The following is a 139350-nucleotide window of genomic DNA, read 5'->3' as shown; positions in this document are numbered from 1 at the left end:
AGGTCATATGATTTATTTTGAATGAAAAACTTAATGGAATTAAAGTAAAATGATAAATTAATGATTTCGAAAAGTTAATATGATAAATTACTTAATATTTTAGTTTATATAACAAATTGAAAAATGTGTCGCAAAAATTTTTCTTTGTTCATATTCATAAATAAATAATAAAATAATACCCCAAAAAAAGATAATTTAAATGTTATTTATTTTGCTATTTAAATAAATAAATAAATTTCGTGTCATTGCTTCTGAGAATCACGTTCTTTGAATACCAAAAAGCGAAAACGCATAAAAGGAGGAGGAGCAGAGGAGAGAGAAAGCGGAGGAGCAGCGAGGAGGAAGGAAACCCTAGAGCTTCAGCTTCTGGTTTTGGGGTTTGGAAAATGGGGGATTTGGAGAAGCAAGAGACGGTGCTACTGAAGAAGGCGGCGGAGGAGGCGGATGGGGAAGAAAAGGAGAGGCTTTTGGAGGGAAATGGAATGGCGGTCGTCGATTTCGACCTGCTCTGCTCGACGGTGGCGCTGCAGACCCAGGGAAAGCTGGCGGCCAAGCTCCAGAGCTTCCCCGACGTAGAGGAAGGCGGAGACGCAGGGGACTTGGGTGGCGTCTTCAGGATGTGGGAAGGTGAAGTCCTAGATTGCTTCGATGACCGTCGTGTTGCGCTCGAATCCCTCTGGTCCGTACCCCTCTCTCCCTCTTTTCCTGTTTGGATTCCCGGAAAATTTCCCCATAATTTGTTTTCCGGAGAAAAAGTTTTAATTTTTGCTATAAAGACGATTCCTTTTGTTTTTGGTTTCTATATTGTTCAAAATTCGAATAACTGGGGAGCCAAAATCTCTCCCTTTTTTTTGACTTTTTTGTTTCTGAAGATGCATATTTGCTGCCTGTCGTTGAATTATTCAAAAATAGTCAAGAAATTAATTGGGTCATTGCGTTTTTCCTTTTTTTTTTTTTAGTTGAGAATTTGAATTGCCTGTTTAGTTTGACTACTTGTTGACTAATCTTTGCAATGTATTTTGATGTTTGCAGTTGCCCATGCTAGATTTGGGAAGAACATGAGACGAGCTGGTTTCGGTCCTTGTTCGTTACAGGTTTGTAATTCTATCGCTTTTGTGATTGCTTTTTTTATGTTATCTGTGGAAAGGAGAATTTGAGGATGTTTTAGATTGAAAACTATTGAACAACCCATGTACTTTCAGCTCGTTTCGATTCGAAGATTTGGATTTTTTGGGTAAATAAGGTTGTTTAGGTAGATTCTGAGTTTCGGTATATTGTTTCGCAGGGAGCTCTTCATTTGATTCTTGTTGTTCTTGTCCTTCTCAACTGCATTGCCTTCATTGTCACCAAGAAGCACTGCTTTCTATATTTGGCGGTTGCTTTCACCATTTCACTAGGAACGTATTTGGGGTACTTCCGAACACAGATAAAGAAGAAATTTAACATCAGGGTAAGCCTTCTCTCTTTGTCTATCGTTGTGTCTGGTTTCTTACCAACCGGTAATATATGTTGTTACCTGAACTGGTGTTTCTCTTATCTTTCTAATATTAGTATTTGCCCGATTGCTATCTCTTGCTAATTCCAATTAACAATGTTAAGGTCTTATAACGCAAATGGTTATTCAAGGAAGAAAACTACATTAGGTGTAGAAAAATACAGAAAATGTAGGTTTGGTACGGTAGACGGTTTGCTATTCCCTTCTCGTGGAGATGGTGCTGTTACTGCTATGTGATCCATCATTTCAATTTTAATGAGTTGTTTCATGAATCTATGGTTTTTCTAATTCATGCCTTATATTCGTTTTCTTTCATGGTTCTACATGAATTACGCTAACATTGTTGCGGGCAATGCTGTTATTTTCAGGGTAGTGATAATTCCTTGGATGATTGCATCTACCATCTCATCTGCCCATGCTGTGCATTATGTCAGGTCATCTTTCCAGATCCTATGCCTACAAAACAGTTGTTAAAAGTTAAAACTAAACATATGGTTTAATCCTTGATGAAGCTTCTTATTTCCGGAAACTTATTGATAGTATTCTTACAATGTGAGCAGGAATCCAGAACATTGGAGATGAACAATGTCCAAGATGGCACCTGGCATGGTCGGGGTGATACGATATACATAGGTAGCCTTGGAGAAGGTGCAAAATCGTTCTTTGAGCTACAACCGCCACCGATTGTCTCAATCAAATCCCCTGACCCCTGCAGCTTGTAGACAAGTACAGATTCTTGTGAATATCCACGAGTTTAATAAGCTGGGCATTTGCCGTTCCAGAAAGTGGCCACAGCTATGATTGGAAATCGGACTTTCCATTTGATTTCTTCCGCGAGAAGGATTGTTATGTCTTGCCATCGGGAAGGCAAACGTTTAACATTCATGAGTGCTGCGGTCGCCATCGTGAAGTAGAGCTGCTAGAAATTCCTGCTCCACCTTGTAATTGCTGTGTTTTCAGCTGCGGAAGGTGTAAAATTACGTTATGAAGAAGATTTCATTGATCCAGGTCGATAATGGTAAACATGTAATTGTACATACATGTGCTGGGGTTTCTTAGATTGATCCCCATTCTCTAGATTTGCTTCTTGTAATGTTGTTTGTTACATTTATGCTTGTTCCAAATTGAACCACTTTTATTTACTAAAGATGTGATTGTGATATCAAAATGGAGGACTTGAAAATTGACGGTTCTAATCATTGAAATATAACTTGGAACAGACTCAAAAAGATGTTTCAAATAACGAAAAATTTGACGGTTCTAATTGTTGAAATATAAGGAAACCCAAAAAATTGACGGTTTTATTGAAGGCGTATGTAACTATAAAAAAGTAGAAATGGCATGCAAGGAAGTTGATGGTGGATGCTAATTTTTCCCAATAAAGCGATATTGAAGGAAAGAAAAAAATGAACTCGAGATATTGAGTGGAGGAGAGGAAAATTGAACTCGGGATATCGAGTGCATGAATGCTCTTAGTCCTCCATACTGCATAATCACATGACTAATTAATCAAGGACATTGAGAAAAAATCATAACAATAGCAGCATGTGATACACAATCCAAATAAGTTGAAATTAGTCATCAATCAATGGCCACTAAAGTCTTACTCAAATGATTAATTAATCCTAATTTGATTTAAGCCAGCAGCATCATGAATCATGACAGATCATCCTCTTGATCTCCAGCTTATACACAATTTGGATACAGAGAATGTATTATATAATATTAGTAAGACTAAAATAGTATTAACGTTGATTATTTGCAAGTAGTAATCAAAATCCTAGTGCTTTAATTAGGATTGAGATTCTCTCTATAACCTACGAACTACGTAATCTGGAACATTCAAGAGACAGAGAGATACCCAAACGTTGGAGAGAGATTGTTTCTCAGGTTGGCCAATGAACTTGGCTAATAAAGACCGCACAATTTAAATTGAACGCTTTGAATTGTTCGATCTGCGAGTTCTGAAATGTGAGATCCGAAAAGGATCTCAATCCCTTTCATTGGACTCACATATGAAGTTCAAACTTGACGGACTCTGTTATCATCTTGTACAAAATGTGAATGTAAAGATGCTTGAAGAAATTTAAAGCTCAACAATTTTGACCACTATTCCATCTTAAAAACTACACTCAAATATTACATGGTCTTCAAAAAACAGCAAGGGTCATGGTATTCTTTGGAACATGGTTACGTCAATTAACCAGGACAATGCGTCTACTCTATTACTTCCAAGTTTGAATCCACTTTATTGTACATTAGAGTATTTGAAAATATCGTCTTATAAAAAAATTAGGATGTTCTTAATGAGTTATTTTTGCAGACGTGTCCAACTGTAATATAGAGTAAACATGATCCTTACGAAAAGTAAGCTAAGGAGTGTTGAATTATATATACTCGTCCTTTTACATGTATGACTTATTGTGTGTGATCAACATCATCATGACATGATTGACTTTGTTATTTGTATTGTTTACATCAAATTAACCGATATGATACATTGATTACATAAATACTTTTATGCATACCTCTTCCCCTCGATCTTTGCCATACTCTGTTGTCCTAAGATGATCCACACTCGCTAACAGTCTGCCCGGTGCTACACCGTAAGCACATTGGGTACGTAGACATATACGGGTACGGAGGCGGCAGAGAACTCACTGAATCGGAGATAGAAGATGGCGAAAAGGACTCAGCGGTGTGAGAAGACGGTAGATGTGAAGAAAGGTCCATGGAGTCCTGAGGAGGATCACAAGTTGGTAGCTTACATTCAAAGATATGGAATTTGGAATTGGAGTCAGATGCCTAAACCAGCTGGTAGGAAGCAAATTTGAAGTTTCTTGATATTTCTATCTATATTTATGCGTAATTGAGCAAAATTTTCATTGATCATTTGGGTACTCGCTCGTTTGGAATTGCTTTTAGAAGGGTACAAAGCGCTTTCAGACAACCACAAGCGTTTTTAACGAACTGACTTTTCTTCTTCTACATTTGTTTTAGGTCTGGCCAGGTCTGGGAAGAGTTGTAGACTTCGTTGGGTGAATTACTTAAGGCCAGATATTAAGCGTGGGAACTTCAGCAAAGACGAAGAGGAAACCATACTTGAGTTGCATCAAGCAATAGGAAACCGGTAAGGACTTAAATCTAACCAACTCGAAAGTAAACATAATGGTTATCAAACGGGCCTTAAGCATAATTCATCGTTTATAAGCAACTTCTGCAGCTTCATAAGAAACTGACAAGTTTCCTAAAAGATTTTTTGTTTATTATCTTCCTAGATGGTCTGCTATTGCAGCAAGGCTTCCCGGAAGAACGGACAATGAGATTAAGAATTACTGGCACACCCACATGAAAAAACGCTTCAAGGCGGCGATTGAATCAGTACACGAAGAAGCAAAAGGGTCCGGTGACAAAGAAACCAGCAAGAACAAGTTATCTGAAGCTGGACAACTCTTTCTTGTTGATGAAGCTACGAAGGTAGCATCATCAAAGTTGGAGGCAACTTGTTCAGCTTCATCGAGCGTATTCTTTCCCGTTTGGGAAGTCGACGATCGAAAAGGCCAGATTGCAGAGCAAAGTGTTTGTGCATCTGATGTCACATTTGGTGAGCTTCAAAGTTCGGATTCTCAGGTGTGGCAGCAAGAGCCTATATTTCCATGTGATTCCTACATTAATCATGTCACCAGTGATTACTGGGTCAGTTTAATCGATAAAACAGGATGAGTTAGATTAATTAAAAGTGTTTGAACTTTGAATTAGCGGAAATCGTAATGTCTTGTGTATTTGGATGTTTAAGTACAGCCGTCAACTATTTGTTCTTCTGCTCTGACTATATTAATTGTCATGCATATGTATGAGTAAAAGTTAAATCATCGCCAAGTTCAAATCCACCTTTTCGTAGTTTAAATTAGATTAATTAGAATATTGTTAACATGAGACACATTACAAACTTCAGTTTGCTTTAATGTAGCCCAGCAAGCAGCAAGACATAAAAGAAGGAGCAAAAAACATTGAAATTTTCTTTCGTTGAGAGTTGAACTCAAAACCTCCCACTTACTGAACGGGTGCTGCTCTACGCCTCTAACCAACTGAGCTATGAAAGCATGGACGTCTGCTGGACACGGGAAACAGATACTTGATGTTAAAATCTTGCAGAGGGACCATCAGACATGCCAAACAAGAACAAAAACAAAAAGGTTGGGGCAGGTTACAACATTAAGCCGAAAAACAAAGCCCAATAAAAAAATGAAGCCCAAAATCCAAAGCCCAACAAAAAATGAATAAGAAAAAGTATCTTGCTTTCATTGAGAGTTGAACTCAAGACCTCCCGCTTACTAAACGGGTGCTCTAACCAACTGAGCTATGAAAGCTTTGTTGTGATATTGCTTTTTCTATCTATATTATAGATTATCTTGAGCAAACACAGTCAGTATCCTCCCGGATGCCGTTTGATTGATGACAGTGGAATCTGAAACTGAAATCAAAACACCCACTAACAGTTTTCACAAAAAATGTCTGCAGATTCCGACGGAAACTTGACCCTTCCCTTCTCTGAGATCATCACTGGAACCCCACCATTCCCAAGAAATGACTTGCATTTTCAAAACAAAGCAAGCTATTTTACTGAAAGAAAAAGCATGGCTTTCGGGGATTTTATGCTTCTCTATACCAACAGTCTTCGTTCCTTGTGTGTTCCGACGTTTCCTGCAAATGGGGATTCGAAGTTAAGCCTGCTGCTGTCAAAGGAGATACAAGTAAATCCTTCTTGTTTGATGCGTGTATCTTGGCCAGAGAGTTGATGAAGATGAAAGATAAGAAATGGGATCTGATGAGTGAAGTACGGGTGGAATTGCTCTCGTATACTGCAGGCCATTGCAGAGAAAACGATCTTGGCCGGTTCTCTCCTTCTCCCTTCCCTCCTTTCCCCTCATTTCTTCCTTTTCTGATTGGCACCCTCTCCCCCTTTTCTAAATTTTTTTTTTAAAGCCTCTAATTTCTTTGTTTCAACTCCGATTCATGAATGGTTTTCGCCTAGGCGCTCGTAAGATCAAGCTCTGTCCAATTGTACTTAGTGTGACATTGTAAGGTCTACGAAATTTTAACGATTACTGACCCAAATTCAAAAATCATAATTAGTTTAATTAAAATCTAAATTTAATAAAGCTCACATAAATTCTCAAAATAATTTAAAATCTCGCTAATACATAATGCGTAATTTACAATAGTGAAATCCAGAAGCAGGATTTCACATAATGACTTTGATACAACCCACACTCTGCTTCTTACTCAACGTAACAGTGAAGGATATACTTCTTGTTACAGTACCAATGAGAAAATATGCCCGCGCGTTGCTGCGGGACTTTAATGTATTAGTCGCAATATGCATGAATAGTTTCCATACAAAGCAACTAAAAGACATAGCACCTAAGAATCAATGAACAATTGGGACATCTTACTCATATGTGAGAGTCTCAATCCCTATTTCAAATCCCTATTGAACAAAATTGAATCGACATCATTGATCAGGCAATTAAACATTCCTACTGGCAAATAATTGACCCAAGAGTTGAGCAGATATATAGGGATCGGAAAAATACAAAGTGAGCACCAATGATACCGCACCAGTACAAAGAGCATATCACTCACCAGCTAATCTAGCTTGAAATGATAGGAAAAGAACCTTGATTGAGATCTTCAATCATTGAGACAGCCCAAATGAATAGAGAAAAACACAATTAATAAACACGGGGACAAAGAACCTGAGAAGCAGAGACAAACTTCTATGCACAAAAACAATAACTTATGTCAGTGCATTCCACCATAAATCAATTCCTAAAATCAACTGCATATCACAAAGTTACCCAAAAGACACAAAATACCTCAAAATTACCATATTAGCACTCCCTCCACCCCAACATCAGAAAATTAGAAAATAGAACTTGATAACAATGTACATAGAAAGAAAGGAATCGATAATTTAGGTGGTTTCCCAGGACAATAATGAACTTGCAGAGATCATATTCATACATGAATGCACAAACACAAAGACACTACAGAGACCATTTGATGAAAAAAAAAAATAGACACTCAACACAAACTATTCATAGATCCATGACTTAGAAATTCTTAGATCCAGTTGAAATTAATAAAATAAAATAAAAATTTAAGGATATGAAAATATACCTCTGATAGTCTGAGCTCCATTACACTGATTCCTTCGCCAGCTTGAGGCAAACCTGAGGAGATCGGCGATTAAAGGATAAGAAAACTGGCAGCCGTGCTTTAGTTTTTAAATAGAGGGAGCTCAAGAGAAAAGGAAGAAGGGGATACCTCTTCCCTTCTAAGATCGTCGATAACATTTGAATTACTTAACACCCATACACTATATTTACATACCTACACTAATCAACACTCATAACATATCAATGGTCCAGTAATTATGGAACTCGAAATTTCTATAAGGGCCAATCAAATCATAAATTAAAATGAAAACATGTAAGTAATTAAGAATTATTACTTGCTTAGTCGGCTCCTTCTTGTCACTTCAAGGATTATTCAATTCAACCTGATTCGTTCAAACTGCATCACCCAACAAAACAAACAAAAAATAAATTAAAAAAGAAAATCAGGGGAACTAAATAAATATACAGTGACCTACTTTTTGGCTAGAAAACCCAAAAAGAGCAATTAAACAGCAGTGCATAATGACGAAATTTCTATGAAAAAATATGAATTGAGTTTTCAATTAATAATTGATGCCGAAATAAAGAAGGCCTTTCTCACCTTGACGCAGGGCGGACAACAAAAATATTATGTATGGATTAATGTATAATATCTGAGATCCTATCTGTTTTTTATTGATTGATGCTTCAACATCAGTCACCTAATTCATATCACACATCCATACATACCTGAAAGTGCTTATTCCCACCACCATAACGTTGTTGCTTTAGTATGTTTTTTCACTGAGAAGAAAATGAAAGAGCATCATGAAAAATTGAGTTCTAATATACCTGAGAACAATTCACATGTTATTACCTTAAACTGGAGTTAAAATTACTCACCCATTTTTTTTATCACACCAAGACAAAAGTAAAGGAAGACTTCTAATCCTATAAATTAGCAAATACTCTACTATCCTAAATTCCTAATCCCACTTGACTTCGCTGCCCCACACCTTTGTCCCCTGTCTCCCATTAACTAAAAACACTACCAAATCACATCAGCTAGCCATACAACAAAGCCACTGGCTACATCAAAAATTAGGCACGATTTAGGTAACCAAATTCAAAGAATAGAGTTCGGATAACGAAATGCAAAGAACACGATACATATTGTAAAATTCAAGAACATGATTCAAAGGATTTGAACTATATTGTGTTGAAAACTTACCGAAGAGCGATGATTCCAGGGCGGTAGCAGTCAGGCTTCTTGACTCCTCCAGTTGTGGGTGTTGATTTTATTGAAGCCTCAAAATTAAAACAATTGGCAACTTAGATCCAATAATCTGATTGTTTCTCGGAAAAAATAGCTTGCAATTATTGACCCAACACAGATTTTGCAGCATTAATTAAGAGAGAATTATAGTTTTATTTACTTGTGACTAAATCTTTCTTGTTTTGTGGTAATTTGTATAGCAGACAACCAAACAATATATATAATTATTCAAACAGATTAAGATTCCTAATCAAATCAAATCGATTCTGGTGCAGCTGCTGAACAATCGAGACCCGAAGCGACTCCTGTTTTTTAGTGACAGAAAACTCTGTAGTGACTCGAACAGAGAAATTGAACTAACAATAACAAAGAGTTGGGATCACGATACTCACCAAGACTAGATCAAAGAGAACATTCTGATCATCTTTGATCTCGTTGATGAAGTCCGACGAACTTCTTGATAGTCTAATCGCCGCTCTTGCCGACATCGGTGCTATCGCCGTCTCGACGCTCGACATGCTTCTGGCCGTACTTGATGACTTTGGTGACGATGTGGGTGGTGACATTGGGGAGAGGGATCACATTATTGGCGTGGTCGTCTTCCACCATCTGCTTGATGGTCTGTGACTCAATAGCAATCGTCTCATCGACCTCGAACACCTCGCGGCTGGTGAGATTGAGAATGGTGAGAGAGAATCGGTGAAGGATTTTAGGGAAATTATAAAGTGAGAAAAGGGAGGGATGAGGGGATTTGATGGATGGTTACAGAGAGAGGGGAGAGAAAAAGAGGAAAAGAAAAGGGGAATAAAATTTACTAAAATTAATAGAAATAAATTACTGAAATTAAAACCCAAATTCCAGAAATGAAGAAAAATGGAACCCCAATATGGAAATTAATCACCTTCGTGTGATGGAGGGACTTGTGAATGTCCATGGCGTAGTCGACCGTGTTGGTCATGTTAAGGAGCTCAATCTTGGACTTGAGGATCTGCTCATCTGGAAAAAATGAAGAAATTTGCGTTTAGGGATTTGGGTTTGTCGTTGAATACTGGAACGATACGAAGAAATTAGGGTTTGCGGAGAGTAGCAGAAACTGAGAATGGCCTCCTTTCTGCCCTACAATCCCCTCACCATCGATCCCAATCAGTCCCGACAATTAAGATGACAAAAGTACCCTCCAAACTTTTAATCCGGGCCGTCCGATCTTAACCCTAGATGGGCATTCCCATCATTTGAACACCCAAAGGGCCGACCTCATCAACAATTGAGGTAAGCCCAGCAAACACAGCCCAAAACGAACTAACCCAGCCACCTTCACCTACTGGCAAGCTTGTAAATAAACTGAAATGTGGTCCAAAACACTGTTCATTTCTACAGTGCAATTTTGCCTCCTTCTTTAGACTAAAGTAATTACAACAACTTTTTTCCTTCTACAGTATTTCCCTATATAGTAACTAGGTAGCTTCCTCTCTAATTCACTCCCTAACAACCAACAATTCTAACTAAATCTTGTTTGTTCTAGTCAGCAATGCCAACACATCACTACAATCATGCTGATTTAGCATAATAGACAACATCCTATCAGACTTAACATCTTACGTTGTTGATCGCTGTTGTGGTGGTGACACAGTCCTGAAGCAAGGGGGCTTCTACTCCAAGGAGTAGAAAGCTCCCATTAACTTGTTATGGGGTTAGCCAGAGAGATCACTTATAATGCAAATGATTGGGTATTTGGAAAGAAAAAAAATTCAACCACTTGTATTGCAACACTTGGTGTACTAAGTTGTGTTTCTGATACATTGAAATTTTTTAAATTTCAATCATTTGTATTATAACATTTGACATATCGAATTGTGTTCCTGACACGTTGAAAACTTTATGGTCAGCCGATGGCTTGTTTCCATCACATATGATACAAACAAAGACTGAATAATGGGCGGCCTCTGGCGTGGTCCCAAATCACGCTTTGAATGAGTCGTCTCGTGGGCTTCCTGGTAAAAGATGAGACCGTACAATAGACTACGATACATGAATGCATGGTTGAAGGATCTGAATTCATAAGAGATTTTTTGTGTTCAAAATAGAGTGGTACACCACATTTCACGATAGAAATGATGAGATATGTGTATTAAAAAGTTAATAACTTAAAAGATAAAATTTTCTACCACTTATATAAAAATACGTGATGTACCATCAGTGCTCTCTAGTCAGAACGAAAAATTTCTCTCAATCCACAAAGCTGAAGCTGCTGAACCCAACTTCGCAGTGGTTGCACCTCAAAAACTGGGAAGTTGAATAGAATATTCAAAGTTGGTGTTAATATGTAATTAGCGTACTGTCACCAAAAATAAAAACGAGTACGAAATTTCCACCGAATTGGTTCCACCATCATATGATTGTGACCCAATGTCTCTTTTAAGTCAATCTAGAGAGAGACAAAGTCGCGCACTCAAGAAAGACGACAAATCTTTCTTTCTTATCACACACTGCAAATTAAGCTCTCTTTCTGAGCACGCACTGCAAATTAAGCTTCAAGTTTTATGCACTTGGAGGATATTAATTACAGGAGGAAATATGGTGACAACTATGCAGCTACCTATACCCAAAGAGCTGATGAAGATATGGGATGTATGGAATCTGAGGGGCTGCATTCTCTTGAGCCTTGCTATTCAAGTTTTCCTAACGCTTTCTGCGCCTTTCAGGCAACAATGTAGAAGCAAGTTGCTCCTAGGGTTGATCTGGTCGGCGTACTTGCTCTCCGACTGGGTTGGTGCTGCTTCCATTGGGATAATCGCCAAAAGCCAGACTGAGATTTGTGGCTTTAGAAATAATGAAGACCTTTTAGCATTGTGGGCTTCGTTTCTTTTGGTGCATCTTGGTGGTCCTGATACCATTACTTCTTTTGCTCTGGAGGACAATGAGTTCTGGCTCAGGCACTTGATTCAACTCATCCTACAAGTCCTGGCTGCTGCGTATTGTTTCTATCTGACACTTGTCGAAAACAGGCTTTGGATCCCGACGATCCTAGTATTTGTTGCTGGAACTGTCAAGTTTGGGGAGAGAACATGCTGTCTGTACCTTGCAAGCTTGGACCATTTTGGAGAGACTGCATTGCCAAAGCGAGAACCTGGTCCTGACTATGAAGAGGCCGTCGCCATATATTCTACAATGAGGTCAGTCAAAGTAGAGATGCCGCCAACAAGGCCATTGCACACTGTGAAAGCGATCAATCACAAGAAAAACCCCAAATTTACAGTTGACGGAGTTACTCAAGAATATTTAAGTGACATGCAGTTATTGCAGGAATCATATCACTTCTTCGAAAGCTTCAAGGGACTCATTATTGGGCTCCTTCTGAGCTCCAAAGATCGAGAGCGCAGTCGAGATTTTTTTCTCAAAAGAACACCCATCAGTGCTTTTCAACTGATAGAGTACGAGCTCAGCTTCATGTATGAGGTTCTCCATACCAAGGTAGCTGTGGTGCTACACAAAATCGGCTACTTGCTCCGCTTGTTCACCTTCTGTTCAACCATCGGTGCCTTGATTTTGTTCATTGTAGTTGAAAAAGATGAGTTTGAGAAACATGAGTTTGGTAAGTTTGACATTGTTCTTACTTTTGTATTGCTTGGCGCAGCCATAGTCCTCGACATACTATCTGTGTTGTTGAAGCTCATTTTCTCTGACTGGACCATCATTGCCTTAAGAAACATCTGGAGCCAACGTTATATCCCTTCGTGGATATTGAAAAGACGAAGGTGGTCTGGATCGGTGTCCCAGTATAATATGATAAGGAATTGCCTGGATGAGCGTCCAGAATGGGTGTTCACTATTGGTGGTTATGTGGGTGTTAGAGGAATCCTAGACAAAATAAAAGTTTCTCTCTTTTCTTCCTCTGAGAAATTCACGGATGAGCTCAAGGGCTTCATGTTCAAGCAGCTGAGGTTAAAATCTTTGGAAGCAAACAACAGAAGAACCGCCATGGAGGCATGCTCACAAAGAGGTGACTGGGCTCTCCTGCTGACTTCAGACTACGTGAAATTCAAATGGAGTGTAGGGGAATATCAGTATGCAGAGAGTGTTCTTCTGTGGCACATTGCAACAGAACTCTACTTTGCAAAAACCTTGGAAGATGCTGACGAAAGGCGAAAAATCTGCAAAATACTTTCGGATTATATGTTTTATCTTCTGGTGATGCAGCACAAGATGATGGCCCCATTCTTGGGGAATTGGCATATAGTCTTTCAGGACACTTGTGCAGAGGCAAAGAGATTCTTTTCCAAGCACTCAATATCTGATCATCAAAAAGCCTGCGCCGAGATCACACGTGTGAAGGCCAAATTCAGATCAGCTGCTGTGAAGGGAAGTAAAAGCAAATCTGTGTTGTTTGATGCATGTTTCCTAGCAGGAGAGCTTGAAAAGTTGGGACGAGACCCGTGGAAGCTAATGAGCCGAGTCTGGGTGGAATTGCTGTCCTATGCTTCCATCAAATGTAGACCAATTGTACATGCTCAGCAACCAAGTAGGGGTGGAGAACTTCTGACTTTCACTTGGCTACTGATGTATCATCTCGGCTTGGGAACACAATTCTATGAGCTCGAAAACCATGCTGAAAAAATGGTGCCAACCAAGTGAAATCATCCATCCAAGCTTCTTTATCGTTTATTTCTTTAGGCAATTGGGTGGGGGATGCTTGTAATGAAATATGTTGTGTGACTTTATTACATTTTATTTTATTTGTATGGCGATCTGTTTGAAATCAAATGAACATTTTGCGTTGATTCAGTTCAGATGAAATTCCAAGTTCAGTAGATCACTAGAAATATTGCCCGCGCGTTGCTGCGGGATTAGAAATCGTATGAAAAAAATGTTTCAAAGCTGTAATATATTGTTACAAAATGTTAATGTTATCTACACCGAAAGATGTTTGAACTTATTGAAAGAATTTTTACATGAAGAGCATAAATTGGATGAATGAGGCTCTTGAAATTCTTTGAACCACCCTGAATAGCATTACCTGTGAATAATTGATTGTGTAACAAAAATTAGTAAAAGAGTATAATAGATGAAACTTTCATATGTATAATTCAAACTTCTACACATTTATCCGTACTTTACAAATTGTTAGAAACTGCTAAGATAACAATTGGTATCACATAATTGGTATGCTATTAAACATAATGAATTCCATGAAACAAAAAAAAATGATATGCAATTTTAACTTACGATGCTAAAGAAGCTCTATAAGAGTAGCTGGGTCCTCTGTGTTTTATCCATCAAAGGCATTGCAACTGTAGATCCTAAAAACTATAAAAATCCATCCAGTCAAGAGAGAAAATTCAATAGTTATGGGTAAAGTGAATATGGAACCACGAATGTAAGATATACTTGACAAATTTACAAATTCGTTACAATTTCAATTGAATTTCTCGCTTAAAAATCTTAATCTACAAAACCAAATTAGTTCTATTAAACAACATTCAAAAATAAAATCCAATAAAGGAAAATATCAATTGAATAACCTGAATAAGTGGAAGCATTCATACCTCAATTTAATTTCCAGCTTAATTTTGTTGCTTAAAAATTATGGTCTGCAAAACCAAATCAGTCTTATCAACAATAAGGTATCAATTTATGAAAGCAAAGACAACACATAAAAAGAACATTAAAACTGGAAACCAAGTCGTGATACTTCACCATTTGACATAAAATTTTATCTTGCCTACATACACTGAAATCATTTTTTGTATCTATACACTGATAATTTGAGATTCAATACGGAAAAATTAATCATGACCATTCCTCTCTTTTTAAATTTTCAGAGAAAAATTGAACCACAAACAACCAAAAAACCCAAACAAAAAATAAATTTAACAGCTAAGAGATAAAGTATATACCTGACCCAAAAATGGCTTGCAAGCTCCAGAATAAAACCCTAAAAGACACCAAAATCTAAAAAAAAAATATATATATATATATATATATATATATATCCCACATATTCGACTTTCACACTATAGAAAACACAACTTCACAATATTAAAAAATAAATAAATAAATTTGTTGTAGAAAATGCTAAAAGGAAAAAACTGAAATTATTTACCTTGAGCATAAACGGCTTCGAAGTTGCACATAGAAGCCCCAAAAAACGAAGAGCAAAGTGTCCTGAAACAAAAAAAGAGATGCAAATCATACAACCAAACGACAGTTCCAAGGATATAAACAAAACACCAAAAATTACAAAAACTAAATTCCAAAAAACATAGAGCATCGTGTTCTGAAACGAAAAACACAAACAAATCATACACCCAGACATCGGATCTAACAATATAAAGAAAACACCCAGAATTAGAAGGAAAAAAATTCATACAAAAATCCCACTTGAACATGGAAAACTACAAAAATAAAAATTAAAACAGCAATACTTTAAAGGTTAAAAAAACTCACCACCAAACAGAGGTGGACCTTGGAGATAACAAATCCACCCTGATAAAATCCAAAAACCAACAAAATCAGTACTGACCTAAGGATTTTAAACGGAAGATGCAGCAACTATTTATTTTTCCAAGGGTTTTAAACGCAAGAAATTTGCACAGATGATTTGGCTGAGAAAAATGAGAAAGATGAGAAGATCGGAAACCAAAGGTTGAGAAAAGGAAAGCAACTGGAAACTGAAGGAGATTTGGAGAGATGCAATTGAAGAGAACTTATCCACGATGATCGACGCGTGGCAAAACAGTGGAGAACGCATGGGAAGGCTGTGCAAAAGAAGAAAAGCAACGGGCAAGCTGGCATCAAACAGGGGCAAACATGTTCCAGATTTTTGTTTTTTTAATTATATTTTGGTGGCAAAGCATGCATCATTGCTGCCAGGTATGATGAGGTAAGGTTTTTTTAATTATTTTTTGGTGGAAATGCATGTACCATTGCTGCCAGTGTGGATTAGATAAGGATAAAACGCTGGAATCGAAGAGAGAGTCGGATGGCGACACAAAAAGTAAAATAAAAGAGGGAGTCAGAATGGGAAAAAAAAGATACCTAGGATGATCAACACGTGGCCAAAGAGTGAAAGAATTCTGAAGAAAAGAAGGATAACAATAAGGGTTTCTCCAACGCACGAAGCAAGTGAGAGAAACGGAAGAAAGCAAAGAAGCCAGGGGCAGATCCGTCCGGACACTATTGCCGAACAATGCCGGAACCCAACTGGGTTTTAGTATATATAATTTGCTTCTTCACTCCGATTAAAACTACAAGTGGTATTTCTTATTAAAATTCCATGAAATGTGTATGCTAATTGTTGCAATTTCTTATTAAAACTACAGAAAAGTAATCATATGCTGCAAGTTCACAGCATATCCGAGTTGAAATCCTACATCGGCCAGAGAAAGAAAGAAAGAAGAGTCTAAATATCCTAATTCAACTTCAACTAGCTTTGAAGTCTTTTACGGTAAAATCTCATATCTGATAGATTATGTAGGTGGTAATTGCCAAGTTGAGGATAATATCGCGACCGGTGTCTCTGATATTTTGACGATCCGCAAGTCAATTTTCCCTTACAACTACTCCCTTTTTGCATGCATTACTCATCAATTTGGTTTTAATTGGTTTTGAAAACTCACACCTAACGCGTGGAGGGAGACCTGGTCAAGGTCTTTGACAAGTCTTTGATACAGCATGCCAAAGTTTACTAATAATCATTCGGGAAAATGGTCCCTACCGGTGTGATGTGAAGAACGTTCAACAGACCAGATGGGCATTGTGACCACTTACAAAACTCTTTGAGCTCATCTTTTTTCGATGAACAAGTCCCACTCGTTCTTTCTCTAATCGTGTTTTTAGTTCCTTCTTTGATTATACGTTATCATCCTCCATGTCCGCACGAGAGCTTTTCACCACTTCATTCCAGTCACCTTATGTGTCTCTAGACCTTCTTTCGTACGTGAAATCCGGGCAGGTCACCCCATTCCAAATTTTCAATGAAGTTATCATGCCGGATTTTCATTATCATATATCTAAAGATAAACAGTTTCTAACTGAATATGATGAAAAACACAAAAGCAGCAGCAGCACCAACAGTGAAGAAGACGACTCCTCTCGTTATCTGCAAACACTTCAGAAAATCCAGAGTGATCTCATTTACATCAGAAAGGCGTGTAGCAGACTGAAGCAATGGGAAGATCTTGTCAACGCTGCTATCAGAGAATTAGTTCTTCAAAGCTTAGATCATGCCTTCAAAGAAAGAACGGAGACGCTTGAAAACAACGCCAAAACAAATTTTCTTCACAACAAGCTTGACCAAGTTGTCAAAATTATCTCCAGTTTAAAGGAGTCTCTTCAATTACCTTCAGTGAACTTGGATTCTGAGAGCTTCAGACTTTCCATGACGCGTGCGGAAGTCAACCTTAGTCATTCCTCGGCAGAACCGCAAGAAGTGAACTCGCAGAACATTACGGAAGAGAGTTCAGCTTTCAAAAAAACTGTAGAAGCCTATGAAGGTCTAAGTGACCTGCAGAAGCGGTGCTTCCTCTGCTTCTCAGTTTTCCCTGAAAATGCTGTCATAAAGAAGAAAGTTTTAGTCCATTGGTGGGTTGGTGAGGGGTTTATAGACACTTTGGGAGCAGAAGGCAAGACTGCTGAGGAGACGGCAAATGAATTCTTCAAGGAATTTACAGAAAAAGGTCTCATCAAGCCGGTGTACAAAAAGCGCAGACCAAGTGCTGACAGCTGCACTATGGACCCTGCTACTCGTTATGCCGTGATCGTGTTTGCAAAGAGAGATGAGTTCTTCAATTTCGATGTGGATAGAAATCCTACGGAAGACTTCACTTGCTCTGGGAGGGCATGCCTGGTAAAAACCGAAGAAGGGTCTTCTATACTCGAATTGCCATTCCATTTAAAACAGGAGAATGTTCGAAGTATGATCAATGTCAATGAGCCTGATCTTGAGTTCAGACCAGACTGGTTCTCGAAGATGAAAAACGTCAGAGTGTTGCAGCTTGGAAGATGGCAGAGCTCCGCCGAACATCTGATTCAGGTAGAGGACAGTGACTTCTTAAAAGGGTTGAAGAATATGAGACATCTCCGGTACTTGAGTCTTCGAGGAGTCTCTGGAATTACTGAGCTTCCGGCTGCAGTCTGCAAACTCAGCAATCTGAGGATCCTGAACCTCAACGGCTGTCTTGATTTGGAGAAAATTCCGCAAGGGATAGGCTCACTCAAGAACCTGACACACTTAGATATGTACGAGTGCTACTTGATAAGCCACATGCCGAAAGGACTTGCTTTGCTCTCACAGCTCCAGGTGCTTAAAGGGTTTGTGATTGGTAAGCCAAGGGCTGCAGAAGGTGGACGCCAGCCCTGTAAGCTAGCTGATTTGTCAAGCTTGCAAAATCTAACAAAGTTGAGTATCCATGTAGACAAAGAGTTCGCTGTGGAAAGCGAGCTGATTTCTTTGGCAGATTTTAAAAAGCTCCGGTCTTTATCCATATCATGGTCAAGACTTTATGAACACCCAAAATTAAAGCCAACAAAATCATCACTTTCATCAATGCCGCCAGTTTCTCGATCAAAGGCTTCAGGCTCTCCGTCGGGTCCTGTTCTTTTGAAGAAACTTAACCTCCATTACTTCCCTCATTCTAAGATTCCTGATTGGTTGATGCAATGGAAATTAGATGAACTAAAGAAGCTCCATATCAGAGGGGGAAAGCTCTCGGATTTGCGTCGCGGAGAACAATGCCAATGGAACGTCAAAGTTTTACGCTTGAAGTTCTTGGGAGAATTGCTGATGGATTGGCCAAGCCTGCAAAAATTGTTTCCAAAGTTGAATTACTTGGAGATATTCGAGTGTCCTAAACTCAGTTCCATGCCATTCGTTCATGAGGGTGTGTGGGAAAAGGCAGACGCAAACCAAGAAGAAGCATCGAACAGCAATCATCATTAATAGAACTACACTTGTATCCTTGTATTGTTCAGCTGCTAGCTAGAGCAAGAGTATGATTAATTCCATAACCAAATTATATGTTTATGTCTCAACGGCCTCGTTTGGTAACTCGAACTGTACTGACTATTTCAGTCCGATAAGATAATTTGTCATCGAATAATGCTGATTAAATTAGTCGAGTGTTTGATACAGTATCAGACTAATGATGGACTATTTAATACTGTGCTTGTAAAAGGTTTTCCATATTGTTATTATTTGTTTGTCCATTGCACCAACAATAATAAAAATAAAAATAAAGGAAGAAAATGGAAAACCCGGGTTGTCGTCTTCCTTTATTCATATCTTCAAAAGTAGGTAAAAAAAAAAAATTTTAACGAAAAACTCGCGGTACTGTTCACTTTAATGAAAAATTATATTTTTACATTAAAAGTCAAACCTGATACTATTTACTTTATCCTTTATTTTGTCCTTATCGTTAAAATTCAAAGTTTTCAAGTTTTTTTCATTAATTTCCCTTAAAAAAAATGGTGATACGGGTCCACTCTTATAGTTAAATAAATGAGACCTCTAAGACACCGCAACTTATATCCAAACAAGAGTTGTGCATATCAATCTTAGACCAAAATATCTAACAAAACTAGTTGGCCAGAATAATATGTTCCACTATTTACAACTGAGTTTGAAATTTCCTTCATTTAAATTTAGAATAGTTTAGAAGATCACTTAATCAAATAATTACGTCTGTTTTATTAATTGTGTGGGATTAACATGCGTGCTCTGTACTACATTTAAGCTTTAGTGCTTTATACTTCTATGTCGGGATCCAATCGGACAAAGATGATACACACGAATCGTACTGAAAATAACGTGTGTTTGCACAAATTTTTGTTGAAAAACCCGTTTTGTCCTCATTGTCCAACACCCTTTGTATCATATCCCAAATCCCCAAAATAAAATACATTAAATATACTAATTGAATGACCCTATCACCCACTTAATCAAAACTTTGTCGTTAGTTAAAACAGTAAATATAATAATTGTTTTAACAGTTTAAGAATATAACATAAAACCTAAAAAAATATTTTAAAGTAAAACATGAAAAAAAAAATATTTAAAAGGCAGACTCAAAGCAAGAAGAAGAATCGAACAACAATCATCATTAATAGAACTAGAACTAGAATATTTATGTTTAAATCTGCTGCTGTATCCTTGTATTGTTTGTTGCAACTGCTAGCAACGGTATGATTAATTCCATAACCAAATTGTATGCTTATGTCTAGTATAGTTTTATTAGTCTGAATAGCTCATTTGGTAACCAGATACACTTCTTCTTACTTTATAAGATATCATATAGTTAAAAGGGGGCGGATCCGTAATACTATTTTTATTTTTGTTTTTTTACGTACGTTTTTATAAGGCTCATTTTGTAATGTATTTTAACGATCTGAACAGTCTATTTTCTAGGCCTTACCTCAAAAATCATGTCTACCAAAAATACCCAATTCCAAAATCATATGACCATTGGATTAAGAGCTCATTTAGATGTATTTTTAAAATGACTAAAAACGTTTTTGGTTAAAATGTTTTTTGAACCAATCCTTAGTTAAAATACAAGTAAATTCTAAAAAAACACTTAAAGTGCTTCCTAGAAGAAGCAAATAACTAGTGTTTCTTGCAGAAAGCACTTCAAGTGCTTTTGGAACCAAATAACATTTTCTTTAAAAGCGCTTTTAGTCATTCTAAAAGCACATCCAAACGAGCCCTAAATTTAGTGTTTCTTTGTAAAACTGTATTCTCTATTAACTACAGATGAATGTTTTAATAATTTTGGATTTATCTAATTTTTTGTAAGAATAATCTATGAATGATATTCTAAAATATAAACAATTCGGATCGTTAAAACACATTGCAGAGTGGGCACTATAAAAACACATGTCAAAGTCCATGGAGAGTTCCACTTTGAAAGAGTCTCCTTAGCTTTTCTCTTTATGTAAATGACAAGTTTTGACTAGATGATAGTGTCACTCAGCACATCCCTATAAAACCCTAAAACAACACAGAAACAATATATGCTATATATTTTTTCAGGCAAAATAAAGAATTCGATGAGTAGAAGAAAAATAACAAGGCTCTTCTAGGTATGAAGCGAACAAGATTCAAGTATATTTTTGGGCATGGATTGATTTAATGATGGGAGTGGGTTGGTGGGAACAGCAAGGAGAAGGGAGGAGGTGCGCTTGAGAAAATAAGGACTTATTTTTATTAATTTGGTTTAATAAATGACAAGTTTTGAGTGGATGGTGGTGGCACTCAGCACAATTCAGTGACAAATCAAGTACCACATAAATTTTTTACCCGACGAAGGGTTAAGTCTGATGAAAGATTCTTGAGTAACAACAATTTTAGATAATTATGTGTTTATTTCTCTTATTATGCACCTAGTGATATAACAACTAGTGCATCTATCGGAAGGTAGCTGAGGGTAACTATTACAAGTGAGGCATAGAGACAACCAAACAAATCAGCACTGTTGAACATGATAAGAAAGCTTGTACATATTTTCACTGCAGAAAGTACCAGTTAATCTACGCCTTTTGCTGTTTCTCTTCTCTGCTGCCAAAGAAACAGAAGTATATGTCGTGGTGGTCGCCACGTTGCCAATGGTGTTCTCACTTTCAAATCTAGTAGGGCGATGGTCGAGAACGCTCACTGGGGTTCTTGTGCAGGACATAGTATCCAACCTTTCATTCTCTACCATTTCTTGCATAAAATTGAAGCATTTGAACAAACTCTCCTGAAATAAAAACTTAAATACTAATTAAATCATATGATTTTTTTTTTTAATTAATTGAAAATTTGTAATGTTGATATTGTGCTTACTTTATTTACATATTGGAAAGATGATAGTGAAGCTTTAAAAGGAGGGAACTTCGGTGGGAGCAGCTCATGGCATGCAGATAGGACAGCTGATGCTGCAATTATTGATGGCTTAAACTCTACAAATTTAATTTCTGCAATCAAATTTAAATTCAAATTCAAAAAAAAAAAAAAAAAAAAAAAAAAAGGTTGTGAGTCATAATTAATAATTTGTTAATCACGCATCAGTTTAGGCTAGTGATTTTGACACTCTTTCTTTTTTTTTACTCAGCACGTGAAAGTGCATTGTCTAAATGAGAAGCGTTAAAATCACTAGCCTTAATCTATGAAGCGGAAGTACTTGAACAATTAATAAGTAGTACCATTATGGGCATTGAAGATGATATCCGAAGCTCGATTTCTGAGACCTTGTGTAAGTGGCCGATCGTTTAAGTCCAGCGAAGACAAGAAGAAATGCAGAAAAGAAAAAGGAGTTATCGATCTCATCCGCCAATCTAGAGTATTGAGAATGAGAACCTCCATTTTATGAACCGTTTGCACATCGAAGACGAAACCTTCCCCTCTCTGTTACATGTATAAGCATTTAAGCAAAACAATTAGCTCTTCTGCTTCAGATATTGTATATATCATTCTCAGTTTTTTTTTTTTTAAACGATATTGTAAACTATTTTAACTCTATATGAGAAGGAGGATTTGAACTTAGGTGCAAGAGAGCGGTCACGCTGCAATTGAAGGGCTATTAAGTTACCTGAAAATCACAGTAGGAGAAGGGTGTGTTCTTCATCTTCGCAGCTAGAGATAGACAAGATACTTCCACAAGCCTTGAGACCCAAGGCTTTCCTTGCTGCAATGTGAATGATTTTCTAAGCTAATTAAGAAGTAAGAGCTAAAAAATGTGACATTATCTTGGAATATAAGAAACTAAACTTCTTTGTTACCGGAATATCGCACTTCGATACGAATCGATCCAGGTAGTTAATGGCAAGGTAAGGTATGAAAGGGTCAAGGTTGCAAGAATACTGAACCTGATAAAAATTGTCACAAGCTCAGACCAATCTGAAGAAGTAGAGTACTAGTAGAAACACAAAGCCATATGAAGTCCAAAAAAGTCATTATACGCTCCTCTAACAAACGATATTATAAAGGGGTTGATGCGGAATGATTTTTTTAGTGTCAATAACATCTCGTTTCTTTACCTGTAAAAACCGAGAAATGGCTTTGAGGCGAAAAGTAAAGTAGAAATCAGTGTGTTTTGAGCTGTTTGGGAAGTTTTGGGAGGGCATGTGATCATTTTCTGAGGCAAAGAGATCTGGGATTGTATCGGAGTTGTGTTCCTGAAGATCAAACTCATAATCCATGTCCGCTTCTTGGTTGATTTGGTTCTGAATTGGTGAAGTTGTTTGTGTTTGTAGGTTGTGAGGAGTGAATGAGGAGGTCAAGGAGAGGACTTTGAAGCAGAAATTTGAAGAGAGTAATAATGATGATGGGAAAGAGAAGCTTCGCATTCTGTGCTGATAAAGAAGCTGCTTTGCTGTGCCTGTGTGTGGTTCAGTCTTCACATTCACTACTCAGTCTTCTCTCTCTCTCTCTTTCCATTAACTTATATGCATGTTGGTCCCTTTTACTCATTCTCTCCTCATTGAAAAAGAAAACAGCATAAATTTGGTTCAATTTTACTGAATTTTTTAACCGCCTATAGAGAAAAGTACGAGGACGTAAAAAATTGTCTCACATTAAAAAGTTAAGAAACGACTTGTGAAGCGGGCAGCTGCAAGTACTCTACTCATCAGGTTAAATTGTCTATAACAAAGCATATATATGAGAGTGAATAACTTTCCTAGATTGAAAAATTAAAAAACCTTGCATTAGGCTGCATTCTTTATTTTTTATCAAGACTTTTGGGAATTGTATATGTCAGGGAGAAAACAATACCCACTGACCCTTAATTCTGGATCTAACTAATCACTAATCGATCCTAAAAAACTATTCACTGTTAATGCAGAAGTTAATGATGCTTATGCAAAGAAATATGAGAATGATTTGTCAGTCCAAATAAAAACAAAAACAATGACTAAAGAGTTAAGTCAAACCACTTTTAAATCTAACATTCACCTTAGAATTTCTTTTATTCTGTTAAGGGGGTAATTCAAAACCCTAAATTTATATTATTTTTGTTGTCATTTAGTAATATAGTCTAGTGGTATTTCTCTTTATATTATTTTTGTTGTCATTTAGTAATATAGTTTAGTGGTATTTCTCTTCACTTGTAAGTTAGATATTTTAAGTTTGATCCTCACCAAAGGCGAATTTGAACTATTTATTGTTAGCCCATTGTGAGGCTTAGCTCACTTGCCCACCCCCTTAGTGTAGATAATATCGTTTGTTAAAAAAAAAATTTGTTTGTTTGTTTTTATTATTAAAAACATGAGGACCAACTCTGGATGGAGAAAAACTTCCTTATCTCGGAGCTATATATATCCCTATGACACGAGAGTTTTTCTCCTCTTTGTGGCCTGATTGAATGACCGTAACTTGTTCGGTAATATTTTACCGTAGCTACTTTTAAGTACAAACAGTTTGAAATGAAACACATTGTTAAGGGAGTGTACAGATAAACCAATTGGACTATAGTTGGGACTGGAATCGATCGGATAGTTTTCTTTCAATTGGCAATTCAATAGTGAAAATCTATTATGAGCAGAAGAACGTGACAATTAGTGGTCCCTTTTGGGTGTTACAGAATATAGCATATATATATGTGTGTGTGTGTGTACCAAGATGTTAAGAGAGACACGGACAGTTGTGGTATCTATCGTCCCATTTTCCGCGATAAACGCCGGTACATTCAAAAGAGAAGGCTACTAAATCCATCGCTATGCACACAAAATACAGAACTACTAGCAGTAGCTGGCACAGCACAGCACAGCACAGCCATACCATCTTTCTCCTCTCCCCACTTTTATCATGCTTCTGTTTTCAAGAATTTGATCTTACATAACATCATGCTCCCTCTTGCACTTCTTTTTCAATTTATATATGGACCGAATTTATTGAATAGTTATATGCTTTTGGCAGCTTCCTAAGCATAGACGGTTATGGATGTGCAGGACTCATAATGGCACTCACATGCATCAATCGTTCACAATGCTTGTGGAAACGTGTGCATATAGGTATATATAAGTGCATCTTTGCTCATTACCCTAAAGTGGGAGTGATTGATACTCGAACCCCTCTGCCCCTTTGATTGTCGTTAAATTAGTTTGGTTTAAGTGATTTAAAACACGAATTTCAAAGTTTAAACTAATCTAAAGGTAATCAATTGGGGTGAGCAAAAATGCATTATATGCATGCTATCGTCATTCACCCATGCATGTGTCCCAACGGGGAAACTTCGCCACTTTTGATCCAACATCGATCCCAGCTAAATATAGGTTTTTTTTGTAAGTAATATGATATCTAGATGACTTCACTATATTATAATTGACATTAGTCGTTGTGTATATTATTTCTTTGTTAAATCACCTTATTTTACATTTAAATCCTCATCATATGATTGAACACCCCCACCCAAAATCCATCATTTTGTATAATTTTTCTCTGCTGGATTAGGTTTTCTGGGGGCCATTTGAGGTTGCATTGAACTCTCATGTGATTCACGTGTATGCAATAAATGCCAATATCGTATTCCCAGAATTTAAAGTTGAAGCTTTTTGTGCAGGTGGAAATAGACTATCCGCCATATTATATCTTGTAAAACCAGAAAAGCATCAGCTGAATTTAACCCCACCTAAAGAGATCTAATAAATTCATAGAAATTTCCCAGTTGAAGTTGAACCCCACCACTAAAACATATGGAGTATATGCGTTTCATTGATTCAGTACGATTTACAAGATGAATAGTAAACTAGGGCACTGCCTTGTTTCCTCAAATATGTATTTAGTTATATAACTTGCTTTGATTCTTTGAAATTGATATTCTCCTTCTTTCATCTTCTTCCATAAGCAAACGAATACTACTGAAAACCCTAAAATGCACACGGTGTCATAAATGATAGATTTTGCTTTATTACCTTAAATATACATAGTTATTTGATTTACGTGATTTGCCTAAATCCCATGATACATCTCCGATAACATCTATAAAAAAAACTAATAGACTGTGTATATATCTGGATGTTGCCCAACAAACCAACCACGCACAACACAACCATTCGTTCCAATGATAATTTTTCGAGTTTTTTTTTTGTAGAAATAAATTTTTTAATTTAATTAAAGACGATGCATGCAAACCGTGACAATATTGGTCTTTCCTTGTCATGGCAGGGTGACAGTTGGGTTCATGTTCTTGTGTTCAATGTGAGACCCTGGCTAGGACGTTTTATGTTTATGTGCATACTTCTAAAGTTTCCTGAATTTTCCAGGTCCCATAGTGCCCCCATATCATCATCAACAACTAACATATATCTCCTAGTCATGGTACATAAATAAACTTAAATCATTTCTAGTTTCTTCTACATGTCACTCATTGGCTTATATATCATTTTAATTTCTCAACTAATTAATCAATTATAATTTTAACAGGAGATTAAGGATATCTGAAAGCTACAAGAAAATGGGGAGCTGTCCATATACAAATTAACTTTTCAACAGCTTTGTTGCGTCCATCGAATAAGACATCATTTCATCATATCAATACGCAGAAGCATAATTAGACCATGTCATGCGTTTGTGGGGAGCTGTACATTTACAAATTAACTTTTCAAGAGTTGGATCGCCCAAATTTTTACACACGTTTTTATGAAGCTTATTCTGTAATATATTTTAACGATTCAAATTTTTTATCTTTTATAACATCATTCTTAGATCATTCCTACACAACAAAAACAAAAAAAAAAAAAAGACAAATCCAAAATCACTAGGACATTCATTTATTGTGAAGAAAATGGACACAAATAGTTCTACAAGGAAACTCTAAACTTTTAATCCAACGATCATATGGTTTTAGATTTTGGTATTTTTTTATAGATATGATTTTTTAAGGAAGACCTAGAAGGTAGACGGTTCGAATCATTCAACTACATTATGAAATGGATCCCACAAAAATATACGTAAAAATTATACAAACAAAATAGTATCACCTATCCGTCCCATCTATATAGATAGAGAGAAATCCGTATGAAATGCAGATTATTGAACTTGAGCCTCTCATTTATAAGGATAACAGCGGAGAAGCAGACCCACGTAAAATTAAGACGAAGCTTTTGGGAAGCTTCCAAAAATGGAGCATTCGTGATGACTTGTTTGCTTTGTCCCTAAAAACCCAAATATTATTGATTATTCTAATTAATCATCTTTCCCTTCGCATTGGGGTTTAGATGGGTCTAGAAATGGTAATTAGTGGGTAGTGGGGGAAAATAGATTTTTTCCGGATCTCTTTCACTAAATCTCACAAATCAAGTGATTTGAACTCTTAAAATTTGATCTAACGTTAAAATTATTATACTTTTTAGAAAGAGTATGTATTTTTAGCCGTTAAATTAAATTTTAGAAATTCGAATCATTTGATCTGTAAGTTTCGGTAAAAAAGATTCAGAAAGGATCTCAGAAGAGGACATATACAAGCAAACAGCTAGTCGTACGATTTGACGTATACACATTGACTTATCCCTCAATGTGAAGCATGCATGCTCACGATTCATGCAACGGGAACAGGGTCCATATTCTTGTCACGGGCTCGTCCGATAGACTCTTCTACATCTTTTTAATTATTTGCACATTCCAATTTCGAATTCTGTGTCAAATTAATGGTGCCCATTTCAAGTTTGCAATTATGGTATATAGGGCAATTTTCTATTTAAACTGATCTCCTTAATTAGATTTGTCTTATATTAGTTTGAGCAACACACCGTCACCATATTATAACATATGTATAATTTAATAATATTACACCTTGAAATATAGACAATTTGTCCATCCAAATTATTTATGTAAGTTACAACATGTGATGAGTTGTTAATAATAAATATAGACATAACTGGTCACACGATTCAAGTATTCTTTTTAGTGATTCAAAAAGCTCATATAAAGTTTTAGCAGTGCAAGTATGAATAAAGTCATAATACGTTTGCTGCTTGCATCTAAGTTTGAACCCTCTCCCTATAAATTCAAGTACATTAGAATGTCAATTTGTCAAAAAAAGTAGGTTTTCACATCGTGTTTTGCTTAACCATATTGGAGTCCTTGGTCACGCTTGTACCATGGTTAACAACTTAACAGTACGATCTATATATAAGCATCTTGGGCAGCTAGCAAGCTATAGAAAATACACCAGTTGGCTTGTCCTCAGGAACAACGACAAAGTAATTTCTCGGTTCTTGTTTCAGAGTTTAACATTATGCAGAAATAATAAAAAACACAAGAAGAAAATGTGAGGGCAGAATATATGTCAAATTGCGATTGACAATTTGACATGAATGTACATAGGATGCTTACTTCTTGTTTATGAAGGAAGGAGGCATTGAAATCCTTGAATTCATATAGGATATAGCTGTATATTGATAAGATTAATAAATAAAAAGAGGTGTTTAGATATAGATAAAAGGACAAAGCAAGAACCATTGCTGGGATTACATACACACACACACACATATAAATATATCATAGCACATAGTATAAGATGCAATGAAAAGACTTGGTGAAGGGGATCGATATGAGGGAGAGATCTAGGAACAGGCAAGAAGAGGAAGTAGAGAAGGAAGAAGCCAAAGAGGTATGAATGGGGATGTACCAGTTATAGCTACTAGCTTCCACCATTTCCTTTTCCTTTAAATATATTTGTTGTTTCTTTCGCTTTGCTAGCTAGTGAATGTCTTCTTCTTTCTTTGGGTGCCTCTGTGCCTCTGTCGATCGACTGGCAATGCAAAGGACGCACTATTTTGTATGTGTGTCTGGCAATTGGCATTGGTTCGAGAGAAAGCCTACCTAAAACTAAACATGCTTTATTTTTTTATGACCACAAATCGAAATCGCATCCCTACTTTTTTTATTTTCTGGTTAATTGAATATTCAAATCCCAGCTTTTAAGCTTTTTCTTTCTGCTTTTCTGTCTTACTTTATGTTATGAGTGCAGGCATTCACGCTTTGCTCCTATGCATGCAGATTACCATCGTCCTATGGTTTGTGGGTTGTAAAAGAAAACGATAGGGTAGTAAAAGAAAGTTACTAGTAAGACAATGGTGTGGCCTCCTCCAACACAACAATCAAGCCTTATTTCACTAAATGGAGTCGGTTATATGAATATTTGAATGTCAGTGCGCTCGATTTTACGTCAAGTCTTCCGTTAACTACAAGTACTCCATATTTTTTTCTTAAAGTAAATTTACAAGTCTTCCTAAGTCTTTCTCTACATCTTTTACCATGACCCTCTATCTCATATGTACATTTTCTAACTAGAGTATATGTAATTCTTTGGTTTTCCTGTCCAAATCACCTTAACCAATAATGGGGCTCCTCCAATTCGGACAAAAAAATTATATAAAAATAAAGGTACCTAGGACACAAAATATATAAGCAGATCCGAGGCTGATTTACAAACCTCAGATAGAATCATGCCAAGGCTTAATAATTTACTTGTTGGGCGATGTTGGTCCATTTGAAACTTGAAAAATTATGTGGACATTCGAGTTCAGCGTCAAGCCCAAACCGTGCCAATGTTTGTTTATTTTTATTAGATGTGAACCAGAACCATACGATCGAGTAGTAGTAAGTGGTCAGTCACATACATGATAGAAAATTGAAAAGAAGAATGTGTGTTTGAGGGGAAGACAGAGTGACCCAACAACCTTGAATTTCACCACTGAAGATGCCCATACGTTAGTACGAATCGGCAGTCCTTTTGAGCAGGCCTTGTTATAACTTATAGGTACAGTACACTTGAAGGGCTTTTTGACAGGCACTTGCCTTTTTTTAGGATGCGTTTGTTGCATTAAGTTATTTTGGACCTAATTAACTTCAAAAATTCAATTAGACTGACTTAGAATAGACTAGAAGATTCGGCCAATTATGGCAATTCTATGTCAAACTTATGCTCTTAAAAATGTACGGAGTAGTTGTTTAAGCCCATCTATAACCACTAGGGGGCAGATTGAGCCCTTCTTCTATGACCCCGCGTCAATCGTCGCTTTGGAGTAGTTGTTTAAGAATCACCTTGTCCTAATGCACTTTTATTACCAAAAGCATCTCCAAACAAAGAGATTTTTTAGTGTGACTGGAACACGAAGTAGTACACTATGTGTCACTATAAAAATGATGACATATGTGTGTTTAAAAGTTAATAACTTGAAAATTAAAATTTTCCACCACTTGTATAAAAGCATGTAGTATACCACTCATATTCCGGTCACAATAAAAAATTTCTCCACCAAACAAGCGATGGGAGGGGGGATGGTTAACCCAACAAAGGTTATCTAACCATAGACAGTCATGGGCCGGCCGATACTATTCCTGCCCCGGTCTACTCAAACTTTGTCAAGGCAATGACATATTTAGAAGTCCATAATGAAGAATACTACACCAAATAGTTAGGGATCGCGCAACCCCAATAATGTCCTAAAACGAGCTTGCCACGCAGAGGAGATACTATCAAAAGTGAGCCCGGTTTCAAACTCTCATTTCTCTCTTCTAGCATTATTTTTCTCTTTTAAAATTTAGTCGTAAGATTGAATATATCAAAATAGAATCAATGAATAGAAACTAGAATAATAGTGCATGAATAAAAAAAAATGAGAGAACGAAATCATTATCACAATGGTAAGACTAAAACGCAACATTACATTTGCAGTCAAATTCTCTATGTAAATAGGATTTGGATTCTCTCCTCCTCTCTTATTTTCCCTCCTCTACAATCTCTCATATTTGAACGCTCGCAGTGAAGTCCACATAAGAATCTTTTGTTGCTTTCTCTGTAGAGAGAGAAAAAAGAAGAAAGAGAGAGAGGAGGAGACTGGAGAGGAGGAAAGTGTAAAGGGAGATAATCCCACTCGTTGTAAGTACAAACGATAGATTTTATTATATTAAATGTTAGATTATCTACCAACAGAGATTCGAATCCATGCTGTCATGCAAGAGCTCAATCAGTTCATTTCCATCTTCTTTTTTCATACCGATTTCAATTCCAATTCATATGAATATAGAATTAAAACTCAAGAACTTTACAAAGAACCTCATTAGACTTCTTTTGTTTAAGAAAAAACAACTTTTATATTCACAAAAGATAAAGGGAAAGCCTTTGAAAGCAAAAGTTTTCACTTTTCCATATACACCATTTATCCCATGAAAATCAAAACGAGGTAAAAACAACCCTTCATAATTTCATCACAATACCAAGTTCAAAATGCTAATTACAGTTTGGATCGTCACTCACTCATCAACCAATCATCAAGCAATCACAAAATCATAAAATAAATAACAATTCAAACCACAGTAACTAGATGCTTGTTTCATTCATGCATTGATCAAGATGATGAATACGGAGCTCGACCCGTATTCGTATCGGGTCCGGGTCCTTGCCATTCCTCCCCCGATTGCACCACCATTCCTGGATTATACGGCGAAACCACCGCACCATTCCTCACTCCATAGTACACCTGCTGCTGCTGGTGGCTCCCTCCATCGGAAACCACCCGAGCTGACACGTCATACGGGTCCATCGCCACCACTGGCCCCAACCCGCCACCATATACTTGACCCATACCCGGTATTGCGTTATGGTACCCGACTGGAATCTGACTCGGTACCTGGTGGTATTGCTGATGAACATACTGACTCCGAATCGGAACAGGTTGGACCTGTACGTTTGTGGGTGGAACCTGACCCGGATAATAATAGACGGGTGCTGACCGGACCATATGACCCTGGTAATTAGGATCCGGCATATACTGCACCCCAGGGTTGCTCGCGAACCCAGTTGCTTGCGACACGGGCAACTCAACCGTCTCGGTAAACGCCTCCGATTGATTCTCTTTCGTCTCCATGAATTTATTGGAATCCGGTCGGGTCTTCACCGGTGGAAGACTCGGCATCGACGGGACGGATGGCACAGACGACGTCGAGCAGAACGGCGAGGAAGTGACCGGGGCAGGTGAACCCGGATCCGAAACCGACACGTTGTCGTTCAATACTGGTCGAGCCTTCGGTTTGAAATCGCCGCCGCGAGAGTGAGTGTCGTCGGAGTTGTCCAACCCGAATAAGTAGTCAGGCACTTCGGAGACGATCGAAGAAGCTTCGGAGCGGCCCCGCTCGAGCATAGCGGAATTCGACGCACCGCTGTTGAGCGCGTCGAGGAACCAGTGTTCGCGCTTGGCGGAGCCGTCGAGGAGCGAGCTGATGCTGGAGGATCGCGAGTTAATCGAGTCGTCGCCGCCTATGGGGAAGAGAAAGAGGCGGAGCCGCGCCGATTTTGGGTTTTGATTCTGTGCGATGCGGTCGTACTCCTCCATCATGTTGTCAACGTCCTCGTCCGTGGTGACCGAAATCAACGAGTCCAGGTCCTCGTTCGGCAGCTGGTACTTCACCGTTACGTTACTCAACCCTGCCGCACACAATCAAACCCCGCAATTAATTAGATTAATTAACCAACTGAATCGCGATGATACGTCGTCATTTCGACGAGTTTACTTGCCTGAGAGTTTGGAGAGCTTCGAGAGAAGAGCGGAGAAAGAGGTGGTGCGATGAACGGCGACAATTCGGGTATCGCCGCCGACATAGCGAAGCTGATTGTCGTGTGGGCGCGGCAGGATCTTGCCGCCGAAGCTGCACATGAACCGTACACGTGAGTTGAGATCGTGGGACGGGTGGTCCGAGCGTGGGGTCGACGCGACCGAGTCGGTGGCGGCGGAGTCCAACTCAGAGGGGTGGTGTGACGCCATTATCCGACGGCGATACGAACTATGCTCTCCGCAACAAAAAGTTGTGAAGGGCACTTTTGGTGTATCGGATTCAACGCCGAGGATTTTTCCGACTAAAAATATTATTATTTTGCTGATGGATCGGCGTGGAGTCCGATATCGAGTTGGAGTTGCAGACGTTGAGGAATGTCTGGGAGTGGAAATAGAGGGAGATTTGGATGTCTGTGACGGCTGGATGCGTCACAGACGCTTGCCTGACCCGGAATATTTTATTTATCGTATTTCCTAGCCGTTAGATCTTAGATAAATAATTCATTGACCATGATATCTAGCCGTTAGATATCTTTTTGACCTTGTTTGCTGGGCCCCGCTTACTATATTCTCCTCTCTTTTTTTCACCTAATTTAGCTAATTGAGTAGGGTATAAATTAATTAATCTCAGCCTCTTACAAAATTATTAACCACTTGGGATTGAAAAATGATATATTCGTCTTTGTTTTTCCTTCATTCTGTAATGCTATTAGTCTCTCTTGTCATAATTGGTTGATGATACTGCATATAGAACTCGTTTGAGAAGCGTTTTATTAATTAAAAATGTTTTCGAGAAAATGTTTCGGAAATAAAACTTTGGTAAAAATACAAATTAATTATGAAAAATACTTGAAGTGACTTTTGAAACTCAAAAGTATTTTTTTTTCTTTCTAAAAGCGTTTCTGTCGATTAAAAACGCTTTTCAAACAAGCTTGTAGTCTACCAGATACAAAAGGTATCGAATCTTCAAAGGTATCTTAGACAAAAACAAAAAGGAATTAACTTGGCGGGAGGTGGGAGAGCAGACGGTGGAGTTGGGCGAGTAAGGTGGAGAGGAGGGAAGGAAGGTGGGAGCGGGAGGTGGATAGATTTTTCAATGTGACCATCAAACGAGATGGTATACCACTTGTTATATAAATAGTGATATATATATGTGTTAAAAAGTTAATAATTTAAAAAATAAAAATTTTCACCATTTACATAAAAACAAATGGTGTACCACTGTGTTGCCGTCATAACTAAAACTTTATCCGGGAGATGGTGGGAAAATGCCTTAAACGACCAGATATATGGGTCCAGGTGTCATTGTCGCATTGTCAGAGGCAACGGGGTTGTTTGTCACCATTTTGTCCCGTGGCCCCGGGACTTTACTACGCCCACCGGCTTGCATCGTCGACCCCCTCACTGTCCAATCATTGAAGTGTTTGATGTTCTGCATTTATCAAGAAAAGTGACTGGTGGGTCCAACCTCGGCCTTGTGGGGTACTTGCTTCAATGAACTTGTATGTTACTGATACGTAAACATGACAATGTCGAATTAATCATGCAATATCAGATGTGAAACTTAAAAAAAAACTAATAAAAAAATATTTAAAAATTTTAAATTTTAACGAAATAAAATAAAATAAATGGTAAAGTAAATAGTATTAGGTTTAACATTTTAATGTAAAAATATTATTTTTCGTTAAAATGAATAATATCGTAGGCTTTTCGTAAAAATTCCCAAACTTAAAATTCATAATATTGAGGCCACGATGACGTAGTTGAGTCCTCATTTAGACATGGATCTAATGGGTAATATCCCCTTGATATATTAATCATGTCATTGACCGTCCACAAACATCTAAAGCAAATTCAGCTATCGATTTGGTACTTATAAATATATTTTAAAACGAGTTGTTAACTCACTCATAACTAGTTATGTGAACCCCAATTTAAAATTGAATTCACTATAAATACATATTGTCCTGCATTAGTCTTAATCTAACTTAATACTTCTTTTAACTAAGTGAAAATAGGGCAAACTCATGGCCAGTAATAAGGGAAAGGGATCCTCTCCGAACCCCTTTCGCAAAATCCATCCAATCATCTAATCCGGGTCTTTGAAATTTGATCCAATGACTAAAGTTATTATACCTTTTAAAGACACTCCATATTTGTAGTCGTTTGATCAAATTTTAAGGTCGTGGATTGATTGATTTGATGAATTTAATGAAATGAAATCGGAGAGAATCGCTTTTCAGTAATAAGAATTGAAATCATATTGTCCCCTTTTCTTAAAGTGGAAGCAAAATTTGAGCTATTATTTTATGTCGTTGGGTACGAAAGGAAAAGGTCAAAGTGAATAAATCAGGTATTAATTAATAGGATATGAGTCTTTGTCACTTATCAAGTTGGGAATGATTAAAGGGACGTTTATGGTAATGTATAACTTGGGCGGTGGCAATTCACCTTTTAGAGAAGCAAACCTTTTGGAGAAAGAGACGTTTAGGGATAGTGCAAAGGCACTACCATCAAGAAACCAGGAACTGATGTTGAACAAAAAGCGGAATGGAATAAAAAGGAAATGGATGGTCAGAAGACAAATCATGTAGTGAGAATTTATAAATTTGATGTTCGAGCACTAATTTGAGCTCATAATACCTCTTTAGAAAGGGAACGACACAACAATTTTAATTTTCGTAATAAAAAGCATACCTTTGAATTGTCATCCAATTAATTTCGTTTTAATTACCAAAGTCCATTGAGTTGGTCCAAGAAGTTCTAATCCTTAAATTCTTCATTTAAGTCACTAGATGTTTCAATTGTAATAATCAATTATCAGTTAATCAAAATTATCTTTTGGGATTTTACTCTAAAAAACTGATAGATGTTCCCTTCCCGTCCCGAACCCTTGCAAAGTGGGGACCTTGTTGGCTTCTGATCGCCCTTTTTTTTATCCTTTGGGATTACTCTAATAAATGATGGATTCCAGATTATCAATCATTTAAGGATTTACTTGTCCTTTACTTCGTGATGCATCAGAAACTCTACCTATCGAATGCCAATATTTGGCAGCCAGCGTTATTGGATCATCTTCCAATTAATAACAGCCGACCGCTTTACCACTAAGCTACTAAGGAATATATCACTTAAGAAGCCAACTCTTGTTCACAGAAACTTGGGTTACCCAGCTACTGCTACTGCTGCTGCTGCCTAACTGTCATGGTGTGCCTAAAAATGGCTTTTTAGAGGCCTTCTATGGAGTCTTACCACTAAATGTGATTGACCATTGGAATTGTTTGATTGTTTCCAGATTTTGTAGAGGATCTCCACTTTGCGATCAGGGCTTTGCTTATTGCGGCCTTTTTATTATGGGCTGGGCTTGGCCTAGACTATGTATCCCATTCCATCACCAAGATGCCTTTTCATTTCATTTAGTGGGCCTGGCCTTACTATCTCTTTCACACACACACACACACACAGAGGCCATTTAAGAAGGGATTCCCACTTTTTAAAAAAATTGAAAATTAGTTATGAGACTCACTTTATATCGAATTTCAACAATCTAAACTATTTATTTTGTAAATCTCGATTCATATATCGTTTTTCCAAAAAATCATTTCAATCCGTTGTCTATTTAATTGTCACGATAAAATTTCACTAGTGTCTGTGAACTCAATTAGATGCATCAAATATTTCCGATTTAGTCAATATTTTGCAAGAATGATCTATGAGGTACAACTATAAAAATAGGCTGTTCGGATAATTGAATTTCGATGTGGTTTGAACCCTACAACAAATTCCCATTTAAAAAAAATGGAAGTCGCTTCTCTTGAAGACACACACACAACAGCTAAAAGGCAATAGTCCTGTTAGTAGCTGATTACGTCGGTCAACTATGCCATTATATGATAAGATAATGCTATTTATACAACCATTTTTACTTCCAACATACATTTGTTAATTTTTTGTCATCAATCTTCTTCAATTCATTCAATCCGACGATAGAAAATTGAGACAGATGTGTGAGAAGTTAAAATTAGTGTGTGAATAATACTATCCTGAATGATATTCGATTTTGAAAAGTGAGGTTTGGATTTTGATTTGGGGGAGCATCATTTCCATGCACACTCCGTCCAAAGAAACGTAACCAAAACCAATGGAAACGAAACAAGAAGTTGGCGAGGACTGAGGACGATCACCCCACTGCCCAATCTCAATTGTCAATTTTCTTGAAACCTTTCTTCAAGCTTTTAGTGACTCCTCAATTTATTCTTCAAGCTTTTAGCGACTCCTCAATTTATGGTTCCACTTTTTATAAATAAAAATGTCACCCAACGTCAAGTCCCAACTAAAGATGAGAGATTCTTGGTTGTTTTATGGCGATGCATCTCAAGTGTCAAAGTCTTCTTTTTTTTTTTTTCAGTTTTTTCTAAAGAAAAGATTAGCGGGTGGTTTCGTTGCGCCAGTCCACTTTTTTTGGGACTAAAAAGATTCACAAAGACATTTCAACATTTTCCTAGTCACCATTGTGTGATTCACTAGTACTAGGAATCGAACCCAGAAAGTGTCAAATCTATGAAACAATTTGATACCAAATTAGGTTGCCCATTGTGTGGTTTAGCTGAGCTCTCCCTTCTCCTAGTATAAAAATATTGATGTACTAAAAAAAAAAAAAAAGGTCTAAATTATAAGAGCAGCTCCAGCGGGAGCTTTTGCTCGAGGGACGGGCTCCGGAACAGGGCTGGATTGCCCGAGGGAGGAAGCCTAGCGTTGGCTGGCATGCGAGCTCGAGTAGGCCCGAGCGCCAAGCCCGTCGATTTGTGCTGGCCTGAGTGCCCAAAGGCAGTTTAACATGGGCTGACATCATGACGACGTCTCCACGCTTTTTGAGAGCCACGGAGACGTGGGTTCCAACGAAACTGACTGTGCTAGTGACGAGAACGGACATGCAGACGGCATATCTTGTAAAATCTCTGACCTTTTTTTCTTCTCGGTTCCTCTCTGATGTCTCTTTTTCTTTGTTTCTCCAAAACCCACAATTGACAAAATTTGGAACCCGTTTTTCAATTGGATTGGATTTGAAAATTTGGGTTTTTGATTTTGATATGCAAAAAGAAAGAGAGAAGAAAGGTAAACAAATGCATATTTTATTTTATTTGGGATATTAAAATATCTACCCCTTCACTCCCCTGCAAACTCATCTCCGCCGCTTCCTCCTCCCACGACCACCGTCTCCTGTTGCTACTGCAACTTCAAATTCTAGGCTTTCAACCAACCCCTCTTCCATTTCGGCAAGACCCATTGCCGGATTCTCAGGGCTTGGTTCTCCATCGACGTCGAATTCGGTTTAACCTTGCTCTTCTCCATCTCCCTCCTCCTCATATGGGAGCTCGACAGAGCTCTTAATCTCTTCCATGGAAGCTTCTTCGTCCACGGTGATTTCTGTCACTGTCCACAAACTGGGTCATGCTCTCGCCGCCGCAAGGTCTCTCCTTTTTTCTGTTTCTTTCTTTGTATTATTTTATAAATAAAAAATTACTATTATTTTATTGACTATTGCCAGGGCTATTCAAGTGCAACGGTGGAGATGCAAAAGGTAGTTACTGTTCATTAAGGGCAGTTAGTGTTCATTGGGCAAATTGAATAGTGAATAACCTAGGAGGAGGGCTCCCACGTTGGAGTTGCTCTAATAGTATGCAATTTTCGTATCAAATTCACTCAATTTTTGAAAAACGGTTAATTGTAGCAAATTCAATCGAATTTTTTTTTTTAACAAGTCTACAATTATTGAAACTTATTCTAAAGTCTACTAAACGTTTTTTATACATTGGTTAAACGTGATTAATGAACCCATTAGATCCGATGCTTAATGCACTACCATATGGATCTCTTCATCTTTTAACGAATTAATCGAAAAAGAATGCTTGGTGAAGGAGAGAAAGAGACAAGAGTATTTGTTTAGTGTGACGGTAACATGCTAATAATATTACGAAATAATAATACATGGTGAGAAAGAGAAGAGAATGGTACTCCCGCTTCAAGAGTTATAATTTTATTGATTAAAACAACGAGTACGATAATAGTTCATTCAAGTGTTCATATTCTAAATTGAGTTTAGCATCATATATAATTTATGCCAGCTCACGGTTATATTTCCATAAACCTAAATCATATCGTATTTTACAATTTTACTATTTAGATGGCAAATATGATGTTGCTTTCAGATTTCGTTCAAAGAAAAAAAAATGTTCCTTTCAGATTTCTTAGCAATTTAGATTGATTTTCTTATATTTGTTATAAAATATTCACAAATTTAAATTATGTGTTCGTGTACGCATGGGACGCATGTTTTAATTTTTAATAAAATAAAGCATCATTGGATAATAAAAGTACAGCTGTTTCTTTTCAAATTGAAAGGAGACCTTCAACCAAAACGGCACCGGACTGTATCGGTTTCAAACCATTGGATCTACTCTAGATATTTGCTTTACAAGTCAATTTCTTGGACGATTTCCTCACCTACTGGCCATTGGTCAACCATTAAGTAGAGAGACATATTTCAGTCGTATTGGATTCTATTATTTTGTATTATTAGTTTACGATCCCGCTATATTATTATAACCACATTGAAAGAATTTATTATTTACGTCGAATTGAAATATTACGTTACATTATTGATTTAAAATCCTACAACATTATCCTAACCTACTTTCTTTAAAAATCTTCCTTTTCTTAGGTTAAGATACCGTCACGATAACTTATTTAGATAAGTTGTAATCTTCAATCACAATCAGAATCAAATTAGTCGGAAAAAAGGAGAATCCTTTTTGGCTTTGAATTCCACAGCCTGCTTTCATTCTTGCTTTCAGATTACTATGCAGTCCAATCAAAACTCCATCAGATTCCTCGCAAAAACATAATCTCATATCCTTTTTTCTGTGCCCATGTGAATCTTCAACGTTGTCGGCGCTGTAATCGTTTTATATAATAATATAACTCAATCGTTTATGATTTTCCATGCATCTGGATTAAAGCCTGCAATATTTATTTATCAATATATATATGTAGTTCTGGTTTGAACAGAAGTCAAAACCTTCGTCCAGATTTTATCTTTTTAATTTTTTTTTAATATTCTGGAAAAGTGAAGGGTATATACTATTGAAAACCCAGTTGCATATTCAAGAATCTGAGTAGGTAATGACCAGAATATGCATATTTGATTATTTAAATACTGGTTTCTGCGTTTTTAATCTCTTTCAAGGTGACTGTTTACAACAGTAGTCATATATGAAGTGTCTAACTTTGTGTGTTTCTGAAACATAGGAAGCAGCCATGACTGAGGAAAGTGGAACCAGGGCTCCATTAAAGCTTGAGGTTCGTGCTCAAAGCAATGGACTTTTGTTTCCTCAAATTGATTTAGGCATTGAAATTTCTGTTGAGAGTGCGAATCCCACGTTGAAAAATTATTTTTGCGATTATGGTATCAGAGCAGGCTATCTGCGTGAGCGTTGGATGCTCACCTTCTATTACTCTTGGGGGTTTTCATTTTTTTCTCACTCTTTTCCAATTGAATTGTGATATCTGATACGTTTTGAGTTTTGAATTGTTGCAACAAGCAGGGACAGTATAAAGCTTTAGCAGTTTGTTGGTTCCTGGGGCTGGGATCCCTTGTCGCTTGGAACAGTATGCTCACCATAGGTGATTACTACTATAACTTGTTTCCGGTAAGCGCTACAAATGATCTTTTCAGATTAAGTGAATCAGGCTTGAAGTTGCAGGGCTATGGAAAAGTTTTGAACTTTATTTTCGTGTTTATTTTCCCCTTGGGTTGTTTGCAAGGGAAGTCTTGAAAAGTCTGATGAAAATTTCTTTTCGTAGACTTACCATCCATCGCGGGTTCTCACCCTTGTTTATCAACCGTTTGCACTTGTAACAATGGCAACACTAGCATACCATGAAGCAAAGGTTGACACCAGAAAGCGGAATTTAATTGGATATGGTCTCTTCTTCCTCGCTACCTTGATGCTTATAATCGTAAGCAAAACCTGCACTCTATTCTGTTACACGTTTTCTGTTGCTTTCGATCAATTAACTTCACTGTCAACTTTGTAAATAGGTGGATGTAGCCACGTCTGCGGGCGGAGGAGTTGGACCTTATATTGGTATATGCGCATGTGTTGCTGCATTTGGGGTTGCAGATGCCCATGTTCAAGGTGGAATGGTCGGGGACCTATCGTTGATGCGTCCTGAATTCATCCAGGTTAGTTTTTTTTATTTCACAGTTCGTTAATGATTATGACTTCTGTTTGTAATTTAATGTTCTGCTTCCGCAGTCCTTCTTTGCTGGTTTGGCTGCATCAGGCGCTCTAACCTCTGGCTTGAGGCTGATGACAAAAGCTGCTTTTGAGAAGTCTCATGATGGTCTTCGCAAGGGGACGAGTATGTCAATTTCCTTTACATATAGACAGTTGGGGTGGTTGATATATATTCATATGCTTCTTGTTATATTGTGGTTGTATGTGTCAAAGCCGAGGATGTGGATTTGAGGTTTGTAGAAGTTGTGCTCTACGTTCTTTATCAAATATGTCCTAGGAAAACAAAATACATATTAGGCGGCGAAGCAGATTCCATACTAAGCTGCTTTCTGAAGCTAGCATAATAATACTTTCTGAAGGATAGTTTGAGTTCCTTGGTCAGTGATAATTTCTTGTGTAACTGATCTTTTGCAGTGTTGTTCCTGACAATTTCTACATTCACCGAGTTTCTCTGTATTCTTCTATATGCATTTTACTTCCCGAGATTGCCTATAGTGAAATACTACCGCTCAAAGGCAGCTTCCGAAGGCTCTAAAACTGTAAGTCTGTAACCGCCGATCTTGCTGCTGCTGGAGTCCAAACACAAGCAGACATAGAAGTATTGAACTTCTTTAAATTCTGATGATGCCTGTTCTTGAGGATCTGCTTGGATATCCAATTACTAAAAACCTTTCTAAAATTATCGCAGGTCTCAAACGATGCCAAAGTAGTTCCAACTCGATTGAGCACTATGCAAATATTCAAGCAGAATATAGATTTTTGCCTTGACTTGTTTCTGATATATGTGCTGACATTATCAATCTTCCCTGGATTCATATTCGAAAATACCGGAAATCACCAGTTGGGGACATGGTAAGTTTCGATTCCTTTCATATTTTAAACGCTTGTTCTCTAAGCATGCCTCGTAATCTCATTTACTCTGGTGCGGTTGTCCGTTGTGAACTCTCTCAGGTATCCGCTTGTCCTGGTTGCAATGTACAATGTGTTGGATTTGATATCGAGATACATACCCCTCATCAAATGCCTGAAGATTGAGTCCAGAAAGGGCCTCCTGATTGCAATCCTATTGCGTTTCCTCTTCGTTCCAGCGTACTACTTCACAGGAAAGTACGCTGACCAAGGGTGGATGATCTTGCTGACATCAATCTTAGGATTAACAAATGGTTATCTCACTGTCTGTGTCATGACAGTGGCACCCAAAGGCTACAACGTACGTAACCTGTTCCGAATATAACATATGTTTTCGCGGTTTCTAATGAAATGAAATCAAAATTAATTTCTGGTTGTTTGATTTGCAGGGACCTGAGCAAAATGCCTTGGGAAATATACTTGTTCTGTTTCTTTTGGGAGGCATATTTGCAGGGGTTTGCCTTGACTGGTTGTGGCTCATTGGTAAGGAAAAATTCTAAGTAGCAAAAGTGTGGGATTGAAGAAATAAAATTGCTCATTTGAATACTAATTTCGTCCTTCCGATGAATTGAAGAACGATTAGGAACTGCGAATTGCAACCGTGTAAATGATTTGTTTTGGGTGTATAGTTTGATATGCCTTGTTTAAAAATCCATAACTTTTCATGTCATTGATTTGTAGAACTTTTATTCTTACTTGAATGAGAGAGAGATATGTAGTGTGACATGAAGATATATTGCAAATAGGCAGGAAATTTCGTTGACCCAGTCATTGTCTCTCTACTGCGTAACAAGGGCATATCCCGTACTTCATGAAAATAGAGAGAGACTGACAGAGAGAATATACTTTTGGTTATACTCAAGATTTTGCTTATTGGCCTTGCTAATTTTGTACAGAGGGTAAATTGTAGGCAACTAATTTGATCGGATTGAGATCCGCTTCGGAACCAAGGGATCAAGCATTTCGGACCGTTTAATTTAAAATATGTTGTCCTTTATTAACCTATTTCACTGGTCCACTTTACATACAATCTCTCTCAAACGTCCATATATCTCTCTCTTGAATGGTCTGAATTGTTCGATTCACGGACTCTGGAGTGTGAGATCCCTTGAGGATCTCAATCCAATTTGATCATCTGAATCACAGTTGACCAAAGTTAACACCGCATTACATGCTTTCTCTATATCTCCTCAGCCCTTGAGGTTTTTTTTTTTTTTTTTTTTTCATTTTTGTCCTCTCATTTCCTGAAAATACCCAAATTAAATTTAAGCATTCTTACTTTTCGGATTTCCCACTAGTTTTATGGATAAAATACAGTTAAATTTGCAGTTTTTATCCCATTAGGATAAAATCGGTGTTTTTACAGTTACCATTTAACGGTTCATCTCAAGTTCTCCGTGCATATATGTTAATATCATAGCATCCACTTTATCAACCAAACTCATCAATTTTCACTATCAAACCCCATGAAAATGTCTGGATAAACATTATAATGTGTTTGAGAGTTCTTGAATAAAACCTCTCTAGCCATTTCTCGTCATCTAAGTATTCACGCGTGTCTCAAGAAACTTGTAGATTATTAACTAAACACTGCCTTGTTGTGAACCCTATACCTTGCCTTCTCTCGACTACAACTCCTTCAATACATGGTTACGTGAAGCAATAGTTTCTTATGTTCCAAAGGATTAAGGGCACTAATAGATTCATAACTTTAGCATTAAGAAACGTTCGACTTCCTTTTCGTCTTCCTTTTGTTCTGTAAAACTCGTCATTTTTCTCTTCATTTCATGTAATGGCGGTTTTGCTAAACACTGCAATATGTTTACTTAAAATAGTTTTTAGGAAGAAGCGTAAATATATACTTTAAAATGTTAGCTTTCAATAAGATTTTGAGGTTCGAAAAACTAATACAAGAACGTCCGGTTTGCCTATTCCGGAGTTTGCACAAGGAGTCAATTCCGGTGTCATGGGAAAAACCGAAAATTGGCTGGACTAAACTGAACTTTGATGGATCTTCCAAACCCGAAGTTGGAAAGGCTAGCATTGGAGGGCTGTTCAGAAACCACAAGGCCGAGTTCCTACTTGGTTATGCTGAATCCATAGGAAAGGCCAACAGCATCATTGCGGAACTGGCTGCGCTCAGAAGAGGCCTTGAGTTGGTGTTGGAAAATGGTTGGAGCAACATGTGGCTCGAAGGAGACGCGAAGACATTGCTTCAGATTATCGCGCAGAGGAGGCAGATTCGATGCGTGGAGGCACAAAGGCAGATTAGTGACATAAACTTGATCATACCGGAGATTAACAACTGCGTCCTGACTCACGTTTATAGAGAAGGCAACAGGGCCGCTGATAAGTTTGCGAAATTGGGACATTGTTATGGAAAGCCTCAAATTTGGCAGCACATTCCTCCCGATGAAGTGTTATCCATCGTGCAAGAAGATGCCGAGAGTAAGATCGTTTTTCGTCGTAAAAGATGAGAATTTAATGCATGCATCCTTCATTTTCGTATATATTTGTGCTAGGCTAGTACCAATTTGGATGCCTAAGATGCTCATTTTTTGAGTTCTTTGGTCTGAATCGTTGCAATTAGTTCTTATATGTATATAAAAAGGGATTAGTTGATATTATTGGTCACTTAAGCTTGTAGTTTATGAGACTTTGTAAATGAAATCTTAGTGCTTTTAGAGAGGCTGAGGTACCTCCAACACCATGTGTATAATTGTATTGCATTTTGTCATTTTCCAAAGGGTCTGATGGTAACATTCATCTCCTAATTCTTATATCAAGAGAAGTGATTTCCGCACTCTTATTTCTTCCTGCATTTCTCTCTTGTTTTCTAGATATTAAAGGAATAAATCGAAAGAGAATCAAGGCATGAAAATAAAAGGAGCAGTGCAAAAAGAGAAAATGAGAGTTTGAAAATAGTTACAATAAGAGAAGGGTAGTGTTATTCACACTTATTTTTATTTTTTACACACCTTGTTAATTTTTGTTCATGATCTTTTTCAATTCATTCGGTCCGACGGTCGAAAATTGAGAGGAGTGTGTAATAAGTAAAAATGGGTGTGTAGATAACACCACCCTAAAAGAATAAAGAATCTGGTTTAAAATTAGGGTTATTGCCATGTAATTTTCAAAGAATATTTGCCCTATAACTGGACCTACTCATTATTGTTTTTTACGTGCATAACTTAATCTCTCTTAAGAAAAATAATCTAATGATTAATCATGATAATTAAAGAAAATAACAGATCTATAGAGAGAGGTGTTTGGGGTTAATCTAGGTGGCGTGTAGTGTAGTACAACAAATTTGATCAGTACCATATATAGTCAGCAGTACAAATCTAGAGAGCAGCAGCAGTTTTGAGCTGGTAGTACAAGGTCAAGAGATTGAATACAACTTTGTGTACTGCATCTTCAATCTAATGTATTGCTAGTTGCCGCACCCAATATATATTATGTATGGGGCTCAAATCAGTCATACAGTTAATGAGGAAGCACTGGAGGATCCAGATTGAAGAAACATCATTGAGTGCAGCGTTGATGAAAGTTCGTATTCCTTCTGAATCTTCATCAGGGCATCGAAACATTTCATCAACGCTGCACCCAATTATGTTTCTATCCATTTTGGCAAGTGCTTAGCTATTGTTTCAACTTTCAATGTTGTAACTAGGCCTTTTTCTTCAACGCTTGGGAAGCTAGTAAGTCCAGGAAATGCCATCGAAAAATCTTTTGTAACGTAATTATATATATATATATATATATATATATATATATATATATTGTATAGCCTGCAACTCTTTTTGAGATTGGAAGTTCAGTCTCTCCTCAATTACCAATATGATAAATTATTTTGTTCCTTAATTTCTTTGAATTTGACTTTTGAGAAGAGAGTAGGAAATTAGGGAATAACAACTGTTTTAATTATTATTAATTTGATCTATATATTCAATTTCTTCAATAGAGCAAGCATGAGGTCTGACTTTTTCTCAGTTTTTTTTATTCTTTCAACCTAAAAGTATCAATCTTATTTAAAAAAATAGGGGTTTAATTAAATATAACAAGCTATACCCAAATACAAAATACACATAAAAGAGGACCAGGAATACTGATTTTGCAAGCACTTCCTAATTTTCTTGGTAAAATTAATATTTAGATTTTTTATGATCTAAATTCCAAATTAAGCATTAATCGAGGTCAATGTTCATGTCATGAACACAAATAGAAAATTCACTCCTCATGCAAAACTGCAACCATCCTGTACGTAAACGTAACAGTAGTCGTACACTTAAGCTTTTCCTTCAAACAAAACCCATAAAAAATATAAATCAGAATATGCTTTTGCGAATTTTGAAGAAACCTCTCTGGAAATTTTCATAAATATTATTTTGGTATAAACCGTATAATTCAAATGCTGCTTGCTGCCTCAATTAGCGTTCCAGAATTCTGAATCTTCTAATTGCTTTGCCTCCACTCAACTTCATAACCAAGGAGAAGACCTTTATTACGTCAAGCAATAGTTCATTTTACACAATCGTGTTGGTTTTCAGTTAATCTAAACTTCTGATTAGCATCAAAATGCAGATATATGTCTATATATTCCATATTGTACTTAATCAATTGAAGGTTTCATTTCAAAGTGCTCTCTCTGAAAAACCATACACGTGATGATCGATGAAGCGCATTTTTGTTACAAGCTCACATCGAACAAACATTGCCGAAAGCGTTTTTGATAGTTGAAAGTGTTTTCAGTCATTCTTATAACACCACCGATTAAACTAGTACAAGTCTACAGCGGAGAAATCATGTTAGCGTTTACAAAAATTTGGAGGTGCCAAAGTCTAACTAGTACTACAAAGCCCGGTTGGTTTTCAGTAAGAAATTATCGAAAAAAGCCGATTCCGGTGAAATGGGAAAAGCCCAAGATTGGATGGACCAAGTTGAACTTCGATGGATCTTCAAAAGGCAAAACAGGAAAAGCTAGCATTGGAGGGGTCATTAGGAACCACAAGGCAGAATTCTTGCTAGGGTTTGCTGAGTCCATTGGAGAAGCCAACAGCACCATTGCTGAGTTGGCAGCCCTAAAAAGAGGCCTCGAGTTGGTGTTAGAAAATGGCTTTAGAGACGTGTGGCTTGAAGGAGATGCCAAGGCATTGCTCAATATTATTGTGAAAAGAAAGAAAGATTTTAAATGTGTAGAAGTTCAAAGGCAAGTTAGCGATGTGAATTCGATTTTGCCAAAACTCAACGGTTGCATTGTGAGTCACGTTTATAGGGAAGGCAATCGAGCCGCAGATAAATTTGCTCAAATTGGACATCAGCTAGAGGAGCCTAGGATCTGGTGGAACGTTCCTCCTGATGAAGTTGTAGCCATTGTGCATGAAGATGCAGAAGGCAAGATTGTCCTCCGCAGAAGATGATATGCAGATATTCTTCATGCAGGATGCATGTATATAATGTTGACATGAGGAAGAACATATTTACTAATTATATCATCGTAAATTGTTTGAATCTCAAGACGTTCGTCGAACCAAATTGTATATATACTTCATATCAATTTGTATTTTTCAAATGAAACAAAAAAAAGAAATTTAATGAAAGCATTATTCTGTTTTAATTAAATTAGGTACAAATGAGCTGTGTAATTAACTAGAAAGCTATGTACAGCATGCTACTTCGGGAAATAGCAATATCTTGGTATGGAACCCACGTGTTTTTTCTAGGAGCACTATGCAGGCTTTCTTTTCTTTGTTATCAACTTCACAATTCTTCCAAATGACCATAAAAACTTGTAAAAAGATAATGCCAATGCCATTTTCCAGGAAATGGAACGTGCAAAGCTGCATCTGTTTGGACAAAGCGATAATCTAAATTGCTCTTGTCGACAACAAAGGAGTAATCTTAAGTGCATGCTAAATTAATTCATAATGAATTAAACTTCAAACGAACAAATTAACAACTGAATTATAATGCAATGATATACGTAGCATGCATGTTTTTTATAAATCATGTTGTTTCTCATGATTGCTCATGAAAGTGAAGAAAGTTTACATACTGCATAATATCAGACAAATTCAATTAAAATAACTAAAACTAGAATTAGTCGGATGCAGCATTGCAAGTTCGCAGCTGCATAGCATGGCAATCAGATGAAGAAAAGCGAGAAAAACAATTTCAATAAGCAGTTGCATGGGACACTCCTTTTCTCTTTTTCTTCCTTATTTAAATCCCAAATAAACAAAAGATAGTCCAAAGTTGCAGCAAATTAACCCAAAATAAAATATATACAGCACATTAAATTTGGACATGCTAAAAACTGAACTATACACACACACACACTAAAAACTGAAAAGCATTCGAATTGCCACATCAATTTATCAAAATTCCAAACTTTGAATTCAGAGCTCTAATCACATGCAACACAACCTATCAATCAAAGCTGCATAAAAAGTACCCCAAATTTGCAAATTGAAAAATATGTAGTGAGAAAAACCGAATAAAAACCTACGATGCATGGACACGAACACGATAATACAACATGATTCGGAAATACAACACAGCACGATAATGCGAAGAGATATCACTGTGCCCATGCATGGTAAAAACCAATTGCAGCCAAATTTAGTAAACTGTCACTGAATCAGCCTCCTGTCGAACCAAATTCATAACAGTAAAAAAAAAAAAAAAAAAAAATCTTTTTGCAAAATATGAGAATTCAGTGCGGCAGCAGAGTTGCAGAGGTGTAACCTGACCAGATTATCTTGGATGTTGATTTCTTGAATCTGACCAGATGCACGATTTCGAGACCAAATGGGACTCCTTCTTCCCCTCTAATTACGGAATATGCCCCTCAAAACTCAATCTTTTAGATTAAGCTCCATCTGTTTCTCCCAATATAAATACGAAAAAAGTAAAATTCCCAAAACCCTTAAAAATAATCCCTTTCCTTTCTCAAAAGCCCCTTGCTTTGTCTCTCTTTTCTCAGTCGCGAGCGTTTTCCCGAGAAAATTAGATATTTTCCGGGAAAATCAGATCAATTTTGTGGAATGGGCGAGGAGGGTGCGCTGCCGGACCATCTGCGGTGCGGCCGGACCGACGGCCGGAAATGGCGGTGCAAGCGGAGGGTCATGGACGACATGAAGCTCTGCGAGATTCACTATCTCCAAGGCCGTCACCGTCAGTTCAGAGAGAAAGTTCCCGAGTCACTCAAGCTCCAGAGGACGCCCAAAAACGCGGGGGAAAAAGATCAAAACGGCAGCGGAAACGGCGGCGGAGTCAAAATTAGGGCACGGAAAGTGGAGAATTTGGTGAAGCTGCTGAAGCGGAAGCGATCCGACGAGGCGGTGAAGAATTGCAAGAAGAAGAAGCGGAAGGTGAAGTTGAAGAAGAGCGAGTTGAATTTGGAGCTCATACGGATGGTGCTGAGGAGGGAGGTCGAGAAGCGGAACCAGACGACTACGAAGAAGAAGAATGTTGTGGAGGAGAGTGAGGATGGTGATGAGGACGACGATGACGGCGGCGGTGATCTCACCAGAGACTTGCCCAATGGCCGAATGGCAATCTCTTCATCTTCCTCGCAGTCGCCGAGGCTTAGGTCCGGCAATGCAGGTTCCAATTCGTCTTCTGATGGGAAGGTCGGGGCTGATTTGCCTCCGGTTGCTACGCGGCGGAGGTGCTTTCGGTCAAAGAACATCGAGCCAGTTCCTGCTGGCACATTGCAGGTAAGTTGAATGACCAAAAGAAACAATTATGGTCGTATGGTTTTTGAAATTTTTATTCTTTTGGTTTAGGTTCTGCCATATAATGTGGGGAAGTTGAGGAAAGGTAAGAGGAGAAGGTGCCATTGGTGTCGAAAAAGAGGGAGCGGTGTTTCTTCTGCTCTAATTAAGTGTTCGAGTTGCCAGAAGCATTTCTTTTGCTTGAATTGCATCAAAGAAAGGTTTGTTTTGTGTTTTGTGGATTATGGCCTCAAATTTATGTTTGAATCTTAGAGCTAAGTTTCATGTTACCAATTCTCATAGACTGCAATGCTGGTGCACAGTTCTTGTTTCAACCCTTTTTTATGGATTTGGTCGTCATTAGTTAGAATACTGGCCTTGAATACTGAAATGTATGTAAATTTCACCACTATCTTTCGTTTGATCCGAGAGATTGAAGTTTTGTAATAAAACTCTATAAAGAACTTGTATATTTCTGTCATGCTAGAAAATTCACCCTTGTCTGCGTATCTGATATCTATATGAGAAGCCATGATTGTGTAGAATGTTCTGCATCCTACAAGATGAAAAAATTGGTAGGGACACAGAGAGAATCCAATTCTCTGGGCCAAATCTGACAGTTCATTGGTAGGAATAGAACTCATTGCAATAATATCGTTATGCTCCCAAGCTGTTTGCTAAAGTTCTTCTCCTTGTTATAACCGATGAGGCTTGATGAATCTTGGTTTTTAAAACAATTTAGGTACTTTGATACAAAAGACGAAGTCAAAATGGCATGCCCAGTCTGTCGAGGAACTTGCCCCTGTAAGGAATGCTCTGAAAATCAATCAAAAGAAGCGGAAAGTAAGGTCTGACATTAAATTTGGCTCATTTGTGAACTTGCTCATGCTTCGTATGATGTTAGATGCTAATGATTTAAATCATGCACACCCTTTTTTTCAGGATTATTTGGGGGTTAAGAATAAAGTTGAAGTAATACTACAGTTCCATTATCTGATTTGTATGCTTCTTCCCGTGCTAAAACAAATAAACCAAGATCAGAAAGTTGAGCTAGAAGCAGAGGCAAAAATGAGAGGTAGTGTGTAATTCTACTGACAATGTTGCTCTTTGCGCCAACTTTGTGGTCATAACTGAAAAAACTATCTTCTTCTTCGTAATACCAGGGGAAAAGCTATCTGAAGTTCATATCAAGCAGGCTGAATATAGCTGCAACGAACAACACTGCTGGTATGTTCTATAATTCTGCAATGTTTTAACGGTTAAAGTGAAATTTATGTAATGATCTTGCATTGATTGTGTGGTGCATCAATGACTTTTGGAACAGCAATAAATGCAAAGCTTCAATAGTGGATCTCCATAGAAGCTGCCCAAATTGTTCCTATAACCTTTGTCTAAGTTGCTGTCGAGATCTTTTAGGTGGGAGCCTTTTTGGTGGTATAAACACAACTCTCATGAAGCAGTCTAACAAAAAGAAAACTTGCATCTCTCGTAAGGGGCAACTTGTAAAGAAGCCAATAACCACCCATAAACAAAGTTTCCGCAGTTCGTACCCTTCTTCTGCATCGGTACCTAGCTTGAAATCTTGTAATGCTATTAATGGTATATCTTGCCCACCCAAGGAGCTTGGAGGTTGTGGTGACAGCCTCCTTGATTTGAGATGTGTTTTTCCATTAAGTTGGATCAAAGACCTAGAAGTAAGTGCAGAAGAAATAGTTTGCAGCTATGAATTTCCAGAAACTGCTGACATGTCTTTGTGCTGTCCACTATGTTTGGGCGTGGACCAGAAAACTGATGGGATTCAACAGTTGCAAGAAGCTTCAGTGAGAGAGAACTCAAACGATAACTACTTATACTACCCAACGCTGTTGGGCACAAATGGTGATAATGTTGAGCACTTTCAGAAGCACTGGAGTAAAGGTCATCCTGTAATAGTCCGAGATGTACTTCAAACTACATCAGATTTGACTTGGGATCCAGTGTCCATGTTCTGCACTTATCTTGAAGGGAGCATTGCTAGATATGAAAATAACACAAATTCAAATGAAGCTATCCACTGCTTGGATTGGTGCGAGGTCAGTGGAGTTCTACTGCTTGTAGATTTGCTCTCTTTATCTTTTGATTCACGATTTCTACACCTAATCCCATTCTCAAATTTAGCCCTTAAAAAGAAAACTGATAGTCCTCTGCATTTTTACCTCCTTTATCTCTAAACTCTTCAAGTACACATGATTATATTCCTACCCTCCAGCCTTCTTTCTTCTAAAAGAAAAACTTATATATATTATATGGCAGGTGGAACTTGGAATCAGGCAGTATTTCATGGGTTCATTAAGGGGGCAGGCCCAACGAAATGTATGGAATGAGACACTGAAGTTGAAGGGTTGGCTTTCTTCGCAGTTGTTTCAGGAACAGTTTCCGGTTCATTATGCTGAAGTAATACGAGCTCTACCACTTCAAGAATACATGAATCCCATGTCTGGGCTTTTAAATCTTGCTGCAAGGATGCCACAAGAAATCCCAAAACCTGATCTAGGTCCGTGTGTTTATATATCATACGGCTGCACCGAGCAACTTGTACAAGCTAATGCAGTGATGAAGCTATGTTATGACTCATATGATGTGGTATGCCTTGTAATTATTCCTATTACTTTACTGTCAAGTGATCTCTTGTTTCTTTTGAGGTTGTGCTGCAATTGGACAAGTAGGCACCATATCATATTAATTGTTGAAGAAACTGTAAATGCTTTCCATGCATTCTATTTGAAATTATACGTTGATACCTATGTAGTCTCACCTCACCTGGACAACTTCACCAAGCATTAATTTAACGTCTTGGTAAATTCATTTGAGTAAAAATTTAGGTGGAAGAATATATAGAAAACCATAAGCTGTTTGCTAAACCTTCACCATTTTTATATATTTTTTGGTTGTTAAAGATTAGCTTTGCTTTGGTAACATTTATTTTTTCAGATCTAAGTGTTCCATTTCATTTATTCAGTCGATGTTTTTTGACCCTAGGTTAACATTTTGGCACATACATCAGATGTCCCTATCTCTGATGAACAAGTTTCAAAAATAAGAAAGTTACTGAAAAAGCACAAGGCTCAATATCAGAGGGAGGTTTCTAGGGTTACTCGTGAACAATTTGTGGCAAAAAAAGACAATGGAGAATCATTATTGTTTAGTGAAACCATGAAAGAAGCAGGGCTACATAATGTGATCGGAGAGGAGATGCATTTACGCAAAAGAATTGCTAGAGAGTCTTGCTTCTCCACGCATGAAGCATGCACAGATGCTGAAACATCTGATTCTGATACTGATTCTGAAGCCACACTAAGTAGCTCTGGGAGACTTCATGATGCTGAAACATCTAAAGATACAAAGTGTGAGGTTCTGGTCGACAGCTGCAATAGCTATGAAAAGCAAACCTTGGACAAGTCTTGTGGTGCCCAATGGGATGTGTTTCGCAGACAAGATGTCCCAAAACTTATAGAATATCTCAGAAGGCACTCTAATGAATTCGCTCGTAAATTTGACTTTCATAAGCATGTAAGCCCAAAACCAATAGCTACAGCATTTGAGCATATCAGGTTAAACACTATCTTACTTTTTGACGTCCACACTTACTGCAGGTTGTTCATCCCATTCTTGATCAGAGTTTCTTTCTAGACTCAAGTCACAAATTAAGGCTCAAGGAGGAATTTAGTAAGTGTAATTTGTGTCATTTCAATCACTGGTTGAATTATGAATAACTGAAGTTAACCCACCACTCATTGTCACCAGAAATTGAGCCTTGGACTTTCGAGCAACACATAGGAGAAGCTGTTATCATACCTGCTGGATGCCCATATCAGATTAGGAATTCTAAGGTGTGTGACACTTTTATGATCTAGTATTCAGAAAAACCTTTTGAATCTTTCATATTTTACTACTTCTGAGTTTTTGGAATGATTACCAAGAATTTTTACAGGACTTGTACTTATTATGCAGATAAGTTTATTGTTTCCGCCATTTATCACAATATTGGACATTCTGTTTCTTTTGACATGCAGTCTTGTGTGCATGTGGTGCTGGACTTTGTATCACCCGAAAATGTTGCCGAGTGCATCCAGTTAACTGATGAAGTCCGTCTGCTTCCAGCAGACCATAAAGCAAAAGTTGACAAGCTAGAGGTGAACTTTCATTGATATTAGTACGAGATGTCATTTTTTCTCCATAATGTGCATAAAAATTGATCAGTGATAGAAAGTGTCTGCCCTTGTCATGAAATGCAGGTGAAGAGAATGGCCCTTAATAGTATTAGTTCAGCAATCAAAGAAATACGTGAGCTTACTTGTGCAATGTAAGTGCCCCCGCTGAGGAAGACATTTATCTCCTCTGTGCTTCCAAGTTCCAACATTTAGCACCTGCAGAATTTTCAGAAAAAAGAAAACAAATGGAGATTCTTCCTTGGACATGTCAAGATGTTGCATGACAGTTGGGATTTTAAACGATTGTCGAGTATCCACTGCCTGTTTGTAAATGCTGCATTGCCGAGGCTCTAGGTCCCCAAATTGTTGGACTCTATCCATACTCAAATAAAAGGTATAGAACTCATATTTTCCGATTAAATCATGCTTCTACATCGACTGGCATATGGAATGATGATGCGTGTATTGTGTGTGTGTGTGTGTGTGTAAACCTTGGCTCACCCGCTCATTCTCTCCATTCTGAGAAAGTATAGTTGTCTGTTTTGTTCACCGCCATGAATACTGCAGGATTGTCTAAGCACTTACCATGTTCCTTACAGGTAATGGTTAGATGATCACGGCTATATCTTCTAGGAACATCTGGAAACTGCGTCAGCTGTAGATCATGGAGAGGCTACTTTGATTTGTTTTGATTCTATTATACAGAGAGGTGTATATACATTCTTCATTTGTTACGGTCACGATAAAAGAGCTAAGCGTTATTGTTCCTTCCCAGCAGAGAACAAGAAACAGAAGGAATGGGAAGCATTGATCTTACATCAGACGGGAATGTTTCTCGAAACCCTGCTTCATTACCCAGTAAGTAGCGTCTGATTACGTGCTGGTACAATTTCATTTCACGACATATAACCATGATGTTTTCCGATCCTTTATGGGCATAGAACATTCGAGTCTGGGTCACTACTGAACGCTTTTCGGATGGCACGAGAACTAGCGAGCGAAAACTAACTTTTCGAGTGTAGCTATTGTAGCTTTTAATGGTCAAGTCATTAGGGTAACGGTTTCGTCTTTTCCGTACGTTTTTGTTCACTCTATTCCTCGTATCTAGCTGTTTTTGTTCACTCTATTCCGTTGCATTGAAATCTTGCGATTTGATTGATTCTATATTTTGTTGGTAATATCAAGTTCGTAGTTCCAACTGGATCGATCCGATCCGACCCGACGAGAGAAAATTTCTACTCATGTTTTTTGTTTTGTTCTTGGCAAGAGGAGACGAGGGGAGAGTAACTTAAACAACAATGATAAGTGCCGTAAACAGATATGTCAAGTAAATAATCTCAAGGAAGGCATTAATTTGTAAAACTGCAAGCTGTACAGGAAAGAATACATCTCCACTTTATTTCTCTATTTTTTCCACTACTGTTTTTGCTTCAGGCTTCAAAACAGGAAACGTTTTTCGCCGAAAACAAGCTAAATAATACACAAAGGATTGAGCCTTCAAAATATTGAATAAAATGAAATCAAATTAAAGATCAAAGCATTCGTGTCCGTTTTTCTTGGGAATGGTATATTTTGGGATTCAAAAGTGTCAAAATTGTTTTTGTAATTGTAGCAGTAGCACTGACAAAGACCTTCTTATGGAGCCATTAGCCCCTCAATTGTGTAGGAAAGGGACTTTGCCCAGTCGGCTTTGAGAAGTAGCGTTTGCAATGTGTGCATCACATCGTACCCAGGGTCGAGTTTCCGCTGCCATCCCTGCAAAACACAATCAGTCAGATATGGGGAGCAGTTATCGACGAAATCACTCAAATAATCAACCATCAGTTGTGAAATCTAATCCCATTCGTTTTAGTTTTACAAGAAAACAAAATTGGCTTTATAAAGAGAAGCAGAAAGGAGTTAAGCAATCAACAACAGACGGGCAATTGCTCGTGCTTGTATTGCAAGGATTACAGAATGCAACAACAGGTTTCATTTCATAAGAGAATAGCCATGCTTCAGCCGTGGTGGATATATAAAGGAAAACGGAATCACCTCGAGTACCAAAGTTGTTACCATGACAGTACAGACATTGCCATCAACATTGACTCTGTGACGCCTAACTTTCTCCAGTAACTGCTCAATACACTCAGCAGGATGGACTGGATCACCTTCTGGAGTACCCCAGAAAGCAAATGACTCCTCCACTTCCTGTAAGAACAATAGTAGACTGAGGGAAACTTGTAAAGCAAGCTTCTCAAGTACGTAATAACATTTAAGAACTGCACTTGACTACAACCCTTAATACACGAATAAATGAAACAAGGAGTGAATAGTACACATATCACATCTTACAACTGTGATTAATAGAATTCACACTTTGAGACAAGAAATTATTACTAGGGAAAGTTTGATTCAAAATATTTCCAAACATGAAATTTTTCTTTAGATAATCATAAACTTAATGATAAATATATATTTAAAGGGGAAATAAAATTTGCAATTTATTTAATGAGCTAACCAAACAAGAGGCAAAACCTTTTATGGTGAATTAAGTTAAAGAGAATTGAGTTCCCTAAGCATACGTAGAATTACAAATAAACTTCCCATCATTACCTCAATGAAAGCCTTTGGGTCAGGGCATTTCTGTTGCTTTGATAGTCTGAGTGTGCACTCAGCAGCAGTGCGCCCATCACGACAAGCAACCGCCTTGAAAAAATCCACTAAGTTTACTCTATCATTTTTAGAGAGTTCAGCAGTCATGCCTACATCAAGGAAAATGACATGTGGCTTTGATTTGAAGAGTCTCTTCCTAGAAGACTTGTTCTGAGCCACCCGGACAAGGATATTTCCAGGATGCATGTCTGCATGAATAAAGTTGTCCACCTGAAGGAAGAGATTCTGTTAACTTAGAATGTACTGAACAAAAAAGAAAATAAAAAGTTACACATAATGCATAATAGCAAGCTGGGCATGGGGACTGTCGTCAGCTGCTTATAGTCATCAGCTAATTCATGCATACGATAATTATGCTTTTTCTTATTAAAGTATTAAGACAACCTTCAGCTATATCAAACAGTAGAAATCACTAACTTTAACATACAAAGAGATGCTTATGAGGTTCAAACACAATGCAATCACCATAGTTCTAAAGCAGAAAATGCATTGCAACAAACATGAAGGGTATAAATGTTACCAGGAGCATCTTCAAAAGTGCATGTGTCCCGATGTGAGCAAGTGCAGATTTAATCCGATCATGCCCTTCAAGATCATCAACATAGTGTGAGACACATTCCCCTTGTTCATAAGTCTCCACCAAAACAGCAGGATGCACAAGTGGATACACAGGCTTTGGGAAAGAGACATCCTTCCATCTACGGAAATTATAAATAAAGCGGCTCAAATGGGCAGCTTCCCTCGCTAGGTCAACTTGAGACATCATAAAAACAGCAAACTGCTGCACACTTTCATCCAATCTCCACCACTTTAAAGCAGGAATGAAAGTTGAAATTTTTGCAACCAGATTGATTATAGCAAAATCTCTCCTAATTGATTCACCAACACCGGGGTGTCTAACCTTTACTGCAACTACTATGGGCTTCATCTGTTGACCAGGGTATCTAAATCTTAAAGTTGCTCGATGCACTTGAGCAATACTTCCAGATGCTACTGGCTTCTCTTCAAAATTGTCAAAAATCTCGGGCAGCTTGCGTCCAAATGCTCGTTCGATAGTTTTCTTCGTGTAGGCGAAGCTATGTTCTGGAGCTTTGGTGTGAAGCTCAGAGAGTTTAGTGCATAAATCTCTCGGGAAGAGATCAGGCCGTGTAGCTGCCCATTGACCCCATTTGATGAAAGCTGGACCTGCCAATTCCAATGTTCGGTGAACAACATGAAGCCACAACTTCCTAAACTCAGGTCCAAAGCAATCAGCAAATGCAGCCATCACTATGCTGGGTGTGAACAAGATTCCTAGGGCGACTGCTCTGAATATCAAGATTGCACCTTCTAAAACTGCAAACGCTAATGAGTTCATAAAAGCATGTCCATCCTGTGCACGCATGTACAAAGTATTTCCTGGTGGTTGGTATTCCGTTTCTGCCAAAGACCTCTGTGACCATGCTAGCTTCCCACTTGTGAAGGCAAAAATACCAGGAAGCAACAGGTTAGAACGGGTTACAGCCAAGCTGAAAGCTTGTGCAAAATTATTTATACGCGAGAATCCACGACCACTAGAGGAAAATCTTTCGGAGAGCCTTTTCCAAGCAAGTTGGGCATGATGTCTCACTGCACTTCTTGCAGGAATGACAGAAAAACTCCGGGAATAATTACTCCGGTAAGAACCCCTTGTGGTATTGTACAATGAGAATGTGGCATGTCCTCTAGTAGGAACCGTATAGTCCCGGTAGAATCTGTACTGGGGATGATGTAGGCCAATTCTAACAATTGTCCCATACTTTTCCGCTTCCGGAAAACTCTGTTTCGGGCTTTTAACAACCGCATTCGCTACTTTTCTAAAGCTTTTTAAGGTCAAAAATCTGCATTGCAAATACCAACCCAATTAAAATCATCATATTACCATTCCAATTCGCAAACATATAGAAAAATCGCTTCATTTGTCAAAAAAATCGACACTCCATTCCCATTTGCAACAATGATTCATACATCAAAAACGAAAATCAAGAATTATAAACAACTACCCAATTTTCCAATGTTTCCAAATAAAAGGCGATTGCTTTCTTATCACTAAAACAAATCGTCACAAAAAACCCAAACCCTAGCTGAAACAAAAAGCAGAAAAACAGAAAGGAAAGGCGACGGACCTCGACATGGCGATCGGACCGGAGGGAGACTGGAAGGGGCTAACGTGCGCCGATGGAGGAGGAGGTGTAGGGTTGCTCTAACCAGCATCTTTTTCTCATGGGACTCGAGCCCTTTAGGCAGCGCCCTCCTTCATGCTCGACAACCCTGAGATTTTTTATTTTTTATTTTTCGTGCGGAATAATTGGTCGGTGAGATTTAGGGTTTCAGACAACGTAAACAACAAGCCGTCGGATCAAAGCTTTGGGTTTGGAGGAAGAAGAAGAGATCGGATGGTTAATTGGGTCGTTGTTGGGCCCTGTCTAATGGGCCTCACGAGATGCTACCTTTCCAAGTTACCGACCTATTTCGGATATTTGTCACGTTTAATAATTCTTTTATTACCCGTCATTTCGTACTAGGTCTAGTATTATTCTTTATTTGTAAGTGAGAAGTTTTAAGTTTGATTCTTCCCAAATACGAATTTAAACCACATTATTACTAATCATTGTGAGGCTAAGGTCACCCCCTCCCTCTCTATCCCTTAGTGTAAATAATATTTTTTTGTTCAAAATAATCCTTTATCACCCAAAGAGTGGGAAAACAGTCTTTACAACTATTTTTTTTTTTTTTTTAATAAAACAGTCTTTAAAATGCTCATAAATGCTTTTGTTGAAAATATTTTATTAAAAAATTATTTTTTTAATTAAAGAAATAGGTGTTTGCTTTAATAAGAAGCAAGGTACTTAGAACTTGAACATTCTTAGTAGAAACGAAGTGTTTCTTCAGAAAGTATTTTGTGATCATGCATATTTTTGAATTTTTATTATCAAGATTGTATAATATATGACAAGATGATAAGTTTCTTGCGATAGGAATCTAGAGATTGGTACTTCATTCAAGTATCAAAATAATCTAACCAAAAAAGTACGAAAAATCAATCTTCTTTTCTTTCCACTGTTGAAAAAACAATTATATTTTATAATACAAGTGGAAAAAATGATATATATTTATATGTTTCTCTACTTGCATTATGACACGTGGAGCACATGTTTAAATACCGGATACTTAGAAAATGCTCTCCTAAACTTAGCTTATATATTAATAATGTGGGGAAAAATCAGTAGAGAACTTGCTCATTAGAGTATATATAAACCAAGAATTTATTTTTTTGTAGGAGTATAAACTAAGAATTAAACAATTAATTGGATTATATGCCTTGTTGAATCTCGTTTGACATGCTGTATAAAACCATTGGATAACACTAATAATACGAAATCGGTGTTTGGTAAGTTTGGTAACTAATAATACGAAATCGGTGTTTGGTAAGTTTGGTATTAAATAAGCACTAGATTATTTAATCCGGCCCCACCATTTTAATACCCCTCCCACCTGCTTCACTATCCCCTCTGCAACCTTGGTATTATTAGTCGGACTTCTGCCAAAGAAAAATCACGCTCTCCTTTCTCAGGCCTATCCTGCCATCAGCTTTTGGGGGTCGCAACCTCCGATTAACACCAAGCAGATACGAACAAAGATCGGGATGTAGCAGATCGAACGATCCACACAAAGCAGATGCGAACAGAGAACTGGAGGTAGCAGATCGAACCCAAATGGGCACCGTGACCTCCGTTTCTGGGCATCACGATTCGAATATCTGGGTTTGTGGCTTAATTGCTAATTGATTTTGTTGGTGTGTGGGGATTAAATTCGAAATTGGGAGAGATTTCATGTGGGAGTTGGAAGTCTAAAGCCGAGCTACGTTGAGTTGAAGCCCAGAACCCAGACCTTGTATCTGTCACAATTCGTTGTCGCTGTTTGCCAGATCCCAGACCCGAGAACCTCACTCCTCGAAACCTGCCATCGCGCACCCTCTGCTTCAGCCTATACCACTTGAACCTGCATGTCTGTGCTCCGCGCCGCTGCTTAACACCATCCACCCACGTTGGTGTAATGGCTGCTGGGTTCTTTCTGCATTTGACAACTTTTTTCTCCTACTCTTTTTCTTTTCCATTAATCATTAAACTGGATTCTTTTTGCACTTTGTTTTTTGTTTTTATTCTTTTTCTTTTTCATTAATGATTAATTTTTTCTCTTAAAAAAATAGTTCTAAGTTCTCTTATCCAGAACAGTACAAGCATAATATAAATAATACAATTATTAGTTCGATGTTGTACCAAACGTCCAATTAATTAGTCAGTACTATCTGATAACAAATTATCATATCCGACTAAAATAATCAGTACAGTCCGAACTACCAAACGAAGCCAAAGGGTTTGACCCAACTAAAATAAAGCCTAAAAACTATAAACGTGCATAATAAGATTAAAACACCAAAAATAAAATGTAACTAAAAAATGGATATGACACTTTAGGAAAATGAGACTAATGACACTTTAGGAAAATGAGACTAACTTGTAAGACCAGATATGAACACTAATTTCAAAATCGAAAAGTAGGAAAACCAAGAAAAATCAAGTAGAGAAAGCAAGGACCGCCGGTAGAGGGGGTTCATACCATACCAAGGTTGAGGAAGACGAACACATGTTAGTGAAGTTATTTTAACCAAACATTCTCTTCCTGATAATGCAAAATCATCTTCTACTCCTTAACCTCTTCATACGCAATGATTTATTTATTTGGCCAAAATATAGAAGATGACTTTTCTTGCTCTCACATTGCATACAAAGTATAATTTGACTTAACCTTGGTGTAATTTTAATCCAAGTCCGAATATTTGAATTTTTTATTTTTTTTTTATAAAATGGCATCCTTTAAAAAAAAAAAAAAAAAAACATTGAATACTTCCTTCCATTACTCGGTCTACATATCAAATCAAGTCACTTATCTTCCAAACCCTAATGTCAGGACACATACATTCAACCACAAAATGTTTCAATTCTTAATTAAATTGATAAGAATCGTATATGACTAATTGACAATGGCTTCTTGCCGGCATTGACGGTTGTTAATTAATGTTTCAAACAAAAATTATTGAATTTCCCTCCAATTATATCCCAAGCATTCTTAATCAGACTCAATTAGTCTTATATACCGTGTTAAGAAAAAATAGCCTTATACCTAGGGAGCATTAATTCGATTATGACAAGAAAAGATGTGATATACATAATATAATAATATATTTGTAAATCGTCTCCTTATATAAATGCTTTTGTTGAAAATATTTTATTAAAAATAAATTAAATTTGTAATTAAAGAAATAGGTGCTTGCTTAGTTGCTTTAATAAGAAGCAAGGTACTTAGAACTTGAACGTTCTTGTCAATCAGTACTACGATCTGGTGATATTTCTATTTGCTTAAAAGTGAGATGTTTTAGGTTCAAATCTCGTAGATGGCAAATTCGATGCCAAATTAGGTTGCTGATTGTGTGACTTAGCTGAACTCCCCTTCCTCTCGTGTAAAAATATCAAATATCAATGTACTCAAAAAACAAAAAAAAGAACTTGAACGTTCTTAGTAGAAACGAAGTGTTTCTTCAGAAAGTATTTTGTGATCATGAATATTTTTTGAATTTTTATTATCAAGATTGTATAATATATGACAAGAGGATAACTTTCTTCCGATATGAATCTAGAGATTGGTACTTCGTTTCAAGTTTCAAAACAATCTAACCAAAAAGTACGAAAAATTAATCTTCTTTTCTTTCCACTATTGAAAAAACAATTATATTTTATAATACAATTGGAGGAAATGATATATATTTATATGTTCCTCTATTTGCATTATGACACGTGAAACATCTGTTTAAATACCGGATACTTAGAAAAAGTTCTCCTAAACTTAGCTTACATATTAATAATGTGGGGGAAAATCAGTAGAGAACTTGCTCATTAGAGTATATATAAACCAAGAATTTAATTTTTTTTGTAGGAGTATAAACTAAGAATTAAACAATTAATTAGATTATATGCCTTGCTGAATCATGTTTTGATTGAAAACTCTCATGCAGTACAGACAGATGCCATGCACACGCATGATTTTCACTGGTCTTGAAGATTACAGGGCGAGGGGAACTCAAGCTTCTCCCTACTTTGGCTGTAACTTACTACAACGAAGTTGCAGATAGCAAGGACATGAGGTATATAAGTTGGTCAAACGTACAGTTCAACAAACAAACACGCGATTTTGAGTTGAAGGGAGGTCTTGCAAGTATTAGAAATGCCGAATCTGTGATTTCTTCAACCGAATCGAATTCGTCGGTCTTACTAGCAGTGATCGAAGGAGCTTAATTTATCAGTAAAGATTAACTTGATTGATACTGCAGAAGGGCGTTCTACTTGTGAGAGAGGCCCTTATTGGATATATACACGCAGTCTAGCATCCTAAACTTGAGTGAAGGGTTTAATCAAGCAAAATTACTCACACAATCAGTGACACCTATTTGTACCTCTCACACATTCCTTTCAATTGAAGAAGATTAATAGAAAAATATTAATAAGGGTATGTAGAAGGTAAAAAAATGTGTAAATAGCACTACCCTTAATTTACTGTTGGATCGGAGGACTGAAAAGTTTATGCACTTTTAAAATTACAATTGAATAAAAGACAATTTTGCTACATTAAGTCTTGGCATCAAACTTCAGAGATACAACAAACAAATTTTTAATTAGCAGAAACCTTGATAACTGGAGCATCCTATTTGGGTGAAGTTTTTTTTTTTTTTTGAACAATTGATATTATCTATACTAAGAAGAGGGTGTGAAGCTTAGCCTCACAATGGGCTAGTAATAATGTGGTTCAAATTCGAGTTTAGCAAGAATCAAACGTAAAACCTCTCATTTACCCATGAAAAGGACTACCACTAGACCGTAGTAATAAGTGGCTTTGGGTTAAGTTATGTCTTAATATGCAGTTTTTTTAGTAGCAAGCATTTATTTTTTGTTTTTATTTTTTGAAAACTACGAAGAGACTTGAGATTCTACTATAAAATCAATTGGCAAGCAATGTCCCTCTTTCTCGCGATGTGGGATTTATACTCCTATCACACCCCCTCACGTGTGACGAACTTTCAAGCATAATACGTGAATAACACAATCGGGTGATGTGAAGTACGTATGGCAGCTGGGTTTCACAATTGTGACAACATGCTCTGATACTATGAAGAAAGTTGGGATTCCACCATAAAATCAATTGGCTATATGAGGAATAACTCAATTAGTTATAAACACATACAAAGTCTATTTTGACTAATGTGAAACTCGTACTCTCAACAAACTAAAAACCTATTTGGTAACTACATTTAGTTTTTAGTTTTATCAAACGAGTTTCAGTTTATAAAAAAAAAAAGTGAAAACAAAATGATTATCAAACACCAATTAAATGAATGCATAATCGATCTAATGGTTTCATCACTTGCAAAGACTCTAGATTGCAACCCCAAAAAAAATTATAAAAATGGAAGGTTAGCCCGTCGTAATCTACTAATCTGCAACCAGCGTTGTCAATTGAGAAACAAAGTTAATATATTCCCTATATTTAAAGTTTTAAACATTAAAAAAGAGGTGAAGCTTCTTCTGGTGTCTTTTACGGTTCAATGTGAACCTAGGCTCAAAACATCACCATCCCACACAACTTGAAATCGGCTTGAATTCTGACCAATATTGCAATAATTAATATTTAGGAACAATATATAATTTCTCCAACAAACAAAAATCATATATATAATTTAAAGGCCTCGTTTTCTCTCATATGATCGATCACGATGGGCGACCAATGCATATGAAATGTAATTAGGGTTTAGGAGCTAAAAAAACATCGAAGGTACAAAGGGAAGCTTTGTTGAGTTAAAATGTAAAAAAAATATTAAGTTGCACTTAGTCAAAGAGTATAAATTATACCCCTCAAAATAAAGAGTTTTTGAAAAACGAAAGTGCAAGAAAAATAGGACATAAACAGTGGCGCATCCAAGATTCTAATATCAGATAGTCCCAATATAAAAACTTCAAAAAAAAAAAAAGTATGAAAATAACATTGAAAAATTAAACGATAAACTTCCAAATTTTCATTCATAATTTTTGTACAAACAACATTAGAAGTTACAAATACTAAATTTTTCTACGATGAGGTTTCATACACTGAAAATGAGTCATGATAGTTCTATTGTCAATGCAAGAAAAAACAGATCGATGATGATTTGGAACTATTTAAAATTGGAGTTGAACTATCTGGAATATGTTTAGAAGTTGGAACTATCCAAAATTAGAGTTGAACTATTTGAAGTAGGATTGTCCAAACTAATCAATGATTATTTTCACTTGTAATATTGTTACATACTTCTAATTTTGTCTCCTTTGTTAATCCTTTACAGAACCTACATCCACTAGTCCGCCACTGCACTCTTCTCCTCCACATGCCCAAACTTGAGTGATTCTCAAAGGTATAAATCATACCCCTCTATTGAAGATTTTTTTTGGAAAACAACAAATGCAAGAAAAAAAGGAGGACATAAGGGGTCTGACCCAACTAAAATAAAGCCTAAAATTTTTAAACCTGCGTAACAAGATTAAAACACCAAAAATAAAATGTTACTAAAAAAGGGATATGACACTTTAAGAACATGAGACTGACTTGTAACCGGATATGAACACTAATTTCAAAATCGAAAAGTAGGAAAACCAAGAAAAATATCAAGGTTGAGGAAGACAAACACGTGTTAGTGAAGTTATTTCAACCACACATTCTCTTCCTCATAATGTAAGATCACCTTTTTCTACTTAACCTCTTCACACACGCAATGATTTTACTTATTTGGCCCAAACATAGAAGATGACTTTTGCTGCTTTCACATTGCATACAAAGTATAATTTGACTTAACCTTGGTGTAATTTAATCCAAGTCCGAATATTTGAATTTTTTTTTCATAAAATGGCATCTTTTTTTTTTATTTTTTTTTTATTTTTTTAACATTGAATACTTCCTATCATTACTCGGTCTACATATCAAATCAAGTCACTTATCTTCCAAACCCTAATGTCAAGATACATACATTCAACCACAAATGTTTCAATTCTTAATTAAATTGACAAGAATCGTATATGGCTAAGTGACATCAATTGACAATATTGGCTTCTTGGTGGCATTGATGGTTGTTAATCAATGTTTGAAACAAAAAATTATTGAATTTCCCTCCAATTATATGCCAAGCATTCTTAATCAGACTCAAATAGTCTTATTAATATACCTTGTTAAGAAAAAATAGCCTTATACCTATGGAGCATTAATTTGATTATGACAAGAAAAGATGTGATATACATAATATAATAATATATTTGTTCGCTTGAAAGTGTTTTTAAAATGACTGAAAGTATTTTTAGAAAAAATATTTTGGATTCCAAAAACACTTGAATTGCTTTTTCAGGATGCACTTACATTTTTACTAAAAATTGGTTCAAAAAATATTTTCACTAAAAACACTTTTAATCATTTTAAAAATACTTCTAAACAAGCATGTTCAAAACCTCAAATTTCACCATCCCGCCGAAAGCAGATGGTGAAGAAGAAATATACATTTTGAATATTATTGTGCAATTACACTACACCTACATAATTTTAATGTAAGTCTAAAATGTAGGTTGAACATTTTGCATATACAAGAGAAAGTCTAAAATATATGTTGAAAATTATAATTTTCTTGGCACTAAGATTTTGAACAAATTAGAGAAAGTTGAGTTGAGAATTCATACTGTGAAAAGCGAAACTCATAGTTTTTTAGTGAGAGTTGATGGACACAGACTATATTATTATAGGTGTTAAACTCTGCTGCTATAGCCGCAACAGAAACTCTCTCTTTCTATCCCTCCAAAACACCACTCATTGTCAAAGAAGCCGTCACATCTCAATGGGAAAATTGTCACGTAGACAAGACCCCATTGGATCTTCTTATCCTCAACGTGCATGATTTCAATTTTTGTGCAAATTTTCTCGTATAAGTGTTTAAGTAGGATTATCTTTTCTTTTTTTTTCCTCTTCTTTATTTTTTTCTTATTTAAACGATCACAGTTAAGTTACGTCAACATCTTATATTAATTTTTTATAGCAAGAAAAAAACAAAATAAGAGAATGTGAAAGGAAATGATATAAAATGATGGAAAGAGTAGGAGAGAGAATCCTTTAGTGCATTGTCAATTTGTCAGACTCAATTATGCCAAGAAAAGAAGAAGGGAAAAAAATGCAAGAAGGTTGAGGATCGACAACATTTCGTTCAAAAGAAAACTCAGGCGCTGAAAGACATAATCCCACTTTAGGAGTTTACTTATTCAAAACGTTCGAAGGGCTTTTTCTTTGGGCGGTCGAGGGTGAAAGTGAAAGATGTCAATTAAACTCTCTCTCTTGTTTATATATATATATATTTTATCTTTATTTTGGTGGTCGGCTGCTGGTCAAAGACCAGCAGTACTGCTACTTGTATCCCACAAAATTGTCTGCAATTTATACAGATGTAATTTCCCGTAAATTTTGTGAAAATAATCAAACACTTTGGAGACATGTGTCAGATTTGGCAGCTCATACTTAATAGCCAGTTGCCTAATTTTCCTTGACGTCCAAATGATACACGGCTTACATGCATTAAGGGGTTTGACCTAATTGAGATTCAATAATTGTTTTATGAGATCCATCGTCGACCTTCTAATCGAGCGATTAGTACCCTTTGCAGATTATTTCTATTTGGATTTAGAATTTAGGGTTTATGTATATGGATGGTTAACGATAATTATGCCACAAGTTAATTTCTATGCAAATTGAGTCACAGAGTGTCAATGTCTTAGGATTAACTTGTATCAAGTTCGTAATTTTACTTTCTTAGGATCAACTTGAAGGAGAGTCCATGCCATGCAAGTCTCGGACACAAGTCATCGTGAAGTGCGCACACAAAATGTCAAAACCAGTGGAGACAAAGCCAGAGAATCGTCCATATATATATGACCACGAGTTAAATGTGCAAAAGGCAATCTGGAAAAAGGGGTTAGAGACGTGTGGATAACACATTCCACAAATCGCCAAGAAAGTAGTATTTTGGATTGCAGAGGGACAGGAACAATGTGTAGTGGAGAGATCTGGTTTGAAATACTTTGTTTTACAAAATGCAGATGGGTCCCAACTTGAGAAATACATAACCGAGTTCTTTAATTTCCAAAGAAATAACATTCACAATGCCACGAAATATTACTGAATTTAGATGTTCTATAATATAAGTTAAGTAGAGGATAAAAGTGGCTTCTCACGAATTTAGGAGTATTTGTATTGCAGAGGAAGAGAAACGATGTAAAGTGTGTTGTGACCTGTGCTTAAATTCCGCCTCAGATATATGTGCCAAATTTTCGATGTGACAATCACACTTCACTTATTTTACTAATTCACATTTTATCACAAACCTAATATATAAATAAATACATATAAGGGATACTTTGGATACGGTCCCTAATCCTTAACATTCTTTAATTAAAACCTTAATAGTATTCAAAGTTTGATCAAGATCCCTTGACTTTGTACACCTCATTATATTACTATTAATATTTTTATTTTTATAGTTTTGACATTAATTGTTTGATATTTTATGAGATTTATAATCCTATAAATTTAAAATCCCTCATGATAATACTATTAGAAACGGTTACAATAAAAAATTCAAACATTTTGATTGAATAAATGGATAAAAACTATGAAAAATAAGAAATAATAAATGGCAAAAGAATGTATCCATAGTGTTAAAAAAATTGGTACCTTTTACAAAAAAAATTGGTACATTTCACATATAACAAAGTGGTACATTAATAAAGAAGAATGGGTACATTATAAATAAATTAGGGTACAGATAAAAGATTAAAAATTATGAGTGCAAATGAATTTTTAAAAATATAGGCGCTAAAGGAAATGAATACATGGGTACAAAATAAAACTAAAAAGAAAATACTACAAATTAAAAAAAAATGTTGCAAATTAAAAATGGGTACAAACTAAAAATATAAATATATGATACAAAGTTTAGGTATAAAACATAAATATACCATATGTAATTTTTCTATCATTGATTAAATATACAATGTCACATGACGGTATACACATAGGTACAAACACAAATAAAACTTTAAAAAATATGGGCACAAAAAGAAACTAATATATGGGTACAAATTAAAAATGAAAAGAAAATTGGTACAAATTAAAAAATATTTGCAAATTAAAAATAGGTACAAACTAAAAATAAAAATAAAAATATATGATAAAAAATTTAGCCATAAATAGAAATATACTAATTGTAACATTTTTAACACTAAAGGAATATATTTAAAAATAAAGATATTTTATTATTCAAATAATTAATGATGTTATTAATACCCAAGGACATTGATCAAAAATTCAAAATGAATAGGATTTTAATCAATGGAGTAACAAAAAGAAAGATGTGAACCTAATTTTCCCTACATATAATTACATGTTTCATAACATGAGTAGATTTGAAACAACGTGATATTAGGGTCATACCAAAAAATTTAGCCAAACTACGAAGAGATTTTTCAGTGTGTCCAGAACACGGGCACATATGTCATATATCATTATACAAGTGAAAGGATACTTGAAAAAGAAAACATCACTCTGTTTGTATAATAACACATGATGTATTGTCTCGTGTTCCTGGTGCAATGAAAAAATCTCCAAACCAAGCTTCAAACTGAATCATGGTGGTCATGAGCTGTCCATAGCTCATTTAGAAGAAAATATTGCATGACAAAACTCCGTCAACGATCCTCATCAGCCCCCCAATTCTTACTGAAATGATTTCATCGTAGAAACAAATTTGTGGTCAAAACCCTCACCACCATGCACTTTCTTTTTTTCTTCTTCTTCGGCCACAGCCGACAACGCCCACACCACTTCATAGGTTGTAAAGTTTTAACTGGATAAGAGCACTAATCAATCCAACCGGGGTCAACCGAACCGGTCCGCCCCCAAGCTCATTTATAGGACCCACCTCTGCATTATTGAGTCCATGTGTCCTAGATGCTGACGCAATTAATATTAGGTCGTAATTTTGGCACTGCAATCACAGCAGCAGCTAGCATATAAGATCATATACCGCTTGAGCATGGAGCGATCGATAAAAGGAGACAACCAGCACAAGAAGCACGCCATGATTTTTAAATAAAGCTTGGGTGTCCCCTCACCGCTCACAGGACGACGCGTACGTACCCCCTTTTGTCAAACTCGCATATTTCAATAACCCCATGCAAATTATTACTTTTTTAGCACGTGAAAACGACACTCTGCCACACAGGTGGCCTAAACAGGTGTCGAACCCTCCGACTACTTCCTCCTGCCTGGTCGCCGGAACCTTGGACTCACGGTCGGGATCCAAGAAACCAAACCTTTGAGCTTTTGGTTTCTCTTTTGGTCATTGTAACTATGTGCATGTTTCACTTGGATTTTGCCTTTCCTCTTATAGGTTTTATTAATTAAAAGCCTTTCCTCTTGTATCTAGATGTAAATAATATATGTTTTTGTGACTCTACTTTTATTAATATATTAGCCCATTTGTGCAAGAAAAGAAGAAGAAAATACCGTGACGTATTTATAAATGGTTGTTTAAACGTGTTTTTAAAATAGTTGAAAATATTTTTTGTGAAAATATTTTCGAAAACAATCCTTAATAAAAATGCAAGTGAATTTTTAAAAAACACTTGAAAATTTTAAAAGCGCTTCTAAACGAGTCGTAAAATGTTATGCTTCTATCGAGTCTACCACCTATTATTATGCTATCAGTTGATTAATTATAATCAACGGGAAGATGAAACGACCCAATCCGATTATTGTATGTATTTGGTTTTGTCTTTGTTGATAAACAGGCATCAAGTTGTTTAATTAAGCATTTGACGTAAATTCAGAATAGGATAAGGGTTTTACCAAAAGTAAATAATAATATTGTTATATATTGATAAGACAAACTACTAATTAAGGAGATAATTATAGACTACAATGACACATCAATAATTATGGAAATTTTCCATCATTAATTAAAGAAGAAAAGGGACATGATGAAGAACTTGGAGAGATTGCGGATACAGTAAGACTACCAAAACTAAAGCACTGATTAATTATTAGCAAATTCGACACGTATCAACAACTTGATCATATCCCAATGCTCAGAAAATTGGAATTAATCCTAATTATATAGGATGATCAGTTTGAACTGACAACAACAGTAATAGTACATTATATCACATGAATTCATTAACATCCAAGATGCTTGGGATGTCAAACTTTAATATGTTGCTACAGTAGCTTTCACGTTCGTCCTCTGTGCCGCTGTTGAAATATGTTGTCGAATTCGAATTCATAGGCGTCGGGCTTGAAGAAGGCGTCGAGAAAACCGAAGTGAAACTGAAGTTCTGGTTGCTGTTGTTGGAGTGAATATTTGAAGTCTCTGGCGAAAGATCCAAAACAGTTTGATTCTGTTCAGACCCAAAGTAAGGAAAGCTTGGTAAGTCAACATATTCTTCGGTAAAATTTGAAGTCCCCGCATTACTTTGCCACTCATTGAGTTGAGAAATTTGTGACCTAAAATCACTTAGGCTTGATGGGTACTCTACATTGGGCTGCAGCTGCATGATTTGTGCAGCTTCATTTGGGTACGGAACATTGTGTTGAATTGGTTGTTGAAGTTGGTTAGATTGGACTTGGCTTGAAACTTGGATTTGGGGGTTGCAAATTTGGTGGTAATCATTTTCTTGAGCATTTTGAAGAACGAAATTTTGGTTACTGTTGCTTTCTCTATGGGATTGGATTAAAGTGGCTAGCCTTAGTAGCTCTGGGTTGAGTCCAATTGGTTGGCCAAGCAACCTTGAAAAGTTGTTCATTTGGTGGTGGTGATGAGATGAGTTGAAGAGAATGGATGAGAAGTCGAGAAGATCAAGACGGGGACTGTGGGTGACAGGATCTATTCCCATTCGGAGAAGTCTCTTCCTAATGTGGGTGTTCCAGTAGTTCTTGATTTCGTTGTCGGTTCTTCCAGGCAAACGAGCAGCAATAGCAGACCATCTATACATGAAAATGAATCGATTAATTGTTGGATTATGAAGTATAAAATTTTGAGTATTATGCTACTCTTGAATTAAGTTCAAGGTTGCAACATATTACATGAATGGAGAAGTAATAAAGGAGGCTAGTTAGCTTACTTGTTGCCCAATATGATGTGGAGTTGAACAATTGTCTCCTCCTCTTCAAATGAAAACCGTCCTCGTTTGATGTCCGGTCGGAGATAGTTTGTCCACCGGAGACGGCAGCTCTTCCCACATCTTTGTAGCCCTACACGAAACAGAAAGTAACAAAATTTAATTAATACCATTACCAATTATTTGAACCATATATTTACAAAACAAGTTAATAAGATAAATAAATTAACACGAAGCCTCATCTATACAGTAGCAGATTAATCACCTGCATTCTTTGGGAGGGTTCTCCAGTTGCCATAACCATGTTTCTGGATATAATCCATGAGCTTCTGATCCTCCTCCGGCGTCCACGGACCTTTCTTGAGGCCATTTTTGTCACAACAAGGTGCTCTTCCCATGGTGTTCAAGTTCTTGTTTGAAATAGTTCTCTAGCGCTTTGCTTTTATAAAACTAATGCTCCAGCACCCACGAACTTAAATATATACTAGCTTAAAAGAACCGTGTGCTCAACTGTTCAGGTATATTAATTGAGAAATATGGGTCGAAAGGTTGTGTGTGTGTGTGTGTGCGCGTGTGTGTGAGAGATGAATGGATCGATGCAGATTAAATTGAGAGAGAGAGAGAGACAGAGAGAGAGAGAGAGAGAGAGAGAGATGAATGGATTGATGCAGATTAAATTCTAGGGTCCGTATGAAAGACGTAGGTGTATAAATAGGAAAGCCAGTGAAGGCAATGAAATGAAATGAACAACAAAAAAAGGAGGAAGTCAAAAGTATTCGGTGCCGTCCTCTGTATATCAACATGGGTACGTGTCCCTTCTTTGAGAAACTCAACATGTTGTCATCATCAAGATTAAGTTTGATTCTACCTATCTACATACTTCTTTTTATTTTATACAATTCTCAATTTTCGACTCTTGAGTTAAATGATTTGAAGATGATAATAAAATCAAAAATAATCAAAAAGTGTGGAGAAGATAAAAGTGATATGTGGATAGCACTTCTCCTAAGTTTTCAACTCCAATCCCTCTCTATTTCTCTCCAAATTAATCTAATATTTTAGTTTATACTTGTATTTTATATACGTAAAATAATTTTTACCTACCCACCATCCACGGCCATGCATTGCATGCATGATAATTTTTTTAATTAATTAATTATTTAATTCATGAGTAATAATTATATTTCTATATACAGAAATCATGTGATATCACTTGGGTCTAATATTATTATTTTTCTGTTTATTTATTGGTTTTTGCTTCTAGGGTTGTCGTTTTCCAGCGGGATTGTGTCGTGTTTGTGGCAGTCCTGGCTTCCTCGATTCATATTAGGGAAGGGCTTTTAGCTGTCATCAACATAATAAGATATGCAAATGCAAGTATTGGTGCCACGTACTCCTCCTCTTGTGACTTGTGAGCTGACCAATATATTGTCCTTACTGGAACATCACGTTCACGGCATCGTTCTTCTTTCCTCCTCCATGGCTCGAGCCAATAAATCACGCACGAGCCATGGTCATCGACATAGTAAATTTTTAGCCAACTCATTTTTTGTGTTTAATTCTATAAATTAAGATTATACTTATTATTAGAGAAGCAAATTGGGGTATCACTTTGGCACTGTATGGCTTAGATGGTGAACAAGCCGTTACTTGGTTTGAATCCTTAGACCAGTTTAAAAGCTCCGATAACATTTTAACGTGGTCCTTCAATGCACCCTATATTTTTTGTACGTGTTTTGTTCATAAAGAGCGTAATTTAGCAGCTAACTGATTTGTCAAGTTGAGTTTAAATTGCGAGATGAATTTTCAAGAGTTTGCGGAGTCTCCTCCTTGTTTAGTTCAAACTCTTTTCAATGACTACTTTGAGTTCGTTAGAACCAGATTAGTTGTTCCTTAATGTTGTTTTTCTCTTTTTTTTTCTTCTATGTTATTGAAAGAAAGAAAAAAAAAAAAAAAAACCAATTATCATACTTTGGAGAAGGTGAAAAAATCAATATTGTACGTTTACCAAGAAGTTAAATAAAATTAAGATTGATTAGTACTAGGTAAGTTAAACAGCTATAAAGATTTGTGGTATATATTGATGCCCATTGCAGAAAATGATATCGTAGTGATTTCGTGCAAGTAATTAGTAAAAGGCATGGAAGATTTCAACATTTTTGAGAAATTTGCGTATTCCCTGTAAATTTCGATTGTACGGACGGCGTCGAGTAGGCAGTCAATCTGTAGGCGAATCTTTTAAATTACGTGAGATTGAGGAGAAGCATTTATGTGAAGCCGGCAATAATCGAGTTTGCTGTTTGCCGAAATATAGGAGCATTTATTATACACATAAGAAAGGTTATCCAAATTTCAATATAATTTGTAAAAATAAATATATTGAAATAAGAGAGAGTGTTTTTTTTTTTTAATGAAAAAAAAAGAGGTAGTCACATGTTGCATCTAGTACACAAGGCATGAAGGTCTACGAGTAGTGGATTGTCTTAACGGTAGGATATTTATCTTTAGGTTACAATAGTTCGAGATTTAATCATTTTTCTCTCCTGAATTATAGATAAATTAGTGTATGTTATTTATTATTTTTAGTGTATATTATTTTATTATTTGTAAAAAATAAAAGACTAAAATTTAGGATTCGTCTATGAACTATTAGATGGGTTTCTGCTCTTAAACTAAAATTTCGTTAATTTGTGTTTTTGAATGACAAAACGTGCACTATTGATACTTGTTGTTATATTTCGTAAAATAATCTGTTAGTTTGATGATGTGGCACACATCTCACATCTCCAATTTTGTAGTGCATGTAGATTAAAATAAAGTAATTATGTATTAAAAACTTAAATAAATAAATAATAAGAGGAAAAGAAAAATCGCAACCACCGCACAGTTATGCGATGGCAGCTGTGCCGTCGTGTGATTTTCATTCCAGAGAACCCAGCCCCGTTTTCAGTCTCCTCCATTCCCTCTCCCAAACCCCGATCGGAACCATGTTGCCCTCCCCTTCCCAGGTCGTTGTTCCTGCCTTCCTCTTGCAACATCCCTGAACGGATCGTTGATCAGCTCCCCTTTTCAAATCCCACGACACAAACTTCATTTTCCTTAACAACACAGGCAGCCACAAAATTTGCTGCCTTATTACAAGATTGAGGGGAAAATTTAAACACAACTAACTCGAATTGGGAAGCTAGGATACGGATCTCGTGGATGATCCCTTCCACCACTATTTTAGTTGTCGTAGTCTTTCGCGTGGATGATACTTTACACAACATTATGTGGTAGTTAATGGTTGTATTCCTTATTTGAATCAATAAATAAGGTATCCAATCATCACATGTCACAATGTTTAAAAAAGTAAGGGCTTGTTTAATATCCTATTAAATTTTTTTTTTTTTATAATTTCTTAAAACATTTCTTAAGAATTTTTTTTAAAACAATTTTCTTTAAGACTCAAAAACTTGTTTGGTTTGCGATTTAAAAATTCCAAATCTTACAACTTAACAAAGAGATCCAAAAAGAGGGGGAAAGAAAGTAAGGGATGATTGAAGGAAAGATTAAGAAGTGAGAGGATTGGAGGAGATAGAGAGGAAGAGGAGCAAGAAAAAGAACCGAGAGAATAAAGAGAGCGGATTAGAGGAGAGACGAAAAAGGTAAAAAAAAAAAAAAAAAAAAAAGAGAAGGGTGAAAGAGAGAATAAAAGAGAGATAGATTTGGAGTGAGAGGGGAGGAGGGAGAGAAAAGAAAGAAGTGAATTTAAGTTTAAAATCTTACTTTTTATGTTTTTAGAGAATAGACTATATTTTTTAGTTAGTATTGAGTTTAGTTTTTTAAAATAGTCTTACCAAATAAGTTTTTAAGGCCTAAAACTTGAAAATTATTTTTGAGTTTAGAAAATTGGATTCATATAGAGTATCAAACATGCTCTAATTTTCCCTGCCTTTTTCTTTTTACCATATAATGTTAGGGTCATTCATTAGTTCTTTTAAAGTACAGAAATGTAATCACAATAAACTTTGAATGTGATGGGGTAACCAAAATTTTCTTTTATAATCCAGGTGTATTCAACTCCAAACAAGTTGTTATATAACATCGTTTAGAGAGCTTTTGTTTTTTTTCATGTCTAATAAAAATAGTTTGACTTTATCATTGCTCATCATGCTCATGTTCTACTCTCATTCTCAAACGATTGGATTTAGGCTATCATGTCAAGTAAAATGTCAAGAACTCAACTTCATTGACTTGAGGGAACTGGTTGAGCAATAATTGTGTCTTGTTTCCTTATAAATAGACCAAAAATAGTATTATTAGGCTAATTAAGTTGAGAAAACGACTATATACATATTATATTCAGAAGATTTTAACTTAGATCTTACCTTAAACCAATTCCAAAACATATTTGTACATGTTTCACAAAGATATTTTTGTGACAAACCCCTCATTAACATTATAGCAACAGAGTTACGTTATTCAAATTGAATAGCCACAACTAGATATATATCAAACTTATCAAAAATATGTATCATTTTTGTAATCATGTGATGTTTCTACTCAATCTTTATTACGAAGATGTATTACGTTTGTTGTTCAAACTGAATCACACTAACATAATGAAAGTTCCTGGATGGTGCGAAATAAGAATTTTACTAAAGGCTTGAATATTCATCAACTGCTTAAGCAAAGTGATCCAACGATCATGGATGGAATATATAAGCTCTCATACATCTATTACTTTATAAACTCATAAATTTAGCTATTACTCTATAAGCTGCTCCAAGCAGGTGATGATAAATTGACATGTCTTGGCCACTGAACCCACACTGTTTGTCTAGCCTGATTATCTATCATGGGTGGCAGTTGGCACGTCCCTCACTAGCAATTGCAAGAAAAATATTATTTGTATTCTTTCAAGAAAGAGCTTTCATAAGTTGACCAATCATAGCCATTTATAGCATAAGTCTCACATGAAAAGAATGAAATTGAATAGAAAATCACACACATTTTCGAATTTTTTTCTTAATAAGATGGACTATATATGCCATTGAAATGCGAAAAAGATCATCTTAAACTGAATTATGAATTTTCTGTTATTTCAAAGTTTAACGTTAATTTATATGCTACTTTATAAAATATAATGTCAAAAATATAAGTTGACAGAAAATTTATAAATTTTTTTTTTCTTTGAGAGAATTTTTTTAACAATTCGCTTGCTTTACAGACTATGAGATGGTTCGGCTAGCTCAAAGCCGACCCCAACAGCTTAAACAAAAATGTCCCGTAACTCACTTTGCATGATCGCTATGTTTTCTTGCCAAATAATGTTAGTCTAATATTTTAACAAAAAATATATACAGACTTCGATAAAGAATAAAATAAAATTGCACGCATGACGATCTCTGGTGTACGAATTGCTCAAAATTCTTGGAGACTGGGTAATTTAGTCATCTGATTGATTACGTGGAATAACATTTTACATGCTACGTGTCTGAACGCAGGAAGTTGGTTCCTAAAGAGGGGATTAGACCATTGAAAAGCAAGCCCTAATTAAAATGAATTAATATCGGACCATCATTAGCCTGCCACTTAAGGTAATCCGACGTCTTTTGTTTACTCTCTCCCAACTACAAAACAAAATGGAGGTGGATTGTCTACGTACTCTTTCGATGTTCTTCTGTTTGTGTAGTCACAATTAAATCACATCAATATTTTATATTCTTATTATTTTATATTTTATTATTTTTATAAAAAATTAATATAAATGTTGACATGGCTTAACCGTGACCACACATCATAGGAGGACATGGAGGAAAGTATGAAAATGAGAGGACAGACAATCCACCTTAAAAAAAAACAAGTCCCTCCTTTCATGACGCACGAAAGTTGAATCTGTACTTTATTAGATACTAGCATTTACTTACATATTTTGTGTGTATAAACACATTTTTTAAGAAAATGAGAATCAGAGAGGCATGGAGAGAGAACGTGGGGGGAGTGAGAGGTTTTTGTTTTTGTTTTTTTATTTTATTTTATTATATTTATATATATAAATATTAAAGGTATTTTAACATCACATATAGGTGAAGTTTTAATAAAAAACAGTAAAATTTGGACCTGTAAAATTATATTATTGCCCATTATTTTTTTTGTGTAATAGAAGATTAATTTATTTTTTCAATGTTTTTTAATTGACAAATAAGATTTTATTAATTAATAGAGATAATACATTATTAATAGCTTAATTGGGGAACACATGAATGTGTTTACGCGATGATATAGGATTTCTTCTGTTAAACTTCCTTAATGGGCCATCTGTTAATCTGGAAGCATTTCGGTCACCCAACCACCACTTTCTAATAATATCACTGCATTAAGTCAACTTAAAAAAACTATTAAACTAATTAACCATGAATTTGATAGGTGTCCATCCGATGCTTAGTGTCAGTTCTTATAGGTCCCCACTGTTTAAATTAAACAATAATGCTGTTCATGACGTTAAAAAACCATGTCTTATTCACCTTTTTATCTTACCATATGAATGGTGTAGGGTCAAATATTATTCTAATCATCTACTATGATCTTCGCCTTAGTCTTTTCAAGGAAAGCTTATAATCTCTAAGCCAATCCCGCACCTTTGATTGCATGCCCCTCTTACCCCTTACTTTTTTAGTGTACATGTGTGTTGTCATCATACCCTAAAAGCTTAAGCTAGATTTACAATGATTTCATAAAGTAGTCATCCAAAGGACAAGATAGATGTCCATGGTAACCGCGGTAGAACTCTTTCATAATTAAGGATGGTGCTATTTATACATTTTTTTTAATCTTTTATATACTAGTTTTAGTTTATCAGCCGTTAGACTGAATAAATTGAAAAAGATCAATAGACAAAACTTAATAAGGGTATCTGAAAGGTAAAAAGAAGTGTGTGAATAACACCACCCTATCTAAGAGGTGATACCAATATGTTGGGTAGATATAAAGAATGGTTGGATTAAGCCTTGTCTAAGTGGTGACAACTCGTGAAAATGATCAATTGAGCCTCGTAGCATGAGTTTGTAATTAAGTAAAGAATTATAAAGTAATTGGTAGTATGGATTTCAATGGCTAGTTTGGAAATACTTTTAAAATGATTAGAAATGCTTTTAATGAGAGTGTTTTTGGAACCAATTATTCTTAGTAAAAATACAAATAAATCCTGAAAAAACATTTAAAGTATTTTGGAACCCTAATATACTTTCACCAAAAAACGCTCTAATCTTTTTAAAAGAACTTACGAATGAGCCTAAGTCTAGTTGAGTAGTTGGTTATAGATTAATTATAACCTCACTTTATAGTCAAAACAATCACACACCCTAAATTCTTAGATTAGTAAAAAATACCTCACCCCAAAGGGGTGCGTAACAAAACTCCCCTTCAAAGATAAAACACAACGAGTGAAAAATGAATTAGAATTTTACTAGGTCAAATGTTTGATTCTTGTAGCTAGCAAAAAGAAAAAGAAAAAATTTACACCAAAAGAGAATATCTTTGGTGTTTTGCGATTAACATACGCAATTTCGTAGACTCGTAGTTTAAGACTAATTAATGTCTCCATGCATGTTTGGTGTCACGGAGACAAAACCAAGTATTTAAGTAATAAAAAAGCTTGTTTATTATGATTAATTGTTGGATTACTACTCCATCAGCACGTAAAATACTAAATACTAAATTGGGTAATTAGTGGTCCAATCGTAGTGTTTGTCTTGTACATACATATACCCAAAACAGTTGCGAATACGTGCCAAAATACATAAATCTGGTAGATTTTTTTTCTTCTAAAAATGTTGTACAACAAATGTTGAATAATGATTAACGACTGAGAATTAATTATTTGCTGCCATGCAATTTCGTTGACAGAGTTCATATAAATTAAATTATACTTAGATACGAGATCCGAAACGTTGCACAGTCACTATTACAACTCATAAGCAAGATATAATATATGCACAATTAGTATACAATGTTATCTCTCCCTTTTTCTTTTCTTCTTTACAAATATATAGTGCGTAGCATATTAAATTAGAAAGGATTTACAACACATCAACCATCTGACAACAAAACTACGTTATTACAATAGAGTTATACACAACTAGAGATCGAAGTCATCATAATTATATATCATCACCGTTATTTAACTAAGTTAAACTTGAGACGTACCTTCCATTTAAGACTGGATTAATACAATATTATGTTTTCTTCCCTTTTTACAAGGGTAGTATATTATAGCGATTTCGCACGCATCAACATCTGAAATAATACTACGTTACAACAACGGAATAAAAAAACAATTAGGTATCCAACTCATTTCAATATTACATATTATCATTGTTATCCACACGGCTGAAAGGTCAGTTGGCAATATCCAATATTTTTTAGCTTGCCTTCTTCGTATTACATATATATTTTGTTTCTTTAATAGTACGTAGTCCCAATCGAGAGCATTCAAAAGCTAAAACGATCAGATTTCAAGAAGTTTCTGTAGAAAAGGGTTTCTTAAATCCGAGCTAGACTTGTGTTCAACGTAAGCGGTCTCTGGGGACACGTAGGGCATGCTGATGGGGTGATGGATGCCTCTGGAAAATGGCGATGGGATGAACACCATTCACGAGATCAGGGACGTGGCAGAAAGGCAGTGGTACTTTGAAGCTGAAATGCCCATGTATAGAGATATTTTTTTAGTGTGACAGGCACACGAGGTGGTATATCACATGTCATTATACAAATAGTAAGATATGTGTGTTAAAAAGTTAATAACTTAAAAAAAAAAAAAAAATATTCCCACCACTTATGTAAAAACACGTGGTATACCACTCGTGTTTCCGTCACAATAAAAAATTCCTCCCATGTATGAGCATTGATCTTCACTTGTTTGACTTTCTATGTCTCGGACCAATGGTTTCTTGACACGTCAGTAACTTTTGTTGGGCTTCGAGTTCATCGAGAAGAGATCCTCTCCGGATCAAGTGATCCGGACTTTTCAAATTTCATTCAACGGTCCACCTGTTTTGATTCCTTAAAAGCTGTAATAATTTTTTGCCTTTGAATAAAATTTGAAAGGTCTGGATCACTTGATCCGATGACCTTGGTTGAAGAAATCCGAAAAGGATAACTTGTCCATCTGGATGACAATATTTTTCAAGAGTTTTGTGATCTCAGTTGCTCAAACCAGAGCCATGAATCAGAACAGTGCTGATTGATGTTGAATTTACTGTGAAATCAGCCTCAGATTTACGTGGATGATTGACGCTAACATGTGCTAATCAAGAATAAAACGTAGTTAAAAGTTAGTATAAAGCAAAAAAACAGTTAAGATACTAGCAAAACAGAAAATTCATCCAACAATAACAACCCAGCCTTATCTGAGTAAATGGAGTCGCTTGTATGAATTCTAGAACATCACTGTGCTCGATTCTTCTAATCGGAGCATCTGTAAATCTTTGAATCACATGTATAAAGCTAAATTTTCCTACTTTGTGAAAACATGAACTGAAATTTTCTTCTAATACAAAGTTTGGTTATTACATTGCCTTATTAAGAATCTGGTTTCTCATACAATGTGAATGAAGAAGAATCAATAAATCATACGGCATTCCGAAAGAATGATTTTCTTTCAAATTCTTTAACAAATATTACAATCATATAGTAGTTTAAAAATCATTGTACCGACGTGATATAATGATCACCGCGAAACAGTGGACGAACTGGAAGATATCATCTCGACAAGCCGGTTATGCAAGGTGCTATTAGTCACAAGGATTCCACCGGAAGGGTATATATTCCTCCGTCCAACTTCATCTGCTGCTAGATTAAGTTCATCTCCCTTCCAGTCAGTCACCTGATTTTACACCAGATAAACTCCCAAGTTCATTATTCCATGTCTTTAGAGGGTCAATAAAAAAAGTTGTACAAGTTCATTATTCCAATCATAACTAACTTGACAAAGAATATACAGATACCAGTTGTATAGAATTTCATGTTCATGGGGAAATATTAAGCGTTTTATTAGTCAAACAGCTCAAATTATGGTTTTCGGTTTCTAAATTTTGGGATTTTTCAACGAAAATTGCGTTTTTGCATCAATCCAACAGTGGAGCTTTGCAACAAATTCATACTTCGGAAAGAGCCAAAGAATAATATACCTTTCCCCCCGCTTCATGCACACATATAACACCAACAGCGTGATCCCAAGCCTATACATCGTCATGAGTTGAAGTTAGTCATATACTGATGTAGTTTCTATAATCCATTGACGACTGGAATGCAATGCAATACCTTGATAATTTTATGAACTTTCACACGCTGCATATGAAGAGATGCCACACCTGAAGCCACCATTATATACTTGGATAAACTGCAGGCCGAAAAGAAGAAAGGTATACACCCAGTAAGCATTGAAAAAGATGATGAACATGATTTGTAATGGATGTATAGCGAAATAGGAACCCGTATGAAACTTTTGCTATTGCAAACTTGGGAACACAAGACTATTCTAGGAACAGTGGCATTTAGAGATTAAGTTGAGACAGGGGGAAAAACTCTAACATTGAGTAAAAACTATGTCAAGATATCTGAAAAGTTCTAGTTTTCAGGAGAAGCAGTCGAGTAGGAAACAACAAACCTTCCACAACAAGATTTTACAAGAAGAATTTCGCACTCATCAATGCAATCAGCATTAGTTGTGGAGCTGAATAAAGATGATAGCGGAAATGACTCCCATACATCACTATCTGTGATAGAAAATCGTGCCTCTTCCACGATACAAGACCCATCAACAAAGCATCGTGTCCATGAATAAGGCATTTTGGCTGTGGAATTTACAACAGATGACAAACGTTTTGTCCACGTGCCACAGCCTGTATGTGCAACCATAATAATCCCTGATCCAGGTGGACTGCTTTTTTCTTCCTGGACTTCAGAGGCGGATTTGTTCGATATATCATTCTTCCAGTTCGGGCAGCCCATGACACCCAATACAACCTCTCCATCAACAACAAGTGCCAAGCCAACCTGAAAACTTGAGCCGTTTTATAGGTAACCCTTACAGTCGAAAGAATTGCAGTTAAACAAAAACTAATATCTACGAAGAACATAGCTTGAATAACATCTTTTTGCAACACAATAGTGCTATTACTATGTCTCATTTAAAACCATTGGCCTTACTTTCTTACATAAGAAAGCAGCATAACAACCAGTGTCACTTGAAAGGTATATCCTTGAAGATTGATTCCAATCTGACCACTAACTAAGGAGCCGTTTGATAACCATTTCATTTTCAGTTTTCAGTTTTTGGTTTTCACTCCACTTTTTTGAAAATTGAAAACTAAAATCTTGTCTGGTATCAACCGGCCCCTAAGATATTCAACAATCTCTGAGTCTTTTACGATAAGAAAACTAGAATTACATAGATTTCTAATAATATAACTGGGTATAATATATCTGAAGTTCCCACTTGGGTTAATGGAAATAGGCATCATTTAACATCAATGACGTAAGACATGATGAGCGATGAACAAATTTAGAGGAAAACATCTGTGTCGTATTCCATAGCAAAGTCAATTACAGGTGCCATCATATTCAGGAATCAGAAATCACTGTAATGACCAATATCTGGAAAGTGAAAGAAAGAAACTCAATGCAACATTTCTAAGTTAGTAAGACATACCACATATAACGCCGGATTTCCCTCCACAAATCCTTTTGTGCCATCAATGGGGTCAAGTACCTGCATTACCTTTCTCAATTCAGTACAATGCAATAAAGTAAAAAATCCAACCCAACCATCCATCTTAATTACAAACTGCGACCACCATGAATTAAAACATGATTACCAAACGAACCCAAAACGTGGCAGTCTGAGCTCCGACAGGGTTACATACAAAGCTGAAATCTTTGTAATGTTTAAGTTAGTGCAGCAAAGCAAAAGGGTTACATAGAAAGCTGAAATCTTTGTAATGTTTAATTCAGTGCAGCAAAGCAAAAGGGTTACATAGAAAGCTGAAATCTTGGCAACGTTACTATATAATGCAAATGCGAATCCCAATCCGAAAACAAACCCAATAAGTGGCGGGCTGAGCTCCGAAAGCAAAACCCTCTGGACCCCCTCTGTCAATGGCTTCCAATACTTCATCAGCCGTCCATGGGTTCTCTCCAATACTAGATTTGTCAAGCACCGCATTGAGCACCGGCTCCACCAGATTATTCGACCGTACAAACGCGGAGTCTTCTTCCGCTACCAATGGAATCAAAGGGAATCGTTTCCCAAGCTCTGCAACCATACCAGCTCCAATTACAGAACTAAAAAAAACCACAAAGAATAAGAGGACCTGCTTGCATAAAATCTAATAAAAGGACTAATTAGCAACTTTACCCAAACTGACGAGGGCCTGGACTCCAAAATCCGCCACCGTCACCGGAGTCTGGTCGCTCTTTTCAACGATCCGCCGTTGAGTTGATAGCACCGACGACTGGATGTCAACGCACAGCGCGCAAGCTCTCTCCACGACATCGACGGCAGCTTCCAGCTCTCGATAGTAGTTGGCCTTTTCAGTACCGAACGGCAAACTCGACCTCACGCGGAAGCGCCGCCGCGGGAGGGCCGAATCTGGCTGAGTGAATCTTGCAGTCGTAAAATGGCGGGCTGAGTGGACGAGAATCATGGCGAATTTTAACGGTCGGCCGTATGTGACTTTAGCACTTGTTAAAAAGTGATTGGTGGAGAATGTAGTGCAACAGTGTGCTTGAAATTGGGCCTTGTAAGTTTTGATTTAGTTAAAAACATTGGGCCGCGTCAAACGGCCCAAAATCTAGATGTTATGCAGTCCAACCCAATTATTAGACAAACTTACGAAAATCCTACGTGGATATTCTTGTCCTTGTCCAAAACATCTGGGAATTGGATCCTCACCGAGGCAATGCCTCGGGATCCTCCTGACCGGACAACACAGGTCGTTGTATCTTGATCTAACAGTTACAATTATTATAAATTTAGTGAGACGTCTTTATTTGTAATCGTTGGGTCAAAATTCAATGATCCGTGTTGTCTGATCAGGACGATCCGAGGTATTGTCTCGGAGAGGATCCAATTCCAAACATCTGGAGCTGATCCACAGACACGTGTCTACGTATCAGACCCCGCGGCCCCCAGTTTTCCATCGCACCCGTCGGTTTCCCACTTCTTAGGGGTCAACGAACCTCAGGTTTCCAAAACCTCGGATTCATCTTATACTTTCTCTCTATAAATACAAGCAAATAGTGAAGATCCCGGCTGACTTGATTTGCAGTTGCAACCCTTCCGATCTTGTGAAAGATTTGTGATCTGGGTTACGAGCTTGAGGCACGTGAGCAGAGTGGCGTACCAGGCCGCGATGAGTGTCAAAGACCAGGGTCCCAAGTGTGGCGATACGACCGTTAAGTCCGTGAGGGGTTCGACGCAGGCGTGGCGGTTGTCGGTGTCGCTGGATTCGGGTGGTGGTTTGAAGGCGGGTGGAAAGAGTCGTGAGAGGGTTAAGGAGGCGGAGGAGTCACTCAGGACTGTCATGTACTTGAGCTGTTGGGGTCTCGGTTGACTGATCTCTGCTTCCGTCTTAGCTTTTTGTAAATCTTTTTCGATGGGAAATTTGTATAGCTTATATACGTGTATTTATATGTATTACATGAAATAAAATCTTTGGATCCACAGCTTGATTTTATATTTTCTTTACTTGTCAAATGCATCTGACTTCAATTTTTTTTTTTTTTTTTTTTGGGTCGAAAATGCATATGACTTCATAACATGTATGCCCAGTTGGTATTTATGAAAATATCAATAGGTATATTGATTAATTCTCTTTGGTGAAAATGGTAGAAATTTACAAGGGGGTGAGGCTCATTATTTTTAGTTGAAATAAAAAAAAATTAAAAATTTTAAAATCTGCACTTGAAACTCGACAAAATTACTATAATGAATCGATAAATACCGTCGATATTTATTGATTTTTCTATCTCTAAAATATAAAGTAAAATTTAAGCTTTACTCCCATTTCATATCCACCATTAATTTTTTAGATATTTCAACGAAAATATCTATAATTTAATAGATTTTTTAAACACTGATTTCCCCCTAACTTTGTTCCTTTATCCCCGCATTTTATATTAGTTTGGATGAAAAGAAAAAACACAATGGGCTTATTTATATATAAAAAAGGATGTCGTTTATGTTCACTACGGCCTAATCCAAACCCATAGACCTATTGTACCCAATAATCCAGTTAAGCCCAATCTATCCTGCCAATCCAAATTCCAAAATCTCCATCTGCAGCCTCCACACCACAACCTCTACAACAAAACCGATAACCCTTTCCTTCTTCTCTCTCCTTTGCCACATCCAAAACCAGACCAAAATTCTTCATCGTAAAAATGTTCTCACTGAAGCCTTTTAAAAGCCGTTGTAACTCACCGTTCCTCTCCAACCCACACCGTCTTCGAAACCTAGCAAAAACGCAACGTATCCATTTTCCCCATGCAAGATGTTAGGCCCCCATGAAAGAAGACTTGGCGTGAGGGCAAGTAGTGGAAAAGGAGATGCAGAGAAGAAAGAAAGACGACCTTTCTTAACCCTGGAAGAAGCCGGTCCGGTAGAAATCTTCGGTCTCAGCACTCACGCAAGATTTCTACGTCGTTTAGCGGTACTATTTTCATTTGTTACATTTTCAACTTTACTTCTTTACGTTCTAAAGCAATTTTCACATTTCGTTTTTTTAGTCTTTTGTACAATACGTTTGATATTTTTAAAAACGTCGAGGTTCGAATCTCGTAGATGACTTTGTGTATATGTGAACATAGATATCGTCATTGAATTTGCTGAGAGTGATGTCAGTGCAGGAAGGATGCCAAATTGAGGAGCTAAATGCTGGGAAGGTATGTGACTGGTTCGTGAAGGATAAGTTGAAAAGAGAGCAGAACTTAGACTCTGCTGTCCTCCAATGGGATGATTCCGAGCTTTTCTAATTAAGTACTTAATTAGTTGATCGACTTGTAAGATGGTATATTTACAATATTTAATATCATGAGCCAAAGATTTTGTGAAACCACATGTAATTTTTAATCCGGATGAACTAGGGGTGGACCAAAAACCGGCTGAATATTTTGAACCGGCCAAATGACATTCAGTCTCTTACCTAGTGAACCGAACTATTAAGCTGGCTTGGCTTGGTTTGGTTATACCTTTTAGAGAAGAAGTATTGACCAATTCCACCACCTCCAAATTTGTAAGGAGCTGTTAATTTCTCCCTATAATTTTAATTTTAGCCGATTTGTTATCTAAACTTTTATAATTGGCTAATTTCTCCATGAATTTTAGCTTACCCCTCTGAACTTTTATAGTTAGCTGATTGATCTCTTATCCCTTAAATTCAAACAAAAAGTACCCGAAGTGAACTAGCGGAAGAGAAGAAGAAGTAAAAAAAAAAATATGTTGTCTACATTGGGAATAAAATAACCTTTAGGCTTTATCTTTTTACAATTATAAAAGTTCATATGGGTAATCAGCTAAAATTAAAATTGAGAAGAAAATTAGTCAATTATAAAAATTCAAGAGGTAATTGCGTAAAATAACAGTTCATGAGATAAATTGACAACTCCTTACAAGTTTGGAAGAAAATCGACAAGTACATGTTTATAAAAACCAAACTAAATTGGACTATCTTCTATCTTGCTTTTATCACGCTTTGGGGATTGAGAAGCAAACGGTTTAGTATTTTTTGTGAATTTTAATACTTAACCTTTGATTAGTTTAGTCAACGAAAACATTCTGTGGTTTGAATAATGGATGAGGTTGGTTTCATCGACATGGTGACTCAACGCGTATTTGGTATGGAATATACGACCTAGTCATCTCTCTTTAAGTCTTAATCATGGAGGTCAATATTTCTGATTAACTTATGCAGTTACAACGAGATTTATGCTAACGTCATTCGTAAGTGGCTGCTTGAATATAATCTCAATGTTGAATAAAATTGGTATTTAATGTCAGACCAAACAAATTAATGGTTCGCGAAGAAAAAGGCTACGTTATCCTCCAAGGACCACCACACCGACTGCCACCACGAAACAAAGGAAGCTTGCAAGAAGTAAAATCCCACGAGCAACATCACCACAAAGGCGAACACCAGAAAAGACCAACAAAAAACTAACAAAGGTAGTCGTTCGAATACCCGAATTGAAATTACACATAAATCTACAATAAATCGCCATAAACACAAAGAGTACTATCAGAATTAAAAATGAGCAAAGCATATAGATTTTAAATTTGCTGTGGGCTTAGTAGGTGGAATGTTGCTGTTTGTCCATTCAATGATTATTTATTTGGTACCATTGCCTGAACAAGGATCGCCTCCAATTAGGCATTGATTGACTGCAATCTTTTAGTAGCAAAAAATATTAAATTAAATTAAATTAAAGGGAAAAAGGAAAATTCAAATCGTTGTTGCGTCAGCTTGCAGGAAAATAGCGAAAATTGCTATAACTTGATGGTGATCACTGACATCAACAAAGTTTTTCTCGTGTTCACATTCCACACTAAGATTAAATTAGTTAAAAACACATCCAACGATTTGTTAGACAAATAAGAAATTAATGTGATTAAAGTATTCACTAAAACTCACTGTTAAGGAGAACACTTTGAGACTCTCTCCTAATGAGTGCGGTTGCTCGACAATGTTATCAGTACAATGACATCACCTTGTAACAATTATTTTTTTCTTTCTCTTCGTTCGAACCAATCCGGTTGCTCGGCTTCTTGTATTTAAAGAAGAGATTTTTCAGTATAATCAAAACACGGATTAGTACACAATATGTGACTATACAAATTGTAAAATAAATGTGTTAAAAATTTAATAACTTAAAAAATAAAAATTTTCATAACTTATAAAAAAACACGTAGTCGTAATGTACAATTTGTGTTCCGATTGCAATAAAAAATTTCTCGTCCCTACCTTCAATCTTCAATGCCCATTTGATTTTTTATCTGGGGTGGGCATAGTTGGTACTTACGGAGCCTGTGGAAAGGCTTTCTTAAATTTCTTGAATAAGTTTATGCATCGAAGATATTTTCATATTATTTTGCACATAATTTTTTATACAACCTCGTGTTATTTGATCTTCTTGATAGATGCTGCTCTTGAATCGTATCTCATTTTTTTTAGATATGAATCACACACTTCATGTGGATCTAGCTCTCTTAAAAGCATTTGATATATTTAAAAAAAAAAAAAAAAAAAAAAACAACAACGGGTGGTTTTATCGTAAGTCCACTTCTTCAAATGTATAAAAAGCTTACAGAGGTATTTCGACATTTCCTAATCACTATTGTGATTCACATAAACATTGCAATAAGTAAGTTTATCTCCCGTGGTTAACCCAAAGTCAACTCAAGAACCTCACGTCAACGGTTTGTCTTTCGCGAGCCAGACTTAGCCACTGATTTGCTTTCACAAAAAGCTAAAAAGCTAAAAAGCATTCTGTGTCCGCTGTACGACGTCGTTTTACTCACGTCGAAGTAGAAAAGTACGAAAGGAGGAGGACAGACGGACGCCACAAAGGTGAAGCACAAAAGGGTCGGGCGTGAACTCATACGGTCAAATCCAATTGAATCCTCTCCGTCGGTTCCGATTTGCTCCGCACTCCGCAGAGACTTTGAGACAAACAACGCCGTTTCGACTCTGTCTAATGCTCTGAGAGATGGCCGTCGCTGACCAAAAGTCGTCGTCGTCGTCTTCGTCTTCGTCTTCGTCCGACGGAAAAGTCTGGGGCTTCTTCAAGCGACCGTTTCGGACGTCGGGGAAAGCCGCCGTTACGATGTCGTCCTCGTCGTGGCACAACGCTCCCCACCACCATAGTAACGCTCAGGGCGACGGATCGAATCAAAACGCTGCGAATTCGGTGTCGTCCGTCGCCAGGTCGCTGCTTCCGACTCGCCGTAGACTCAAGCTCGATCCCAACAATAAACTCTATTTTCCCTGTACGTCTCCTTATTTAGTTATCTGTTAATTAATTTAATTTATTTTTATTTCTTCTATTTTTGGTATGTTATATGTAGATTGTGAATAATTGTTGTGAATTTGCTTCTGGATTTTAGATTTTATTGCTGGTTTTAGGATCAAGGAAACTGTAAAAATGCATTTGCAAGTTGCAATTCGTGTTATTAAGCTAATCATGTCGATAATACGGTGATTAATCCGAGTTTTATGGATGCAACCGATGATTTTCGTGTTGCTGTCACGATTTTTTCGAATGAGTTAGTGGCTATATATGGAAATCAAATTAGTTTTCCGATTTATTTCGGTATTGGGTTTGTTGCCTGATGATTCATTTGCTTATTTATGTGTATGGACTCTGTTTCTTGAAGGTGAACCCGGAAAGCAGGTTAGGAGTGCCATTAGGATTAAAAACACCAGCAAGTCCTTTGTAGCATTCAAGGTACCGTCACGTGTTTACGATTTTACTTCTGTTCTGTAGTTTCTCAGAATTTTTGTAATTTGAGAATGTTTGGTGAAAGACTACTGTGGTTGATATTGTTCGAGTTTCTTATCCTGATTGATTTTTTCTAACGAGTTTTCTTGCTTACTTGCTTTAGTTCCAAACAACTGCACCGAAAAGTTGTTTCATGCGTCCTCCAGGAGCGATTCTTAGTCCTGGCGAGAGTCTTATAGCGACTGGTAACGGTTTCTGTATAACTTTGTGCAATTCAATTCATTTCCCTTTATGATGTAGTGTTGGAAACGGTATTGCCCTTTTATACGGGTTTGTGTTTTTCTTTAATGGAATTATGTCTCATGAAATTAAAAGTATCATCGTTTTTATTCAGATAGTTTTGTCTTCTCAAGCTTTAACTTGTTTTGGCCTTTTAACGAGATTTTTTTTGTTATTTTGGTTTGTTATGGTAGTATTCAAGTTTGTTGAGGCCCCCGAGAAGAATGAAAAACTAGTGGATCAAAAGAGCAGAGTTAAGTTTAAAATCATGAGCTTGAAGGTGAAGGGACCAATGGAATATGTACCTGAGCTGGTACGTAAATAGCGTGCATCCTTTAAATGTTATCTCGAGTTATAAAATCCTAATTTAGTAGCTGGTCTTATAAACATGTTCATTGGTAAAAATTTTAATATGAAAATTGATTTGTATGTCGTCTGAAATATTCATTTTCAAATTATTTTTTGGTAACAGTTTGATGAGCAAAAGGACCAAGTGGCCGTAGAGCAGATACTACGGGTTGTCTTTCTAGATCCAGAGCGTTCTACTCCTGTAAGTGCGGTTGACATGAAATTAACTTGATGTCTATTTGTGTTTGTAAATGTATATCCCGGACCTGTATGGCTTTCTGTTGGCATTTATGTTAAGAGATTAATACTTTTTTGTTTGTTCAAAGGCTATGGAAAAACTGAAGCGCCAGTTGGCTGATGCTGATGCTGCGCTGGAGGCACGCAAGAAACCTGCGGAAGAAACTGGTCCAAAGATTATTGGAGAAGGACTTGTCATAGATGAATGGGTGAGTACATTGTTCTGTTGTCACACAGAAATTGCTTGTGCAATGAATACCTTCTTACGTGCTTCATTCATTTTTGCCCTTTGTGTTTTGTTTAGAAGGAGAGGAGGGAAAGATATCTCGCCCGTCAGCAAGTTGAAGGCGTGGACTCCCCATGAGCATTTGTTTCGGGTGGCTTTTTCTGATGTGAGTGAGAAGCGATAGTCTACTTCGGTGTATCATTTGTAACCATCGTTTATTTGTATCATTCGGTAATGTGTAGGATGTGGTATTGAGAAGGTACAAAAAGGATGAGGACGGTCCAACGTTTATACATTGATGTAAAAAAAAAAGAAGACAATTTGAAGTGGAGAGTCTCTTGTAATTTGAGAGTACTCTGAACTTGGCTAAGTCAGTCACAATGATGAATGGTATGTATGTAGATAACGCGATTTTGTTTCTCTTTCGAGAATAAAACTCGTCTTAGTTGTGTGATGTGGCAGTTACCGAAGATGAAATTTTAGCATTTCTCAACATGGATTGAGATCTACTATGGATCTATGTGTCCGGAGCATGAGAATCGAGAGATCTAGACCACATAATTTCATTTCTACAGTTCTTACTAGTTCATTTCACTGATTCACAAAAACTAAAAAACTCAGACAACTCGGATCTCTCTCTCAAAAATGGTCAGCGTCTATCAATTTGCGAGCTTTGAACGCAGAGTGATCCCGAGTGGATCTCATTCCTGTCAACATTACCGTTGGAATGGCAACATGCTGCCACCTCCCTTTTCTGCAATTAGTGTGTCAAAATTAGACACTGTTAATACATGCAAGGGAAAGGTATAAAAGTGCCGGTCAAGTACCAAAATAGGCATGGAAGCCGGCCTTGTGCACTTCTTTCCTCCACCTGAGGCCGGTTTACAGCTGGTGCTGCCACTCTTCAAATAGGGTGGCCGCAGCCGCTGCTTAAGTTTGAAGATGTGCAGTGACTTGTGCGATGGTATCAAACTGAGCAACAACAGACTTTATACCGTTTGAACAAAATTTAGCAACATACAGAAGCTGTTTCAATCTTCGGAGTAACAACGGAATTGGCATCACTCTCACTCCTCAGTTGTCATTTGCTTCACTATCTGCTTATTCTGATGCTGTTTCGGCAGGTTGTCCAGACATCCGGCGTTCACCATCTAGTTATTTAGTCTATTTCGGCACTAATCTTATCTCTTGGTGTTCCAAAAAGCAACCGATAGTTGCCCGCTCTACTGCTGAATCCGAGTATCTGTCTCTAGCTTATGCTTTAGCTGAGACCACCCGGCTATGATTTCTTCTTGGTAAGCTTGGTGTTCACTTGCGCTTCCCTATTTTGCTGCGTTGTGACAACCTAAGTGCCACTTATCTTGCTGCTAATCCTGTTCATCATGCTCGCACTAGTCATATTGAACTTGAGGATCACTTTGTCCGTGAAAAAATGGCTCTTGGTAGTCATAGTGTGTGCTATATTTCATTCACTGAGCAACCTGCTGACCTTCTCACCGAAGCTATTCATCAGCCACGCCATGGTACTCTTCGTTCCAAACTCATCTGATCTCCCCCGTCCAGTTTGTGGGGGTGTTAGAACAGAGCCGTTGACTCTGGAATCTTTTCCGTAATTGTTATTGATTGCCTATTATGTAATTGATAATTGATAACTGTAATTGGACAAGGAAAAAACACAGAGTTGATAATACGGTCTAGTAGTATTACTCTTTACTTATAAGTGAGAGGTCTTAGGTTCGATTCTCGCCAAAACGAAATTGAATCATATTATTACTAGCCCATTGTGAGGCTTAGCCCACCCCTTTCCTTTTAGTGTAAATAAAAAAACAATTAGGATGAAAAACCAAAGGGTAACATAGCTACTTTGTATAGTATAATCCGCTTAAATGATAATGTATATATGCAGAGCAGCGGAAGCAACGTCCAACGCATACAGGGCTGGCCATTTTGTCTGAGGCTCGGATACGAACGACCTTCTTGGCTTCTTTTCCCACGTTTTTTACACTATAAATAGTAGAAACTCAAATAGGATGGCAAAACAAAGGAAGAAAGAGCTTAGGATGGCTAAGATTGTGAACTTGGTTTCAGTGCTTTCTCTCCTCCTCCTCATTGCTTTCGCTGACGCCCAAATTCTTGGTAAGGATGAATTTTTCTCATTTCTTCTCCAAACTTGTATTTTATTGTCGATTTTCTCTCTAAACTTTTATTTTGACCAATTTCCCTACCAAACTATTGTAAATGACCAATGTCTCCCCATCCTTATAATTACACTCTCTCTATCCAATTTTCGTCCAAAAAATTTGCGTATCTGTCCTTAATTGTTATTTGTTCTTTTTCATTTTTAATTTTTTTTTCTTGAAAACAATGAAAAGTGATATTTTTAAAAACAATTAGATTATTATTTTCGAAACAAGGTCATAAAGGGGAAAATGGCATATTTGTAAATAGCTTTAGACTTTAAGGGGAAATTGGTTGAAATAAATTTTTAGGTAGACAAATAACAACATATAGTCAGTAAAATCCTATCAATTTTATGTTGTTAAAAGTTTATATGAGGCTTTCTCTTGTGCATATCAAATTGCACATATAAGTTACACATCTGAGTAGCAGCGATTATATAATTTAATCGAATGAAATTTAACGACTTTGTATTGACATGCATTTGTTTTTTGGATTTTGAATAAGGACATGGGTTCTTGAAGCCGCCTCCCACCCTAAAGTGTGATAAAACCTACGGTGTAAAAAGCGGAGACACTTGTTTTGGGGTTGAGCAAACCTTCAACTTGCCTACTGCCTTCTTTGAGTCAATCAACCCTAATCTCAACTGCACGATACTCTTCGTTGGCCAATGGCTCTGCCTTAATGGATCACTCAGTTAACAAGCTGCATGCCCAACTGCTCTCAAATATTGCAGAGTTCATGCACGATGATAAATAAGGAGAGACCAGAAAGTAATGTGTATTAATCTGGTCACCATGTATTTGCCCATTAATTTTCAAGTGATTTTGGACCTTATATATTAAACTCAACTCAAAGACTTCTGAGTTGTTTTACCGTGTTTTTGTTATATATTCTTCAACGTCAAAGAGAAGTTCTTGAGTACAAGCGTCTACATGCCGCACCCTTCACACAAAATGTGATACTTGCCGCATACTAGGGTTTATCCTTTAAGGTCATGTTTACGTATTTGTAATTAAAATAAGGAAGATCCGGACATAGCATGATCGAGTTATGAATGAATCGAAGTGAGCATGAATTGGGAAGGAGTCATTTTTATTAAAGTATTTACCGACTGTTATAAATCGAATTGAAAAAGAAGTTGAATCAAAATAAAATGTTTACTAAACTATCAAGAATCGAAATACAAATCTTAATGGGAAGCCCAAACTTTATACATCCAACAACAAAAAGCCTATGAAAAAAAAAAGAACAACTCCAAGCCAACAAGACTCCTCGCTTTGTGAGGCTCAGAGAGGGAGGGGGAATGTCTATCATATGCAGCCTTACTCTTACATTGCAAAGAGATTATTTCCACAATTCAAACCTGTGACCTTTCGGTCACAAAAGAACAACAGTTTTGTTGCTCCAAGGCTTGGTCACAAAATAGCAAAATTTTTGCTGTGACAAGGCTCGACCTCAAAAAGCCTATGAAAAATTCTTCTAAAAAGTGCTTTGGTATAAAAGTGCTTTTGAAACAAGGATATAGCTAGTTAGCATATGATACCCAAGTTTATATCCAAAAACATATCCATTTCAAAATCCAAGTCATGCGATTCTTCTTTTGATTCATAGTAAGGCCGTGACCAAATTGACAAACACCCCCGCACACCTCTCCTTTTGTTGCAACAAGATTTTGGCATGTGACATGTAGTAATTCGTACAAGATTTATCTCTTGGATTCACATTCAAGCTTTGCGACAATACCAAAAGTTTCTTGCAACCCCATCATTACACTGCGGAAAAAAATAAAAGAAAAATACCAACACCAATAGCATGTGCCATGTGTGACATTTGATGCTCACCTCCCCACCCCACCTCCCCACTTGAAATAAAGTTAGGAGAGTGATGAGAATCTTCATTTGTTTGTTGAATTTAGTTTCCCTTCGATCTTATAAATTTAGAATGGTGCTATTAACACATGTATTTTTATTTGTCATATACTCCTCTTAATTCTTGATCGTTGGATTGATTATAAATTGAAAAATATCAATAAACAAAAATTAATAAGTATGTACAAAGACAAAAAAGAATGCGTAAATAACATAATATCCTAAACTTCGAATTTTCCGCACAAATAATTATTTAACCCAATATGCGCCATTACAACTATTTATCAATAACTGGTTGGTGAGTGGATTGAGAGAGAAGATTAGTGTTTGGTTATGGGCTTAAGGGTGTTTGGTTTCAAGAATAATGAGTCTTTAAAATTACTTGTGTCTTCATCTTGTTACACATGTTGGTAAACTTGGGCACTGACTAGTGAGTATCTAAGTAATTCGGATTTATATCTAACACTTGTATGTTTTCATTAATTTAGACAGAGTACTATGTGCAATGACTATATTAAACGGACAAAACTCCTTATTACTTGAATTTTTACAACGTTAAGTTTCGACTTGTAAGTGCGAAATCCTATGCGAAGTTTATAAGTAGCGAGTTCAATACTTGATTACGATTAACTCATTGTATAAGCTAGCTTTGATCCTGACCAAAATATAATAAAAAAATACAGACAATACTAAAGAAACCAAATTTTTAAACGAAAAATAATGCTTGCGAGATAAAATCTCACTCAACATGGTCCTAACAACCAATCCAAAAATAAAATGGAAAATAGATGGTCCTAATCAAGATGTCTCTTACCCTAGTTAGACCCAAATACGAATCTCTTCTGATTAGGTGGATCCACCAATAATTGGTGCTCATCAAGAAATTGAATTTCAACTTTTTGCTCCTGACTTCATGGATACTCCTTCCCTCCCAAATTGAATTCCTTTTCTCTTTTTAAATAATGTGGTTGCCTCTTGCAAGTCATTATTTTTGCCTCCCTTTGTTATTATTTATTCAAGTATGATTTTTTTGTTTTCTTTTAGTCTACATCCTCTTTAGATTTCTGTGTTTGGAGTTCAAGGACCTAAAGATTAAGGCCATTGAAGAGAGAGAAAGAGATTCAGACGTTTGGTTTGTGTAGGTGAGGAAGTGGAATAGACTAATGATAACTCGAGATTTAAAATGAGTGGTCCGAATATCTGAATCATTCAGCTCTAGAAACAAAGATCCTGAAAGGGTCTCAATTCTTTCTTTTTCTTATTTGGGTTTGCTGGAAAAATCTGTTTGGCATTGGCCGTTGGCTTATTGTGCAGAAATCACCACCCAATAAGATGCAAACACAAGCGGTCTACGTTAGTTATAGTAATGTATTTGTTTTCTGTATATAAATTCGAATATTATTTTACGCACTCTAAATCAAAGTAAAATATCAGTAAAAAAACCTTATAGCAAAACTAAATTGGACATAAATGCACAATAATTTTATATCACCCTTGCCGATGGGAACAGTAATATTCACTGCTACAAAAATAAAAATAAAAGTAAATGAGGCATATATTTGCCCATCACCCAAATTACACATTTTTGACAGTTTGAGATGCCTTCTCCATCTCATAACCTCCTCCCTCTTCTGCACTGACGAATCTCTTCCAGTACCAATGCGACCTCCACACTTGGCCCATCTCTTCGATCGGAATCCCCTTCGTCTCAGGCAAGAAGTAGTAAACGAAGATTGACATCACAAACACAAAGAACGCAAAGAAAATGAAGAGCCCAAACTTCAAGTGGCAGAGCATTGTCAGGAAGATTTGAGCCACAATGAAGGTGAAGATCATGTTGACTGAAACGTTGACACTCTGTGCGGCTGATCGGATTTCCAACGGGAAGATTTCACTCGGGACTAGCCATCCGAGGGGACCCCATGACCATGCGAATCCTGCAACATATGCGCAGATGAACACCACCACCACAATTGCATACCACTTTGGCAATTCTCCAGGGGTCCCATTTACTCCAAACTTTGCACCAATGCAAGCTGCCACAACCGCCTGAAATTAAAACAAACACACAATGAAACTCAATTGACTAAATCGTCAAAAAATTCTGTGTGCAGGACGTCCATAAGGGACTTATATTGTATCAATTTTATCAAAAACGTAGCAGTAACATGTCAATATGTTTTGTTGACAACCATGATATCGATGTATATTAATCGATGACATATTGTCAGTTGGTTCTCTACCTGGCAAAATAACATTTGAGCTCCACCCTCAAGGAAAAGGAACCTTCTTCCCCACTTGTCAACACCATAGATTGAGACCATAGTTGCAAGAACATTAACACTGCCGGTGATCACAGCTGACATGAGTGAGGCATCAGATCCAAACCCGATCGTGTTGAACAAAACCGGCGCGTAGAACATGATCACATTAATGCCGGTGAGCTGCTGAAAGAAGGGAATGAGGATTGCCATGCATAGGTGAGGTCTGTACTTCCTCCTCAACAAGTTTCTCCACGGGTCCTCAATTTGGTTCGCGGCATCACTGGCGGCAACTAGGTCACTGAACTCCTCGCTAACATCATCAACGCCGCGAATGCGCTGAAGCTTGGTCTTGGCTTCGTCATGCTGGCCGCGCTCAATCATGGAGTTGGGAGTGTCTGGCAGGACAAGTGAGCCGATTGTGATGATAAGGGCGGGCACCATCGCGCCGCCCAAGCTCAATCTCCATCCCCAGCCACCCTTGATCTTGGCAAAGAAGTAGTTCAGCACATTGGCCACAAGGATACCAATTGTGATTGATAGCTGGAAGCCAATGTTGAGAGCTCCCCTGAATTTGTAGGGTGCCATCTCAGAGAGGTAGAGTGGCACTGACTGTAATCACAAAAGAAACATAAAAAACTAATTAGTCTAATTTATAAAAAAAGTGATTCGAACTCGAGTACATAAAGAAAAAGTGATTAATCCGGCCAACCGATCAACTGACCTAACATCCGCCTGCAAGATTTGCATTTGAATAGTGGTAATCAATTTTTCAACCATTTTGATTAAAGTGAACAAAACGGTCATGGTCTAGGGCCACACATGGGTTTGACAAGTTGTCATGTTGCTTGGAACTTTGGAAGTAGACAACTTTATGAATTATTTTTATATTAGGAAGCCGAGAAAATAACAATTTGAATTAAATTTAGTCAAAAACCACTATCTGATTGCAATTTTTAAAATTTTCTATTCAAATTCTTCGCACATGACACAACCCTTGTTTGGTTGCTAAGAAAACGGAAAAGCAAATAGCAAACTATCTCCCCTACATTTTCTCAGCAACCAAACAGCGTATTATACCAGAAAGCAGAGAACCCAATTTTGTCATATTCCAAGTAATTTCAATTCAGATCTGAAGGAAAGTGTAAGATCTAATTCTATTCATAAGCAAAATACAGTGATTTTCGTATTCTCGTTTGCTTATTTTAAATAAAAAAAATGTGCGGAAATCACCGTCGGAAATAAAAAGAGGAATAGAATCTCATTAGGCATTTGTTTTTTTTTTGGTTTTCGGACGACACGTTCCTTGTTCTTAACGGACAACATGCAATGAACAAAAATCAAACACCGTGTAAAATATCAAAATCTCTCGACTCGATTATTAAAAAGGGAAAATGATTTTCGCCCACCCCGAGTCAAAACTATGAAGCAGTAGTCTACCTGATTGGAGAATCCGATGCCGAAACCGAGCAACATACGGCCGAGGATCAACATCCAGACAGCTTTGGCAGCGGCATTGATGATAGCACCGGAGCAAAACAGCAGACCGCCGAACAACATGGACAGTTTCCGGCCGAATTTTCTCGTCACGGTGGCGGCCACGATCGAGGATATGAGAGCAGCCAAGTACAGCGACGATGTGAACATGGTCAACGTTTGACTATCATACTGACAGTACTGGTTGTTCGTCTTGTCTTTCTCCTTCTTGTGATACACAGACAGAAAGAACTTCTTCAGGAACGAATCCATGGACGTTACACCACCTGATCATGAATGAAAATTACATAAACATCGTTTTTTTAAAAAAAGTAGAAACTTTGCGACACTGTAATTAAAATTGTGATCGGGAAGTTTTAAGTACCAGAAATTCCGATATCGTAGCCAAAAATCAGACCACCCATGGCTGCAACGATACATGTGGCAAGAACGTAAGGAGTGAGATTTCCGGCATAGGCCTTGCCGTTCCCGCCGATGGCGATACCAACAGCAGGCATTGTTGGGGTTTCTGGGAGGTTCAAATGCTAAGAGGTTTGATCAGAGAGAGAAGGCAAAAGGGTTTTAGAGAGAGAAAATGAGTGAGGACATAGGCCAAAGAGGAACAAGATGAGAGCTTTTGGGCAAGCAGGAGCGTGTGTATATATAGAGAAGACTAAAGTGCTATTCATTATCTTAATTTACAGAGAAGTATTGAGCTGTCAAAAAATAATAAACAAAAAGAGTATCTTCATTTTTTTCATTTGGCAATCAAATATAATTTTCATACACGCTACTTAATTTTTTGTAGATAAGATTGGATAGTATTTGGAGTAACATGTAAACAAGTGAAGTATGCTACCATAAATGTAAGGGTCATATTGAAACGGATTTGTTTCTTACAAAAAAAAGCAGCTAGTGATTTCGTTTCAGTAATTTTATCTTTTAGGGACCAAGAAGGCTCACTGAACCATTTCAGTTTTTCCTGACCACCATCGTGTGATTCACCAAAGCCAGGAACCTAAGTGAGAATGTGCCATGTGAAATATGAGTCTGAAATTCGTCCACAACCACTGAGTTACTCCGTGATGCTTGTAAACTTTTGAAACCTATCAATTGCTCTAGGCCAAATATGTCTAACTGTTTTTGTCCAATTTAACATTTGTTTTCTTCTATCCAAGAGGGAAAACTAACATAAGTTTTGAAAGTTTTACTGCTAAGGGTATATTGAAACAGATAAAAAGATTTACGGGCTCACAAATCACAATCAAGTTTAATAATTTGCCCAAGTTTTCCCTAAACACAGGCAAGGGCATCCAAACATGAGACTTCACCATTTTCTGATTTTTTACCTTGTTTGGCAGCAAACTTTACTTAACCAGAAAATAGTAATTGCTTTGCGGATAAGGGTCGGTGATACCGTTACAATTTCGTCAATTTACACGTCAGGTATTACTCAGCAAAAATATTGGATTAAGATGCTAATTTTTGTTGAGCTGTCACAACTTTTTCTTTCCTTTGTTTCTTTTTCTTCCTACAGCCACAATTTGCGCGGTTGGATTAATGTGGATAATGTTTGGATACTTGGTACAAACTCCGGATTGGATTGGATTGGATTAATTAGTACGTTAGTGGCATCTGTATGGTACGTCGTCGAGGGTATACTCATTAATCATGGGATTGTATTAAAGTTAGAAAATACGTGACGTAAAAGGCCTTTACAATTACAGAAAACCAGAAAAAGTAGTCCCGGCCGTCGACTGTGATGCCAAGGACAAATACACCAGAATAATACGACTTCCAAATCCAGGGGCGTAGTATTGTAATTTGGAGCAATGGATGGGTTATATTTGGGATTTAGTCTAAGATAGATGACGACGTTAGGTCAGTTTACATTACGGGAGGCAAGGACCAAAGATCGTGTGGTCGGTTGTCTGTTCCTCAAGTCCCGGAACCTACATCGAAGGCTGAAAACTGTTGTGGACTCACGTTTCTTTTTCATGCAAATCGTATTCCGAAGACTCTGAACTTATCGCTTTTGGTGAATTGTTACTTTGAACTTCTTAATAAGCTAATCAAGCCTGCCGTCTTCAATAACTCTTTTTGGTGGTTAAGATCGTAATTTCATGCAATGCGATGTCAACGACAAATGGTGATAATATTCTAATCTAATCACGTCAGGTGAGAATGTTAGCGAATATAATTTGTTTGAGATACTGATATAGTAACGAACGCAAATAAATTCAATAGTAAATGGCAAGTATAAGGTCAAATTCAAAACACTTGTTTAATTATGGTCGATGAGGAAGTGAGATAGGTGAGAGTTCTAAGATATCCAAAGAATTAACTTAGTTTAATTAAGACCAAAACTTCCGTAATGGATTCAATGTGTTTTGATACGGGTTTTCCAACAACTGTAGAAACTAATTACATTTTAGGTTAATGAGATGACCTCGTATTATCTTCAAATATTAAACACGAGATTTCAGTTAATTGCAATTTGATATAATTCACTCAATTTAAGTAGACAATTTTAAAATTAAAATTTTAAAAGTCCTTGATGCTGCAATTGCAATTTGCAAGGAATTCAAATAAAGCAAAAGGGACTAAAAATAAAAAGGAAAAGAAAATTGAATAGTCTCTTTACTCATTCGCTGGGCCCTAATCTCTTTGAGTGAGATGCTTTCAGTTCATGTACTTTGTTTTTCGGTAAGATTTGTTCGGTCCAAAGTCGAAACACATCATGGACAGACTGTGACATCCCACATCGTTCAGGGGAATGATCCTTAAATGTATATTCTCATCCCTACCTAGCACGAGGCCTTTTGGGAGCTCACTGGCTTCGGGTTCCGTAGGAACTCCGAAGTTAAGCGAGAAGGGCGCTAGAGCAATCCCATGATGGTGACCCACTGGGAAGTTGCTCGTGAGTTCCCAAAAACAAAACCGTGAGGGAATGGTAAGCCCAAAGCGGACAATATCGTGCTACGGTGGTGGAGTGGGTTCAGGAAGTGATCCGTTCCGGCCCGGGATGTGACAATTTGGTATCAGAGCCTAACCCTGGCCGTGGTGTGCCGACGAGGACGTTGGGCCCCTAAGGGGGTGGATTGTGACATCCCACATCGTCCAGGGGAGTGATCCTTAAATGTATATTCTCATCCCTACCTAGCATGAGGCATTTTGGGAGCTCACTGGCTTCGGGTTCCGTAGGAACTCCGAAGTTAAGCGAGAAGGGGGCTAGAGCAATCCTATGATGGGTGACCCACTGGGAAGTTGCTCGTGAGTTCCTAAAAACAAAACCGTGAGGGAATGGTAAGCCTAAAGAGGACAATATCATGCTACGATGGTGGAGTGGGCCCGGGAAGTGATCCACCCCGAGCTGGGATGTGACATAGACCTATAAACCCTAACTTGATTTAACCAAACCACCACGTTAGTCATGAAAAAGAGACAGTTAGAGCAGTTTCCGGAACTTTAGCTGAAATGAAGCTTTGATTCCTGAACTAAAAATTCGTAAGTATTTGTCCATGAATTTGACACACCCTGACCTAGATCGAGGCATGATGGCCAGCTCCTCGATCTAGGTCGGGGTGACTTATGTGACGGTCAGCACGCCTTGATCTAGGTCGAGGTGTGTCAAATTTGTGATAATGTGAAACAATGGTTATTGCAATTAACTCCGTTAGAACTTTTATCTATTTTTTGCCCCTTTAAACCCTTGATTTTGGATAGAAATTCTAACAGAGTTAGTCAAAATGATCATTTCTCCACAATATAACAAGTTCATAGACCAACACTCACGAATTTTTAGTTCATGCACCAAAATTGCAATTGAGCCAAAACTCAGAGACCATTGCTTCAATTTTTGGCAGAGAGATTTTATCAATTTTTTTTTTAGGGCTGGTGGGGGAAGCTTAAAGTTCAAGATTTTGATCTTAGTTTTATGGTTATACTCTATCTGTTCTAAAACAGTTACGAGATAAGAGGGGCTGCCAAGGCATCCTCAAGTTTATGAATATGTTCTCCACTACTTACACACAAGAGGGGCCGCCAAGGCATCCTCCAGTTTATTCATATCTTCCTCCACTACATATACGTCCTAATACCTATTACCTAGAAAGAATTAAAGAATGACAAGATATGTCTTATAATCGGAAATATATCTGTTTGTATCTCCAATGCATCTAATGAGTACAACGAACTCAAACACAAGAGGATATATACGCCAAGAGGTGAACTTGCAAGTGTTCCACTTGTGCTTAGTTTTTGTGCCGTTCTGAAGTTTCCAACTCACACGAAAAAAGGAAAATTAAGAAGAAAAATACTTTTAGGGTTTCATTTTTCAAATAAGGCTGGCTTGACTTTGACCAGTACAAAAACAACGTCAAGCAACGGACGTGGGAACCCACTGCAGTCGAAAACTTGGAAGTTTGGCCGTCTGGTCATCTCCCCATCACCATGGCTGCATTCTGCTCTCTCCGAATTAAGCAAAAGCTTCTGAAAGCTGTGATGATTCACACGTGCCACGGGGCATGACTCTGTTCACACGTGCAAGAAATGTTAAACTGTGATCGTTTGCTGTTTGGTACGAGTAGAGCCGACGAACTACTCGCTCTCTTTATATACTGTGGTCACTTTTAACAAAGACAAAGAGAAAGAATTAGGGTTTCTAAATGTGAGATTAAGAAACAGCTTCACATAATCATATCATTAGCTTATGACTCACCTCCACAAAATAGGTAGATTAATCATAAATAATTTAATTAATTAGATTTCATATAAACTTGCAGTAACTGTATCAACGGAGAGATCTTTTAGCATCCGAAAAACAAGTATACATGTCATATATCATTATACAAGTGAAGGGATACTTGAAGAAAAAAAAAAATTATCTGCACTTATAGAATAGCATATGACGTCCGTCCTGTGTTTCAGATATGTTAAAAAATCTCCCATATCAACGGCCGGCATTAGGGCCCCACTAGATTGTTACTTTGTCTAAATGTCTCTTTCATTTTAAGCAATTTTCTAATCTTTATTCTCTCTTCCCTTTTCTTTTTTTTTTTTTTTTTTTTTTGGGGTAAAGCTCTCTTCCCTTTTCTTTTACCAAATATTTTAGCATGATCATAATATATAATTTGATAACAAATATATTATTAGCATAGAATATGATGCTTAATTTTTGTTGCTGGTCTAATGTATATGTCCAAGATAGTGTCATATACGTCCAAAACAATGTCGTTGTCCTATTTAACTAAAAAGATTATCGGCAAATTTGTAGTCGTCATTTACACACCCTAACTCTTAGGCCATCTCCAACCAATCTGGCCAAAAGGTTATAGGGCTAAAAATAACTTGAAATGACACAAAAACGTCTCCAACTGAGAGCTAGGCCAAAAGGCTTGTGGGCCCCACCGGACCCCTTAATCAGGCCAGCGGGCTGGTCATTTCCGGCCAGCCCTCCAGCACCAGAATGTCAAGCTTGACATTTTGCCAACCCTCCAGCTCAGCCCATTTGAATGCCAACGGCTACCTGCCGTCAGCATGACACCATCTAACAACGGGTATCTAACGTCAGATTACCATTGAAATTTGAAATTTTTTTTTTTTGGACGAGTTTAAAAAAAAAAATTCTATTTTTTCCCTATAAATACCTACACCGTTCCTACAACATTGAAAGCTGAAGATAAGAAGTGTTACATAGATAAGAATCCTATCTAAAATTTGCACAACCAATATCTTGACACGTGGCACTCGAAATTCAATCCAAAAAATGATTAAGATTACATAAAGATAAGAAATCTTGAGAGTTACTCACTTTAGTGACACGTGTCACTCAAAATCATATCCGAAAAATTATTGAGATTACATAAAGATAAGAAATCTGGAGAGTTACTCATGCGACACATGTTACTCGAAATCCTATCCAAAAAATTATTGAGATTATATAAAGATAAGAAATCCTAAGGCTTATTCATTTGACGACAAGTGGCACTCAAGATATGTCCAAAAACCTTATTTTCATATAGTAGTTTAATTTAATTCAAATAATAAATTATGTTTGGCCTATGGCCCTTTGACCCCCTCGGTTGGAGATGGTTTTTTGTTAAAGGGCTATGTTTGGCCTATGACCCTTTGGCCCCTTCGGTTGGAGATGGTACAATGTCACATCCCGGCCTGGGCCCCCACTGCATCCCGGGCTCGACTCTACGGTAGCATGATATTGTCCGCTTTGGACCCCGACCACGCCCTCACGGTTTTGTTTCTGGAAACTCACACGAGAACTTCCTTGTGGGCTGCTTCCTTTGGTGTCATCGAATTGACCGAAATCAAGGCGTGCTGACCATCACGCCTTGATTTCGATCGGGGTGTGTCATACAAAATATGGCCTAACACTATTTATTAAAATATAATTTCTTATAGAGCTATAAGGATAAAAGGGAACCCTTTGACCCTCATTTGGTTGGAGATGGCCTTATTTCTTCCATCTCATATGAGTTAAGATTTTGTTAATTATTGACTTTTGTAAATCTTGATCCCATTAGGTCAATCAAATAAAACTACAAATTCATTAAAAATAAATAATAAAAATTAAACAAAACAAAAACAAAAACAAAAACAAAATGCGTATAACTTTCTTGATAAAAATAATATGGATTTAGATAGAAAGAAGTAATGTATGGATAAGATGCGGTAATGGTAACTATAATTGATGAGTGATTCGGTGAATCAGCTTCATGTTCTCCAACAGAAGGTGATTACTTATTTAATTTGGATAAAGATGAATATTAACAGATTAAAGCATTTGACAATTTGGGTATAAGAATTAATTTGTTAAGTATATATTATACATTGTAGGCTAGCTTGCATTTCCATTTGCACTTATAGTAAAATTGACAATTTTTTGCACAACCCGTTAACTTGACTCGAAACAATACAAAAATAACAGGTTTCGAGTCAATGTGTTAACGAGTCGGGTTGTTAGCGGGTCACTCGTTTAATGAATCGGATCATTATCGGGTCACTCATTTAACGAATCAGATCATTATCGGGTCACTCATTAATGATCATATAAGATAATGAATTTGACACGACAAGACCCATTAAAATAATAAATATAATACGAAAACGACACGACCATAACTAACGCAACTCGTTTGTCAAGCCTTAACTTAAAATAGTGCATATAACAAGTCAACATACTGACCTGGATAAGCCTAATCTCCTAAACTCTCAATGTCCAATTGTCCCTGCATTTATCTCTTTTCTTTTCCCTCCCAATGTGCATGCAATTTTCCCTATCTTTTTATAAACAAGATAAGGCAGAGAAATATGGGGTGGAGTGCTTTGAAGTCAACTTCCAGAAATACCAGACGAAAAAATTATATTTAAAGTCAACCAACATGGCATGAGATATATTGAGACTTCGTGGACCGTCACATTTATTTATTTAGTTTCAGTTTATTTTGTTATACAGTTTTAACTTGGTGAGCTGAAAGTATGGCTGATCCTAGGACGTAGAACATGGACCCAACGGACGAAAAGTTTGAGAGCATGACAAGGAGATGAGATGGCCAAGCTACCTAGCTAGCTGGTTCGTTCTAAAATCGTTGACCAATATTAGCTTAAATTGTTCATAATTAAATTAACAATTTTAATTATTGAAGATTTTGAAGACTATGCTTCTAAATTAATATATATTAATTAAAACTTAAAAAAACAAACGTTAGTTTAATGTTCGTTCTCAACTAACAAATTTTTACTTGTTGATTTTGAAGACCTTTTTCCTGATTATATGTACATCGACTGTGTGTGTGTATATATATATATATATATATGTATGTATGTATATATATGTATATGTATTTAAATTTCAAGATCTTTATATTGAATAGAGACAAATATTAAAATTTAAATTCATCCAGCTATAATAAATAGGGGAGCATTACCACATTTGAGAGCGATGACCAAAAATGCACCCATACATGATATTGTGAGATTGGCAACCATATTCATATTAACTTTTCGCCACATATATATCAAATATGATTTTTGGCTTTCAATACCTAAAGGGGTATGTTAGATCCCATATCGTCTAGAGGAGTTGATCCTCCATACCTTATATGTATATTCTTATCTCTACCTAGCACGAGGCCTTTTGGGAGCTCACTGGCTTCGGAGTTCATCGAAACTCCGAAATTAAGCGAGTTCGCGCAAGAGTAATCCCAAGATAGCTGACCCACTGGGAAGTTCTCGTGTGAGTTCCCAAAACAAAATCGTGAGGGCGTGGTCGGGGCCCAAAGCGGACAATATCGTACTATAGTGGAATCGAGTCCGGGATGTAGTGGGGGCCCCGGACCAAGATGTGACAGGGTACGCACGTGAAGTCTAAGGTTTACAAGTTGCCATTTAATTTTTATGTGAATTAATATTATTGTGTACACAGCAATACATATTCCTCTCTCTCTCTCATCAGTTTCTTAAAAAACTGCGGCTAGATACACTGATTATTATCCTAATGATCTGTGACTAAAATACAATTTGGGATTTAAATAATATAAGATTCATACTATAATCCTATGCCAGTAGCTGTATCCTTTATATTTTATTTACCAGTAATTATCACAGCTAACTATATATATATATATATATATATATGATTTGTTTGAAGGGTAATACTAGGGAGACTATCTATTTAAATTACATTTTGTTAATTATATTACATGGTTGTTGATGATTGCATTATTACTAAAATGTTGATTAACGTGTTTATTTTCTATTTGATGATACATCACATGATTTACGAATTTGGTTTATAAAATTAGTCTAACTAGCATTAATCTTGTAAAATAACCAACTTGTTCATATAATAAAACAGAAGAACGTGCATATTGGTGCCGTTAATTTATGCTCCAATTCTCGTTATGTGTATTATCATATAATTAGACAGATTATATATTGATTCCTGTGATCATATGGAGTCATGCATGCATGAAAATATTTTTTTCAGCGTGATTGCCACACCATTATATGTATTATTAATTGATCACTCATATGTAATGTAAAATCATTTTATATTAATTATGTCTTTTATCTTATAAATTATAGACGGTAAAATCACATAACGGTATGGCCAGAAAACTAACAAGGTTATTACAAAATATGCCACACAAGGAGTCCTTGAAAGTTGAAAGCATGCATGCATGCATGGATGAAGTTGTGGACATTTATTGATCGAAGATTTGAAGTCCAAACTCTAACTAGTATGCTGTCTCCTCCATGCCATTTGACTACAAGATGGAACTATCAACACAGCCAGCACGAGAATTGAAAATTAGTTGCACCCAAAGCCACTTATTTTTTTTTAACTTCCTTTTAGGTTGAAGACACCATAGGCAAGTAGCAAGTAGAGACTTATTATTAAGATAGCATGTAATTAAGACCAAATTATTTGAGGTTAATAACGTGATTAGAATCAGAACTGGATAACTTGAGTAATCCTACTTCCCCTTTCCCAAGAACAATTGTAAGATAATTTTGTTGCAGGGATGGAAAACCCATGATTTAATTAAGTTAAGGGAATTACAAAGACATGATTTAAACACAAATTTTTATAATGTTTAATTGTATATAGAGATAGAAAGACATAGTTAGAGACATGCAGACAATGCTAATTCCAGAGGACTCCAAAAACAAATCATAATTGTCAGGAAGATTTTTATTTTATATATATATATATATATATATATATTATGATATGATATGATATGATGAGTATCAGGCACCAACTAGTCGACAGAAAAGGACCTAGGCCTCTTCTTGATATTTGCATTTTCACATGGTATGTGGGTTATTGGTGGGTCTCTGCTCAAAGTATGTTATAATTAAGACTAATCATATACACATATGCTTCAGCATTAGAGTCTTAGACTGATACTAGACGATCTGTTACCCACAAAAATTTGCAGGACCAGCAAGTTAAGCTTTAATTTAGATCCTCTTTGCATCTATCGGTTTGGAGCCGATGCACCAGAGAATTTGGGTCATTCGAGATAGCGAGAGAAAGAGATCCGAGTCGTTCAATGGTTTGGTTTTGTGTGAGGTGAGTCAATGAGATGGGCGAATGAGACCTGCATGATTTAGATTGAGTGGTTCAAATTCTTTGATTTATCGACTCCAAACACAGAGATCCTGAGAGAATCTGAATTCTGTTATTACAATACTCGGCGTCAGTAGATATTTTATGTATTAGTTTCCGATGAATATATATTGTCAAAATTATTGTATTTGCAACCATTTTTTTATAGGATTTAAATGTAATTACAAATTGTAACATAATGATGATGTGGAAGTCATTCCTACTACAAAACGTACTTTCAAGGTTTTTTTAAACGTAATAAAAAACTACAATATAAATATTTTTTTTTTTAAACAACCATACAATTCAAATAGTTAAAAAGAATTTTTAATCACTACTGAAACAATCTCAAACGAGTCCTAAACATGACTACCATCTTACGTTTCCACATTTCTTTAATATAAAATTCCGATCGTCTTCTCCAAAGCAAGATATTACTTTAATCCCCATATATTCTGCATTAGATTCAATCATCCATTTTCAACTTTGAGCATTGGGCTTACCTTGTGTGTTTTCACTTTGGGCTCGTCCACGTCAATCTTTGTTTGCTTTTATTATTTACGACGGAAAAAGACATTACCATGGTGAGCTTTGCATGCAGTTGCAATGGCGAAGTCGAGAGTTTTAGTCTAGAAGAGACTCAAAAGTCTTAATACGAAACCCTCTTTTAATTTTACAAAAATTATTTTGCTGTGTTGTGAGCAACCAGTTACTGTTATATTTTTTTTGTCAAAACCAATCACTGTCATTTGGGTCTAGTATAATGTCGTCCTCGTTATTTTCTTCTTTAAACCTAAACCCCAAGTCTCTTTAATTTTCTTCCTCTTTTCTTCCACTGATCTCCAGACCAGAGTCATCCTCAGAGCCCACAAGCAACATATTGCCTAAACTCCATAGGAACCACCAATCTCAAATCAAATTCAACAAAAAAAAAAAAAAAAAAAAAAAAAACATCTAAATGAGATCCTAAGCCCATGGAAAAACCTTAAAAATCATAAGTATAATACTAATTTTTTTTGCTTTTAAAAATTTTCAAGATGGGTTTGGGATCATCCTGTACCTTCATGGCTCCGCTTATGTGCATTTGATATAAATATATTTTAATGCAAGCAATATTGGCCAAGGAAAAAATTCAAATACAACATCTTAATTGTGTACGAGTGAATGCTATCAATTAACTGAATGATAAAGCACTTTCACGCTAAAAACAAATGAAGGACCAACGATTAGAACACCTAAATATCAAGAATTTATTACACCCTGCATAATTAACAATACCATATGGAAATAAAGCATCAAGAAAGGAAGATTGAAACTACAAAATCGAATTTCATCTCATCGACAGAAATCTGATTTCCATAAAACAAACTGTCAAGAAAAAGAAGAAACTTAGATAGTCCACATGTCCTCATCATCATCAAGTTGGATTACTAGTTGTCCAAGTCCATGTACCCTACTACCTTATTTCCTAATACACAAACCCCTTTATGTCCTACAAATTATTAACCATTTTCCCCACCAAAACTCTATAAATCACTTTAAGGACAGACGCTTTGGGAAAGAGTAATGCTAGATATATTAAATTTGTGGATTAAATTTACAAATCAAATTATATGTCACCAATAAGAAAGAAACACGTTAATTAACACTTAAGTAATAATTCAGTCATCAACTTTCACATCATTTAAGAACATACGCTATAAATCACCTTAAGGACAGACGCTTTGGGAAAGAGTAATGATAAATAGACTAAATTTGTAGATTAAATTCGCAGATCAAATGATATGTCATCAATATGAAAGAAGCACGTTAATCAACACTTAAGTAATAATCCAATCATCAATTTCCACATCATTTAGCTTACAAAATTCAGTTTACATATTTCGTCTCCCTAGCATTACCGCGTAAATCTCATTTATGATTAACTTTATTCCATTTTGATTTCATTTATTGGCTGGGTTGATTACTCAAGAAATAGAATAACTTTTTAATTAAAGCTTCAAGTTCTTAAAATCTAAAGCTTAAAACCTAAAATCTAAGCCTTCAAGATTCTAAGCTAGAATTCAAAAGTTTAAACTTTGAATGGCAACTCTACATCCTAAAACAATCAACTACGTCAATAAATGAGATCAAAATTGAGTAGAATTACAATTAAATAGACGTCTCGTTTAAAAACGTACGTCTTTGACAGAAATTTGCAGAAGAGACAATGGCATACATAGGACAAGCAAATACAGCAGGAAACTTCATCAATCACTGTCTTTTGTGTCCACAGTCACAGAGTGTAGATGAAGTAGACCATGGTTTGCCTCTACTCCTCACATGCCCCTTTGGGAGTTCATGGCTTTCCCATGTGCTCCTTCCTAATAATACACAATCCCACTTAAATTAATTGCAATTGCATTCTCTTCTATCATTCATTCTCTGCCACAATACTGCCACTACATGCAACACACAATGCCTAAGTATCTTAAACAAATATATTATTGTAGCAAAGTTGGACGTGGTTGAGTTGGTTAGGGCAGAGTCAAATCTCTATTTCCGTAATTTACATTAGATTAGAATATCGCTCGTATCAAAATGTAGTGTCGGCTCTAGTTGAACTCTAGTTATGCATACAATCTTGACAAGAAGATGTTGTGATTCGTGATAGTGGATCTAATAAAGATGAAAATTGGAGTTCTAACTTGAGCTTGACAAACAAGTAAAAACTTGGAAAACCCTTTTTATGCAGATATACAAGTTCTACAAAAATCAAATCAAATCAAATTATAAAGACAGAAACCCCACATTTGATTCAAGAGTTAATGCCAGATTCCACTCAACATGCTACGAAATCTGTTTGTGGATAGCTTCTTCACAAGCTTCTTGGCATCTGAAACTTCATCTTCTGCTAGTTTTTCGATGTTTTTCAAGTAACCCGAATGCGCAATCTTCCTCCTCCCGCTGTTGCAGCTCGTCAGCGACATCAAAATGGAGAACAAGAGCTTTTTGTTGCCCGAATTCACTTGCTTCGGATCGAACAGCTGCAAGAGGAGGCACATGTTGCGATCATCCTGCACGAATCGTTTTCTGTTTTTGGGGACTCTGACCATGTTCGACAGTGCTTCAGCCGCCATTTCTCGAACCTCAAACGACTTGGAATCAAGAAACTTAACCAGCTCCGTCATGAAGTTTGCATCCCCCATTGCTTTCTTGGCCTCCTCTGATTTCCCACACATTCTAATCGACACTTTTAGCGCCAGTTCTTGAATGGAAACCTCCCCATGTTGGAGAAAGAACATGAGCTGATCAACAAAACCGTACTTGATCAGAAGACTAATCGAATTTGCATTGCGAAAACACAAATTCTCTATTGCCCTCATTGCTGTCTCCCTCACTTTACAAGAACAAGCCACTGATCGGGTAGCCAAAACGCGAACCAACGCTTGAATTCCGCCCTCTTTCGACACCATAACTCGAATTGCCTCATCCCCAGAAGCAATGTTTTGCAGAAACTCAATCGAATTGATCTGCAAGACTTCGTCTTTCGACCTTGTGAGCCCGATAAACGTCGAAATAACACCTTCTTCGACCATGAATCTCTTGATTTCTTCAATGCCAACGAGATTTTTGAGTGCCCCGCAAGCAGGACCAACCAACTCTGCTCTGATTTCGCTGCCATCGCCGCCGGAACATAACTTAAGCAGAGCTGTGACTCCGCCGTGAGCTGAAATAGACCACCCATTATCCGAATTTTCGGTTAATCTCTGCAAGCTCTTTGCAGCTTCTTCTTTCCCAACCACACTCCCACACTCCAAAACCCGAATCAACGGCGCGATAATCCCGGCTCCGATCAGAACAACCTTGGACGAACCAAACCCAGAAATCACAGAAACAATCTTTGCAGACAACTCCTGGATTCGAACATCATGCGAAAAATCAAGAAAACTAGCCAAAACATGCACAATCTCGCCATGTTCAACGACGACTTTAACATACTTGTCGTCTTCCACCAAAGCCTCGTGCAGATTAAGCAACGCCTGGCGTTTCATCTCTGCGTCGCCAATCTTCATCCTCGTCATCAAGTCTCTGACGTAGAACCTCATGTCGTCTCTGCAAGCTCCGTTTCCGGGCCTCGAAACGACGATCGCGAACCTCCGTGTCAAAACGCCGGCGTTGTAAATGTCCGAGAGGTTTCTTGCGTGAAGATCGAGTCTTGCTGAGAGAATGTCCAAGTCGCTCTGCATCAGAAGCTTCCCGCTGTACGAAAGATCGACGCAGCGACGCGCGAGGTCGTGGCACTCGTTCACCGTCTGACATATGCCCGACACAATGCCCGAGAGAATCGCGTTTTCGCTGGCCTCGCAGTTTTCTACGGCCTCTAGGCCGGAGCTCAAATCTTCGAGCTTGGTCCTTATCGTTTTCCATTTCGCCGAAAATATTTTGATGGAATAAGAGAGTGAAATCAGAGATGTAATGGACTCGATGGTTCGCCGGAGACTTGATTTGCCGGAGGAAGATTCCGACGAGTTTTGGCTCTGCTCTGTTTCTTTGGCTCCCTGCTTCTCTTCTTTCCCCATAGTTGCTCTCATTGGTTTTGGAACCAACCCATTTGAAAATAGCGAAGTGGGTCGGATTCTGGATGGATGGGTAGGAATATTCCGGCGATTTTGGTCGGAATTCGAAACGGAATGGAATCTAGTTGACCATCTTATCTTGAACAGAGAGAGAGAGGCTCTGACTTCTCCCGTCTTTCTCCTGGTTCTACGCTTATCCTTGGTTTGGCAGCTGATCCACTGAATTGGACTTTAGTACGAAATTACATGACTGACCTTTTGGGCTGGCGTGTGGTAGTGAAATACGAATGGGGGATTCAAGAGGGGTAATTTTGTAATTATATTGGGTATCAGAAAATCTGTTGGAGTTGGAGCTTATTTATAGGAGGTGATACTTTTATGTTTGTATTCTCCAATCATTGTATTTTGTATAAAATTGAGAAATTTTTCATTATGTTAGAAACACAGCTCGATAGGTGTATTATTATAATTTTTTGTTTCAAATTTTTAACTAATTGGACTATTACATTTTGTATTGAATTGTGTTCTCGACACACTGAAAAATTTTTCGTATAAAATAGTATATTTTATTTGGATATAATCTACACAATTTAAATATGTTTTTGGGGACTAGTCACCCACTATTGGTGGTAAAAACTTTAAAGCAATGCTTAATTATGTATGTATGGATTTTTTAATTATATATTCTAGAAAACTTTATAGAAGAAGAATTTAAATAGTACCGAAGGTGTAACCAATTAACCATCATCACTCACAACACTCAATTATCAAAATTGCTCTTTTATCATCAAATAATTTGAGCAACTTTGAATATTTTGTGGCTGATTCATGGAACTGCAAGGACCTAGCATGTTCTTCCTATAGTTTAACCGTAAAGAGTTGGTATATGCGTTTTTTTGTGAGCTAAAAAATCTTTTAATTCATTCAGGAGCAATTTTAAATAAATCATAAGTTGTATCAGACGTTCGCAACTCACTTGTATCGAGAAAAGAGAAAAAATAAGAAAAAGAGCATGAGCATTCCATATGCAAACACAAAGAAGAATATATAAAGGAAATGAATACAAAATGTGAAGTCCAAGACTTAGACATGATATGGCATCAATGCTTTAACAAAAATTCATCTTTTTGTTATGGAAAGAAAAAAAAAAGAAAAAAGAAAAGTGAATGTTTGCGTTGAGTTCACGAGTAGAAGTGTTATGCTAAGAAATTTCCATGCTCGGACCGACATCAACTTCTAACTTTTAGGCTTTCTATCAACTGTTTTTAACTAGTAATGGAGACAAATTAAGCTGTATATTAACACTTTAGCGAGAAATTTAACTCGAGTTCTTATAGACCACCGCTAAAATAACAAGAATCTTATATGGTGACGATATACCGTCATAATCAGTGGCGAAATCACGCTTTTCAAATAATAGAGTCATGATGTCGATCAAAAAAATTTAATAGGACCGTTTCGTTGAACATCTGACAGGAAAATGTCGATTATTGCTAACATTTGTTGAAAACTTATGCCAATATATCTCAACAACTACTATGATATGTAGATGCTTGTCAAATGTGACTACATTTTCCTATAGAGTAATGTTGAAGACTGCCAAAGCTTGTCAATTGAGACATTTCATCGAGCATTTGGTGCGCACAATAGAATCACAGACAAGACGAGAGAAAAGAAAGACATGGATGATTAAAAAAAAAATAGAAGAAGTAAGAGGAGGAGGTTGCAACATAGTTTACACTAACTGTTCATAGAGTCAACACAACACACATACAAAGAGACATAGGATTGGACAACTAATGACCCTATGTTGACTCCGGAACTGATGACAATATGTTAGTTTAATTGTTATAATACGGATGAACGGCATACTGATTTGTCACTATATAACATACACCTATAATATATTATTAATAAATAGATACACAACAAAGAGCATCATTACCCATTTCTTAAAGAGTAGAATAAAATTTCCCTTTCATAGTTCATATCCTGCAAAAGAAAAAAATTACACCCGATCATTAACTAGCATGAAGAAACACAAGACCAAACAAGTGTAGTATTAACTCGCTGTATCAAGAAAAAAGAAGAAAAAGGAACTCGGTTTATGAAAGTCCAAACTTTGACATAATATGGCATCAACAAAAATTCATCTTTTTGTTATGGAAAGAAAAATGAAAAAAGAAAAGTGAATGTTTGCGTTCAGTTCACGAGTAGGAGAAGTGTTATGCTAAGAAATTTCCGTGCTCGGACTCTTTTCAACTTCTAGCTTTTAGCTTTTACCAACTTTTTTTAACTAGTATATAATGGAGACAAATTAAGCAGTCTATTAATACTTTAGGGAGAAATTTAACTCGAGCTCTTATAGACCACTCCTGAAATAACAAGATTCTCTTACGATGATGATATTTTATCGTCATAATATCTAAGTTCTAACTTCTATTGTTATGATACGGATGAACAACAAAGTTAGCTGATTTGTCATTATATACATATACCTGTAATATATTATTAATAAATAAATTCACATATTGTAATATCACTAATATTACGTAACAATCTGACAATTATACTATAAATCTTCCGAACAGTTGATTAGGTGAAAAGGAAAAAAAAAGGGTAGCTTTCAAAAGTTCAAAACTCGAAGCATGGGGATGAGATGACAAATCCGCCACCCCACCATGTGAAGCCCTTTGTTGGATGCCTTGAGCTAGCCGTCTCCTTTTGATCAGACAGGAAGTGGAGTTCCTATACAAACTTTGAAAAGAAAGATGCTTCTATTCAATCCAATATATTACCCTTTTGCACTGAAAAATAACGAGAGGAGCTTACAAAAAAAGCCAAAAGCTGCTTTTTCAAAGAGAATGCCAAGGGCAAATCGTGAAAGGTTTTGAGCATCCTTACATAATATTATGGGATAAGATTTTTTGTAGCGTATCGTTTATTATTGTTTATGGAAAAATAGGAGACCTATTTATCTTCGTGAAATGATGATGATTTCGAAATTTAAACTCATTTAATGATGATAAATATGTTAGTAGTATCACCATTACTTGATGATAGCTAGTGAGCAAAAATGCACTCGTTCCATTACTAAAATCCTAGAAAGTTGACAAGTGAGGAAAACAAAAAAAATCAATGACCCATGATGTGGTTAGGTGCCTAAGTACATGACAATACTAGTCACGGATTATTCTATGTTATTTTGTCATGATACTGACCATGATTATTTGCAACAAGAGTTTAAGAATATGATTTGGTTTTAATTAATCATGGTTCTTTGTTTGATCAAATTGTTTTATGTGGGGGTAATTATGTAGGCGTAAACCCTTTGTTTGGGTTCTCCAGTCCTTTGAACATTCTATAATTCTTAGGCCACCATGCTTCCCCGTTGAATATATCAAAAAATGAGCAATAATCAATGGCAGATTTTGGCCCTTCAGCATAATTGAATCTGCACATGGTCATCACAACTTAAGCCACACTGCCAGGGACCCCATACGTTACACCACATTCCAATTCCCATTCCTCTCTACCAAGTATGCTACTAGCTTATTTTTGTTCATTGTTTATCTACGTCGAGAATATTTTTCTTAGCAGTTGAGGAGGAATGATTTAGACTTGAGACTCTTTTGTCACTAGGAGAGAAATATAACTAAATCAAAAGTTACAACTTGTTTTATCAACTAGCTTACATAGTAAGCACTTCTATGTTTTGTTTTCTTTGAATGCTTTTGTCAGAAACATGTTGAAATAAGTATCTAGCAAATGCTTCTTGAAGAAACATCCAACAAGTGATTCTCCACAAAACGTTTCCATGACCTAGAAGTAATTTTAACTACTTTTGTCAAATGCAGTAAAAAAACTTTATAGTTGTTAAGAAACACTTTTAGCTCGATCAAAATCAATTCCAAACACGGTCTTAACGTAACGTAACCCTATTACGTACGTGGGGTTGTGTTATGTAGCTCCTAGATAGAGGGTACGTTATGCTATATAACTATATATGTTGGTTGTTTAATGGTGGTAAAGTGTAGGCACGTAGAAATGCCATTTGGATTGCACAAGCTCGAAAGTGATAGCTTTGCGTTGTTGGGACACCTTTGAGTATGAAACAAGTGAAACTCAATACAGCTAGCTAGTAGCACAGTCAAAATATATACCTTAACTTTGAAGAGAAAAGTACATAAAAACAATCTTTCGTTTTCATTAAGATCTCATCGATCTACTCCATCGCGATGCTGGTGATCGATCAAATAGCTAGCTAGCTAGCTTAGGTGACTCTCCTAAGACAAAAACACATTGCCTTGATTAAGTTAAACCGATTTGGTGATGGTCAACCCTAATTCCGCAAACCCTAATTCCCATAGGAAACAAATGTGTTCCACAAAACCCTAAAGATCTTCTTGCATCCAAAGCACTCGGAAGTTAACCCTAATTAGGGTATAAAATGCATGGAACTGATCGACTCGAAAATGTTTACGTGGAAGAATTGTACTAGTCAAGTCTTTAATGTTAGAACCTGCTCTACATCTTCCATAATTGCACAGAGAGAGAGTAACAGAAGAACAATACAAACAATACAATTTCATTAACCGCCTTTTCTTCTCTTACAATGTACTATTTATACTAATACCCAACTCTAACTGTCACCACAAGATGATGCCCTGTTAAGGTAGCCCTTTCCAAGTCGCCCCCTCTGCCGCGTCAGAAACCTAGGCTCTGATACCAATGTTAGAACCTGCTTTACATCTTCCACAATTGCACACAGAGAGAGTAACAGAAGAACAATACAAACAATACAATTTCATTAACTGCCTTTTCTTCTCTTACAATGTACTATTTATACTAATACTCAACTCTAACTGTCACCACAAGATGATACTATCTGGCATCCTAACATTTAAACATGTTGGTGTTAGGTATTAATCGCACCTCTTTCGTTTTCTTGAAAAATAGCCATATATAATGACGTTTTCATCTACATCTTACGTTCCAAGAAAATGATGTGACTTAAGAGTTCATGCATGGGACCAGCATTGGCTAAAAGATTCATATAATATAATACGAGAATATATTTTACATAATTTTTTACACACGTTTTTGTGGAACTCACTCTGTAATGTATTTTAATGATCCTAATCATCTATCTTTTAAAACATCATTCATAAATCATCTTTACGAAAAAATTAGACAAATCCAAAACCATTAAAACATTCATTTGTAGCGAAGAAAATAGACGAATACAGTTCTACAAAGAAACCTAAACCCTAAATCCAACAGTTAAATGATTTCAGATTTAAGTGATTTTGGTAGACATGATCTTTGAAGGAAGACCTTAAAGATAGGTAATTTAGAACGTTGAAATACATTACATAGTGAGTTCCAAAAATTGTGTGAGAAAATTGATACCACGAATCCACTATATATATATATATATATATGGTTACAATTATTAGTTCAATTTTTGAAAGGGACTGCACACCAGAAACCTGCATAATTACACAAAAGTTCAACTTTAACAGAAGTATAAAATTCATTTTTACAGAAGCAATATATGAACTTCATTTGTGTGTATTTTGTATGCATCTAGTCTACTCTTTGTGCTAAGTATAATATTCAAGACATGATCACAACAATAGACCTCTTACCAAACCACACAGACCATCTCTAAGTTATTATAATTAGCTTTTGTGATGAATTCCTCGTCATGAGATTGCCCACAAAATCTAATTATGCCACTGTTAATTATCAAACAATCTGATTAGCTTCCAAACTTTCCAATAAAACACTAAATCGACTTTTGGGTCCGAACTCATTAGGGACAAATGATCTTCACGACTACAGATTCTTACCAATTCTAAATTATTGTTTTGTCTATGTTTATCTCTTTAATCACGTGAAATCATGTACTGAGAAATATGTATAGTTAGAGTTTTGAAACTAACAACATATCTGCATAAAGTAGCTGCGCATCTAAAACCCCAGTTACATCATATGCCTTAATGGATAATTAAAGGCTCAAGCCTTGCTATATATTCACTTTTGGAGGACAGAACCCTGGACGTATCATAATCTTGACTCATTTCCGCTCAAATCTAGAACTTATCATAAACTTAACTCATTTCCGCTCAAATTTAGTTATATTTTTCAGGCTGACACTTCTCCAAGGGCCAAATGTTTCTTCAATAAAGGGCACATAGAGGTCTTCAATCCATAATGGGTGTGACCTCCCTGTGGTTCTAATCATTAACTGGCACATATTAAGTTTCTGACAACAAAGTTAAGAAAAGTTAAGTTTATAAGTACGTATCAATCAATGATTGGGACAACACCGAAAGGCCACACTCATTTTGAGTGCATAATGAGAGAAGCAATATTTCTTTTTTTATTGATTTAATTTGCAGTATTTTTCTCATCAACCTTGGTCAATGACAAGCTACAAGTTCTTGGATCAACGAAAAAGGTTAAAAAAAACACAACTGACTATGAAACTCACAACAGCATCCTGAAATTCAAAGGAAGCATCTACTTATACAACCACAAACGTCCTGCTTCTTCGAGATAATGTGGACCCCCAATTGAAAACTGCCCCTCGCTATCGCAGCCATTGATCGAACAAGATGCGAGATCGTGTACACAAGCAATGCATCTTCCATGACCCCATCATCCATGACACAATCAGCTTGTCTGTTTTCTGACCACCTTGCTCTAATCCTTTGCATTATTCTTTGGTAATCACACACAGCATGGAGACTACCACATAGAGATGTGAAGTTCCCGTTCGATATAATTCGCTTCACTACAGCCTATGCCTGCAATCTAAATTGCCTTATCCGCTAGCTTTTTCGCTATTTCCCAACAGCAGCGGCAACTCCAGGCAGGATTTTTTGGAGCCATGTTGGAAGGCAAAGCCGTCATCAATGAGACTGATATGCTTCAAGCAATGCAGCAAGACGCTCTCCATTTAGCTGCAAAGGCTCTCGATAACTTCGATGTCACTGAACCCACTGAAATTGCTCAATTCATAAAGAAGGTCACCCCTCCTTTTCCTGGATTATCCTCAGCATTGAATCCTCGCTAAATGATTTGAAATTCAAGTGTTTGTTTTTGCCTTCTTTGCTTGTTTCAATGCAGGAATTCGATGAGACATACGGGCTGGGGTGGCAATGCATCGTAGGAACAGATTTTGGTTCGTTTGTGACACACAGCCAAGGCTGCTTCATCTATTTCTTCATCGGAAGCCTTGCATTCTTGCTTTTCAGGGGAACGGCTAACCTCGCTGTGGAAGCAGATAAGATCCTGCCACTGGAGGTTGTGGAGGCATAAGCTCTGCTTCATAAACCTTGACTTCCTTTTTGCTCTCCTCAAATTTGTACATCAAGAAAATAAATAAATAAACAAACGAATTCCAAGTTCTGTAATTTCTGGCCCTTCGTTCTGTCGACCTTCCATTTCATTAAGCTGAATGAAAGTGAAAATTTCATATCCAATATCTTTATCAAATGTCCTCTGCAGCTTGAGGCTGTATGAATAATATTTTTCTTAGGTCAGAGGCAGGGCTTCACGAAATAGCTTCACCCGCGATCAGGATAGTTGAAGACCATGCACCCCGATGCTTACAGATTCAAAGATAAGTAACTTGGCGATCCATTCATTTGCTTGTGCGCAAACCTATCCCATGGTAAATTAGGAAAAAGGTTGCATGTGTGACCATGAGTTTGTGTGTGTGTGTGTGTGTGCGCGTGTGCGTGTGCGTGTGAGAGAGAGAGAGAGAGAGAGAGAGTACCATGTTCTCTGTAAGCTTCAAAGCATTACCAGAATAGGTTTGAATCTTCAGAAAGTAAGAACAAAAGGCGGGGCATCCCTTCTTGGCCCAGCAACAGAACGGTAAACATAAACTTTATCAGCCACACGGTCATCATCCCCTTCATCCTTCATTACCTCAACATTCAATCTCGGCATCTGACTTGCCAATAACCGGCAGGCGTTTACTGTCACATTGCAGGCTGACATCCAAAGTGATCTCATGGATTCATACTTCTCTATATCTGAGAGAAAAGCTTCGTTCCCAAACGGGCAGTCCCTTATCTCAAGTTTCTTGAGCTTTGGACAACCTTTCAGCACACACTGCATCCCCAAATCACTTTTTCCAGCGAAAACTACTGATAGCTTTTCCAAATTCTTAGCATACATCCCAATGTATTCGAAGGCATGGTCAGTCAATAAACCTGACACTGAAAGCCGTTGGAGTTTAGTGCAATTCTTCACAACTGCACCAAAAGCCTCATCCATAGGCTCGTTCGTTATGTAATCTGGTTGCCCCGGGATCATTATGCAGAGACGAAAGTGGGTGATATCAGGGAAATTTTGTGCAACGGTTGCTACAGCGGCATTAGTCATCTGCCAACAGAAGTAGAGGATATAACGGAGTTTTCTGCAGCCATGAGACACGGCAACAAACCCAGATTCAGTCACCCCACGGATGATACCATCACCGTCAGGATCAGAAGGGAAAACACGGAGTTCCTCAAGCAAAGGACAGTTAGATCCAACAGCCTTCAACCCTTGGTCTTCCAATGTGTCCAGTACCTGTGATAAAAATTTGATATCAAGAGTTAGCACCTAAGGATTTCAACGGTGCCCAATTCTCCGATTTCAACATTCGTAGTCTTGTACATGAAGTATTTGCAATGTTCAGAAAAATAAACAAGTTAACTAAAGCGGGTTCGAGTTATCATGTCTTCCGCGAGATCAATGAATAATGATTTTAATTTTCCAACCATAAACCATGTCTTTTCTTCTCATATATCGATAAACTTTCACAAAATGAAGAATTGGAGACAAAGAAAGACGTGGTAAATTTACCCAAAGGCGCCGGAGACGTGGGCAATAAGCAACAAGCTCAGCAAGGTCCCAACTTTGCAAAGCAGCAGCATAACTCAAATTCAAGAAAGTAAGATTTGTAGTACATGCAGGATATACAACTGGGAGATAAAGAGTGGTTGCTTCCCATAATCCAGAGAGGGTGTTTAAATTCGCGCAATTGCTAAATACTCTTAAGAGTTGTGAATTCTCACAGGCTGCGATCTCTTGCACGGCAAATGAGCCGGTCCCAATCTCCAAAAGTTCAGGAGAATTGGTAAGAAGCCTCTGCAGTTGCTCCAAGGTTACATATTTATTAACCTTCAACACCCTTAATGATATGCACCTTTTTACAAGCCTCTCAAGAGCATCAAAATCGACGTCGGAATTCAGGCTTGCAAAGTTCAGTATTTCCAAAGACGTGAAGGTTTCAGGGAAATAACCTAACCAACTGCCACTTTTCTCATCAATTTGATGTTCAATCAAATTCCTGTGGTCAAATTACAAGGGGATCGATTTAGTTTATTCAACAAGTGAAGCTCCACATAAACTTTAAAAAACAAACAATGCAGACAAGAGACTAGAATTCGCATAGATGTATTTTTTGTTTCACAAAATGATCTTCTAAACTACTCTTAACCTATACAACAACAAAGTTTTATTCCACTAAATAGGATCGGCTCGGCTGTATGAATCTTATAATGCATCTACACTCACTTTTGCTCCAAGTCTATTGTTAGCTCCAAGTACTTCATGTCTTATCTTAAAGTCTCTTTCAAAGTCTTTCTAGGTCTTCCTCTATCGAGGCTCTGCCTCATAATCGTATTTTCTAACCACAACTTCTCTGGGTCATCAGTTCACATGTTCAAACCACCTTAATCAATTTTCTCTCGTTTTATCTTCAATTGCGACCACTCCTACTTTAATCTTTAAAAGGAAATTTCCTTTTCAATTGCAAAAAGTCGGCACACTGCCCTGTCAACTCTGTATTGATTGACCTACCTATTATGTCCACTAATATTGGATGGTGGGGTACTTTTGAATAGAAGTCGAATGTTCCCCTCAGAAACATAGCGACTACTAGAGAGAGCGACGTGGTGGCAGTGGGGGTTTTTCACTTTTTTTTTTTTTTTTGAGGTGAAGTGTTTTTGTTATGTACATGGATAAAAAGGTTATTTCGAAGTCTGAAATCTAATTTCGATTGTTAAATTAGACGATCTTTTCACCTTTCACATGAGGCGCGCACGAATAAAATCAGATAAAATTTAAATACGACGTTCACTTTGGGGTTAAATTGATAACACTTTTTGCATGAGCCACGCACGAGTAAAATCGGACAAAGTTTAAATACAAAGTTCGCTTTGGACTAATTTGATAGTAAGTTGTACCACCGAGGCTAAGAAAAACGTAATGTTATTAATTCAAATGTTATTATGAGTTGACGATAAAATTGATATGTTCTCAAATTATAGTATAAACAAGTCTTTGTTATAATAGGATCGAAAAAAGTACTCCAAAATAAATAAAGAAGAAAAGGGGCACTTATAATTCCAGAAAATTGAAAACAAAAACACTTACTTGGAGTGAGTGGCGATGGCGGCAAGGCCATCAATGCTGAACCCATCACAGCTGACAAGCGAGAGAGCTTTGAACCCACCAAAACAAACACCCAACATCTCCAGACTCTCATCAGTCACCGTCATCCTCTTCAGCCGGAGCTCCTCCAGCAGCGGGTACTCGGCGGCGAACCCAAAGACCTTTGCTTATTACAGCAGAAGGAGCAGATGAATGTATAATTAATTATTGGTTTAATAATGGAGTTAATTATTGGTTTAATAATTAATTAAGGTTTTTTTTTTTTTGAATACATTAAGGTAGTTTATTGTACTTAGTACTATGTATTATTGTCCATAACCTCTCCAACTCTGATATTAGGCTTCGGTTGAGTAACATTAGGAAAATGGATCCTCTCCGAATTCCTTCCATCAAATCCAGTCAATCAACAAATTCGAGCTTTTAAAATTTGATCTACCGGCTAAAAACAGGGGGTCCGTTACAAGTTATAATAAGTTTAGCCGTTAGATCAAATTTCAAGGACCCGGATTGGGATTGGCGGATCCCTTTCCTAACATTAGAAGTAGAAGTAGATATGAGACACGTTTACAAATGAAAGCGTTTCAGTTTCTCAAACTAATCATGCAACGCTATATACAATAATTAAAATATGTAAGAACACTTAATCAGTTTCATGATTCATCTTGTATTCCGTCTTAATAGGTTTCATGTTCTTTTTTCTCAATAATTATTTGTTACACATATTCAAGATATTATCTACCGCTTATTCGTGTAATTCCTCGTCGACCACTTGAACACAAAAAACAAACAAACAAACTTCTTTATTGTCAATGACTTATTCAATGCACCCCTATAGTCTGAGGGGACGTGTTTCACACGCTACCATTGTTGAAAGCATAGTCTCGCCTAATCCTACTATGTGACTTTGAGATGCCTCACCGCAAGTGAAACGTCTCTGCCAAGACTGCAGATATCACAAATTTCGTGTTGCACAAGCCGAATTGTCGTCAATTTTCATCATCCCTCGTTACCTCGGCACCTTACTTTCCAATGAACGACAGGCGTTCGTTGTCATAAGGCAGCCTGACATCCAAAATGATCTCGTAGATTCATATTTCTCTAAACCTGAGAGCAAAGCCGCGTCGTCCCCAAACGGGCAGTTGGACCCACAGTGTCCCCCAGAGCCTGAACAAGCCCATGTTCCACCAACGGCCCTCTCCTGGGTGTCCATATAAAATAGTAGGGTGTTATTGTCCGCAACGTTTTATATTAGGGTGTTATTGTCCGCAACGTGAAACGTTGCGGCACGCACTATATTGTTAGTATGTCATCTAATGAATCTTTAAATTCTTGTTCAGCTTAATTCATCAAATATAAGGGCAGAATCAAGAATTTTCACGAGTTGACTATTGATTTTAATTTGATGGGCGATGTAGGGTGACTTTTTCACAATACAAGGGCGAAATTAAGAATTTTCAAAAAACGAATAGAACAACGGGATATCAAATAAAAGTGGAAATTAATATAAAATAGTTCTTGTGCACAGTAAAAGTGATCAAAAAAATTCAGATATCGCTTCACCAACCAAATCGGAGGGAATTTATAACTGCAAAATTTGGGACCTTCAAATCCCAAATGGAGATGTTATTTTACAAAATTTGGGACGTAGGAGGAATATGGAGACGGTTATTTTACACAAAAACCCACGAGCCTGGGAGAAGGTTAAAATGAAAGACTTCATCTGCTGCTGCTGCTCCAAGTAAGTAATTCCTCAACGAACGATTTGAATTCGAATATACAAAATTTTGTTTTATTTGTAGACTCCACCTTTTAAACGTGCGCCGCAGTGTTTGTCAATAAATCGTCTGATGGCGGCTCAATTCAAATGCGACTCGAGTCCCTCCCCCAGATGAAACGCCTAGCCCAGTCCGTTACCACCAGTGCCCTGTTGCGCCAGCTCACTTGTTTGCTGAAATATTGTTCAAAAGCAAATGTGTTGAGATTGGTGCTACCGCTCGATGAACCATGATGATGTTATTTTCCAAGTGTTCGCAGTGTAGCGCGACGTTAAATATGCAGCTGTATCTAAATAGTAAGTAATAATACCTCGCATAAACAGAATACCAAAGCCACTGGGAGCTGTGGCCAATGGAAACCCAGTCTCCCGGAAGTTGAGCTGCTGTCTGCTCTCCTCCCAATGGAGCAAACTGCCCGAGATGCTTGTACCTTCACGAAAGAATGAATCGTTCAACATATTAGCTGACCAAGACACCGCTAAAAATATAGGGTCCGTTCGATAATCATCTTGTTTTTTGTTTAATTATCAATTAAAGAAGGCCCTAATTTCAAACATAAGAAAGCAAGAAGAAATTTGAATTGTACCTAAAGGGTCGAAACCGATGGCGACCTTCTCCACGGAACCTGAGAGGACCTTCAGGATTTTTCTCAGCCTCTTCCATACGGTTGAAACACTTGGCAAGGTAGACACCTTGTTGAGCAGCAACCTGGAATGCATGACATTTAAGAGGCAAATAAGACCCAAACATAATTTATACGGAGAAAACATGCGTCTTGATAAAAATTACAATTATCGAAATGTTCGTATACCAAACCAAGTACCTGGGCTGTGGCTGGAAGATTTTTCATCTGGGAATCCACTTTAGAAAGAGCGGTCTTGAACTCTTCAATATTCAACTCCACATTTCCTTTTGAAACATCCGCTGTTTCCTTCAAAAGATCAACCATATTTTTCATCTGTTTGCTCTTCAGATAAAGCTCCACCTGAGGATACCTTTCACAGATATCTTTAATCACTTCTTGATACTCGTCATTTGTAAGTGTTCCCGAATTATCCTTGTCCGCCTTGCGAAATATGGCAGCAATATCCTCCTGAAAAGCAAACAGGCATTAAGAAAACAAACTAGACATAATAATGGAAGATTTAAACAAAGGATCGATCCAATATGATAGAAATGTACTGCACTCGTTGGTTATTTGCATATAACACAGATTTCGTGTAGCTAATAAGCAAATAGAGAATCAACAACTGGTTTATCATATTGATTTTAACGGAGAAACCAATCAAATTTCCAGTTTACATGACTCCTGTCTCCAGAGATATCAAAGCCTCCAATTTTAATGCAGTCTTACAAATTAATAGCATAAAAATAACTGTTCATCATGTAGCCAGAACTCCTGATGCCGATTAACAACAGGAAAAACAATGCCACATTCTGCTGAACAAACTATTTCAGAGAGAAGATAACAAATAAAAGAATGACGAGACAAAAATCTATTGCAAACTGCATTTTCCAGCATTATCATTGCAACTTGCAACACATTAGAGAAATAAAAAGTGCAGTTACCATGACTTTGCGCTGATTTATTGTGGCACAATCACCAATTGCATACACTTTGTCACATCCCTCCACACGCAGCCATTCATCAGTTGCTAAAGCTCGTCGATTACCCTGATATTCAAGTAACATATGCTAGTTTAATAGCAGTGACATTTGCTTGTAAAAGACACATGATTGCACATCATAAGCTTTCTTAAGACAGAGAAGTCAATTAAGCATCAATGAGAAGGAGAAACACACCTGACCAACTTGAGTCATGAAATCCTTTATGAAAGGACGCGTTCCAATACCAGTTGACCAGAGAGCCATTCCATAAGGCATAACAGAAACTTCCCCACCATTTTTCATTTCTTTGGTATAGATTTCTTTATCAGTTACTTTCACAACCATGGATCCTGTTTTCAGATCAATACCGTCTCTTTGAAACTTTTCTTCAGCAAAAGATGTGATTCTTTTGTCAAACCTGTAAAAACATGAGAAGAATTTAATGATAATGAAGAAATAAAAAGCAGATATGGCTACTTTAAACAACAAAGTACTAGTTCCGAACAAATAACAAAGGTTTAGCATTTCCGATGCTTTACTAACATATTCAGAATATGATCTCCAGCCTCGAGAAGTGTAATTCTAACTAGATCCTTGACCCCGGGATACAATTTGACCAAATCCTCGTTGACAAAATCGTGAAGTTCTGCAGCAAATTCCACACCAGTTGGGCCACCCCCGACAACAGCAAAATGAAGAATTCTCTTTTTATCCTCATCGCTTACAGTTGGAAGGCTTGCCTTTTCAAAGCAGTCAATAACAGTCCTTCGAATCTTTTGAGCATCTTCTACTTCCTGCATGAAGTAATTTCCCGAGACGAATAAAACAAAGATGCCAACATCAACTAACAAACCTGGTGAAAAAACTCCATTCATTTTCTTTATGCTACCAGCGGTAGCTGATGTGGGGATTTAATTTCACAGGAGAAAACTTACAAGAATATATTGATTAATACAAATACAAGGTTTTCAAGAAAATAACCTTCAAGAAGTGGCAGTTCTCCATCACACCAGGAGTATTGAATGTATTAACATTGGCTCCCACAGCTATAATAAGGTAGTCATAATCCACAACAAACTCTTCATGTCCATCCAAATTGTTTTCTAGATTAGAATGGCAATAGATTTTCTTGTTTTGCGCATCGATCTTCAGACACGCAGCTTCACTGAAGTGAACGTCCACATTTTTCTGTACAAAAGAATCATTGTCCAGTCAAATAATAAGTGATGGCAACCAGAGACTCTGAAAACACTAAGCAACAAGCGCTACCTTTCTAACAATGTTTCGAATGGGTTCAACAATGCTGCGAGCTTCCACCGTACCACAGGTAACACTTGGTAGCAGAGGGGTGAAGGAAAAGTAATTCCGAGGTGATATGATCTGAACCTCATAGTTGGGATTTTTCAGATTCCTCAAGAAACTTGTTCCAGCCCAGCCAGTTCCAAGTATCACAATCTTCTGTTTCTTATTGTCCACTTGATCTATGACAGGCGCGCTGCTGATCAGTTTTGGCTCAGGGGTTGCCTCAGCGTAAGCCACATAGCCGCCGCCACTGCCATAGCACAAAACCAAAACATAATCGTAAGGTGCATCATGTAATATGCGAGCATATTAACACCAAATTGTAGTATCACTCTCATATAGGGCTTGCGGCGCCAAGTATATTTAATTTTTACTCTCTGCGATCTTTTAGTTATCTACGAATAAGCATTCTCATTCGTTCACTACCTTTATGCACATAGAAACATTTTAAGTCAGTAAAACTGTTAAGCATAAAACAAGTAAAGACGCATAGTTTCAATCTAAATTCCCTAAATAATCGGCAAAATTGGATGAATCTGTGGATGGTGATTCTTTTATAGCCACGGAACCACCAACGAATTGGCTGCAATTCATAGCTTGAACTAACAGACCACACTCCACAGCATCATTTTAAGTCAACGAAACAGCGCTAATCAAGTACACATCCAATGCTATATTTTCGTGCATGTTTCGAATGGCGTCAAAATTGCCACCATAAGACATGATCTATTGAACCACAGCATCCTTTTGAGTCAGTAAAACTCGTTAAGACAAAAACAAGTAAACGCGCATAATTTCGAACTAAATTCCAAAAATATGTTGCAAGATTGGATGAATCTGTGCATGCTAATTCTGTTACATCAACGGAGCCGCCACTTTGGCAGCGGCTCTTGAAACTCAATGTTTCAGATCAATGAACTCCAATTTCCTCACAATTTCAACTTACAGATTCAATTTCCCACATATGTGAAATAAGTCCAAGAGATCTGATCGACTAAAGAGACTTCCAAAAATTTTGGAACAAAAAAAAATATGAACAGAGCAAATATTTTCGAATTAAACAGAAATAATCGATTCGTAAAGGAATCAAATGGAAATTAACAGCCAATAAACTAGAAAAATAAGAAACCTAAATTTAGAAATTTCGCTCAAATAAATACTCAATAATCGAACTGAATAATCACAGAGGAAGCAGTTGAACACACAGAAGACGAAAGAGATGACCGAGAGACAGACAGACAGACAGACAGACAGAGAGGAGAGAGAGGAGAGATAGAGAGAGTATATACCTGACGGCGACGACGACGAGCATTTTGGAAGCCTTAGGATAATCATGGAAGGCTTTAGAAACTCGGTCGAAGAAAGCGAAACCTCGCATTTTCGGCGGTTTCAAGCTTTTCGGCGCTCAGATCTGCAGCCGAAAAAGCACAAAATCTAGAGAGAGAAGCAGAAGGAGGCGGAGGAGGAACAGGGGAAGTTACAGAGAAAAATGGGGAGAGAGAGAGAGAGAGAGATTAAAGAATCCGGAGAGGTTGGAGGCGAAGGTTCCAGCCATGCCGACGACATGGACCGCAAGGCACAACCCTCGCCACGTGTGACGCGGATGCGAATCGAATCAAAACGGAGCGGTTCGTTTGTAAGAGCTGGACACGTCCGCCATGGTGGGCCCTATGATGTGCTGGAGCTCGAGGGCTGCGTGATCGATTCTATGCTAAATGCACGGCTCATGTTTTATTTTATTTTTGAATTTAGAAAATTTTTTGTTAGATGGACGGACGTTGGCTTCTTTGTCTAATAGCACAGTATCGTATGTCAATTTTTTTTTACGTGACGTTATTAAAATAGAAATGTTGTTGTAATAGTGTACTTAGTTTATATAACTTTTCTGTTTTTGGGTTTCTGTATTCGAAGCTTATTATGCAATTCTTATTAGCTTATTTTAATGACCTATCTTAACGAATTAAGAATTCGAATCTCTTTTTAACAACTTAAATCTCTTAATTTTTTACCGTCGAATACAAAAATTTGAAAAGAATCTTGATACAAGGAAAAGGACCACATTGACATCATCACATGCCACATGGCTGTGGCAGAGGGAAGATGCGTAGTTGTAAGTTGAGAGATTTTTTAGTGTGATTTGCACACGAGGTGGTATATCATGTGTCACTATACAAATAGTGAGATATGTGTGTTGAAAAGTTAATAACTTAAAAAAAATAAAATTTCCCACCACTTACATAAAAACACGTGATGTACTATCTGTATTCCCGTCACAATAAAAAATTTATCCCGCAGAGTAAGTTAGCATGCGGCCCCAGAATCAGCGGAATAACACCAAATCTTTGACTATTTTTTAGTTTTTATTGATGCTTACTAAATATCGAGTTTATTTATTTATTATTTGCTATGGTGAAATTTTATTATTTTGTGGCCTTTGGCAGACTAAATCTCGAGAAATAGAACGAAGACATTTTATGGAACATGCTCTGTTGTTTCCGAGACGTCTTGCATTTGTCTTCTTACCTCAACAAATAAGTTGGTCAAACAAAATAGAAGAAATTGTTGTAATGGTCTCTTAATTTTAACTTAACTGAAACAATAGTTTTTCAACTAAAAATTCATGATTATTGGTCCTTTAACACTTTAAAATGTGCAGTTATGATTTTTTTTTTGTCAACTTCATGAGAACTTTCATCAAATCGAGTTGTGTTGGAATAATCATTGCTACAATTGAGTTAAAGTTGATGAGCCATTTCTTCAATTGGATTAAAGTTAAGGAATCATTGCTTTAATTAGGTTAAAGTTAAGGGACAATTTCTCTAATTGGGTTAAAGTTAAGGGATCATTCCTACAATTTTTTCATTTAGTTTTTCATATTTTTCCCTTGATTCTAACCTCACGTGAGTGACACATGACTCATTTTAACAGAAATTTTAACGAAGTTGACGAAAATGATCATTGCTACACGTTTTGATAAGTTAAGGAACTAATAATCATGAATTTTTAGTTAAGAGATCATTGTACAAATTGGATTATAATTGATAGAACATTACTACAATTTTCTCAACAAAATAAATGAAGAGAAATGCAAAAGCACTTTTAAACTAATCCTACTTCTTAGGCTCGCTTATTTTTTTTAAGAAAGTCTTGTTTTTCTGCCTTATGCGTGTGTGGTTTGGCAGCTGTGACATCAAAAGAGGTCGGTGGTCGGTACGAGCAAGATTACGACGTTTGCTTACAAAAAAAAAAATTAATGTGTCAAATGAAATGAGCATAAAGCTTTAAAATTTGTTGGGACAGGTTGTTCAACCTAAATTTGCATGTGATAGTTTACGTCGCTCAAAAGGCATGTGACTTGCCAACCTTTATATAATACTCGAACATGTCAAGAGCATGAAGAGTGTGCTTTCATCAAACCATTCCCTTTTCTTTTGTTGGATAAATATCAACAATCAATAATAATTGTACGTATGCTAATAAATAATAAATGTGAATAAATAAATAACAGAGTATTAACAATGCGAAATATGTACCTTTTTCATATTTGGAGAAGCTCTAGGAGTCGAGCTGAATTCCGAATCTGCAAGGACATAGAAAGACGATTAGTAAATCAGAAAGCAGTCTAGCAAAAGTACAAAGCGGCCGAAGGACTAAGCAGTCTACTTACCAAGGATGAAGATTGTTGGAACACACATCTCGAGGTAAGAATCAGACTCTCATTCTCCACTTATATCCAAAGTCTCCTTGGCCCAGTCATGGTTTTCCTTACTCGAGTGGTCAAAGAGCCTATGGCGAGATTGCAGCTACCCAACTCCTTCAATGTAGCCAATGTCAAAGAAATACCAAAATTCGTTGATAGTCAAATCCAAGTCAAAGAATTGGTTTGGATTGTCAAACCCATCATCACGCGAACCGCATTGTGAGAACATTGGGTAGGGGCACACTCCATGGAGCAGAGCACCTCTTGGAAGAAGCGCGATATGGGAAAAGTGAATCCCAATACGAAGTAATAAGGATGGAACTTGATGGCTCTCCGATCCCCACCACATGGCTCACGACTGCTACTTTCCTTGACTCGTCTCACACACACCCCAGACGGAATAGCATGCCTATATGCCTCAAGAAAGTCTCTAAACAAGTCATCGGAGCTAATTTTGAAGTGAGTAACCTTGAAGTAGTCGACCTTGTTCAAAGACCCGCCTTGACGATACAATGGCAGCACACCATCCTCATTCTTATGGCTTGAGGAAGACATGCTTGAAGAAATTCTACAAAGACGCTAGGAAAATTCATTAGGCGGCTGCACAAAAAAAAAAAAAAAAAAAAAAAAAAAAAAAAAAAAAAAAAAAAAAAAAAAAGGGAAGCCACGGCACACCAAGCTTTACAGCCCAACAAGGCACTCGACCTCTCTCTTTTCCCTCAGGCGGGGGCCTGAGCCCAGCCACAAAAAATAAAAATAAAAAATTATAACCCCCGGCCCCAATGGAAAGAATAGGGGTCAGCGCCCCCACATTCTTTCTCTCCTTCTGGCATGGGCCGAAGCCCAAGTAAATCTCTTCAGCTTGGCCCGCGCCAACCCCAGCTCGGCATCCCAACGCCCATCTCCCTGGCCCAAGCCAGCCACGCGCCAAAGCCCAAGGTCCGCGTCGCCAGCCCTCGACCCAAGCTGAGCCTTCACCGCGCCTTGTCACCCACGCCAGCCAGGCCGTTGCCTTCTCCAACCTACCATCACACGTCCTCGACCCCTGTTGAACCAAATTTCAAGCCCCGAGGCCCCCAAAAATTATGAAGACAAGGAAAAATTAATTTTTTCTTACCTTGGAGTAGCGTGAAGATGAAGAAAGCAACGAAAGACAGTCATTTGCACGAGCAAGTGTAAAAGATTGCTAGGGGAGGGAGAACAAATATCCTCTAGCCCACTCTCTCTTGTAGGGTAGAATAAATTGCTCTTTAAAGTTGATTTAATAATCTACTTAAGGTAGACTTAAATAGACTTTAGAAGTAATTTATTTCCCTTTCCTAGAAGGATCTAATTTCCAATTAAAAAGGGAATCTACATCAAAATAGGAAACAAGGAATCTACATCAAAATAGGAAACAATCTTATGTTTTCTAAAGCAAGAAGATCTCTACACCTGTTGCCCTTTCCTGCAAACAACCCAATAGGTGCGGGGGCATTTGTGTAATAAAAAATAATTAAGAAAAATATGGAGACGACACGTGGATTCTTGGGTGAAAAAGACAAAATTACCCTCGAGGCACACCGGGATTCCCACACGCAAGTAGCGGACAATAACGCCACAATCAAGGTCAAAATTGATCAAAATTGTAAGATCCCACATCGCCCAGGGGAGTGATCTTTATATGTATATTCTCATCCCTACCTAGCACGAGGTCTTTTGGGAGTTCACTGGCTTCGGGTTCCATGGGAACTCCGAAGTTAAGCGAGAAGGGGGCTAGAGCAATCCCAGGATGGGTGACCCACTGGGAAGTTGCTCGTGAGTTCCCAAAAACAAAACCGTGAGGGAATGGTAAGCCCAAAGCGGACAATATCATGTTACGGTGGTGGAGGGGGCCCGGGAAGTGATCCATCTCGGGCCGGGATGTGACAATTGGTATTAGAGCCTAACCCTGGCTGCGTGTGTGCCGACGAGGATGTCGAGCCCCTAAGGAGGTGGATTGTAAGATCCCACATCGTCCAGGGGAGTGATCCTTATATGTATATTCCTATCCCTACCTAGCACGAGGCCTTTTGGGAGCTCACTGGTTTTGGGTTCCATGGGAACTCCGAAGTTAAGCGAGAAGGGGGGCAATCCCAGGATGGGTGACCCACTGGGAAGTTGCTCGTGAGTTCCCAAAAACAAAACCGTGAGGGAATGGTAAGCCCAAAGTGGACAATATCGTGCTACGGTGGTGGAGCGGGCCCGAGAAACGATCTGCCCCGGGCGGGGATGTGACAAAAATAGTATCTATTCAAAACCTATTTCATCCATCCTCATCAAATCCTTCTCACAAGGTAACCTTCAATTATTCATTCAAAATAGGATTAATTACCTAGATTAATTGATTAATTTCCTAATTAATTAATTAATCTCCTAATTGATTGCAAGATATTATTTTGACATAATATCTTGGAATTACATTAAAAAAGCACCATAAGTGGCCGGACCCCTTTTCTCCAAATAGGGGCCGGCCACACCCCTATAAATAGCTCACATTTCTCCCAAAAACCTAATTCCAACTCTCTTACTAAATTCTCCAAATTTCTCCAAACATTTTCCCCTCAAATTCTAACTTTGGCATCGGAGGTTCTTCGGCCAAAGCCCACCCCCCCCCCCCCCCCCAAAAAAAAATCATCGTGGGCGCGTAAGGCTCTTGGCCTTGACGTAAGGTGTAAATTGTTTTGCACGTGCAATTTCGTCCAAGAAGAAGAAGGCGGAAATTTGCATCCACAATTACATTAAAAAAAAAAAGCGCTAAAACATAATGTCGATCTAAGGTTATATCCAACCATCTTCAATGCACATTCTCAAATTTTCAAAACATATCTAATGCGTATGCTCAACATTACCATCATTTTTGGATCCAAATGGGAGAATATGAATTTTGCATTAAAGATTAGAGGCTTACAAATATTTAGATTTTTATGTTATTATTAGTTAATTTTAGTGTTCAAATGTTTACATTTTAACATGTTATCGGAACAAATTATCTATGTGCAAAGCTTAACAGTCCTACATTCTAATACATTAACCAATTAATATTTTTCATATGTTAGGCAAGAGATTAAAAATGTCACGAAGAAGATGACCCGTTATAATACTTTTTGTGGATGCAAATTTCTTCCTCCTTGATCTTGGACAAAATTGCACTTACAAAACAAATAACACCTTAGGTTAAGGCCAAGACCCTCATGCGCCCACAATGAATTGGGGGGGGGGGGCTTTGGCTGAAGAACCTTCGATGCCAAAGTTAGAATTTAGAGAGAAAAGTGTTTGAGAGTTTTGGAGAATTTTAGCAAGAGTATGAACCTAGCTTTTTAGAGAAAAATGGGGTTCAATATATAGAGCATGGCCGGTCCCCTTTGGAGAAAAGGTGGCCGGCCCTTTGGGGTATTTTTGGTGTGTAATGGGTGATTAATTGGTATAATGGGTGATTTAATTGGTGATTAATGGATTAATTAGGAAATAAATCCATTAATTAATCAATTAACCTAATTTTTATGGAATGTTTTGAAGGTTATGGAATGATTGTTTTGTAGAGAATATGGAATGAGGAAGGATGAAATAATTTCGAATTTGTTACCTTCTTTGGACACTTTTGACTTGGTTGAGGGATGATTACCCGCTACTCGCGCGTAGAAATCTCAGTATGCCTCAAGAGTATTTTGTCCTCTTCTATCCAAATATCAAGAAAATAAAGGAAACCAATCTGAAGAGGATCCGAATCCATAGTTAAACCCATCATCCTATTTGACATCACATAAGAAGAAAGATTCAGGTGACATCAAAAATATATACGAAAGTATAACACTCATCACGTATTTTGCACGAAAATTTATACTGAGGAACTCATGCATTATATAACCTACAGAGCTAGCTAGGGCCATAGATTTAAAGACGACTGATACAACAATTACAAGTCATGCAGTTTGACAAGTTAGCATGCAGACAATGCCATGAGCTGACATTTGAGCTCAGCAGCTGTCGACCTTATTATAAACAGTGCAAATCATATGGAGCACATTGCACACGATCTGTCTCGATGTTCTTCAATGGAATTGGATTCCATACGGATCTATTTTATAGAAATTATAAAGATTCTCACATCTTAATTATTTATTGTATATCATACGATCATAAATTATTTAACTTTTTGTATTTAAAATTAAACACAAATAATATATGACAAAAACTAACTGCATGATTTTCTATAAACGGCTAGAATATAAAGATCTCTAAGATCCTCACAAAGTGAATCTGGAAAGGATCCTCTTCCTTCTTCAATAGCATGCACTGCTAGCTAGGGTTCAAGAATACTAGCTACAATTCTAATGTGAACTCATGCTCTTTTTATATGGTATTAATAAACTTCGTATGTATTGCAGTGTTTTAGTACTACATAATAATTGACCGTTAAAATCTAAATTGAAAATTATATAAATGTGAGATTGTCCCCACATTTTTCATACTAAATCTCAAAAATTCCGAAATCCTAATGTTAGGAACATATGTCGTAACAGAACTAACACAAGTTACACTATAAATGAATGATGAGGATCATGGCACAATGTTCATAACCCATTTACATGTTATACAACAACAACAATAGTAACAACAAATTTTTACCTTATTAAGTGAGATTGGCTGTATAAATCATAGAATGTCCCTGTGCTCGGTTTTGCACTGAATCTTCACAAAATTTTCTCTACTCCTTTTACCTTGTGTTTCTGTCTTATAATACGAACAAATTAATTATGTTATAAATAAAAGTGTTTCAGTATCGAATAATAATTTTTCTTGTCATTAAGCATAAGGCCAGAAACATCTAAATTAATCACTATCTTAATGTGAGATTGTCCCCTTCTTTTATACATCAAAATTATCTCTTATCAATTCCATTCCAATGCTTGTGCACATGCACCATGGACCATGCCCCTCCCTCCTCTTCAAGTGCACTGTGGAGTATGGACCACAAGTTCAAATCCCACCACACCACACTAGCCTCCACGTGTCCCTTAAACCTCTTCAATCAATGTCATTCATCGTATCGAAAGAAAAAATAGAATTTTAACGAAAAATTCTTGATATTGTTTATTTTAACGAAAAATTATATATTTATATTAGAAAATTAATTGTAGTACCATTCACTTTATCTTTTATTTTGTTCTTATCATTAAAACTCAAAGTTTTCAAATTATTTTCATTAGTTTTTCTAAGAAAAAAAAAGGTATTGGGCTAAGGGCGTATTAGACACTCCAACTAAACATTTTAACCTTGGTAATATACAACGGTAAACTATTACACAAACATTTCAGCACCCCAAAATCCCATCATCCCAAAACATTTCACGAAAAATGTTTTGGATACTCTCTCAAAAGTGAAATTCTTTGTACATTCAGTCATTTTATTTTTAGCACAATAATTTATGATGTTAGTACAAAAATTAACGTTAGACTATAAAATAACATAAAATTCATACAAAGTTGCCGTTAAGCATTTCTCAACACTCCAATTTTCACAATCTCCATTTAACATTTAGGTTTGGATTATTATTCTGTTAATTTAAATTAATTTAGTGTTGATTATCACTCGAATAAAAGAAGAGAACATAATCCATCTTGCATTGATATTAATCTCATTACCAATCCAACATTAGCTGAACCTAAAATCGCCTGAGAACTGCCATTTCTCGGCGCAAAATTCATTGCTTCTCGTCGGAGATATATCAATCTCTATCAAATTTTCTTCCTCGTGATCGTGATCAACCCGAAAATCCAAGCTGCCTCTCTTTGAATTGCCGTCCAGAGCAATCTCTATCAGCCCTTCTCTATCCTCTTCCCACCGGAAACATATCGCCTCCGGTGAGTCCCACACTCCATCCACCGAAAACCGGCCGTCCGAAGAGCTATCCGAGTCCGACTCCGGGTAATACAATGACAACGAAGGGTGCTTATCAAGACTCAGAACTAGGTCTCCTTCCTTTCGATTCGAAGCAGGGTCGTTTTCATCCGGATCCACCTCATCTTCTTCACCTTCATACTCTTCATAAATGACCTCCAATGGCGCCTTCAGGTTCCACTCAACGAACAAGTCTTCGAAACACGCGTTCGGGTCGAAACCCGCTTCGCTTTCGGAGTCCGTTTCGGATTGGTTGTCGAAAAATCTGTGTTCTTGGTCGTCTTGCAAACTTGGGATTTGTTCTTGGACTCCATTGCTGCTTCCCCTGTTTTCTTCGCTTTCGAGCAGAGAGCGATTGGTTTCCATTTGTTCGCGTTCATCGTCTTCCGTTTCAATCCTCTGAATCGCGCCCATACGGAGAATCGTGAGTAGGAGAATTCCGGTGATGATCAGGACCGGCGAGAAAACGATTCGGAGGAAATGGTTCGGGAGGTAGAGGAGGATCAGAGCATAGAGAGCGACAATGCTGGAAAACAGAGGACTTGAGGAGATCGAAGAGCAAAAGTTCGTCATGGTTTCAGAAATTTGCAAGTTTGGAATGGAAGTTAAGATCTTGAATTCCCAGATGATGAGACTCGCATTTTCTTCCATGAAAATGCAATCTTTCTTTATCAATAGAAATCAAAACGAAATCCCATTGGAGGTGGGAGAAGAGAGAAAATGCAGAAGGAAGAGAGATAGATAGAGAGAGTGGGCTTGGAAGAGGACTCAGGACTGGGTTGTGGGGTTTAAGAGCCTTTTAAAGTCTTTTTCGGAAGAGGAGTGCGTGTGAGCAAGGCATAGAATATAATTGTTGAGGAGGATGGTAAATTTGGTAATGTTAAAAAAAAAAAAATAGAGAAATGCTAAGAGCTTAAAAATGAGACTCTTTTGTGAATTATCTGTCAATTCATAATTTTGATACAATATTTTATAATAATGACATATAAATTAATATTAA

At 37.0% G+C, this 139350-nt stretch overlaps 18 protein-coding genes, 1 long non-coding RNA gene, 1 other non-coding gene and 1 pseudogene across 31 annotated transcripts; 9 read left to right on the top strand and 12 right to left on the bottom strand.

Annotated features, from left to right (window-relative positions):
- The first annotated feature begins 244 nt into the window (after nt 1-244).
- On the top strand, nt 245-2358 carry LOC137729702 (protein PLANT CADMIUM RESISTANCE 1). Its single transcript, XM_068468710.2, is given in 6 exon segments — nt 245-679; nt 1033-1041; nt 1043-1094; nt 1286-1450; nt 1864-1929; nt 2056-2358. Coding segments are annotated over 6 exon segments (747 nt in total). The 5' UTR covers nt 245-386; the 3' UTR covers nt 2218-2358.
- Nucleotides 2359-3947: 1589 nt separating this feature from the next.
- LOC137727389 (transcription factor MYB15) lies at nt 3948-5367 on the top strand. The gene is made up of 3 exons (XM_068466258.2): nt 3948-4312; nt 4496-4625; nt 4774-5367. Exons 1-3 carry the CDS (start codon nt 4174-4176, stop codon nt 5216-5218), a joined length of 714 nt encoding a protein of 237 aa, XP_068322359.2. The 5' UTR covers nt 3948-4173; the 3' UTR covers nt 5219-5367.
- On the bottom strand, nt 5100-10198 carry LOC148693888 (uncharacterized). 9 transcript variants are annotated; one of them, XR_015951798.1, is made up of 9 exons: nt 9834-10198; nt 9325-9599; nt 8888-8964; nt 8407-8460; nt 8013-8074; nt 7826-7891; nt 7679-7731; nt 5553-5606; nt 5100-5160 (listed from the first exon to the last, which is right to left on the bottom strand). It is a non-coding gene; the product is annotated as an uncharacterized LOC148693888 (long non-coding RNA). The 9 variants fall into 9 exon arrangements; XR_015951799.1 differs by having other exon boundaries at nt 5146-5160; nt 5553-5609; XR_015951794.1 differs by lacking the exon at nt 7826-7891 and having other exon boundaries at nt 5113-5160; nt 9834-10193.
- Nucleotides 5792-5865, bottom strand: TRNAT-AGU (transfer RNA threonine (anticodon AGU)). Its single transcript has one exon. It is a non-coding gene; the product is annotated as a tRNA-Thr (tRNA).
- Nucleotides 10199-11311: 1113 nt separating the features above from the next.
- Nucleotides 11312-13714, top strand: LOC137730188 (uncharacterized). Its single transcript, XM_068469247.2, has one exon. The coding sequence runs from the start codon at nt 11339-11341 to the stop codon at nt 13562-13564; it is 2226 nt and encodes a 741-aa protein (XP_068325348.2). The 5' UTR covers nt 11312-11338; the 3' UTR covers nt 13565-13714.
- A 2798-nt stretch (nt 13715-16512) lies between these two features.
- LOC137728577 (disease resistance RPP13-like protein 4) lies at nt 16513-18961 on the top strand. The gene has a single exon (XM_068467325.2). The coding sequence runs from the start codon at nt 16800-16802 to the stop codon at nt 18867-18869; it is 2070 nt and encodes a 689-aa protein (XP_068323426.2). The 5' UTR covers nt 16513-16799; the 3' UTR covers nt 18870-18961.
- Nucleotides 18962-21269: 2308 nt separating this feature from the next.
- Nucleotides 21270-23352, bottom strand: LOC137727354 (putative cyclin-D6-1). 2 transcript variants are annotated; one of them, XM_088677396.1, is made up of 6 exons: nt 22943-23352; nt 22685-22771; nt 22495-22590; nt 22109-22310; nt 21750-21880; nt 21270-21675 (listed from the first exon to the last, which is right to left on the bottom strand). In XM_088677396.1, the coding sequence occupies exons 1-6, from the start codon at nt 23249-23251 to the stop codon at nt 21391-21393; spliced, it is 1110 nt and encodes a 369-aa protein (XP_088533522.1). In that variant the 5' UTR covers nt 23252-23352; the 3' UTR covers nt 21270-21390. The 2 variants fall into 2 exon arrangements, with proteins under 2 accessions (XP_088533522.1, XP_068322320.2); XM_068466219.2 differs by having other exon boundaries at nt 21270-21663; nt 22943-23350.
- Nucleotides 23353-31094: 7742 nt separating this feature from the next.
- Nucleotides 31095-32874, bottom strand: LOC137729778 (uncharacterized). The gene is made up of 2 exons (XM_068468802.2): nt 32425-32874; nt 31095-32334 (listed from the first exon to the last, which is right to left on the bottom strand). Exons 1-2 carry the CDS (start codon nt 32669-32671, stop codon nt 31259-31261), a joined length of 1323 nt encoding a protein of 440 aa, XP_068324903.2. The 5' UTR covers nt 32672-32874; the 3' UTR covers nt 31095-31258.
- Nucleotides 32875-39016: 6142 nt separating this feature from the next.
- Nucleotides 39017-42437, top strand: LOC137729340 (equilibrative nucleotide transporter 3). The gene is made up of 10 exons (XM_088678734.1): nt 39017-39640; nt 39770-39820; nt 40066-40170; nt 40325-40480; nt 40563-40706; nt 40780-40885; nt 41176-41300; nt 41450-41613; nt 41713-41971; nt 42060-42437. Exons 2-10 carry the CDS (start codon nt 39779-39781, stop codon nt 42168-42170), a joined length of 1212 nt encoding a protein of 403 aa, XP_088534860.1. The 5' UTR covers nt 39017-39640; nt 39770-39778; the 3' UTR covers nt 42171-42437.
- A 5982-nt stretch (nt 42438-48419) lies between these two features.
- LOC137727866 (lysine-specific demethylase JMJ28) lies at nt 48420-54742 on the top strand. 2 transcript variants are annotated; one of them, XM_068466702.2, is made up of 13 exons: nt 48420-49391; nt 49461-49609; nt 50131-50236; nt 50331-50463; nt 50552-50615; nt 50713-51460; nt 51681-52010; nt 52407-52937; nt 53021-53093; nt 53172-53257; nt 53441-53560; nt 53663-53972; nt 54178-54742. In XM_068466702.2, exons 1-12 carry the CDS (start codon nt 48717-48719, stop codon nt 53732-53734), a joined length of 3087 nt encoding a protein of 1028 aa, XP_068322803.2. In that variant the 5' UTR covers nt 48420-48716; the 3' UTR covers nt 53735-53972; nt 54178-54742. The 2 variants fall into 2 exon arrangements, with proteins under 2 accessions (XP_068322803.2, XP_088533566.1); XM_088677440.1 differs by having other exon boundaries at nt 48563-49391; nt 53379-53560.
- Nucleotides 54743-54950: 208 nt separating this feature from the next.
- LOC137727867 (uncharacterized) lies at nt 54951-58626 on the bottom strand. The gene is made up of 5 exons (XM_068466703.2): nt 58378-58626; nt 56754-58092; nt 56174-56443; nt 55613-55768; nt 54951-55333 (listed from the first exon to the last, which is right to left on the bottom strand). Exons 1-5 carry the CDS (start codon nt 58383-58385, stop codon nt 55214-55216), a joined length of 1893 nt encoding a protein of 630 aa, XP_068322804.2. The 5' UTR covers nt 58386-58626; the 3' UTR covers nt 54951-55213.
- Nucleotides 58627-70426: 11800 nt separating this feature from the next.
- On the bottom strand, nt 70427-72159 carry LOC137730028 (transcription factor MYB102). The gene is made up of 3 exons (XM_068469097.2): nt 71804-72159; nt 71542-71671; nt 70427-71404 (listed from the first exon to the last, which is right to left on the bottom strand). The coding sequence occupies exons 1-3, from the start codon at nt 71934-71936 to the stop codon at nt 70585-70587; spliced, it is 1083 nt and encodes a 360-aa protein (XP_068325198.2). The 5' UTR covers nt 71937-72159; the 3' UTR covers nt 70427-70584.
- Nucleotides 72160-81041: 8882 nt separating this feature from the next.
- Nucleotides 81042-84295, bottom strand: LOC137729641 (Inositol monophosphatase family protein). Its single transcript, XM_068468635.2, has 7 exons — nt 83939-84295; nt 83625-83836; nt 83234-83293; nt 82190-82578; nt 81844-81922; nt 81711-81761; nt 81042-81406 (listed from the first exon to the last, which is right to left on the bottom strand). Exons 1-7 carry the CDS (start codon nt 84225-84227, stop codon nt 81251-81253), a joined length of 1236 nt encoding a protein of 411 aa, XP_068324736.2. The 5' UTR covers nt 84228-84295; the 3' UTR covers nt 81042-81250.
- Nucleotides 84296-85791: 1496 nt separating this feature from the next.
- On the top strand, nt 85792-86850 carry LOC148693887 (uncharacterized; annotated as a pseudogene). Its single transcript, XR_015952050.1, has 2 exons — nt 85792-86234; nt 86392-86850. The product of XR_015952050.1 is annotated as an uncharacterized LOC148693887 (transcript).
- Nucleotides 86851-89079: 2229 nt separating this feature from the next.
- On the top strand, nt 89080-91562 carry LOC137728853 (vesicle-associated protein 4-2). Its single transcript, XM_068467637.2, has 7 exons — nt 89080-89566; nt 89954-90024; nt 90182-90263; nt 90492-90610; nt 90770-90847; nt 90972-91091; nt 91187-91562. The coding sequence occupies exons 1-7, from the start codon at nt 89287-89289 to the stop codon at nt 91244-91246; spliced, it is 810 nt and encodes a 269-aa protein (XP_068323738.2). The 5' UTR covers nt 89080-89286; the 3' UTR covers nt 91247-91562.
- Nucleotides 91563-96617: 5055 nt separating this feature from the next.
- LOC137727792 (sugar carrier protein C) lies at nt 96618-99653 on the bottom strand. The gene is made up of 4 exons (XM_068466613.2): nt 99280-99653; nt 98859-99181; nt 97401-98030; nt 96618-97206 (listed from the first exon to the last, which is right to left on the bottom strand). The coding sequence occupies exons 1-4, from the start codon at nt 99410-99412 to the stop codon at nt 96733-96735; spliced, it is 1560 nt and encodes a 519-aa protein (XP_068322714.2). The 5' UTR covers nt 99413-99653; the 3' UTR covers nt 96618-96732.
- Nucleotides 99654-111731: 12078 nt separating this feature from the next.
- On the bottom strand, nt 111732-113928 carry LOC137728903 (uncharacterized). The gene has a single exon (XM_068467699.2). It carries the CDS (start codon nt 113598-113600, stop codon nt 111831-111833), a length of 1770 nt encoding a protein of 589 aa, XP_068323800.2. The 5' UTR covers nt 113601-113928; the 3' UTR covers nt 111732-111830.
- A 6022-nt stretch (nt 113929-119950) lies between these two features.
- On the bottom strand, nt 119951-124192 carry LOC137728575 (protein TRANSPORT INHIBITOR RESPONSE 1-like). The gene is made up of 3 exons (XM_088677693.1): nt 124029-124192; nt 122454-122940; nt 119951-122177 (listed from the first exon to the last, which is right to left on the bottom strand). The coding sequence occupies exons 1-3, from the start codon at nt 124151-124153 to the stop codon at nt 121422-121424; spliced, it is 1368 nt and encodes a 455-aa protein (XP_088533819.1). The 5' UTR covers nt 124154-124192; the 3' UTR covers nt 119951-121421.
- Nucleotides 120484-121009, top strand: LOC137729696 (dynein light chain 1, cytoplasmic). The gene is made up of 2 exons (XM_068468704.2): nt 120484-120621; nt 120723-121009. Exons 1-2 carry the CDS (start codon nt 120484-120486, stop codon nt 120912-120914), a joined length of 330 nt encoding a protein of 109 aa, XP_068324805.1. The 3' UTR covers nt 120915-121009.
- A 1335-nt stretch (nt 124193-125527) lies between the features above and the next one.
- Nucleotides 125528-130343, bottom strand: LOC137728747 (external alternative NAD(P)H-ubiquinone oxidoreductase B2, mitochondrial). The gene is made up of 10 exons (XM_068467502.2): nt 130021-130343; nt 128699-128981; nt 128411-128617; nt 127973-128223; nt 127625-127847; nt 127391-127495; nt 126645-126914; nt 126408-126529; nt 126132-126251; nt 125528-125994 (listed from the first exon to the last, which is right to left on the bottom strand). The coding sequence occupies exons 1-10, from the start codon at nt 130107-130109 to the stop codon at nt 125907-125909; spliced, it is 1758 nt and encodes a 585-aa protein (XP_068323603.2). The 5' UTR covers nt 130110-130343; the 3' UTR covers nt 125528-125906.
- Nucleotides 130344-138046: 7703 nt separating this feature from the next.
- Nucleotides 138047-139115, bottom strand: LOC137730316 (uncharacterized). The gene has a single exon (XM_068469385.2). It carries the CDS (start codon nt 138999-139001, stop codon nt 138105-138107), a length of 897 nt encoding a protein of 298 aa, XP_068325486.2. The 5' UTR covers nt 139002-139115; the 3' UTR covers nt 138047-138104.
- Between the last annotated feature and the right edge of the window lie 235 nt (nt 139116-139350).

Source organism: Pyrus communis, chromosome 10 (genome assembly GCF_041283825.1).
Source record: "Pyrus communis isolate YQ-2024b chromosome 10, ASM4128382v1, whole genome shotgun sequence".
NCBI lineage: Eukaryota > Viridiplantae > Streptophyta > Magnoliopsida > Rosales > Rosaceae > Pyrus > Pyrus communis.
This window is presented reverse-complemented; position numbering and strand designations above follow the sequence as displayed.

What these genes read in the sequence shown, in the direction of transcription:
- LOC137727389 (XM_068466258.2), top strand. Translation starts at nt 4,174, where the DNA reads ATGGCGAAAAGGACTCAGCGGTGTGAGAAGACGGTAGATGTGAAGAAA. An exon ending in TCAGATGCCTAAACCAGCTG is followed by an intron (nt 4,313 to 4,495) that starts GTAGGAAGCAAA and finishes CATTTGTTTTAG; the next exon opens with GTCTGGCCAGGTCTGGGAAG. An exon ending in CATCAAGCAATAGGAAACCG is followed by an intron (nt 4,626 to 4,773) that starts GTAAGGACTTAA and finishes TTATCTTCCTAG; the next exon opens with ATGGTCTGCTATTGCAGCAA.
- LOC137730188 (XM_068469247.2), top strand. Translation starts at nt 11,339, where the DNA reads ATGTCTCTTTTAAGTCAATCTAGAGAGAGACAAAGTCGCGCACTCAAG.
- LOC137728577 (XM_068467325.2), top strand. Translation starts at nt 16,800, where the DNA reads ATGTCCGCACGAGAGCTTTTCACCACTTCATTCCAGTCACCTTATGTG.
- LOC137727354 (XM_088677396.1), bottom strand. Translation starts at nt 23,251, where the DNA reads ATGCGAAGCTTCTCTTTCCCATCATCATTATTACTCTCTTCAAATTTC. An exon ending in TATCGAAGTGCGATATTCCG is followed by an intron (nt 22,591 to 22,684) that starts GTAACAAAGAAG and finishes TTCACATTGCAG; the next exon opens with CAAGGAAAGCCTTGGGTCTC. An exon ending in CATCTTCAATGCCCATAATG is followed by an intron (nt 21,881 to 22,108) that starts GTACTACTTATT and finishes ATTTGATTGCAG; the next exon opens with AAATTAAATTTGTAGAGTTT.
- LOC137729778 (XM_068468802.2), bottom strand. Translation starts at nt 32,671, where the DNA reads ATGGCGTCACACCACCCCTCTGAGTTGGACTCCGCCGCCACCGACTCG. An exon ending in GAAGCTCTCCAAACTCTCAG is followed by an intron (nt 32,335 to 32,424) that starts GCAAGTAAACTC and finishes TGTGTGCGGCAG; the next exon opens with GGTTGAGTAACGTAACGGTG.
- LOC137729340 (XM_088678734.1), top strand. Translation starts at nt 39,779, where the DNA reads ATGACTGAGGAAAGTGGAACCAGGGCTCCATTAAAGCTTGAG. An exon ending in ACTACTATAACTTGTTTCCG is followed by an intron (nt 40,171 to 40,324) that starts GTAAGCGCTACA and finishes TTCTTTTCGTAG; the next exon opens with ACTTACCATCCATCGCGGGT. An exon ending in CTACCTTGATGCTTATAATC is followed by an intron (nt 40,481 to 40,562) that starts GTAAGCAAAACC and finishes CTTTGTAAATAG; the next exon opens with GTGGATGTAGCCACGTCTGC.
- LOC137727866 (XM_068466702.2), top strand. Translation starts at nt 48,717, where the DNA reads ATGGGCGAGGAGGGTGCGCTGCCGGACCATCTGCGGTGCGGCCGGACC. An exon ending in CAAAAGAAGCGGAAAGTAAG is followed by an intron (nt 50,237 to 50,330) that starts GTCTGACATTAA and finishes CCTTTTTTTCAG; the next exon opens with GATTATTTGGGGGTTAAGAA. An exon ending in AGCAGAGGCAAAAATGAGAG is followed by an intron (nt 50,464 to 50,551) that starts GTAGTGTGTAAT and finishes TCGTAATACCAG; the next exon opens with GGGAAAAGCTATCTGAAGTT.
- LOC137727867 (XM_068466703.2), bottom strand. An exon ending in CACTTTTGAAGATGCTCCTG is followed by an intron (nt 56,444 to 56,753) that starts GTAACATTTATA and finishes CTCTTCCTTCAG; the next exon opens with GTGGACAACTTTATTCATGC. An exon ending in ACCCAAAGGCTTTCATTGAG is followed by an intron (nt 55,769 to 56,173) that starts GTAATGATGGGA and finishes TTGTTCTTACAG; the next exon opens with GAAGTGGAGGAGTCATTTGC.
- LOC137730028 (XM_068469097.2), bottom strand. Translation starts at nt 71,936, where the DNA reads ATGGGAAGAGCACCTTGTTGTGACAAAAATGGCCTCAAGAAAGGTCCG. An exon ending in AACCCTCCCAAAGAATGCAG is followed by an intron (nt 71,672 to 71,803) that starts GTGATTAATCTG and finishes TGTTTCGTGTAG; the next exon opens with GGCTACAAAGATGTGGGAAG. An exon ending in CACATCATATTGGGCAACAA is followed by an intron (nt 71,405 to 71,541) that starts GTAAGCTAACTA and finishes TTTCATGTATAG; the next exon opens with ATGGTCTGCTATTGCTGCTC.
- LOC137729641 (XM_068468635.2), bottom strand. Translation starts at nt 84,227, where the DNA reads ATGATTCTCGTCCACTCAGCCCGCCATTTTACGACTGCAAGATTCACT. An exon ending in AAGTTCATAAAATTATCAAG is followed by an intron (nt 81,762 to 81,843) that starts GTATTGCATTGC and finishes GACGATGTATAG; the next exon opens with GCTTGGGATCACGCTGTTGG. An exon ending in TGCATGAAGCGGGGGGAAAG is followed by an intron (nt 81,407 to 81,710) that starts GTATATTATTCT and finishes GTGTAAAATCAG; the next exon opens with GTGACTGACTGGAAGGGAGA.
- LOC137728853 (XM_068467637.2), top strand. Translation starts at nt 89,287, where the DNA reads ATGGCCGTCGCTGACCAAAAGTCGTCGTCGTCGTCTTCGTCTTCGTCT. An exon ending in TGGAATATGTACCTGAGCTG is followed by an intron (nt 90,611 to 90,769) that starts GTACGTAAATAG and finishes TTTTGGTAACAG; the next exon opens with TTTGATGAGCAAAAGGACCA. An exon ending in GACTTGTCATAGATGAATGG is followed by an intron (nt 91,092 to 91,186) that starts GTGAGTACATTG and finishes TGTTTTGTTTAG; the next exon opens with AAGGAGAGGAGGGAAAGATA.
- LOC137727792 (XM_068466613.2), bottom strand. Translation starts at nt 99,412, where the DNA reads ATGCCTGCTGTTGGTATCGCCATCGGCGGGAACGGCAAGGCCTATGCC. An exon ending in CTACGATATCGGAATTTCTG is followed by an intron (nt 99,182 to 99,279) that starts GTACTTAAAACT and finishes ATTCATGATCAG; the next exon opens with GTGGTGTAACGTCCATGGAT. An exon ending in GCATCGGATTCTCCAATCAG is followed by an intron (nt 98,031 to 98,858) that starts GTAGACTACTGC and finishes TTGTGATTACAG; the next exon opens with TCAGTGCCACTCTACCTCTC.
- LOC137728903 (XM_068467699.2), bottom strand. Translation starts at nt 113,600, where the DNA reads ATGAGAGCAACTATGGGGAAAGAAGAGAAGCAGGGAGCCAAAGAAACA.
- LOC137729696 (XM_068468704.2), top strand. Translation starts at nt 120,484, where the DNA reads ATGTTGGAAGGCAAAGCCGTCATCAATGAGACTGATATGCTTCAAGCA. An exon ending in TTGCTCAATTCATAAAGAAG is followed by an intron (nt 120,622 to 120,722) that starts GTCACCCCTCCT and finishes GTTTCAATGCAG; the next exon opens with GAATTCGATGAGACATACGG.
- LOC137728575 (XM_088677693.1), bottom strand. Translation starts at nt 124,153, where the DNA reads ATGACGGTGACTGATGAGAGTCTGGAGATGTTGGGTGTTTGTTTTGGT. An exon ending in GCCATCGCCACTCACTCCAA is followed by an intron (nt 122,941 to 124,028) that starts GTAAGTGTTTTT and finishes ATTTGACCACAG; the next exon opens with GAATTTGATTGAACATCAAA. An exon ending in CACGTCTCCGGCGCCTTTGG is followed by an intron (nt 122,178 to 122,453) that starts GTAAATTTACCA and finishes TTTTTATCACAG; the next exon opens with GTACTGGACACATTGGAAGA.
- LOC137728747 (XM_068467502.2), bottom strand. Translation starts at nt 130,109, where the DNA reads ATGCGAGGTTTCGCTTTCTTCGACCGAGTTTCTAAAGCCTTCCATGAT. An exon ending in TCATGACTCAAGTTGGTCAG is followed by an intron (nt 127,496 to 127,624) that starts GTGTGTTTCTCC and finishes CTTGAATATCAG; the next exon opens with GGTAATCGACGAGCTTTAGC. An exon ending in ATCTTCCAGCCACAGCCCAG is followed by an intron (nt 126,530 to 126,644) that starts GTACTTGGTTTG and finishes CATGCATTCCAG; the next exon opens with GTTGCTGCTCAACAAGGTGT.
- LOC137730316 (XM_068469385.2), bottom strand. Translation starts at nt 139,001, where the DNA reads ATGGAAGAAAATGCGAGTCTCATCATCTGGGAATTCAAGATCTTAACT.